The 117142-nt window shown below is 52.3% G+C and overlaps 2 protein-coding genes across 2 annotated transcripts; both read right to left on the bottom strand.

Moving 5' to 3' along the window:
- Window positions 1-7388: 7388 nt before the first annotated feature.
- Adgrb2 (adhesion G protein-coupled receptor B2) lies at window positions 7389-41891 on the bottom strand. The gene is given in 31 exon segments (XM_090335370.1): window positions 7389-7882; window positions 8284-8379; window positions 8692-8727; window positions 10741-11360; window positions 11924-11963; window positions 12268-12305; window positions 12308-12362; window positions 12635-12806; window positions 14939-15037; window positions 15349-15434; window positions 15569-15635; window positions 16032-16101; window positions 16288-16438; window positions 17100-17202; window positions 17297-17400; window positions 17755-17881; window positions 18312-18355; window positions 18551-18656; window positions 18904-19246; window positions 19550-19658; window positions 19739-19807; window positions 19894-20088; window positions 20939-21045; window positions 21167-21268; window positions 21340-21507; window positions 21601-21765; window positions 22393-22557; window positions 23776-23940; window positions 24237-24320; window positions 34876-35689; window positions 41816-41891. Coding segments are annotated over 30 exon segments (4671 nt in total). The 5' UTR covers window positions 35675-35689; window positions 41816-41891; the 3' UTR covers window positions 7389-7696.
- Window positions 41892-66394: 24503 nt separating this feature from the next.
- Window positions 66395-108269, bottom strand: Spocd1 (SPOC domain containing 1). Its single transcript, XM_090334004.1, has 15 exons — window positions 108176-108269; window positions 88183-89468; window positions 76837-77004; window positions 76518-76575; window positions 76190-76277; window positions 75544-75703; window positions 75355-75471; window positions 73855-74079; window positions 71264-71369; window positions 70955-71105; window positions 70617-70752; window positions 70141-70230; window positions 69749-69935; window positions 68051-68644; window positions 66395-66933 (listed from the first exon to the last, which is right to left on the bottom strand). Exons 1-15 carry the CDS (start codon window positions 108267-108269, stop codon window positions 66395-66397), a joined length of 3999 nt encoding a protein of 1332 aa, XP_090190130.1.
- Window positions 108270-117142: the final 8873 nt, after the last annotated feature.

The raw sequence follows: 117142 nt of genomic DNA, 5'->3' as shown, positions 1-117142 counted from the left end.
GGGCACCAGGGATTCATACCTATAATCCCAGCTACTTATGAGGCTGAGATCTGGGGATCTCAGTTCAAAGCCAGCTCAGTCAGACAAATCTGAGAAACTCTTATTTCCATGAAACCTGCCAAAACCAGAAGTGGAGGTATGGCTTAAGTGGGAGAGCTCCAGCTGTGAAGAAAAGAGCCAAGAGAGAGCAAGAAGCCCTGAGTTCAAGCCCAGCACTGGAAGAAAAAAATTCAGGGGCAAGAAGTAGCCAAGGCCTTTCAGGAGAACACTGGAGCAGAGTAGTAACCAAAAGAACAAGAGCTAGTAAAACAGGAAAAGGGGGAGACAGCAAAGAGCTAGGCAGGTCTTTTATATGGGAGATATAGCAAATGCAAAAGCCCTGCAGTAGGAGAAACATGACATGTTTGAGAAGCAGACAGGAAGCCATGAACTGGCAACTTTGTCCGTGAGAAGAATGGCAGGAGAATTAGAGTAGCGGCCAGCACCGACCCAAGGCCCCACCCAAATATTGACTGGCTGACCACATCCAGTTCTCCTGGATTGAGGCTCAAGACTCAGGAGTGGGGGAGCTCAGGATAGAGGTTGTCTCGGCAAGATGAAGACATTGCATGCCTTACCCATTGGGAAGAGGCAGGAGTTCCCACACTTAAATCATAACAGTATACTGTTTCATGCTGCACAGCGCTTACATGTAGGCTGAAATGAAAATGACCCCTTTTGGGGACTGTGTGTGTATCTGTGCATGGATATGTACATTCACACATTGATACTGAGGTCTGATCAGGCCCTGTCCATTAGATTTTATGCTCAAAGCTAGCTAGCCCTTTACAACTTGAGCCACAGCCCTATTTCTGGCTTATTTTCCCCCTCCCTGTTTAATTGGAGATGAGAATCTCATGGACTTTCCTGCCCCAGCTGGCTCCAAATCACCATCCTCAGATCTCTAGCCCTCTGAGTGGCTAGGATTACAGGTGAGAGCCACCAGATTTGGCCTTCTTTGGGATTTTTTAAATAGTCAAATTCTGGAGAAAATGATCAAAGCAGAATTTCCTCCTGTTTAGATGTGTGTGCAGTGTGTCACTGCTGCCTTGCTGGTGTTTCTAGCTGGTCTTGCACTTTCCATTTGGTTTCCCGGTGCTAGATATTGGGGCTCACCAAACTGACCCCTCAGTCATGATGCTGGTTCCCAGGGGCCCAGCCCTTCACTTGATCCCTAACAAACAAGAAAGGAGTAGAGCTGAACCCAGCCCAGCTTTGGGCTCTGTTCTGTCCCTAGTCTCCTTTTTGCTGCCCAAACTGGGCTGGAGGCCTCTGTGCTCAGGTTCCTCTCCAGGGCTTAGAGGTAGAGCCACATGTCAAATGGATACCACCACATCACTGCTGGCCGCTGACCTAAAAGACCTGGGAGCTTGAGCTTACCACGCCCACGGCACGCCCACGGCACTGAGCCTCGGGGCTGTCCTCACTTCTCTTGTAGTGGTGTATTTCACACATTCCATCTTTCCCTCACTTATCTAACTCGAAAGGACAACAATTCTGTGTGCAGACCTGAAGGAAATTAGACCCAGTCCCCCACAGGGAGAGGAGCTACTCTCTCCAGAAGCAGGATTTAGAAGACTCAGACAAAGCGGAGGAGTGATTCTTAAGGGCAATGGCATGCCTGATGGCTCAGGCAGCACCCCCACCTGCGGGCATCTCCCTAAGACAACTACAGGCTGAGCTCTGCCTCCTCTGGGCTCCAGCATCCCACCCCACTCCCAGTTCATGTCCTGAGTGGGAAATGACAAATGAGTCTGAAGAAGTGGGAGGAGGGGGCTGGCAATCGATGGCATTAACATGGTGCCCAAATTAAATATTGACTTTCTCAGTGGACTCTAGGGACACCTGGATTGATGGCTGGAGCTGTGCAGTGCCACCACAGGAGATGGGGACGTACCAGACGGGAGCAGGCCCTTTGGGAAGCTGAGAACCGGGGGAGGGGGACTCTCCCCACTGTTCTTGCTTGCTCAGGAGCAGGGGTGAGGCTGCAAGAGGCCTGGGATACTGTGTACCCGTATTGCCTGCCAGGAAGCCTCCTCATGGAGACAAGTTCCCTACCTGCAGAAGTTCCTGGCTTTGTGGAACACTCTCTCCCCACCCCCACCCCCGCCCTGCAACCCGCACGCCCCTCATTCCCCCTCCAGAAACAGCGGCTGGCCTGCAGCCCAGCAGATGAGCAAAATCAATGTCAGTGACGGCACGCGTTACTGGGACTCAGGACCCTGTCTCCCAGGGTGGTAGGGCTGGTTATTCTGGGTCCATCACTACGAGGGAGGTGGGAAGGGATAAGGACATCTCTGGTGAACTCACTTCACAGCCTGCCGGAGGTCCTGGGTTTTCTCACCCCTATTTCAGGCTCCACTTCTACAATATTCTACCTTCATTTCTTCACTTCCCACTCAGCCCAGTCCACTCCAGCTTCCTGTCACGTCAGCCATGTCCCTGGCTCCTCTTCTATGCCCAATCCACCTGAGTTGGCTGAGGATTCTACCCACTTCATGGACTCCCTCTCACCAAGGCAAGCCCTACCACTGTGTGGCTAACCGTGGCATCCCACTTGACTACCTCCCTTTGATTGTCTTTTTTGTGGGGAGGGTGGCAGGATTTAACTCAGGACTTCATATTTTGCCGCTTGAGCCACATCCCCAGCCTTTCTTTCAGGGTAGGGTCTTCTCCTACCTGTGTTTCCCCATGTTGCTAGGGATGAGAGATGTGCCCCATTCTGCCCAACCATTGTGCTCTCCCCTACAGCTGAGACAACAGATGCGTGCTGCTGTGCCCAGCCATGATTGAGATGCCATGGCTGGCCTTGACCTGTAATCCCCACCTCCTGTGACTGTCGTAAAGTTAGGGTGCCCAAGGTTAAATTCATGATTGTCTTCCCCAAAGCTTTTCCCTGTGCCCCTAAACCGAAAGCATGTTCTTCCATCCAGGTGGGTTAAGACAAAAGCTTGAGTCATCCCCGACTCCTCACCTATGCCCAATCCCCCTGAAGGCTCTACCCCCCTGTAGAGACCCCCCTTTCTTCCCCCACAGCTGGTCTCTTCCTACAGACAGCTGGTCTCTGCAGCCAGCCTCACTGGTCAGTCTCCTTCCAACCCAGTTCACCTCTGCCAAGAAGTCTTACTAAGAGATAAATCTCACCATTCTCAATGCCCTTTTTTGGCAACTCCCTGGTTTAAAAAGCCCAAACCATAAAGGGGTCTCCGGGATCTAAATACACAGCATGTGCCTTCGGGTGAGAGGGTATCCATCTTCCTGGAGTGAGAAGGAATATGCAGGGTACTGGACCTAGAAATCCCATGAAGCTGCCAGAGCGGGTATGAGGAAATTCAGAGGAAAGAGTCCAGGCAGGTCAAAGTCAGTGATAATCCACCCAGGCTTCCCTCAGGCCACCCAGGTCACCTAATTTCTTTTTAATTGGTAACTAATGAATGTAAATTAAACCCAATTGAGTTTTACTGTGTGTATTCAAATGTCAGCCCCAACCCCTTCCCCTCTATCAGGGAATGCAGGTAGGAGGAGAGAAGACAGGCTGGCAGGGGCGGGGGGAGGGGGAGAGGAGAATGGAAAGGCAGACACACCCTTCTCCTAGCCCTGGGGAGGCCAGTGCCAGCCCACAGGTGTTCTCTCAGCCTTCTTCTTCCCCACACTACCTCTGTGCCCAGCAGTATCTCTGGAACTTCCTTTGAGCTGGCACAGGAGGGTCCTCCCAGAATCCTAGGTCATGACAGAGTGTTCCCAGAGAACATTGAATGGTCTTGCCCCAGGGCACTGCCTGTGCTTTTTATATTTGTTATATGCTGTAATATTTGTAATATATTGAGCTAAATATATTACTAAAATTAATTTCAAACTTAAAAATGGCTACTAGAAAATTAGGTATGTCATTTGCATTGCACTTTTGTAGATACCCCCAGGATCTCTCCTGCCCATCCATCTGCAAGGCAAGATGAGGCTGCAGCTGAGCCTGGCTGGCCCTTAGTCTTGCTCCTTGTTTTCTCTCTTGGGGCAGGGGAACTAATCCTTTTCAGAACCCTAGACAGCAGCCAAGCTGGGGTATCCAGAGTTGTTGGGGCCCAGAGTTGGCACTGAGGTCCAAGGAGGATAGATCATCTCTACAAAATACTCCCCAAGTTTTGGAGATTGACTCTAAAGCCTCACACACACTAGATTAAACATTCCACCACTGAGCTTTGGCTGGTGAAGGGCTTGCCTAGAATGTACCACCTATCCAGACCCCCAGAAAAGCCTCCTTAAGAGCCATGCTCAGGATTGTCATCACGTCCATTTGCAGATGAGAGGACCAAGGACAAGCAAGCTCTGTGCATTCCATCCTCTCCTTCTGTAGAGGTCCCCACGGCCAGCTTGCCCAGGCTTAGCTGAGCGCACACACCCAATCCAAATGCCTACACACAGTAGTAGCCATTCTGTGGCCAGTGCTGTAGTGACAGTGTGCGCCCAGGCTGTAGGGGCCCCAGTGAGTAGCAGCTGTGGGGCTAGGGATTCAAGTACAGCATCATGAGTAGGGTTCTGGACTGAGTCTAAAAGGACGGAGGGCTTTGCCAATTCAGCAGAAACAGAGTTTGCTCAGGTTAGAAGGAAATATGCATGCATGGGTACAGAGGAAAGAGGAGTGGAAAGAAAAAGCAGGCAAGGGCTACCCTGGCAAGGACCGTGCCTTCTAGATTAATTCTAGGGCGTTGGGCATCCTGGCCCGGTGGCACCCCCACCAGACCTGGGTTTTTAGAAGCTCACATTTGGGCCATGACTGAGGCAAATAAAGGGACCAGTGAGGTGAGAGATTAGAGCCCAGAGGCTAAATAGCAGGTTGCTAGAAACCATCCCAAATGGGGGGGGCTAACAGGCCAAGGAACCCTGAAGGGACACACAGCAAGCCAGTGCCTAGGAGGAGAGCAGAGACTGGAGGGCAGGTCGGATCACAGCCCAGAAAAGTCCTGGAACACAGAAGTGACAGGTCTCAAAGCTGTCAGGAGCCTCTACTGGCACCCATGTCCACTTCGGGAGCAGAATCAACCAGGTAGACATAAAGCAAGAAGCCACAAGAGGGGAGAGAAATGCAAATCAACACTCTGCAACAGAGTCCTGGCCAGTAGAGACCAGAGCTGGGGAGAAACATACAGGAGCACAAGGAAAAGCATCAAATCTGTTAGGTGGTGGCAGGAGGTGACATTAGGAGTGATACAGGGGATGGCCTGGCCAGGATATGGAATGAGATCTGCTGGCACAAAACCAGGACTGGGCCATTGTTTGTGCAAATCTATCACAGCCTTTTAGGAACGAGCCCCCTGATTTGCAGACCTGTTCCCCCTCCTTTTCCCCCAGGCAGCTGAAAGAGCTGCCAATCACAGTACCGGGAACTAATCAGAGCCCTTCCTTTCATGGAGGTTTTCTGCTTGAAATTCAAGAGAGAAAAAAATTGTTCCTCTCTGGGGACAGAGTGATGGGAGCTGGGAGGGGAATGCCTGGTGAGCAGGGAGACAAAGATGCCTGCTTGAAAGAACAATGGTCCTCCCTCCCTCCTCACACAGCAAGCCAGGATGGGATAGAACCCTCTGACCTTGGATCCCAACACCCACCCATAATTGGTCCCACACATTCATGGCTGTCTTTGCCCTGCAAGTGCCTTTTATTTGAGGTTGGTCCTGGGGCTTGAGCTCCGTGTCTGGATGCCATCTCTGAATTTCTTTTGCCCAATGCTAGCCACTTCCGCCACAGAACCTCTGGCTTTGGGGAAGGGGAGTGGGGATAATTTATTGGAGATAAGAGTCTCATTGACTTTCCTGCCCCTAAGGCTTTGAACCATGGTTCTCATCTCTCAACCTCCTGAGTAGCTAGGATTATAGGTGTGAATCACCAGTGCCTGGCTCTGCATGTGCTCTTGAATGAGAAAAGCTCCCTGTGCCTAACTGCCTGGCATCAGATTCTACCCACTCTTGGCCACATCCCAATAGAGTTGTGCTAGTTGTGTTAGAAGTTGTGTCAGTATAGGCACATCATGTACTCTCTCTCTCTCTGTCTCATTTTCCTCATCTATAAAATGGGACAGTCACCACACCTGCCTGCAAGACCCAGCTATTGTCAAGTAAATGCTGAGAGAGGGAGGGAGAAGAGTTGCAGAACACAGAGAGCTCCGATCACAGGTCTTTAGACAACTGCCTGCAGGCTGTGATAGGGCACGAACAGGATTCAGAGGAAACCTGTACCATCCTCAAGGCCTACACAACAGCCCTCCTTCAGTCCTGCAAGGAGTCCATCACGAGGGGCTATTCCACCTGGCGGGCTAGCCTTTCTTCCATCAACCTCACCCAGGCTCCCGCAGTGCACAACTCATCTCTCCGCTTGGTCTGTTGTGGTTCCTAGGAGGGGCCCAGAGGTGGGCATGGTGCTAAATGACCACAGTACCTGTGGCCTCTGAAAACTGTGTTCTGGGCCGGGAGTTTGGCCTAGTGGTAGAGTGCCTGCCTGGAATGCACGAAGACCCAGGTTCAATTCCTCAGTACCACATACATAGAAAAAAAGAAAAAAGTGGTGCTGAGGCTCAAGTGGTAGAGCTCTAGCCTTGAGAAAGTCCAAGGACAGTGCTCAGGCCCTGAGCTCGAGTTCAGGACTGGCAAACAACAAAAACAAAACCCAAAACCAAAAACTGAAAAACGGTGTCCTTGCTCTAGGAAAAGTCACAGCACACAGTGCAAGCCTTTTCTACCTGCTGCTCTGTGCTCTCCCTCCCTGGAGTCCTGCATGTTCAAGTGAGGAACACCACCAGCAATGAGTGTGTATCACCTCTACCTCACTCTCCCCAACCCTGGTCTGCCTGATGCGCGTGGTTCTACCTCAGTTCCCCTCAGAGCATGAAGGTCAAGACACATGACCTCCGCCAAGCCTGCAGCACTACCTCTGAATTGAGGAAATCACTTCCCAGCGCAGGCCTCATTTCTCCATCCACAAAATGGACAACCTATCCCTGTGAGGGGCTAGGGACCATGCGTGTAAAGCTCTTAGCACCCACGTGGCCCCCACTTCTTACAACAATCCAGACAGGGGGCCTGCCCCCTGAGACCCAATGAAGTGTGGCCATGACTGAAAGCCACCAGAGGATGCCAGTCTCAAGGGCTAAACCACACTCTTCTTCCTTCACCAGGAAGGGATGCAGGCCAGGCCTGAGAGAAAGTCAGGGTCAGAGACAGGTGGCCCCTTCCAGCTTAGGCAGGCATGACCTCAATCACACAATCTGACAAGACCCATTAAGGAATAAAGTTGGGGTTCTATGGCTGGGCTTTTACCTGGGGGGAAACAAGGAGCTCAGCAGCCAAATCCACAGAGTGAAGTTTATTCCCAACAAAGTTCCCCTCCCCCCTCCCCAGCCCAGGACAGGGACAGACAGGCCGGGGCAAAGACAAGGCTCTGAAGCTCCGGTGGGTGACTGAGGGGCCTCTGAGAAACAAGGAGGGGCCCTGGCCCCCAGGCCACATGGTGTTTGGTGCCCCCTTGCCGGCCCCGCCCACCCGACTGAGTCCTTCATGCCTCCTGCCCCGCCTTGGGAGGGGGAGGGGCGCTGGCTCCTGGGTCGTTCCAAAGTGGAGTGTGAAAATAGAGAGATATATATTTCTGTGCAGTGGGCAGTCCGGCGTGGCACTCACACCTCTGTCTGGAAGTCACCTTCCGGTGCTTCTGTGGGTTCCCAGGCGGCTGTCCGGTGCAGGGCCAGCCGTTCTCGGGGCTTGGGGGGCAGCGAGCCCAGTGTCATAGATTTGAAGGTACTCCAGCTCTGATGCCGCCGATGCTGGGACAGGCCAGGACGGTCCCCGGGGCTGGGCTTCTCCTGTAGGGGGAGCAACAAGAGACCATGGAGAGAGACTCATACTACTGAACAAAGGAGGAGACCCCAAGACACTGCCAGCATTGTTCAACATTACAGGAATTGAAGCAGAGTTTAGATACCCAGAGTTCTGCCCACCATCCCCTTCCCCAGGGGCCCATCCCTGCTCACTATCTGTAACATCCCCCAGACCCCACCCAGGGCGGCCCCAAAACAGTTGATCCTGCAATGGAGAGGCCTCTGGTGAGGCTGTCCAGGCAGGGGAGGAGGGCAGGCAGGAGGGTACAAATTCCCTAGATCGCACGTCACCCCAGCCCTTACTCGGGACTTATTGGGCTGTCCTCCCCAAGGCCACATTCTCCTGTTGTGGGAGCCACAGGGCTGGGTCAACAGGGAAGTCTCACCTTGGCTGCAGACTGGCTGCGGTAGCGGTCGAAAGTGTGGAACTTCTGGTTGAGCTCGTGGTAGAGTTCCGAGTGCCGTTTCCGGGTGTGCATCACCTTCTAGGAGCCACTGGGCGTCAGAGGAGTGCTGCTCTGGACAGCACTGCAGACCCACTCGGCCCTGTCTTCCGAGGGCACTCAGCATCCTGGGCCCCACATCCCTGCCTCCTGCTGGCCCCTCTGGAACCAGGATGGCTCTCACTCCACCCTGCTGCCTCAGGGTTGTGCAGAAGGAAATAGTGGGGAAGACCCCACAGAAACCACAGACTTGGGAGCCTGGGTTGGGCTCTATGGTAGGGCTTGAGACACTTTTAGGAGTGGATCCTCCACGGATAGGTACCCACCCCCTAACATACCCAAACCACTTACCTCAAAGTCCAGGTCTGAATACCGAAGCTTCTTACGCTGGGAGGGAGCAGTAGGAGGCAAGGAAAAAGAAGACAGCCTTTCACCAGGGGCAGGACTTTAAACAGACCACAGGGCTGCCCAGGGCTCTGCCACATCTTCCCCAATCTAGGCCCTGGGGTGAAGACTCAGGGCAGCCCAGGATGTGTGCTAAGTGGACACACGTGCGAGCGCAAGCATGCAGGTGCCACTAGGAGTTCACACGCACCTGGGTCAAACAGCATATAGTGGATCCCCGACAGGGCAAGGACACCGACTGTCACACTGGGTCACACAGTGGCTCTGGGTTCTCTGTGCCTAGTTTCTACCCCTCTACCCTGCCCCTTATCTCTGCCAGTCCCAGGCTCCCTTCTCCCTGTCACCTCCCTATGACCTGTCTTGCCAACACAGAGACGTGGGCCTTTAGAAACCTTCCTTTGACCATGCTTTGCCTCTCTCCCTGCCAGTCCAGGCCCTGCCTCCCCGGCTTCCACATCTCCTCACCCAGTCCTGAACCATGGTCTGAATTCCCCAAATCCCAACCTGGTGGACAAATCACCACCAATGGCCGGTGACACTGCTCTCCTGTTTTATTTCATCTCCCCACCTGCTCTGCCTATCCCTAGGCTGTCATGCTCTGCCATGGCCCCTCCCTGCCCTTCTCCATACATGTATACCCTCCCACGCCCAGCCCCACGCACACTGCAAACACAGCATGTGCCCAGACCCAGGTCTGCATCTCCACCACCCACACATGCCTGACCCCTTCAAAATGCTGTTACCTCCCCCACAAAGCCCAACACGGTCTCCTCGTCAGTGGCCCAGCCACAGACAGGTGTCCACAGACCCAAACCTGCCACTTCACTGCTGCCCCTCTCCAACACGGGAGTTGTCTTTTCTGTCTTTGTTACACCTTCCTACTTATTGCCATCTGTGACAGGAGCAGGCACCAAATGTTCAAGAAACATTTTAGGAGAAAAACTTCAACTTGTGGCCCCTCTAGCTGCTAACTTAATCTTCTTTGTGTACAGGATGGGGAGCCAATTTCTATGGCCAAACACAAGCAGCCAATCATGTCTGAGTTAGGACTCTGGCCTCTTTCCTTATCCACACCCCCAATCCCTCCAATTAAAGAGCTCTAGAATGGGCTACGAATGTGGCCTAGTGGCAGAGTGCTTGCATGAAGTGCATGCAGAAACCCAGGGTGCGATTCCTCACTACCACATAAACAGAAAAGGCCACAAGTGGCCTTGTAGCTTCCGTGGTAAAGCCCTAAGACTGGCAAGAAAAAAAAAAAGTTCTAAAATGCTCTAGAGTTCTACAAGAGTCACTACCACCTGTCCTTGCAGGGGGCAGGCCAGAGGGAAGCCTACATGGACAGAAAACACACGGCCAGCAGGCCTACAGACAGAACAGCCTTACATTCTCTCAGGAAGACACCCTGGGCAGAGTCTGGGGCTGGGTGGCCCTCCAACAGCCTGGGGCTATTGACCCCCAATTTTCTAACACTTCACTTTCTATTTGTTCTACACAGAAATAAGCAGCTTACATCACTCACTCCTGCAGACAACCCTACAAAGAGACTGCTATGCTATCCTTACCTCACATTACAAGGGAGGTCCTGCCGCGTGCCCAGTGTCTAATGCCCATCCAAAAGACTGGAACTCAAGAGCCAAGTGCCCATGGCACTTGTGTGTGGCCCAGGTGCCCAGGCTCGGCCCCTGTTATGTGGCTTCCCTAGCAGTATAGTACCTTGCTACAATCTCCTTAGAGGGGACTTCATCCTAATCAGTCACCCTACAGCCAGTGCCAGAGGAGCTACTGCACCCTGAGTCGTGAAGTCCCAGCCCCTCTGAGGAATTCAGGCACACCAAGAGTTCGGCCGGAGCTGCAGTGGATCCAGTGACTGCCTGGGGAGGTGCTCTGGGGAGGTTGGCCGTGTCCCTTCCCGGCTCCCACTCATGACTCAGACATGGTTTCAGACACACCTGTGGGCAGAGCCCTGCCCCCTCCCCAAGCCCTGCAGACCCTCACCTCTAGGGAGCCCAGTTTCATGGTAGAGCCAGGCACTGTACGGGGCATGGTCCTGCTGCGCTCCCCTGGCTCGGGCACTTGGCGGGCGCTGGGTGTTGGTGGTGGCGGTTGGAAGGTCATTCCATAGGGATTCTGGAGAGACCCATAGGCAGGACCCAGCCCCATGCCAGAATGTTCCACAGACAGGAAGCTGGGGTAGCCTTCGGAGTGGGTGAGTGTCTTGGCAGCCCGCCGGGGGGTCCCTTCTGGTCGGGCCCTTGGGGCCTCTTCACCTCCTGCCCCTCCACTGCCAGGCTGCAGGCTCAAAGTCCGCCGGGGCAGTACCATGTAGTCCCCCTCAGAGCCTGGCTCTGTGGGCCGGAGCCATGTGAGGTCCAGCTGCTGCAGGCCGCCTTCCCCACACATGTACACAGGGTTGGTCTCCTGAGGGGGCGGTGGCTCCCCCAGGCCTGGGGAGGCTGCCATGGGCACAAGGATGTTCCCAGGCAGTGGCGTGAAGCTGAGGCCACCCTCGGGACCCATGAGGCAGGACTTGGGCTCTTCGTCCTCGTCCAGGGACAGGCGGGACAGTGTGCCTGTGATGGTGGAGGGGTTGCAAGTATTGACCTCCTTGAACAGAACTGGGGGCAGGAGGGAAAAAAGGATGAGTCTTGAGGATCCCCCAAAAGCCTTTGCCCAGGCTGGGCAGGAACCAAACCCCCGAGCCTTGCCAGGCAGAGAAACAGTATAGATGACTGTCACTCTTGCACACACCAAAGGGGACAGGAAGACAACTGGCTCAGAGCTCCACAGAGAAGCAGGACAGAAAGCAAAGCCAAGGCTCAGGTCTGACAATGCTCTAAGGTGGGTCCTGATCTCTACCCCACAGCCCCCAACAGCATCTCCCTAGGAGTTAGGACTGGAGAGAGGCTCTGGTTAGTCATGGAAATGACATATAAAGCAGGAGCCGAGCCCTAATAATTCATGTCCACCCTCTGACCCCCAATCTGCCCAGATACAGTGGCCTTCTCCCTTTTACAGGTGTGTCGGCCTGAGGCTCAGATAGAGAGGTTGTTTGTAAGCAGCTTTCAGCCTGAATCTCATTCAGGGCTGTGTGATGACCAGACTGGACCCCAGCAGCCAGGCCTCAAGGTCCCCACTGGCTCGTCCCTAGGACTACCCTCAGTCCTACCCCAGGACTCACCTGTCTGACAAGCCAGATCCACATCCTTTTCAAAGTCTGACTATAGGCGGAGAGGGAGAGAGCAGGTAGACAGAGGAGAGGTTAATGTATCAGAGTGGGAAGGGACCCAGGCCCTTTCCTACACACCTCTTCCCTGGCCCCCATGGGGGTGGGGCGCGCCACCCACAGCACACAGCCCAGGGGCTCCGGAGGCGGGAGTGGCACTGAATGAGGGAAAAGACTTGTCTGATTTCAGCCAGTCGTCAGTGGTCAACCCCAAATCAAACCCAGCATGTGTCCCATCCCTGAAGGTGAGCAGCCGAGGGCAGGAGGGAGGGGGGCCATGCTCAGGTCTCCTCACTCACCAGGATCTGCAGCTGCCCATTCTTACACGAGTCAGGGAGTCTTCACTCTCATCAGTCCGACACACACCCATCTGACACTTCACCACATCCTGCACCTGGGGACAGAGGGCAGGAGGAAGAAAGAATGAGTCCTAAGGAGTCCCCTACAGGACTCAAACACAGGTTAGAGAAAAAGATAGAAATCCAGCCTGAAGTCCTAACACCTGCACTGGGCCATCAGGGAGATGGAGCCCCAGGAAGCCAGGAGGCCAGGCTTCCCAGGCTACCAGCCTCTCCAAGGCCAGGGCCACTCCTGGTCCCCCAGCAGGGAGAAGCCAGAGCCCAACCCAATGTGGCAGGCTGGCAGGGTGGGAGAAATCCAGCCCACCTCTCGGCGCAGGAAGCAGTGTACGGCCGTGATGACAAAGCCCTGTGCAGAGTTGAAGACAGCAAAGAGGGCCTGGAAGAGGACGGAGCGGCGGTCTGTCATGGCCAGGACAGCAGACATCCAGGTTAGTGCCAGGAGGGGTAGCACCACACAGGAACTCCACAGTGAGGCCCTGGGGGGACGAGGGAATAGGGTTTGTCAGAGCAACACTCCATGGGACACAGTGGCAGGAGCCTAGGCCTCCACTCAGCTTGGGGACTGGCAGGGGCCCAAACTCCCAGACCTTGGGAGGATCCTCAAGCAAAAAGGGACTAAGGAGCTGCAGCCAGAGAAAAAGAGCACCAGGACAGACAGCAGAGAACCGCACGGCAGAGCAGGGACCAGGAGAGGTGGGCAGGATGGACACACAGACACAGAAGGACTGAGCCAAAGCAGAAGCAAGGTCAGGGGACAGAGATGGAGACGTCAGAAGTGGAGATGGAGAGTTGCAGGCCCCAACTTGGGGAACTTTGAACAATGCAAACACCTGGGTCATACACCAGGTAGGCTGCGGAGAGGAGGAGAGGACTAAAGACAGTCACTAGCCACGGGAGGGAGGGAGAGAGAGAGAGGGAGGGAGGGAGGGAGGGAGAGAGGGAGGGAGAGAGAGGGAGGGAGAGAGAGAGAGAGAGAGAGAGAGAGAGAGAGAGAGAGAGAGAGAGAGAGAGAGAGAGAGGAGAGGGAGAGAGAGAGAGAGAGAGAGAGAGAGAGAGAGAGAGAGAGAGAGAGAGAGAGAGAGAGAGAGGGAGAGAGGGAGAACATGAGACAACAGGCATCCAGAAGAAAGATTAAACAGGCAGAGCATGCAGAGAATGCCAGAACAAAAATCCTTAGAGCGCAGATGGGAGCCAGGACCAGTGAGGAGGAGGCCAGCCTCCCAGCCTCCCATGGAGGAACTCAAAGCCCTGGGCAGCAGGATCCTAGCTAGGGTGTGGCAAGCCTACATATCCCTGGCTTCCTTGCAAGGGAAAGGCAGAGAAAAAGGCAGATGAGCCCTGGCTTCCAAGCTGCTCCCCTCCCACACCCGCTGCAGCCCATAAGGGACAAAGGGGCCTGAAGCCACTCTGATCCCACTTTGCCCCATCGCTCTGCACTCCCAGCAGAGTCAGGCACAGCTGCAGACAAGGCCAAGTGAACCATTCTGCAGAAAAAACCGGAGATGCCAAGGCAGAGAGGTGGGCAGGGGGCCAAAATCTGTCCTAGGAAGAGTATTTCATCACTGTTCAGCCCAGCAGGGGGTGGACACAATGGTTTCTGAAGCTCTAGGGGCGGAGCCAACATCGAGAGTGGGTCTAATCACTGTAATAAGAGCTGTCATTGATTAACCACCAATTCTCTGCCAGGCCCTACACTGAACACTTTACATAGATTATTCCAAATTGTGATCAAAACAACTCCAATAAACAGGCCTGAGGACTACTATCCCAATTTATAGATGAGGAGACTGGAGTGTGCCCAGCTGGACAGAGGCGAGAATGGGTACACACACTCAGCTTGGTGACTGTGAAACCCAAGCTTTGAACTGATGGTTCAGCAAACTGGGCAGAGAGGCACATGGTAACCCAGGAAAGAGCGCTCTCGGCTCATTATTGCTTCCAAGTGGCAGTACCAGCCACCAGTACTCCTCCAGAGTCCCCGGGTCCTTACTGGTCAGGGAGGTGCAGGCAGACTTCCAGCTCTGGGTGGGAGGTTGGGCCTGAGGTCTTCATGCTCTGGCATAGCTGGGATTTTAAACTTCTCTGATGCTGGGGGGAGGGGGTCCTCCGAGTAATAAAACTGTCTACCTCCTTGAGTCTGTCTCCAATTGATTATGAGATTCAATATCTCTGAAATCCTAAGTCTGATTCTGTGACAGATGATAAAACTATGATTCACTCATTCTAATGTTCTCAGCTTCTGATTGTCTTATTCTAAGATTCTATCATTCTAATTCTAAGGTTCTATAGCTCACAAATTCTAAGGGCCTCAGAGTGGTATGAGGAGGAGTTGTCTGTAGCTGTGCCTGGGCAGAACATTGGCGAGGAGCAGGGGTGGGGTGGGAGAGAAGGGTGGGCAAAGGAACCCAGCACCTGGGAGGGAGGGCACAGCCACTCCCCATTGCCCACTGTTGCTTCATTCGCCAGCCCTGAAAAGTGCATAGCAATCAGAGGGCAGGTCAGACTCTCCCGGACACTGGACTGATATAGGTCCCTCCCCACCCCCACCACAAGCACTGTCCCTCCCTTCCTTTGCCCCCGCCCATCCCCACCACCCCCCAGGACTAACATGGCATTCCTGGCCGAGGCTGAGCTGAGCAGGGGGCTGGGGATGGCTCCACACGCCGAGCAGGGGAGGAGCAGACTGGCCCAGGGGCACCGCTCCGACCTCGGGGGGGGGGGGGAGGGGGGGCGGCACAGACATGGGAGAAGGGGGAAACACATGGGAAGCCGGGAGATAGGGGCAGAATGAGCCCCGAGAGGGGTGGGAGGGGAGGGCAGACGAGAGAGAGAGAGCCGGGTTAGGGTGGGCGAGGGGCTGCAGCTGAGCACTCCGGGCGCCCACCTTGCCTGCACCCTTGATGCCCCAAGGTCGGGGAGCCCAGATGGCATTGGCAAATCCTGAGTCTCCAAGAATGCCCTCAGCCCACCCTCCCTGATGTTTCCAGAAAGGCCAAGTCACAGAGACCCTCCCCTTACCCAGCCCTCTGCTTCTTGGACTTGTCTGAGATGCCATCACGTGCCATGAGTTTGTTGAAGACGATGATGCCAATGAGCATGTTCACCTAGGGGCCGGAAGGGGCAAAAGGAAAGACAGGATCACCAGGTGCCCTCTGCGATGGGCCCTGGAGGCCAGGAAGAAGCAGAAGGACAGGATGGCAGAAGGCCTACATCCCAGGATGCTGTAAAAGGAACATACCAGGACAATGACAGCTGCAGGGCCCACAAAGGCGTAGAGCAGACCGCCCTCCAGGGAAAGCCAGCAGCTGGAGTTGGGGGGGTGGGGGGGGAGAAGGGAGCATCAGGCACCCAGCAGGCTCCTACCCCACCCTCAAACACCACCCCTCAGGCTCTGCTACCTAGGGCATTTAACAGTTGACACTGGGCCTCAGTCTGGGTTGGCGTGAGCTCTTACTGAAACTTTTCCTCCCAACACACGTCAAGAACCCCTGGCCCAGCTTCTGGGCTACCATAGCAATGAAAGGAGGCTGACCTCTGAGCTCCAAAGTGAGGGGACATTACCTAGGAAACTGAGGCTCAGAGCTATGGAGGAATTGGCCCAAAGACCTAAAGGAAGTATGAGCCAGAATCATAGCCTAAGAAGGCACATGCCCAGCCCAGACCCACACAGCCCCCAGCCCCCGCACAGGAGGCCCACGTACTAGCTGGATGTACCATATCCTTTGGTGCGCGTAAAGCCCACAGACACGGCCACCACCAGGGCAGGTAGACCTAGGGGAGCACAGGAGCCACACTGAGAGGACTGTGGGTACTCAGGACCCCCTCATTTCCCCTGACTGCCCCCTGCCCAGATGACCTACTTGCCCAGAGAACCAGACCAAGGTTAGAGTGGTGTCTTCCCTGGTTGCCCCTGCAACCCAAGGCCCAGAAGCAGAGCCCAGCCCTGGCCTCGCTCACCCCAGCCCAGGCAGAGGAAGCGCTTGCGAACGAGGCGGGTGCGCATCCGCCCTATGACAGCCAGGTAGGACTGCCAGGCCTCGGTGAGCACCCAGCAAAAGGAGGACAGAAAGAAGAAATGCAGGAAGGCAGCCGTCATGGTGCATACGCCCTGCAGGGAGAGGGAATGGGAGGGAGTGGCCCTGAGCCGCTGCTGGGGGGAGGAGGCGCCAGCATCCCACACCTGCTGCTGGGCGCTGCTGTGGCCAGCCACCCACCAAGGCCCCACCCCTGAGAGAGCCCTGCCAGGCACCCCCCGCCCCAGCCTTTCTGCACCCACACACAGCACGACACGGGCCTGATGACACGCACACAACACTCGCATCCGGGGAGGCGGGCGGGCAGGCCACCCACACACCGACAGGGCTGGCAGAGAGGGGGACAGACAGGGGGCCGAAGAGGCCCCACACAAGGCACCCCCAGCACAGAGCACAGAGTACACAGTACAGAGAAGGCCAAAACATAGAGGTCGGTATGGGTCAGTCACAGGCAGGTGGCAGAGGAGGCCTCTCCAACGCCACCAGCCCAGCTCACGTGCACCCAGGCACTCAGCTCACGCGCACATTCACTGATGTCTACACAAACATTCATCCCTGAGTACACACACACCCCTTCAACGCCCTCACATAGGCTCACATGCCACTAACACACACACACATATACACCTTTCCCCCATATCCCTTAAAGACATCCACACAAACCGCGTGCTCCCCCCTCCCCCCCGCAGGCACTGCCCACCCTCGGCCTGTCCCACCCCTGGGGCCTGCACCTGCCTTGCTCAGCACCCGGGACTGGCCCACGAGGATCAGAATGTTGGAAGCCAGGATGGACAGGCAGAAGTTCAGCAAGATGATAGAGCGTTCGGATTTTATGAACCTGATAGAGCACAGCAGGCAGAGGCAGAGGCGCTGGCAGCCTGTCCGACCTGGGCCGGCTGGCCACCTCCCCCCACATCAGACACCCCACCTACCTCCAGAAGGCAGCATAGATGGCAAGCAGTGTGAGCAGGGCCATGCAGGACACCGCACAGCCTATCACCAGGGGGACCGAGGGAGCGCCCGCCAGCTCCAGGGTCTGTGGGAGATGGGTTGTTGGGAGAGGGCAGTTGCAGGGGCCCAGTCTAGTACAGGCGGGAACACCCACATGCAGAAGGACATTCACTGTTCACACAGCGCAGACCAAACCTGCTCACTCATGTGGTGCACACTTACATTCTTCCACATACAAGCAGATGCACACCCACCCACACCCCTGGACAGATGTCACGGCTATCTGCCTCATCCTAAGGGCCCAGCTCCCTGGGGAATCTCACAGCTGTACATGCACAGAGGCACGTCGAAGGTCACCCAGTACCTGCCAGCACCATCAGACAGCTCTGGCTGCCCAGGGGTCGCCCTCCTTGCCCAGTGTCATTTCTCTGTTACTCACCAAGTCTTTGGGAGGTTGGGCCAAGACAGCAAAGGTGGACAGGTGCTGACACTGACAGCGTGTGTGAGCCGCCTGTGTCTCCAACGTCTGGCAACTCTCAGTATCCCAGTCCCCTGAGCTGGCATCCCTTGGGTGGAAAGGAGGTAGCATGAACCTTGAGCCTAGCTCTACAGCCCTGCCTTTCTAGTGCTGCCCACTGGCAAGGAACAAATGAAATAAAGGACAAGACTATACTCATGTTTGACAACAGGGAGCCCCAGCGTATACTCTTCGAGGACTCAGGCCGAAGATGGCACCAAGATGCCATCAGGGGATTCCTCTTTCTCTCTTTTTAAAGTAGTTGTACCAAGGGGTTGCAATTCCATTAAGGCAGGTTGTAAGTCCAATGCTTCTTGGTTACCATCGCCCCTTCCCTCCTTATCCCCTACTCCTCCCCTCACATCCCTACCCTCAAGTTATGTAGTTCATTTTTTTTTAATTTAATGTTCATTGAATATAATGACTACATAAAAGATTCCTCTTTTCTGATGGGTGGTTCAAGAGCTTCCCCCACTCACGCTCTGGAGTAGTCCCAGCTGGCGCAGTGGGGATCCGTGGTACCCTGGAGAGCAGAAGACAAGCGTGCCGCTCAGGGTGGGGTGGTCACCATCCCTGGCCATGACGTCAGCCATCCTGGCAGCTCCCACACAGGGCTGAGGTCCAGCCCACCATGGAGAGAGACTACCTTCCCAGCAGACCGGTCTCTGGCTGCCCGTGTTGGCATATACTCAGGGTCCCCCGCTGGGCCCCCACTCACATTGATAATATAGGAGAGCTCCACCGTGATGAGGGGCTCTGCTGGAGGCTGGGTGGGAGGCCGCACGGTCACTGTCATCACCCGAGAAGTGACAGCTAGGGGAGGCCTGGGGAACAGATGCTGAGATTAGCTAATGGCACAGGTTCCCAGGAGGATCCTTGAAGCAGCGGTGAATGGGGTTGGGGGCAGCCAGGAGCCGGGACCCAGGGGAAAGCCTAGAGCTCAATAGCCAGCACTTTGGGTCCATTCACCAAGTCCTGGATGCTGGCCTTTGGGAAGCAGTAGTACCCAGAGCCAGGTGAGAGGTCCCTGAGGAGTCAGGGCTGCGGTGGGTCAGCTCAGGCTGGACTCACCTGGGGGGTGGCAGGATGAGGCCGATGGTGCGGTAGAGCACAGCACCAATCACAAAGTAGGAGGACTCATCAGGGTCTGCGGTGAGGAGACGCTGGTGGGAGTAGCCTGGCCCCGGGGGCACCGTTCCTGGGCCCTTTCCCCTGACAGGGCTGCCCACTGCTGCTGCTGCTGCTGTCCCAGGCGTAGCAGGCTTCCCCGGGGAGGAGAGGCTGAGCACCTCCTTGGGCAGGAAGAGACGGTCCTCTGAGTGCCGTACCCAGTCCTTCATGCCCCGGCGGCCCCGCATGGGAAAGGTGATGTCGCTGGACACAGCAGAGATGGGTTCCCGCTGAATGCTGATCACTGCAGTGGGAGGAGGCGGGCGGAACCCAACACCACACAAAGGGCCCAGACCCAGAGGAAGACACACACCACAGAAGGAAGGACCAAGATTGGTATGAACACAGAGAAGCGAGTGATGCAGAGGTGGAGGAGGGGGGAGGAAATGAGGAAAGAAAGATACAATTGCAGTATTAAACAGGGGAAAGATAGAACCCAGACATGAAAGGATAACAGGAAGAGCCCATCAGAAACCATCCCTCACCCACGGTGGTGGTTTGGGTTCGGTCACATCCAGCACCCCCTCCCCCGCCTGCCTCCTTGTACCCAGATTGTCCGTGACAATCAGAGAGCTCTGGAAGGCCTTGAGGGCATCGCCCACCAGGTGGATGAAGTCCTCCACGACACGGAGCAAATGCACAGAGCCAGGGGACACCTGGGGACAGAGAGGGTGTAAGGTGTAAGGGTTCAAGGCAGGGGTGGGTCATGAGAAGCCCAAGGAGTTGTCGCCCTTACCTGCTGAGCATCATCCCACTTATCCTTGTTCTCTGCATCCACCATGAAGCTCACCACCTGGAAGAAGCGCTAGGGAAAAGGCAAGGAGGGTCAGGGAGGCCTCAGCCTCCCTTTCAGGCTGGGGCTTCTCTTCCTGAGGGCAACACAGATGGTACCTGTACGTCATCTGCTGAGGGCACATAGGTAGCCCTCTTGAAGGTGTCGGTGACATTCCTCAGAATGTCCACGGAGAAGAGCAGGTCCCCGCTGTAGTAGGTGCGCCGGGCCAGCAGCTCCTGAAGGCTGCGCACCACCTGGGACATGCCCTCGCCCGCCAGCATGCGCTGCCCCTTGGCCAGGTGCTCCCGAAGCTGCAGGTGACATGGAGGCCCCGTCATCGGAGCATCAGGAACCAGGAGCAGAGCCTGGCCCATCCCACTCCCATCAACCCCTGCGTTCATACAAGGTCAGAGGGAACTGCTCAAAGGGCTCAGGGGAGGCAGAGGAGTGGAGGTGGGGAAAGGGAGCACCTCAAAAGGTACTTGAAAAGACTCGAGTGGAAGCATCTGTGCTCCTCATCTCAAAGGGTCCTGTGCATTCAGAAGTGCAGTACAGTGAGCACTGCTCCCTACCTAACAAGCCTGAAATGCAAACCAGGACCTAACAGTCAGAAACATATGCATGTGCCACCGACGCTGAAACTACACTGACCCTGTGACAGGCCCTCAGCTGGACACTGGGGACACAAAAACCTAGGAGCCCCAACTCTAGTGGGGTAGAGACACTTGGATATTTTTTTTTGCCAGCCCTGGGGCTTGAACTCAGGACCTGAGCACTGTCCTTGGGCTTTCTCAAGGCTAGAGCTCTACCACCTGAGCCTCAACACCACTTCTAACTTTTCCTATGTATATGGTACCAAGGAGCCAAACCTGGGTCTCTGTGCATGCTAAGCAAGCACTCTGCCACTAGACCAAACTCCCGGCCCTGGGTAAGTATTCTTAACATCTACTGACTGAAGCTTGGGGAGAGGCAGGAGCACAGGGGTGGGCAGCAAGACACAGAGAAAACACTCGGGAGATAGGTCCGAACAGATGAGAGCTTTTCAGACAAGAAAAAGGCACAGTCCAGCAGAAGTGAGCACAGCATAAGGCACATGTCCCTCCACTCCCTACCAGAGTCTGGGACAGATACCCAACATCCTAGCTGGCAGGGCACACTCACTGATAGATACAGGTAGCGATATTCATGGGAGATGCAGCGAGCAAAGCTGGGCAGTCCCCAGTACGCCACACCCTGGGCACTAAGGAGACAGCGGCGGCTAGCAGACCCTGCAAGAGGACAAGACGGAGGGCTGGGCAAGAGGGCCAAGCTCTCGCCCACTCCCTCAGGAGGAGACTCAGCAGCTGGGGGTCCAGACGTGGATTCAGTGAGAGTCTGTAACGACCTTACCCGAGGCATTGGGGGGACATTTATTATAGATGATTTCGCCAGCTGCTGCCTTCTTCCATGTCATCAGCATCACATACTCATCCCTGCACATTTCGTGGAAGGCTGTGGAGGCAGGGGCGGCTCAGTGGGGCTCACACAGGGCCTCCACCCCCTTAGGAGTTGTGTCAGCATACCTGGACACCTCTTCTCACTGCAGGGCTTCACCTCCTCTCCACTGCCTTCACAGGGGTAACCCTGCGTGCCTGTGGCCTGGCACATGCGGAAGCGCCGCTGCCAGCCTGTGTCACATGTCTTGGAGCACAGGCTCCATGCGTTCCACGGCCCCCACTTGCCGTCAGTGGCTGTGGGAGAGGGGGAGTGGAGAGACTGCCAGTGCCTGCCCCCAGGGCCAGGGCTTCCAATTGCCACCTGCTGCCCTCATGCTGAACACTCACCGGGGCACTCGAGGTTGCTGCAGTCACGGGTGTCGGTGAGAGCACCCGTGCACGTAGCCCAGGCTGGGCCTGCCACACTGCACTTCCGGCTGCGCTGTTGGGTCCCGTTGGCACAGGAGGATGAGCATGGGCCCCAGGGACCCCATTCTAGCCACTGGCCTTCCACTGCATGGGGAGACACAAGCAGGGGTGGCCGTTGAGCAGAATGTGGGGAGACTGCCAGGGGCAAAGTATTACGGGGAGATAACAGAACCTGGCTGGCACTCAGACCTGTGCCAGGCCAGACCCATTCAAGCAGGGTAGTTAAAGGGAGCTGGAGTGCTCAGGTGATGCTTGGGCTTCCTTCTGCCTGTCCCCTGCTCTAGGAACACAGGACACCTCTCCACTCAGTTCAGAGGGTGAGCTTTCCTCTTGCTGAGGACCAGGGCTGCTTCTGATCTTTGCCTGCACTTCAGCCCAATTTTGTGTCCAATCAGTCCAGAAGGCTAATGGCACCAAAGTGCTATTAATGGCAAAGGCGGACAAGGGTTTAGAGGTAGGGGCACTGGGTAAGCAGTACGATTTTGTCTGGGTCACAAGTTGCCAAGCCCAAGTCAGGGCTGGAGCTCACCTCCCACACTTGCAGGCAGTTTCCGGTCTCCCCATGCTTGGTCAAAGTTCACAGCCCCCCCAACCCCCAGGGACAGGGCACTGGACCTGACTATCTCCCTGTAGTCTCCCCCCACCACCCCACCCCACCCCACGCACACTGGCTGGGCAGCGCCTGCCTACCAGCCCCCTGGCGCTACTGACCCGGGCAGGCGGCCATACTGCAGAGCTTAGTCTGCAGCTCGGGACCCTCGCAGGCCTTGCCGCCGTGCTGGGGGGGCACGCAGGTCCGCATCCGGCTCCGGGACCCGCGCCCGCAGCTGCGGGAGCACAGGCTCCAGGACCCCCACTCCTCCCACACGCCGTGCACTGCAAGGAAGCACGTGGCTGGTGGCTGAGCAGCACCTCGGCCGCGCCCACTACCATCACCTGCCCCTCCACCCACCAATGAGGAGCTCCGCAGTTCTGCGACTGCTCCTTATTGGCCCTGCCAGGGGTCCCTTGCCTGGGAAATCCCTCAGGGTCCCAGAACTCCGCCCTTTGAGGGAATGTGGCAGGTCCCAACTGACACAGGGCAGACCCTGTGGACAGCCGGACAGTAGGATCAACCAAAGAGGGGAACCAGCAGTCCTCCTCTCCTGGAGGCACAAGACAACCCAAGTCCCACCCTCCCTCTCCCTTCCCACTCCCAGACCCAGAGCCTGACTCCACCATGGCAGTCTAGGGGCAACAGAAGTGCCCCTCCCAGCCCCAAGCGCATAGACACACAAATACACATGAACCGTACGTGGACACCAACACAACGTTCTCACACGCTGGAACACAACTTTGCAAGCTCCTGCCTCACCCCCAGTTACCAAGCTTGCCCTCTGCAAGCTCCTGTCTCACTCGACTCGCCGTTATCAAGGGCCCTCCCCAGAAAGGTCTTACTCTGAATTCACAGCCAGCACTTCACCCCCTGGAAGGGAGCAAGGAGCAGGTGGCCCGGCCCGGCCCTGCCCCTCGTGGTCACCACCTGTCCCAGGCAGGCACATGCATTTCCCTAACTATATGCTTAATTGAGAAAGGCCGAAAGGTCCAGGGAGGCACCCTGAGGAGTAGGATGGGGAGCCCAGAGCGGAGAGGAAGTGGTCCAGGAAGGCTTTATTTTAAAATGAAAAGTGGCATTCATCTTAGATTTTCAAGAAGGAGCTGAACTGCTTAGCCAAGGTGGGAGCAGGCCAAGAACGAGCAAATTCAGGGGGCTGGGACAGTGGTGGGGAGCTAGGGGAGCACAATGGGGAGACACTGAAGGTAAAACAGAGCCTTGACAACCAGGACATGGGTAGGCATCGGGAGAGGGAGGTGCCCAGAGTGGAGCAGAGTGGTGTGGCTGGGTTTATCTGTGTCCCCAGTGCTCCATGCCAGGTTGGCATCGTGCATGGAGCTAGGCATGGTGTGGGAGTCAGGCGGGTTTGCAGAGTGAAAAGAGGGGGCAGCTGAGTTGGGTTTGGGGGGTTGTCTTTTTTTAAAGAAGATTCATGTGCCCAAGTACCAGTTAAGACCTAACCCTGTTGGCAGACAGGGCAGGGAGGAGGTCGGGCCTACCTGGGCAAGTGGCTGAATTGTTGCAGGGCCGGGTCTCCCGCAGGGGCCCGCTGCACAGGGTCCCATAGGGGGAGGACACGCAGGAGCGGGTCCGCACCTGCAGACCCTGCCCACACGTCAGGGAACACACGCTCCACGGGGACCACTCCTCAGCCGCCGGGTCGCCTACAAGAGAGGGACAGCGTCGGCGGCAGGGGACACCTCCCAGACATTCCATCTCAGGGCTGTGAGAGCACCAACAAGGTAGGGACAGGTGAAGCATCAGGGGGACCCTCCTACCCTGACCCCCAAGTGGCAGGCTTTGGGGGAAGCAATCCAACCCTGCCCACAGGCCTCACATGGCAGAGACACAACTAAGCTCCAAGACAAAGACACAGACGGGCACACGCCAAGCACACATGCCACCAGACGCCACACAGTCGGGCCCCCGCCACAGAGGAAGGGAGGCGGGCCCGAGTTACCTGTCTGCGCCATGTATAGCCCAGGCTCATCTGCAGACCTTGGCCACTGGGTTTTCACCTTCGGTTCCTCTTCCGGCTCCTCACCTGGAACACGGAGGTGGCGGCAGGGGCTCAGCAAAAGCCAGCTCAGTCCTGCCACAGTGGCACAAAGACAGCAGCCTTGCTGGTCCTCAGCCTGAGGGCCTGGAAGCCACTGCAGGTGATGCGGAGAGAGCATTGCCCCCTACCTCCATTTCACAGATAAGGAAACTGAGGCTTTCCCATCTCTTGCCTCAGTTGGATAGGGGAGAGTTTGAGGGAAATGGCTACCCCTACTAATGAGCTTTAGGGAGGCATCTCTGCCACATCCTCGTAGGAAGAAAGCCAGCCATCTCTATTGAGAGATGGGGGAACTAAAGAGCACACAGTGACTTGTCCAGTGAGCTTGAAGCTCAGCTGGAATACAACTGCTGTGCCTAGGACTGGGTACGGGCAATTCTATCCCCCAAGTGGTATTGGATTGGGCTGTGGAGGCACAGATGGAAATATCACTCCTCGGAGACCTAAGAGGGATAGAGCAGGGACCTACAGCCCAGAGCCCTCTCTCCACTGCCCCTACAGACAGAAGATCTGTCTGGTCTAAGCCGAGGCAGCTCCACTGGCCCCAAGGCTCCATTCCCCTTAGCCTGCCCTGCTGCACAGGCAGGAGCTCTACCAGGCTTCTCTCTCTGCTGTAGTTTGGATCTGGAATGTTCTCAGGTCAGGGCTATTGGGGGGTACAGGGAAGTTCTTGGTGGGAGGTCCTCAGGCTACTATGGAGTATGCTTCTGAAGGGAGTTAGGGAACTGCTCCTCCCATCTTCCCTTCCTTGTAAATCCCAGCCTTGAGGTGAACAGGCTTGTCGCACCCTCCCTCCATGGTGTGCAGCCTCACTCCAGACCCCAAAGCACCAGGACCAACTAGCCATGGATTGAAGCTGCCAAAACTGTAAGATGAAAGAAACCTTCCCTCCTCATCAATGGACTTTTATTTCAGGTAGCCATTGGGCAGGTGGCAAGCACCTTCAGACTGGGCAGCAGGTAGTGGGGGGCAGGGACAGGAAAGCAGAGGGGAAAGGACTCACCCACGTAGGGGCCAGTGGGAAAGAGGAGACTGGAAGAGCATTCGGGAACAAAGCCGAGCCCAAGCTATCCCCAACTACAAGTGTGCAGCCCAATCTCTAATTTGTGAACGTTGGGCAGCACCAAATACCCTCAGAGGGCTGTGCTCTCTATGCCCCCTGCTGCCCAGTCCAGGCTTTGCACCTGAAAGCCCTTTCTGACTAGGCTGGCACACAGTAAGTTCCTTCCCTCTCCGACCCCGCCTTCCCATTCTGCAACCACTACTCATAACACCTGAGGAAGTCACGACACAGAGCCACTAGCTCTGCTTAGCCTGGGGTAAACGTCTGCATGATGTTACCATCTCTCGTCTCTTCTCATAACCTCACACTGACGGCTCCCTCCTCAGCCATCCCTCAGCCTTCTGCCTCCTCCAGGGGTCCTCCTGGCTTCATGTGAACCTCTGCCAGACCACAGAAGAGAACCAGGCTATGCGGGCAGCTCCTCCATCCCCTCACCCAGCCCCTCTGCCACACCCGCTCAGCCATCCCCAGCCTGAAGCCTTGTGACTAGCTGCCTTCTCCACACCCACTCCCAGGCTGCTGAGGAATCTGAGACCGGGCCAACTGGCACTGTGACAGGTCCAGGCCTCCACGTCCGCTAGGCACACAGGCCTTCTCTGCAGCCCTTCTGGACCGTTCACTCCTCATTCCTTCCACGTAGGACCCAACCCACCTCGCCGCTGTCTCAGCCATGGCCTTCTTCACAGAGTAGACAGAGCTAGGACCAAACAGCTTCCCATCATTCCCTTCCACCTCCCAGTTTTTCTTCTCCCTCCAGAAGTCACCCTAGCTCTGGCCCTGTACCCTCTTTTCTGCCTTCCCAGGAGGCCTGGTCATAGATCACGTCCTCTTCGTCCTCTGCTTGTGGCAGCCCATGACTGACCCTCCTGCATCCTCTTCCCTCCTCTGCCTGCCCTGGGCTTGCCTCCGACACCAAATGTTCCTCGGCTGCCACTCCACTTTCTCACCTGCCATCCACTTCCTGGCTCAAATGTCACCTCCCCTGTTGATCCTCTGCAGTTCGGCTGCTGCCCACATCCTTCTGCTGAAAATGTTTTCAGCACAGTCATCACCGTCCTCCGGGCTGTGAAATGCCGGGACACTTCACAGGCCTCGTCTCACTGGCCTCTGGGCCGCAGCTAGCCCCACTTATCCTTCCTGCCTTGAAACGTGCTCCCCCTTCTCACCTCTCCATGGGATCTCGTCCCCTTGACTGGTTAATTTTTCCTGCTGCCACATGGATGTGGCAGACATCCATGTTTTGCCTTGTTCTTATTGTACATGCCCCGTACTGTTTAAGGAACCTCCTCTGATCTAACACTCCCAGTCATTGCATCCGGGCCCTGCCTCTTCCATGTGCCATAGCAGTATGAACTCGTGAACAACTCTCCTAACTGTCAAATTCCTCATTTCCTTTCTATCTTCTGCCTGCTTGCTCCCCACCTTCCTTACTTAGCAAGTTCCTCCTCGACCTTCAGACCCCATCTCAAATAACCACTCACGGAGGAAGCCCTTCCTTATCCTCCACGCCCCAGCAGGGTGGTCTGGCCTCTTCTCCATCCCTTTCAGTACAGACGGCTTCGTCTTCCAGTCATCTGAAATGCCCTCTCCTGCAAGTCCTTGGAGGCCTGAAGGCTGTATATGAGTCATCTCTCTGGTCCCTGGGAACACCAGCACAGAGTCCAGACCAGAAAAGTATCAATAAATGAATGCCAATGAACACAGGCTGCTGGCTCCCCGTGGAGGGTAAGAGATACAGTCCACTACAAGATGTCAGCTCCACCTGGCAGTGCCAACCTTCATTGTAGGGATATCAAGACAGGCGCTGGGATGGGATTCTAGGCCTCTATCAAATCAACCTCCAGCCCAGCATCTGGTTATCAATAAATGCTCTGGAGACGCTGCACCACTTGTGCCAAGTGTGACCCAGTCTTCTTGTCTAGCCTGCTAGGGGCCAGGCCCATTACTGGATCTGGACAGTGCCACTCTTCCCACAGCCTGGCATGCAATAAGCCCCTCACATAAGACCATGTCAGAGACCACATGATCCCCTTGTGGTGTCACCTGTTCCCCTTTGAATCCTGTTCTCAAACTGCTCGCCAGTCACTTACTGGCCAGCCCCGTGATATCCCCAGAGGTCATACACTATATTGGAAGTCAGAACATGTCCCAATCCAGCTCTCTCCCAGTCTCCTGAGCTAGGAGGAGAGGAACAGGCTTGGGGCAGCACAGCCAGGGCTTCCATTGCTCTCCCCACTCAGGAGGATTTATCCCACCCCACCCCTGGCCAGTTCTCCCAGAAGGAGGAGGAGACAGAAACCAGGGGGTATTTGCTGGCAAGAACACTGATTCTGTCCCTATGCACCTCTGTGTCTAGAACAGGGCACACTCTTGGGGAAGCTAAGGCAGATCCAAGAGAACCCACAGGACCAAGGAACCATGTTAGTACACGAGGCTGGCTTGAGGGCAGGGCTCATGAGCTCTTTGCCACTTTGCAGGACTATAGATTCCTGCTATGCAGGTACCTCTACCTGTCCCTCAAAGGCCAACAGCCCATCAGCTTTCCCATCAGCCACCAGTGTCAGGCACAGATGGACCTGCTGCCTACAACATCCGTCCTCACTCAACCACCTGCTGACTGTTGTTCTGAATGAAGGTAACGTATCACACACCTCCAGGCACCAAGCACCAGTCACTGTGCACTCTGCTGTCAAGCCCTTTGCTCAGTCCTCACTAGGATCAGTCTGTCCACCTCACTAACAAAAAACTAGGCTGCAAAGGCACCTTCCCACTGCAGAGAGGATGAGATGGGAGGCGAACCCAGGCCTGCCTAATTCCAAGGGTCTGCTTTCTCCACTAAACTATGCTGGCTCTGATGGACAAAGTGCACCCCTCCTCCGACTCCCCTTCCCCAATCCCACGGGATCCAGGTGATTTCTCAAGCCCAGCAGAGCCCCGGGCCTCGCTGGTCCTCAGCACGTCTATTGTCCTTCCCCTGGTAGGAGCCTGGATCTCCCCTGTAGCCTCCAGTGGTTCCCGTATCACCTCCCAGGCCCTACTGACTTATCCAGTCTTGTTTACTTTTCCTGCTAGGCAGAAAGCACGCTGCAGGGCCATGTGGACCAGTGGGAGGGAGGACACTGATTCTGGAGCCAGACTGACACGAGTTTGATGCTCAGTTCCGCCACTATCCTGCTGCATGCCTTAGACAAGTCACGGCACCTCTCTGAGCTTCAGATTGCTCAACAGAAAGAAAAGGTAACACCTCCCCTCACATGGGGCCAGGGCATCTCCTCATGATCCCTAGAGTGGGGGAAAATGCTTTCCTCCATCCCTCCTCTCACAATATTCTTCCCTCCATCTGCAGCTGCCAAAATTTTCCACATGTCAAATGCTACCTCTTCCAAGAAGCCTTCCTAAGCTGGCCACATAAGGGGTCTGGGGATGCTAACCCCCTTTCTGTGGCCTCATCTTGTCCCCAGGTCACCTTCTGCTCTAGCTATCATTATCTTGGCTCATTCTTCAGTGGCCCCCAGGGAAGGCCTCAGTGTCTGGTATACTTCGGTGCAGAGGAAGACCTGGACTCTGGACAGCATGGTTCAAAACAGGCATTCCACAAACTTGGGTTGTTTTCCCACCTAACCAACAGGAGCCACCCTCAGTTCAGCCTGGCCTCAGCAGGCAGAGCTGTAGATACCTGCTAGGCCATGCTCTCCAAATGCCACACAACCTGGCCCCTCAGCTCCTGTGTCTGAATGTGAATGTGTTAAAAATAACCACGGTAATCACTACTTCGACAAGAAAGGAGTGCTCAGAGGTACAAAGCAGGCCTCCCTTCCCAGCGCTGTCTGCACCCTCTTGGGGTCCACCCCAGAGCCCCGAGTGGGTGCTAACTAGTCCCCTTGAAACACAGTTCTTTTCTCTCTCTCTGTGGCTCCCCAACCCCAGAAGGAGCTCTGGGCTCTACAGTGCATCAGAATCTACAGGGGCACAGAAGAAGGCAATGGCTTTTGAAAATTCTAGGCTCTATCCTGCAAGTCTAGTCAACAGGGTCTCCCTAGGAGACCAGGCGGCCAGCCAGCAGGCCAGACTGCCCTGCAAGGATTCTCCCTCCCCCAGCAGCTGACCTGCTCACCCAGCCTCCTACAGGAGCTGACTAGGCCACTGCACCGCCTCCTGTGGTCAGAAGCTCCTGGAGAGCAGGGACCACATCTAATCAACCTGTCTCCTCCACAACACCCCATTTCTTGCTGTCTCTAAGCTGCTAGCCAACAGGATGAGGACCTCGCTTGTCTCGGGATGGCAGACAGATCACTGGGCCCATCTTCCTCCTCCAGGGCCTCCAGCCATCAGCTCATCCTCTTACAGTGCTTTCTCTGGATGTTTCGCACCTCTCCGCCTTTGCACAGGCTGTTCCCTCTGCAGCCAAAGCTCTTCCTCGAGGCACAGGGCTGGGTGGCTTGGGAGATTCGTGAGCATGAACACATCATCCTGGACTGGGAAAACTGCCCCTTTCTGGGTCTCTATTTAGGTAATTCGCTGACTGGTTGAGATAGTTGAGTTGTTGTCCTACTAGAGTCTGTTGTCCTACCATGATTAATGGCGCCCATCTCCACCCCAGTCACCGCAAAGGCGTCCTTCCAACTGCATGAAGGGCAGTCTCGGTGCAACCCCAGACTCACAGACCCCCACCTGTGCTACTTTCTCTAACAAGTAGAGAGGCACGAAGAGCATGGAGCTAGACTTTAATAAGGTTGCTTTGTTTCCCTTGTGGTTGTTTCTTTGCTTATCTTCCATTTCAGTGATACTCTGCCCAGTTATGATTCAAAATCCCTTTAATATGTTAAATTTGAAAGGTAATTCAATTGAAAGAGAAACCTTCCTGGCTAATGAGAGTCCTATTCATCCCTCAAAACCCAACTCAGAATCACCTTTTCTACGTCCTTCCCACCCCTTTGCAGTTGGCTTGGTTCCCCTTCACATCCAGCTCACGCAGTCCTGTCTGGTATGCTGAACTCTATGACTATTTATTCGGGAGCTATGGCATGCCAGTGCTGCAGATTGGATGTAGCTTGAGCGTGTCCCAAGGGTTCACGTATTGAAACTGAGTCTCCATTTCAAGGTAATAAGAGGGTGGAGACTTAGTCTGAATATGGTGTTTGGGAGGTGGGGCTCCCAGGATGAACTCAGGTGGCTCTGTAAAAGGAAGAACCAATATATATAGATGCATTAACTCTCTTCTCTCACCGAGTGATGAGACTCGGCAGCGAAGAGGCCATCATCACTGGATACCGGGGCTCTTGACCTTGAAACAATGAGCCAAAATGAACCTCTTCGCTTTAAAACGTACCCAGCCTGTGGTAGTGTGTTGGTAGCAACAGGAATCAAGCCAATGCAGCCACGTGCTGCACTAGGCACTAACCACATTCCCACACATCCTCCCCTCTGCTCCGTGGAACAGCTCCGACTCTCCCCAGGTTACAGGTGGCAAAATGCTTGCGAAGCCACTTGTCCTGGTCATGAAGCTACAGTGTGCTAAGGGTCAGGGCTAGATGACTTCTGTCTGTGGTCTTGACCATACACTAATGGTCCCTCTGCTGGAGGGCAGTAAAGGTTTCTCACTCTCCTCCAATCTTATCCACCCAGAAGCAACCCAAGGCCTGACCTATATTTATAAGGGATTACTTGCTGAGAGGTGTGGGGAAGATGGGTCCCCTCCCCCACTCCCCATCCTGGAATGGAGCACATGGTCTCCAATAGTACAGAGCCTTCAGAAAAACCCACTGCCACCACGTGCTAGGTCCCACCTGTGCCCTAAGAGAAGGTCTGCCTCCCTACTCACGGAGTCCCAAGCGGGCAAGTGGGTCCGATTTCCTGATGCCAGGCTGGCCGTAAAAAGAACAAAGGGCCTGAACAAGAAGTAAGGCCACTCTCACAATGCAACTGGGCAGATCGGAGGTCCTTCCAAGCGAGGACAAAGATGGAATATATTACGTATGTGATGTAGACTAAGGGAGATCTCTGTGTAACTGAGGGCAAAGTGTTCCAGAGGAGGGGGCAGTCCAAGCACAGGCAGGGGAGCCGACAAGCACGGGGACCTGGAGATAGAGGAGCAGCAGTTGAAAGGGCAGGGGGAAGTGGAGGAGAGGCTCAAAAAGAGTGTGGCAGTGATCCCAGAATGGGGTTAGAATGCCAGGATGAGACGCTTTGGCAGAACTGGAGTCTCTGGCACCAGATCAGAGAAGTAACATAGAATTGGGGGCCAACTGAGGCATCAAGGTGGCACCACCCTGTCCAAGTCCCATGACAGCAGAACCAGAGTCAGATCTAAACCCACTTTTGCCTCCCAGGAGCCCCCAGATTCCCTTGATGACCACATCTCAAGAAGGTTGTGTCCGTCTGTGATCCCAGAACTCAGAGGACAGAGGCACAAGGATGGAGAGTCTGAAGTTAGCTGTGATACACAGAAAGACTATGTCTCTTCAAATAAAAACAAATAAGCCGGGCACTGGTAGCTCATGCGTGTAATCCTAGCTACTCAGGAAGCTGAGATCTGAGGATTAAAGTTCCTACAAGAATAGTCTATTAATTGGAGATTCATCTCCAGTTAATCACAGCCACTCTCATGAGCCTGTATCTGCTGGGGTCAGGAGGGTCAGTGGGCAGGGGCTGCAGGCCAGGACCAGCCTTCAGGAGCAGGGCTCTGCACCAGACACTACTGCCATCCACCTCCAAGTCTCAGCCTCAGCCGGCCTGTGCCAGCCCTCCATGAGCTTGCTCCTTCCTGCCTGCCTTCCTTTCTTCCTCTCCCCACACTTAACAGATTGCGGCAGCAAGATGGCACAAATTTATGGCTCAACTCACCAAAAATAACAAGAGATCTATCAAAGGCAGTTTGCGTGAAATTAACAGGCGCCTGTACCCTCTTGTCAAACGCACTCAGCTCTGAGGCAGGCCACAGAACCCTGCTGGGTCACTGCCCGGCTGCCCCCAGTCTCCTTGTTCTTCCCATACCAACCTAAGCCCATTCTGTTTGCTCTTCTTCTGACCTCACTCAAGGGCATCCAAGAGGAAGAGAAGCCAGCTTCTCTACCCCAGAACCCAGCAGAGGAGCTGGGATGAGGGTCTCCTCCTGTCACCATGCTCCCCACGAACTTCACTCTTTCTGGCAGATGTGAGTGCCAGCCCGTTCTCTTGGAGCCCAGGGTGAGGCATGGAGCAGGGCATGGAGAGGAACCAAGGACTTAGCAAAGGTGGTCCTCCCACCATGCACACAACACTCCAAAGCCCTGAAGATGCCTCCGACCCACAGACACGCCCCACCACATGGAACACACTGAGTCACGTGCTTGCTGTCTCTCGCATCAGAAAGGTTGAGCAGGAGGGAAGAGGTGGCAGAGCAACAGGAATCTCCTGCCTGCCAGGGGAGATGAAGGGGCTATGCCAACCAGCTCCAAGTACCAGCACAGTGCTCACTTAGGCTGGCTGAGGCCACCTTGCCCCTTATCTACTGTCCACAGGGGCCCTCACTTCAGAGCAACTGCATGGACAGATGCCAAGTAGGACAGAGGACAAGAGCAGAGGTCAGGCTTAGGAAAAGCTGGGAGTGCCAACCCAGGGCTCCATGCTCCCAAACAACCTTCTACCCAAGAACTATTAGCCATCCAATCTTCATTTGCCTATAGTTCCAGGGGGCTCTACAGAGGCTCTGGTGATAGTGCCATGCCTGTCCCTGGTCTTTCTGACCCCTGATGGCCTCGGGCTACCAATCAACTCCTGCTTCCGGCTTCTACCAAGCCCAGCTGGCTGCTCCTGGCTCTGTGTTCCACATGGCAGCCTGCCCAGCCGTGCCAGCCCATGAGGGCAAAGCCTTGCTCTGTCCACTGCAGACCACTAGGCCAATGGACCACAGGGAATGGCAGACAAAAGAACCTGCCCTCGGCTGAGTAGAATGGGAGAGGCCCCCCAGAATGACAGGCAGTGGCAGCCATGCAGGAAGAGCCATAAACCTCCTGATATATGCCTGGTGCTCTCGGCCGATGTTCGACAAAGAAGCAAAATTCAATTTCTTCCTGCAGGCACTAAATCCCAGGCCAGCCTCCAGGGCCTGTAACCTGCCCACGGGCTGGCTGTCACTGGACGGCTTCATTGACTGAGGTTAGAGTCCAAGCTGGCCTGGGACAGAGGCCATAGCAAGGCCACTCGACACTCACTGTGGATGGACAGGTGTCTCATGGCAGGTGTCTCATGGGGGCAGCCAAGAAGGGCCCCCTTCAAAGTACTAGAAGCGGCTCCAGTCATTGTTAAGTCCCCTCTCTAACTAATTCAAGGACACCTTCCCATTTTACAGACAAACCCATGCCCCGGTCATTCATTCAAGGTAACAGTCAAAGGCAATGTCCAGTTGCTCCTGAGCTAGGCTCCAAAACAGCGATGGGGAGAGGCTACAACCTCCAGATCTCCTGTAGCCTTCACACAAGCCCCTGCCTCCTGTGAAACCCCACTACCCCTAACTGCACCCACCATCCTTTTGAGGGAAGGCCAGTACTTGTTATCCAAATGGGAAAATGAGGTCGTACGGAGGGGTGGGGTCTCCCTGTACAGTAATCAGCTTCAGACTTGCTTTCCTCCCACTTCTGCCCCTGTCCTTGGCCCTGCCAGGTCTCCAGGCCAGTCCCTGGCTCAGCGCTGGCTACAGGCATGCAGAGTCCAGCTAGAGGGCTGGGACCTAGAAGCTGCAGGAAGCAGATCAGTGGAAGGTGGCCATGGCTGTGGAGCTGGGGTGGGTGTGGGAGCAGGCAGGCACAAGGGCTCGAAGAGTTTTTGTCCAGTCAGCAAGAAGCTTCAGCAGCTGTCGGCCTCAGTCCCAGAAGACATGGGCCCGGTGGGGGGCTGGGAGTGTGTGTGTTGGTGGGGGAGATGGGACACTGGGAGCTGGGCCAGCTGGGGCCTCTGAGGCAGGCTCAGAGCTCAGGCCTCTTCACACTCTTCCTAGCCTCCTGTGCCCTGACCGTGGGGCACTGCCAAAAACCATTGACCTATGTGGGCAGGGGCACAACTCTGCTTCCTGCCTGCTCCAGCCTCTGGGCAAACTTGTCAACTCACAGTGCCAGAGCCTGCCACAGCCACTCTGAGCTTTGGGTCTTTGCACACTGCTCCATGTGCCTGGAATGCCCTTCTGTGGCTCGTACCACTCACACTTGTCTTGCAGGTCTCTGTCCCTATGCCCTTCCCTTCAGGCGGCCTCCGCTGGCTGCCCACCTGGGAATCCCCTCCCATGTTTCCACCTGGCTCTATCCCCTTGCCTGGCCCCATTCATCCACCAGGCAGCACACTCACTCTTCCAGAGTAAGATGTAACCCTGTGCCACTCCAATGACTTCTGTTCAAGGCTGAGCACAGCAGTGACTCCATGACAAGCTGCCAGGATAGAGACCTGGAGACACCATCAGCCCCCTATACACCCGCCCCACCCCACCCGGGCCCTGCTCAGACTCACCATATCTCATCTCGGTGGTGAATAGGTCATTGCTGCTCCCCGAGTGCAAGTCGGCCTCGGCAGGTGGGGCTGGACCCCCAGGCACCAGGGCATTGGACAAGGTGTGGGCAGCAGGAGGACCTGGAGGTGTAGTGGTGGCAGGGCCGGCCCCTGCCTCCCCAGGGCAGCTGCAGCCTGGCTGAGCAAAGCCACAGGCCCTGCCTGCAGCCCGGCCACACTCCTCACTCCAGCGGCAGAGCACTCCGCAGGTGAACTGGCTGGAGTTGTTGTTGTTGATGAGCAAGACTTCCACAAAGCGGAAGGCTAGGGCAGCAGGCGCCAGCAGGCGTGGGGCCTCTGAGGGCTCGGCTGACAGACAGAGCTGCACAAAGTTCTTGTCGAAGTGCAGGAAGGTAAAGGGGCCTGAGCCGCCACAAAGCTCCAACCCCACTGCCGCCTCCTCCTCCTCCTCCGGCCTCCCCACCTCAGACTCTGCCTGGGCCACAGCCTCCTCGGGACTAGGCCGCAGGCAGGTAAAGTTGACCAGGTAATGGTCCAGGGGCAGCAGACGGGGGGCAAAGTGGGCGCACACCTGCTCCTGGCGGTTGAAGCGCAGGTAGAGGGAGTACTTGGTGGGGTCAGGGTTCTCCAGGGTCCAGGAGCAGCCCGAGGCGATGGTAGGAAAGAGGTCCTGCAGTGAGAAGGCCCCGTAGAGCACACCCGAGGCCAGGGCGGAGCAGGCACTGGGGGCAGGGTCGAAGGCGGCGGCCAGGCGCAGGGACAGAATCACAGACAGTAAGAGGGGACAGGCTGGGGTCATCCTATGTCCCTTGCCCTGTGGAGAAAGACAGAGGTCAGCAGGGCCCAGCACAGCTAGCACAGGTTTTGCACCTCCAGAGCCCAGACGTGGGTAGTGGGTGTAGAGTGCAGACCACGCCCTTTCAAGTCACTCACATCCACCTGTGCGATCTTGGACAGGCGCTTGACCTCTGTGAGCCTGTTTCCTTACCTGTAAAATGGAGTGCTGCCAGTACCTATCTCACAGGTCTCCTACAAGGGCGAAATGAGATAAGTGAGGGGAAGGGCTCAGGAATGTGCTTGGAATCTCATAAGCACTGACTTTCCACAGGCGTGAGTTTTTGTCACCATCGTTCTGATTCCTCCTATTCAGCCCATCAGCTACAGGCATCTGGGCCTGGTGCTCAGACACAAACCCAGCCCCACCACCCTGCTTTTATCCTCCAGAACTGTTGCTCTCAATCACACTGTGTCGTGATCACCTGTGAGAAGTGTCACGCCTAATCCAGCAGTGATTGTCAAAGTGGTGATGTTTGACAACGATTTGCTTTTCTATAAATCAGTGCAATTCAAGGTTATTCCTGCAACAGTGTCATTATGGCTCCCTCACTTCAATAAGGAAAAGGTAAAGGGGTGGAGTCACAGACTATGTGCCTGGGACTGTGCACCACCCAGCCATACCCACGGGAGGAAGGGTACTGCCAATACAAATGTCATATCACTGCCATGTATTTCCTGGAGAGGGACTGGGTAAGATGACATTGGTCTTTAGTGCCAACCTAGGCAGTCACTTCCTGGCTGTGCCTCATGAGCCTCAGTTTCCTTGTCTGCAGAATGGTACAGTAAATAGTTTCCCTGAGCATCTCTTCCCCACCTACGCCCCACAGGATTACCCTCTATCTCTTGTTCTTTTCCCAGGGTTTAGCTCCTAAGAGTGAAGACCAGGACTTGTTGGCTTCTGCCTGTCTCAGTTGTGCATCCAGCTGGGATCCCAGCAGATGCGAGTATACTCCAGGTGGGAGGACCTGGTGGACCCAAGCCCCATCCGGACACAGGAGTCAGGCCAGAGGACTACAGTCCCACTGCTAGCCATCAGACCAGGACGGAGACATTAACCAACAACATCCAGCTCCACCCCATTGCCTAGAGCTCAGCCTTCTAGTCTTAACCCCAAAAGTTATCCATTCAGCTCCCAGCCACAACACAGCTCACAGCTCTGGTTGGGGCCCTAGAGCCCAATGATTCCACATTAGAGGCAATAAGATGGGGCCTTGAGAAGGGAGGCCACCTGCTCAGGATCACATGAGAGTGGCCCGGGATGGGGCCTGAAATCCAGAACCTCATCCCAGCCCACAATTCTTCCCTCCAGGTAGGGCTTCTTGCTCCTCCCCTTTATTTAGCTGCTCAGGATTCAGGCCAAGTGGACCTGGGTACTGAATCACAAACACAGGATAGCTCATAGGTGTGGCTTTATTTTCCCCAAACATAGCTGCTCCCCAGGGACAGATTTCCTCTTAGCTCTGTTAATAGTAGGAGGGGCACAGGAATCAGAACCTCAGCACTCCAATCCCTGCTGCAGCATCCACAGTGCTCCAAATTCCCCATTCCCACATGCTGCCCCCAGTCCCACAGCCCAATCACAAAGCCACACACTAGGCAGGGCTGAGGACTCACCTGGGAGGCCTATTCAGCCTGGAAACTGCCCCTCCCCAGTACAAAAAAACAGAACAGGCTCCATCTTCCCTCCACTAGCATCCTGGTTTGAGTGGAAGAAGGAAGGACCTTCCCTACCTGACATGATACCTGTCCCAAACTGTTCAGCTAGCCCAGCCAACTGCAGCACCAGGAAGCTCCCAGCTGATGAGTGACATCCAAGCCCCCCCACCCCCAATTATATTTAAGCAGGCTGCAAAATTCAGGCCATGGCTATAGCTCAGTGCAGGAGAGGTGGGGGCTCATTAGAACTGGCCACCCCTCCCCCACTTAGAGCAAGGCAGGGAGCATCCTGACACATACCTCAAGAGGCTTGGGCTTGAACATCATTTTGCCCTGAAGATGCATACAGAAAATCATGCAAGCACAGCTGTGTGTTCAGACACAGAATTCACTGGTATTCTGCATATGAACAGACATGCATGCACACAGACATGCACACCAAACAAGAAAACCACAGCATTGTGTCTCACATGTGTGTGGGGGTACACACACACATAAAAAGATGCAAACGTAGACCCAGTGTGAATACTCATAGGTAGTGGGCCCTGAGGCTCAACCCAGGACGCTGGGCTCTTAGCTCTGTGGTGGTATCTGCCTCCATTCCCCCTTTTCTTGTGCTTCTGAAGGTAGGAGCACAGACCCTGGCTCCCTCTCCTGCATCCCTGCTATTCCCAAGCCTTTAGGAAGCACCAGAGGCTCACGTTTCACAGCCAAAGCCTGGTTTCTCCAGGTGTGAGCCACCTGTAAACACTGTCTAAGCCCCTCATCCGTGTAGTCTCCTCCAGGCACCTTCATACATCCATTTTGGAATTTCACCACGGCCACATAGGAGCATCATAGTTCCTGATACAGAATAAGACCTGTGGTGGGCCCTTTTGTATTCTCCCACTTCTCAAATCCAAGCAGGGTCACAGACAGCTGGAGTGTAGAGCCAAGGTCTGTCCTCCGGATAGCAACGCCCCCCAACGCTGCCCCCTGAGCCACCTTCTGGAAGGGGACTTAGAAGGATCAAGTGCATATTGGTGACAAGTAACTGAACCAAAACCTGTTTCCCTCACTGTCCACCTTCTCACTTGACCTACCAGACTGCCAGCATAGCGTCCAGGCCCACCAAAACATCTCTGACGGGTTCCCTTCCTGGCCTCTGCAATAGCTCCCCCTTTTAACTGCTGAGACACGGGTCATGGCCTCTGAAAAGCTCTTTGGAATTCTAAGAGTGGCTCTGCCACCTCCAAGCCCAGGAAGGCCACAAACTAGTCCAGTGCAGAAGAGCCAGAAAGAAGAGGGGCTGAGTTCAGCTGTGAGGGAGAACTTCCTGCATCAAATAAGAATCAGAAGGCCTCTTCCCTCAAGGACCTCTTAGGGCTGGAGTCATGTCAGTCTTGGAGACCTGTGCCCAGCACACCCAGGAACCCCACACTGACCAGGTATATTCAGGTCTCCTTCCTCACAGACCCCACAAGTCTGCCCAAAAAAGAACCCAATGCTTTCGGCCAGCTGCTGGAAAGTGGGGGGGGGGTAAGAGGGACAGGGAGGGGCGCCCCCGGGCGGGGCCGGCCTTGGGGTGGGGGGCTGGACAGCAGGGTCCCTGGGGGGAGGGGCGAGGCCGCCGCACTTCCTCCGTGTATCCACCTGGCAGCTCCAACCCGCCTGCCCGTCACTCATCTCCACCTCCCCGGCGGCTCGGGTTCCAGGGTTCCACGCAGGCCGCCAGCTTCCTGGCCCAGGCACCGACCCGGGGTGGGGGCCAGCGAGCTCTGAGCCCGCCGCTGGCACCGCGGAGGCGCGCGCCCTCCACCCCGCCTCCCGCGCCGTGGACCCCCGCGAGGCCTCCCCTCCGCCCCGGGGTCGGGGGACGAGGAAGGGGGGCGTTCTCTGTCTCAAGAGGGGCTCAGCATGCCCCGAGGGCCGGGGGGGGGGGCGGAGGGAAGGGGGCGGTGACTCAGCCGCCCTCTGCCCGCCACCTCCCCGGAACTTTGCAGCAGCTGGAGCCGCGGTTGCCACAGGAACCGCAAGCTTTTGTTCCCCAATGTCAGGGTCGCCCCTGCGGGCGGGGGTGGGGTTGGGGGGCTGTCATTGGGTTGGGGGGCAGGTCCCGTCACACTGCCCAGAGGACTTCCCTCTCCGAGCCACTCTCACCAAAATCCACAGTTCTCGGAACTCCTTCCTTGGGCTCTCTGAGCAGGTCTCCCCCTAACTCGGCCCTGCAGCGCCATCCTGAAAAGTTCCTGATCTAAAAGTGTCCGAGCTCCTGGGGGGTGGGGGGGACACGAGGTGGAGGGGAGTTCGAGGCTCCTCTGTACCTCAGTAGCTGACTTTCCACAGGACCACACCAAGGGCCAGGTGCTTTTGGAGACCCTGACTAGGGCTTGTTCCTGGTACTGAGCTCCTAGCACTAGCCTTCACATTCCCACACAGGCCCCAGCGCCAGGGAGTTCACAGCTGCCCCTGTGGCCTGAGCTGATCCCTGCTCTGATGTGATGGATGGTGGTGGTGATGGTGGTGTAAGTCGATGATACTTCCTGGTTTTTATTTTCCTTGAAGGTTGGAGTGAAGGCTTCGGATTCTGTTCTATGTGTATCTCCTCCAGGATTAGCAGTGTAGTGGAAAAGGGACCTGACCTTGGTTCTAAAGAGAAACAGCCCAACACACCCATCATTGCTGGGTATTGATAGGTGCCAAACACGCGATAAGAGCAATCTAATTTCATTCTCCTAAGACCTATATGAGGCAGCAGTCACTGACCCATTTTATAGAGGGTCAACCGAGGCTCATGTTGGTTAAGTAGTTTGCCCAGGTCATACCGCTTTGGAGCTCAGGTCATCTGATCTAAAACGGAGTTCTGTTATACTTAGCCTCACTACTTGGGGATTGGGAGGGAGGGAGAGAACACAGACAGCTGGGATGCCCTTTTGTCACCCAGACATACATCCTAGATTAGACCTGGCCCTTCCTGAGGAGTGAGGGAGGGAAGAGGGCAGAAGTGAGGAGGAGGGTGAGGAAGGAGGAAGAGAAGAGGGGAAGACAGACTTTTCCATCTGGGTCCCGCCTCTCCCACCACCCTTACCAGAGCATATCTGCCCAGCGTCCACATCGACCCGTCCCCCATGCATGGCAATGGGGGGGGGCACTCCTCACTCCTTGGGTTCCTGCTAGGTTTCCCGGTGGGGTTCGATGTATTCCTCCACAGCTTACTCCATGCCCAAGTGCACCTCTGCCTCCACCCCCTAGGAAGTGTCAAGGGGTAGACAGACAGACGGCTCCCTAGGGACATCTACCTAAGCCCAAACAAGACCAGTCCAGAAGCCAGCGCCAGCCCAGCGGTCTGCGCCTGATGCTCAGAGGATTCCAGACTTGCTGCGGGGATGCGCCGTCCATCCCACCCCAATCCATCCGTCCCCAAAGCATGTGGCCCGACCCCCGGGAGTGTTTGGTCACCGATGGCACGAGGGGGGCACCCGGCTTCGCTCACCAGCCTCACCTCCCTAAGGGACTCCCCAGCACCAGTCCCGCAGCCACGGCTACAATGCTCGTGCTGCGGAAACCCGGGATTGCCCGCGAGACAAGGGGCGGTGGGTCCCGGGCCGCGGGCAGGGGGCGCCAGAGGACGCCCGGGGCCCGGCAGGCAGCTGGCGAGGCCGGCGGGCGGCATCTCTTGGCCCAGGCGCCCCTCCCCCCGCGGGCAGCAGACCCGTCGCCCGCTCCGCATCGGCCGTGGCGCGGAGGACTTCCCGCGGCGGCGCCCTCGGACCGAGCCGACTGCGGGATTGGCGGCCAACTTCACAGCCTACAACCCACCCCCTCCGTCCTACGGGCCCCGGGGGTTGCAGAAGGGCGCGTCTGGTGCCCGGCGCTGTGCCCAGTGGCGGGAGGAGAAGGGTGGGGGAGGGTCCGGCCAGCGATGGGCCGGGGAGTCAGGGGTGCGGGTCCGATGGCCACCCCCGGCGGAGGGAGGGGGCACCGGGAAGACGCGGGGGGGGGACGCGGCCCCAATTCTGGACTGGGGGAGGGGAGGGCACTTGCAGCACTGACTGGCGAGGGGAGGCGGGACTCTGGGCCGTTATGGGGGCGGGGGCACCTAGGGCAGAAATAGAGGGGAAGCATGGCCGGGGCGAGGGCGCGAGCGCGGGGGAAGGCAGCACCGACGCGGCCGGGCCGGGAGCCGCTCCGGGCGGGCAGGAGGTGGGAGGAGAAGATCAGGATCTCACACACCCAGGCCAGGGGCGGTGGAGGGGAGGGGGGCAGTCGAGCTGCAGGTTGGAGAGGGGGGGCTCTAAATCCAGGCCGAGGGGGGGGCGCACTGCTGGGATCCGGGCCGAGACCCGCACAGACTCGGTAGGGCGAGGAGACGGTGTGGGTCAGGAGTGTAGTGGTGGGGGGACTTTAGGTGGGACCGACGGCGCGGGGGTCGGCCCGGGCTGGGGGCGGGGACCGGGAAGGGACTCACCAGAGACGAGGGGGGCCTCGGCCCCAGGCTTGGGAGTTCCCAAAAGGACGGGGGAGGGCGAGCGCGGAGCGGACTCAGCTCGGGCTGGGGGAGAATTCAGCAGAGACGGGCTGGGAGAGCGCCCCAAGTGCGGGCTGGTGCGGAAACTCGGGGCCGCCCCGGGAGGGGTCGGCGCGGTCCGGGTCGAGGTCTGGGGCCGAGCACTCACCTGGGCGCCGTCAGCAGCAGGAGCGGGGGCCGGCGCTGGCGGGGGCGGCCATGGGGCTCAAGTTTGCCATCCCTAAGGCGGGGGCCGGGCCGGGCGCGGGGCAGCTCGCAGCAGCCGGGCCGAGGGCCGAGGCTCCCGCTCCGCCGAGCGGCGGGTGCAGAAAACGCGCGGCGGAGCTGCGCGGGGCGGGCGGGCGCCGGGCCGGGCGCGGGCTCCTGCCGCCGCCGCCGCCGCCGCCGCCGCCGCCTCCTCGCCGCGCCGCCCCCCGCGCTCCCGCCCTGAGCACCGCCCGCGCCGCGCGCCCCGCGCCGCGCGCCGCCTCTTATTCGCAGGCGGCGACCGCAGCCCCAGGCTCGCAACGCCGGTGCTGCATCTTCCTCGGTCTCGGAGCGCCGCCGCCGAGCCGGAATCCGCGGGCTGCTCCGGCCGCTGCCCGCAGCGCGCGCCGGGCCGAGTGACGGCCGAGGCGGGACGCGGCGCCTGCGCGGGCCGGGCCCGGGAGGGGGCGCGCGCCGGGCCGGGCGCGAGGAGCCGCGGGAGAAGGGGCGGGGGGGGGCGGGGGCGACGCGCGCCGCCTCCTGTTAAAGGGGGAGCAGCGCCAGCCGAGCCAAGCGCGCCCTCCCCCTCCCCGCCCTGGGCCCCTGGCGCCGGCGCGGGAGAAGCCCCGGGTAAGCCCCCGCCCCGCCCGTGGCCTCCTGGACCGCAGAATGAAGCGATCCACGACGCCCCTCCAGCGATACCCCCCAGGCCAGAGTCTTCTCGCGCCGCCTGGGTCTCCTGGGCTGTGGAGGCTGAACCGTTTGCTTCTCAAACCTCCTCCCCGGTATGCATTGCATATTGCATGTCCCCGTGCATGCAGGTGCCACTCCTGTGCTCTGAACTTTGCATAAGCATACAGGTGCCCTACGTGTGCACTGCAATGTTGCCTGGCTTGTGCATGCAAGTGGTACACGTATGCACAGTTCATTGACGTGTGCTCAAGTCTGGAATGCGGATTGCTTATTCTGGGACCATAGAAAGGCGGATAGCTACCACACAGGCTCACAGGTGCCACATGTACACTGCAGTGTGGCATGTTAAATGAATGCCCTGGTGTAAATGCTGTAATGTTGCATGTCCTCAGGCACGGGCATGCTGCACGTGTGCAGTGTTCCATGTTTTTCTGAGTATCTATTCTCACAAGTGCCTTTCCTGGTGCCAGGGGCGCCCCCATGTTGCATCTGTTTGTGTAGAAGCCAAGGAAATGCACAGACCCACCCCTTCCCCATGCTGGCACTGTGCCCAGGACCAGTTGGGTGGGGCCTGAGCCCACAAGGCTGAAGCAGTACCGGGGGAGATGCCCATGGCTCAAGGCCCCGGTCAGGTGGTTTGTGGCCTGGGCATGTTGCCACCAGGAAGGTGGGCAGACTGGGGACACACCACTGCAGCCAGAACAAGTAGGTTAATTTGATGGCTTTGGTGAGAGAGGCCAGCAGGGGGCAGTTTTGCAATGAGGGTGGGATGGCTTCAGGACAGACTTTTGATGGCTCTCTAGCCAGGAGGTGGCCAATCTGGACTGGGCGAGGAAGTCTTCAATCCACCCAACCCTAACTCCACCTTTCCACAGACATCTCTTGAGTTTTGTCCCCTTAGAGAATGAAACTAGATGAAAAAAGCCCACCATTCCCCGGGGCCAGAAGACAGGCAGAGAACCACTCTGTTCCCTATTGCCCCTCCCCCTCTAGCAGTGGCAGTGACATTTGTTGTGAGTGATTGTGAGAGATTATCGACTTTAATGGAAAGAGGTAATAAGGGGCGATGAAGGAATCTCACCTGTCACCTTAAGGGAATTTATAAGACTATATGAAGCAGGGAGGAAGGCTGGGCTGACACCTTCCCTTTCCCTATGGGAACCCAAGGAAGCTGGTGCCTTGGGCCTAGCACTGGCTGGCAGAGCTCCTGGATTCTTGCTGGGCACCCTGGCATCCTTGAGTATGAAGGCTCAGCTGCTACTGTGAAAGCTGAGCCAGGCGGGCCTTGTCATCTGCAGTGTTGAGTGCCCTCCTGGCACAGTGGGAAATCCTGGGCCCCTTCTTCCTTTGGTACTATGAGGGGGAAAAGGATTGCTAAACAAAATTGGGAAATGTGTGCCAGGATATAGACTGTCATCAGGACACAGGACAGATCTTTGGAAGTCTCCAGGACACTGTCCTTCAGTGCTCTAGCCCCTTTCTCTCTTACAAGTAACCTGCCTCTCTTCTTTGAATATTCATGATCATTTGCATACTAGAGACCCAGCACTCAAAGAAACAGGCAGGTCTCTTGCAGCTGTGATGCAGCTGGATTCTGGAGGCCTCCCTTCTTCCACCCCACCGCCCCTCATACCATCTCCTGATCTAGCTTGGGGTTAGAGGCTGTGATGGGAGGGGCTGCATTCAGCAGTCAGTTTTTTTGTCTGTTTCTGGGTTCCTTGCTAGACCTCTGACTTTTTGACCCCATTCATTCAGCTGCAACAATGTACTCCCTAGGGAAGACAGGTAGTACAACAAAGTGAGGGACTGGCAGATATGCACCCCAGTCCCTGAGGTCTTGCAGAGACTAGATAGGTCAGCCAGGCTTGTGGGAGTCTGATGGGGTTAGCCAGCCCAGAGTGTGCCCGGCTGCAGAGACCAACCAGGCAGCAGGTGCTCGCTAGCAGTTCTCCCCCAGTGGTGACTCCCCATAGGAGGGCTTCCCTAGGAGCCCCTGCCCTTCCACACGCGCTCTGGTGATAATGCCACCCTGCCTGGCAGGACTTGGAGTAATTACAAATTGTTTCCATATTCAAATCCAGCTGGTTGAAGAGAAATTACTTCCCTGAGCTGCCCAGGCGGGAGGCTGGAGGGGGGTGGAAAGCAAATCTTAGCCCCAGGAGGGGCCTCCAGGGAATCTGGAGCAGAGAAAGGGCACCATCCACAACTGGAACATAGAGGGGTTGGGCAAAGTGATAGGATGTTTCCCCCTACATCTCCCTCACTCCACCACATACCTGGACAGTGACCCTTGTCATCTGGCCCCATTAGGGCCACTAATGAAATGAAGGGGACCAATCCTGAAAAAAACTAGAGACCAAGGCCTCCTTCCTGCCCTCATACTGCCATGCTAAGGTGACCTTGAGCTTTCTGGGTTTCAGTTTCCTCATCCATAAAATGGTATAAAGCATCTGAGCCTGGATTTCAGAGGTCAAAGTATAGATTGACAAGGGCTAGGCCCTGAAAGGGGGGCCTTTTCTAATAATGTTCTTATCACTAATGAAGCAATATATTTGTTGTTGTTGCTGTTAGCAATAACAACTCCCCCCCCCCACCCCGCCATGGCTCAGCTAGGAGAACACACAGCCATCAAAGCCCCAGCCAGTGGGGCAGCTCATGAGAGGATGGTGGGTCGAGCCATAGAGCTCCCCTGGTTTCACCCGCCTAGCCTCAGCCTCGCCTCCCACTGGGCCAGCACCGATATGCTTCATTGCCCTTTAAACAGATGAGAAAATGTTCTTCTTCCTTTCCCAATGATTTATTTGGCCCAGCGCCTAGGCAGGTTTCCTCCCAGCTGGTGGGACCTAGAGCACCCCCCCACTCAACCCCTGCTTGCCAAGGCCACTCAGCCTGGCACTCCAGGGCCACCCAAAGCTCTGGGTATCAGGTTGTCTACCAGCCCCATCCACAGCCTGTCTATTGATTTACCAGGAACTGAGCCTATGTCCCCAGAGACACTCACCACCATGTGATAATCTTCTCCCCATGGTCTACCTCAGGGCTCATATAACCAATGCCTCACTACTCTAGGTGTCATGGATCCTGAAGGGCTATCGTAGAAAAAGTAGAATGCCCTCTACACCTGCAAGAAATCCTGCTGAGCTAGCTTCCCTCCTTTCTGCTGCAGATGTCAAATGGGCCAGGCCCAATCTTGGTAGAGTATTAGTCTTTCCTTTGTTTGCTTTGAAGGGATGTGTGGGTGCTCGCATGTGTACACACACATGCTTTAGATTGGGAAGGGAGAAGGGGTTCATTTCTCCCTAGCCAAATCTCTCCAAAGGACCAATGTCTGGTTTGTGTGTAGCCTTGTATACTCTGGTCTCTCGAACTCCTTGGGCAGAGGATGGTGAAGCCTTTCAGGGTCTTGGGTAATTTTCATACACATATCACACTGGAGGTTATGCAGAAGTGTTTACAGAGTCTGACACTGAGAAGGTTCCTTATTTCAATTCATTCAACAAGTATTTCCTGAGGATTTGCTATGTTCTAGGCACTGGGATGCAGTCCATCGGCAAGTTCAGCAGTTGCTTCTACCTCCAAAAATATCTCCAGTCTGCTCTATTCACATCTTCACTGCCAAGACTGTCTTCTGGCCACCATCAGCCAGGGCTGGGACTTTATCTCCAGGCTCCTACTCCTAGCTTCCCTACCAAGTCCACTTTCCTGGACCTACTCAACCATCTCTCCCATCTGTAACTTAATGGCCCTTCTCAGGCCCCAGGGGCTTCCCACTGCCCTCTACCAAGAGGTGTCCCAGGCCCTGGATGCCTTGGCCACTACTAGCCTCTCCAGACCTATCTCTGCTCCTCCCACATTATGTCCCAGCCAATCACACAGTCTCCTTTCTGTTCTTGGCAAACTCTGTCAGGAAAGGCTCAGCTCCAATATCACCTCCTCCAGGAGTCCTCTAAAACAGCACCCCCCGCCCCAGATGTGCCATCCCCTACCCTCACTATGTTTCCTTGGTTGCACTCATGACTCCAAAGACATGTCCTTTGCTTATACATTCCCCACCACACACACACACACACACACACACACACACACACACACACACACACACACTCACACACTGTGAGCTCTGACTTCTGTGAAGGCTGGGACCTTATCCTTCCATGCACAGCTGGCACCTAGCACTCTGTCAGCACAAGTTAAGTGCCTGTTGAGTGAGTGAATAATTGGAAGGGGGAGGTAGGGGAAGGGGCCTGTCCTCTCAGTTTCCTGTCTGTGACCCTTGATATATGCTTGCCAGTGGAGGAGCATTTTTGTTTCGCAGGGTGAACCAAAAAGCATTCAGGCTCTGGGGTGATTTGGATCCCTAACATTGTCCCCCCCCCCCAAGCCAGTCATGTGACCTTAAACAAGTCACTTAAGCTCTCCATGCCTCAGGGTTGGGTTCCCTTCTGAAGAATGTAAGGACTTCAACTTAGCAAAGACACAGAGATGACAATGGCAGGGAACTTCCCACAGAGCTGTGCGCAGGGAGCTGTCATCTGCATGAATGCAGGTTCCTTTCAGACTGGAGATATGGAGATGACTCAGAATTGGGGTCCTGACCTTGATCCCTTTCCAGCAACACACACACACACACACACACACACACACACACACACACACACACACACAGCCAACGCCTACAAGGAGAGCTGTATCTGCTGAGACCACTCAGAGAAGAACCCAGAGGGCTTCAAGTATGGGGTGCTGCCATAGGAATCCCATTCTCTGCTCCTGCCCATGTAACCAGGACAGTGTGCATGTTGGATCCCTGAAGAGAAACTGAGTCCAGATCTACTTTTTTTTTTTTTTGGATCAGTCATGAGGCGCCTGGGCACTTCTCTGAGCAATTTTGCTCAAGGCTAGCACTCTACCACTCTGAACCACAGCTCCACTTCTAATTTTCCAGTAGTTAATTAGAGCTAAGAATCTTACAGACTTTCTTGCCTGGGCTGGATTAGAATAGTGCTCCTCAGCTCTCAGCCTCCTGAGTAGTGAGGAATATAGGCGTGAACCTCTAGCACCCAGCTCTACATCTTCTTTCCAGGGTTCCTCTCCCTTTTTAGAAGATCTTCTGCTCTCCAGAGTTGTATAAACACACACAGGTACATGGTCCAGCATGTCAAATAACCCCTGGTCACATACTGACAGTCCCTATTCCACAGGCTCTTCTGGGACTTGCAAATAGATAGATAGATAGATAGATAGATAGATAGATAGATAGATAGATAGATATAGAGATAAGTACACACACACACACAGCATCAGGGCACAACTTTCTCCCCATCCCCGCCATTTCTGTCATCACTTCCAGCTCTGGGCAAGGGTCAGAAACATCCTGAAGTCCCCTGCTGCAAGCCTGAAGGACAGGCCTTGGCAGGCACTCCACGTGACCAGCAGCAGCAGTACCACATGGGAGGCCTGTGGACATGCCAACAACTGTGCCCAGCTTCCTGCCCAGGGCTGGCACAGGAGAAGCACTTGGGGAGGGGCCAGGACTCTCCACAAACATGGCACACTGGCTGTGGAGGACCAGTTGTGCCCCTGTCTGGGATGCCCCAGGTCCTCTGCCTGGGCTGTGCCCGGCCTGGGACCTGCTGAACTGGCCCTGGATCAAGTAGGACACAATGGACAGAGCAGACAGGGTGGGATGACCTAGACATTGGGGGAGCTGGCTCCTGCTGCCAAGCTGCTCTGTACTGAGGCTCTGCCTGCTGCTTTTCACTTCTGGTTCAGAAGGCTCAAATTGGTATGGTTGCCCCATTGCACAGACTGGGAAACTGGCTTAGCGAGAGACCAGCAGGATGAGTCTCTGCCTCGCTCAGTGTGTGTGCAATGCCCAACTTCAACCCATCTTTAGTCCTGGCCCAGTCTCATCCTCCCTGCCAACCCTCAGAGGACAAACCCAGCACCAGCTGTGGAAAACAATTTATTTCAGGATTAGAGTTGATCTTCTAGAGAAGATCAGCTCCCTCAGGGTGAGAGACTGGGAGTCAGGGGGACTGACTCCCAGTGCTCAGCCCAGATTCAGGGGCAGGTGGCTGAGGTCAAAGCCCAGGACCACTGACCCCAGTCCAGCAACACTCTCCAGCAGGACGTGCAGGCAGGGCAGTACACTAGCAGTGCCTGCTGCTGCTGCTACAGTCGTTCAGTGCTGGGTGGACGTGGGCCTTCCAGCTCTCCACCAGCCCTGGTACAATGCTGACCTAGAGTAGGGGGGGTCAGGCCAGGGGAAGGCCTGAGATTGGGGTAGGAAAGGAAGGGCTCCTAAGTGTTGTGATTGGAAGGGAGGGGCCCAGAGTGCCTGGCTGAGCAAGTGTTCTGTGTCAGAGTGGGAGTGAGTGGGGCTGAGCTCGGGTACACGAGTGGGTGGTTGTGTGCGTCAATGTGTAGGGGGAAGAGTCTGTGTGTGTATATGGTGTGCCTCGGTAGCTTTGCCTAGGCCTTGTACGTCAAGAGGCTGGTCTTGGCTCTGGGATCTGCTCTGTGTGTGTGTGTGTATGTGTGTGTGCACGCGCGCGTGTGCATTACTTTTTCTGTGTATGTGCATGTATGATCCTCACATCTACTCAGCTTCAGGGAAAATGGGGGTTGACAGACCTGGATTTTTGTGTCCTTGGAGTTTGTGTGCTGTCAAAGTATGATACTTCCTTGTGCTGTGTGTGTGTGTGTGTGTGTGTGTGTGTGTGTGTGTGTGTACACATGTGTGTGCACAGAGGGAAGATATAGGCATTTTTGTGTTGGTTTTGTAGGCTAGGATATGGTGTGGTGTGGTGTTTGTGTGTGCGTGTGTGTGTGTGTGTGTGTGTGTGTTGGTGTTTGGTGTGTGTCTCTGCCTGCCTTTGCTATAGGAGCTCTAGGATACCAGCAGGTTCTGGGCCTCTACTGGGGTCTGCAATTGATATCACTGGCAGTGTCTATGGTGGTTGTGGCCTAGGTGAGCCCATGGTGTGGACTGCAAGCGAGGACCTGTGCTGTGTAGCCTTCTGGGCAGCCTTGTCATTGGTAGGCTGAAAACTTGACCATGGCCCACTTTGCCAGTTGGCATAGCCAGCTCTGTGCCTGCCTTCCCTGCATTCAGTCCTCTTCTGTGGGATCCCCAAGACTTCTGGCACAGGATCAGGCCAAGGTCACATGGTGGAGAGGACACCCAGATGCATTCCTGGCCTAGGGCTCCACATGGCTCCCACTCACAAAGGGCCCCTACTGGCCAGGACGGCCCTCTGTGCTCCGCGCCTGGCCATGTCTCCCCTGGAATGAATTCCAATTTCCGCTTGCTAGGGGAGTACAGGGGCACAAGGAGCTCAGAGCCAGCGGATGCCCAGGCTGCAGGGCCACCGAGTGGAGGAAGGGAGCTCAGATTTGAATTTCAAAGGCAGCTGAGGCCCCAAGTGCAACCGCATTGTGCTGTTGTGTGTGCGTTGCTGGTGTGTCTGCACATCACGCCTGGGAGTGTGACGTGTGTTCTGTGCTGGCCTCTGTGAGGCCCTGTGGGAGCCTTTGCACAGCCCCTCCATGGTTTTATTTAGGAATGAGCCTACAGACGAGATGGGCAAGTCGTGTCTTCATGTATTTGTGTTCCAGCCGCTGTGTGTGTCTGCAAGCATATCAGTGCGCTGTATACTTGGCTGTCATTATGAATCTTTGCAAGTGCATCTCTGTGTGTGTGGTCGTGAGTGTGCAATCACAGTGCAGGTGAGCAACTGTGTGCCCTCTGGGCACGGGGAGGGCTCTGCATGCCCCTCTCCTCACAGAGGAGGCGCCATCCCCCTGGGCATGCACACCCCTCCCTGCAGCAGTCAGAGCACCCACCCGTGGGTGCTTGATGGCTCTGGGGAGGCAATGGCCGGAGAGGATGGGCCGTGACCAGGGAGGGCAAGTAGCATTGGTTGACTGTTTGCTGTGCTGGGAGCTTAGGGCAACTCATCTGTCTTGGGCAATGGGCCTTCCCACTGTGAGATAGATCCTCACAGTCTGTAGCTGTGGTGGAGACTCCAGTGAGAGTGCAGGCAGGATGGCCAGCTGTGGAGCCAGCACAGGCACGCTTACGTGTTGAAGTCCTAAGTCCATCAGAAAGCATTCCCAAAGACCCCTGAGACCCAACACATTCTGGCAAGTCCTGTGTCTACCTCATGGTCGTTTGAGCACCACTTGTTCTCAGATCTAGATCCTCGGAATGAAGAGGGCCAAGACTCAGAAGCTCCAGAGCAGCCGTGAGTCACCTGATGAGCCCTCGGCCTGGTCATGCCCTGGGAACCCAGAGGGGGCTCACTCCACTTCCCACCATCCGAGTGTTGGAACAAAGATTGAGGGACGGGGTAGACCCAAAGCCATTCTTTTCTACCAGGGGCCATCCCACGGCAAGGACCCGGGGCTGCCTCTTCACGGGGTCCCTGGAGTCCTGTCTGGGGACAGGCAGGGAGGTGATGTCAGGATTCCGGGATCAGTAAGGAGGACCTAGTTATGGAATGACTGTTTCAGGGCCTCCTGTTCTGCCAGACACACAGTGTTCTGAGACGGGAGAGGGTCAACTTCTCCCAGGACCTTTCCACACAAGAGCCTGGCACACAGCACCTGTGCCAATGATGCTGACTGACTGAACAGAGGAACCGCTGAGAAGTGAGAGTCCAGACAAACAGCCACAGACTCATGTGTGTGCATGTGTACACATATGTGCATGCATGTGGCAGGGTAGTGTGTGTGGGGGAAGCTGCATGAAGTGGGAGGTTAGACTGGAAACACATTACTGAGGGCTTCGTAAACAAAACTGGAGGAAGGATCTTTCCTGAAAGAAAAGACGATCTCTGCATGGTTTTGGATAGCAAAGAATCAGAGTCATGTTTGTTTAAGAAATAACTGGAGTCAGGGATGGAGTGGCTCACACCTGTAATTCTAGCTTCTCAGGAGGCTGAGATCTAAGGGTCACAGTTCAAAGCCAGCCCAGGCAGAAAAGTCCATGAGATTTGTATATCCAACTAACCATCCAAAAGCTAGAAATAGAGTTGTGGCTCAAGTGGTCAAGTGCCAACCTTTAGTGACAAAGCTGTAGTGCTGATGATGAAAGAGGAGAGAGACAGAGGCAAAGACAGGAAGCAGAAGCAGAAGAAGGAAGAGGAGGAGGAAGGAGGAGAAGAAAGGATGGAAGAGGAAGGAAGAACCTAGGCAGATGGGAAGTGAATTTGAGAAGGGCACTGGCTACAGGTAGACGCATTCATTTAACAATCACGGAGACAGGAAGTGTCCAGCACTGGTGAGTCAAACAGATTCAGTCCTAACCCCAAGAAATGACTAGATCCCCGAGACTGCTGTGCTGAAAAGATGGGAAGTTTCTGTCTCTGTTAATAATGATAGTGATGGAAGTCCATATTGAGTAAGGGGCCAGGAGAGAAGGAAGGGGGAGGAAGAGGTGGGGGAGGAGGAGGGTGGGAGCAGTTTTAGAGAAGGTAGTCAAGGAAGATGTCTCTGAGGTGACATCTGAGCAGACACCTGAGGGAGATGATGGGTGTTTAGAGGAAGAGCTATCCAAACGGGGAATTGCAAGTGCAAAGGCCCTGTGGGGGAGCGTGCCATTTACTCAGATGGGGAAAGACGTGTGGGAAGTCGATCATTTCTATTTTGGACTTGCTGCATTGAGGTGCCTTCAGGACATCCAAAGACAGTGACCAGGACACAGGAATGTTTTGGGTAAAGATAGGGATTAAAGCCTCAGCACTGATGCAGAAGAAAATTGCAGTCCTAAGAGTTGATGGTGGAGAGATTGGCAGCTACGGATGGGGTTAAAAGGTGGGGATCATAAGATGAAAATGACAGCTCCAGAACTGTCCTTTGCACCAGCCGCCCATCCTACCTGGCTACCTGAGAAAGAGGCAGAAAAACAGGCTAGGTTATTGGCAGGAGCTCCTTCCTAGGTGACCCTCTGTGGTCTCCTGGGCTCCCACTGCCCCCCCATCCTGTCAATGAAAGCAGTTCCTCCTTCCTCAAGCTTGAAGCTGAATCCTCACTTCACCCCACAGCCTCCATGACAGATGCTATGGAAGCTGAGGACCAAGAGGAGCCTGATCTGAGCATCAGAAGGCCTGGGCCACAGACTTCCCAAGGGGCCTCCAGGCTGGCTTCCCTTGGGGCTTCGAAGGGACATTGAAGCATGACCTTCCAGCTCTGGCATAACCGGAACCTCTGGGGAGACACTATCACAGTCAGATGGCTGGGTCAATAATGACACCAGCACCTGGGTAGCTAACTGGCCCAGGGCTGGAGAAGTATAGCCTTGGCCTGTACCATCTGCCAATTCTCATGGTGTAAATCCTCCCAGGATGACCAGCTGGCTGGCACAACTCCTAAAACTTTAACAAGCAGCTCTCCCAAGCTGGGAGGAGTCAGTTCTAGAACCTTCTCCAGGTCCTTTCTAGAGTGATAAGAAGCAGCAGGAAGTCTGGGGGCTGGGGAGGGTGTTCCACCTGTTGGTGGAAGAAGAAAAGCTTGGCTTTCTCTGAGCCTCTTATTTGTCTCCACTGCTCCTGTGACACCTAGGCCAGGCCTCTGCCTCGTGCTGAGAAGGTGGGTGGCCCACCACGCCCATTCCCCCTACCTCCTTTCTTAAGACACATACCACAAGGCCACGGGCTATGCCAACTCCATCCAGAGCTATAGTCACAGGAGACTGGTGACCGGGAATGTCCACCCCAATTCTTCATCTTCTCCTGGAAAGGTCCTGTGTCCTCAGTTTCTCCACCTGTGAGATGGGTGAGAAGCATTGGTCTTTCCAGTGGCCCCCTTACCTGTGAGATCCTGCCATTTCTGTTACTCTCTGACCCTTTCCTGATGAAGAATGCCTCTCCCAAACCCTTGTCCCCAGCCCTCTTAGACCCTCCCTGCTCCAAAGGGTTCCCCACTGCCTCTGGCTCCCCAGGCTCCCAGATAAGGGGCCCAACTAATTACACTAGGATTTCATACCAATTAGCAAACAATTACATGGGCAAATTGGTGCCTAATTTGGAGCAATAAGGACCGCTCTGTTGGAGGAAAGATCGTTGTGATAAGACTGCTCACCCAGGCCCGGTCCCGCCAGGGCCCCTGGAGGATGCTTTCTGGCCTGGCCTGGGCCACAGCCTGCAATGCTTCTTTGAGGATCTTTAGGCAACTGTTGATGCTTATTTTGTCTGCCCAGTCCTATTCTGAGTGAGGAGAAGGAAAGGGAGGGAAGGTGAAGTGGGGGAGGGGGGAGGAAGCTGAGCATCCAAGGCTGGCTTCATGGAGGAGGAGGGGAGGGGGAAAGCCCATGGGATCCTAGGTGATGTCACAGAACCCTGAATCCTAGAATGAGCTCAAGGGTAAGGGAGAAACCATGTTAACCTAGAGCGCAGGATGGAAAGGGAATTAAGTCTGTACTGGAGCTGTCATCAGGAAAGGCAAACAAACTGTCCCCTAGAGGCTTGGAAGCCATGGAGGGTTCAGAGGGAGACAAGAGATGGTTGAGTCTCATGTTCAACTCCAGATCTTGGATCTCCAGCAACCACCCAACTCACCTTCACCCTGCCTGTGGGGTATCCTCTGGTTTCCTCTTTTAACATCTCAGGAACCCCAGAGACCCTAGCAGGGGCTGCTAATCTTGCCACCCATCATATCTGCACAATGGTTTCCCCCAGGCAGTGACCCTAAGGACAGATCCAACCACACATCTCCTTTGCCTGGATTTCAATGACCCCCTGGTGCTGTCAGGATGAAGTTCAAGTTGCTTCCTCTGGCATCACCAGCCTCCACTGTGAGGCTCCTGTGGACCCTCGCCCTCCCTCCTCTCACCTCCTCTGTAGATGCTAGAACCAGGCACCATTTTCTTTTTCTTTTATTCTTTTTCTTTTTTCACCAGTCCTGGGGCTTGAACTCAGGGCCTGAGCACTGTCCTTGGGCTTTCCTCAAGGTTAGCGCTCTACCACTTGAGCCACAGCACCACTTCCAGCTTTTCTAAGCATGTGGTACCAAGGAATTGAACCCAGGTCTCTGTGCATACTAGGCAAGCACTGGCCAAATTCTCAGCCCCTTACAGAGAAGAAAAGAGGCCATTTTTTAAATCTGTAAATCCCTACACCCAGCTTGCTCTTCCAGCACCCTTTGCTGGCCACCAAATGCATTCTCTGGCCCCACATTGTCTCTTCCTGCCCTGAAGAGCTGTCTGTAAATCTTCAGGGGTCGGGGAGGGGGGCTGGGATCTCTGGAGCTGTATGTGGCCTAGGAGCTGCTATGCGGGGAGGGGGAGAGGGGGTGGTGGACTGACTTACTCCCATCTCCACCCAAGAAGATAACGGGATGGACTAAATACACTTTATTGGTGACAGAGGGGATACTGAGGCACAGCAGTATTCTTGAATGCTTCTTTTAGAAAGGAAAGCCAGATAGGCTTTCATCAGAACCAAACCTGCCCACAGACAGTCCATGATTTTTACTGAGCCCTCACCAAGCTGGAAATAGCCACCTCCACCAGTGCCACCCCATTCAGATGTGTTCACGCATGTGGCCTTCAATAAATGCCATAAAGAAAACATTCTCATTAGCTAAGGATGCCCTAAAAGTAATGGCAGCTCTCTTGAGACTTAGTGGCCAGGCAGGCTGACCTGCAGCATGAAGGGTGGTGGGAAGGCTCAGAAAGGAATTTCCTGACCATGGGTGCTTAGTGATCTCCTGAGATTTTATGAAAAGGAAGGGCAGGGGGCCTACCCCATCCAAGGAGGAGACCTCAACTTCCCAGAGGCAGGGGACAGCCAAGCTCACTCTCCTGAGGGCTGCCTCTCACTTGGGATGGGAGGGGGTGCTTGCTTTTCTATCTCCAGGCCCATCACTCACATTAATTACTGAGAAAAAGCCAATCCCTCCTCATTCCCTGACTCCACACGACAGTATCATTAGGCTGGTAATGTAGGGAGAAATTGTGCATGTCTGGGTTGGAACATGTCCTGAGACAAAATGGGTGAGGCACCCCTGGGAGAGGTTTGTCTCCAAGACACTCCCTGCGGTGATGGGCCAGCTCTGGAAGAGGTGTTGTGCCACCCAAGCAGAGCCACTCTCCCTTTCTGTTCCATGGGCATCAATCCTGGTGAACAAGCCATGCTAGCCAAAGGCATGGTAAGCAGCCCGCAGCACACAAAGCTCACAGATGGTGACAGAACTGCTCTTGGACTCACATGAAGACACAGCTCCTGTCGTCGCTAGACCTCAACGCATGCCAGTTGGGTGCCATGACCCTTTCCATTCTTTTTTTTTTTTAATTATTTTGAGGGTTTTTTTTTTCTAGTCCTGGGGCTTAAACTCAGGGCCTGAGCACTGTCCCTGGGATTTTCTCAAGGCAAGAGCTCTACCACTTGAGCCACAGCACAGCTTCTAGCTTTTTCTATGCATGTGGTACCGAGGAATTGAACCCAGGTCTTCATACATGCTAGGCAAGCACTCTACCACTAGGCCAAACTCCCGGCCCCGACCCTTCCCATTCTTGTCTACAAGCCTTCCATGTTCCCACCCATGTCTGCTCCAAAGGCTTGTGAGCACCATCCTGCCCCTGGGCGGGCTGAACTGGCCATGCCCATACTTTCCTTCTCCCCCAGGCAAGGCCAAGACTCTGGGCATAATTAGAAATCAGCATCCCAGCCTCCACCAATCACCATCCCTCTTGGCCCTTAACCCACCTCTTCCACACCCTTCCTTGGCCCAGGCCTCATCAAAACCCTCTTAACCTAGAAGGAAACCAAGGCCAAAAGGTTAGGTGGTTCAAGTCTCAAAGCTAAGCTAACTCAGGTGTGTGTGTGTGTGTGTGTGTGTGTGTGCGCGCGCGTGCGCACGCACGTGCGCATGCTGGTCCCAGGACTTGAACTAAGAGCTTGGGAGCTGGCCCTAAGCTTCTTTTGCTCAAGGCTAGTGCTCTGCCACTTTGATCCACAGCACCACTTCTGGTTTTTTGTGGAGTAGTTAATGGATAAAAGAGTCTCAGGAATGTTGGCACCCATGGCTCACACCTGTAATCCTAATTACTCTGGAGACTGAGATCTGAGGATCTCAGTTCAAAGCCAACCCAGGCAGAAAAAGTCCTTGAGACTCTTATCTCCAATTAATCACAGGAAAAGCCAGAAGTGATGCTGTGGTAGAGCACTAACCTGGAGCAGAAAGGAGCTCAGGGATGACACCCAACCTAGAGTTCAAACCCCAAGATTGGCAAAGAACAAGAAGAAAAAGAAGAAGAAGAAGGAGGAGTAGGAGGAGGAGGAGGAGGAGGAGGAGGAGGAGGAGGAGAAGAAGAAGAAGAAGAAGAAGAAGAAGAAGAAGAAGAAGAAGAAGAAGAAGAAGAAGGACTTTGCTACTGTATCTGGCTTCTAGATACAATCCTCAGATTGATGGTGTGAGCCACCAGTGCCAGCTTAACTCAGGTCCTAGCCACATCAAAGCTCAGCTTGAAGTTAGTCTCCATCTCAACCCACCCAGTGCTTTAGCAGTTGTTTGTTCTCTTCCAACTCCTGCCCTCAAGAGCTGAGGTGGGTGAAGCAGGGGCAGGCAGCATGCACAAATATAATTATACATGGGTACGATCCATGCCTGATATAAAAACAGGAGCACAAAAGGTTTATCCTCACCAGTCGTCAAAGAAATGCAAATTAAAACAAGACAATACCGGATTTCAGCTATTGAAATTAATATAGATTTTTGTTTTGCCTCATCTTTTTGTTTGTTTTTTTGTTTTTTAAGACAGCACCAGTGTTCCTGAGGACTGAAATCTGGGCCACTCTCAGACTCTGCTGATGGAAGGGTAAATTAGAAGGACTTTTCTAGAAGGTCATTGGGGTGCCAGTGTTAACAGTTTTTCAAACAGTCTCTGGTTCCATGAATCTACTTTTAGGAAGTCAATCTAAGAAATAACTAAAGATGTTTAAAAAAAAAAACATGCACGAAGACACTTATTGCTGTTATTTGTAACTGTGAAAAAAAATCACAATCAACATGAATGTTTAGCATCAGAGGGTCGGTTAAATAAATTATAATACATCCAAATATAAGAATATTATGCAAACATTAAAAGTCATGTTCTTGAAGAATTTTTAATAACCTGGGGAAATGCTCATGATATAAAAACTGAAACAAGGCAGGGAACAAAACCATACATGGATGATCTCAATTTTATAAAAATATCACATCAATTCATGTAAAGATAGTCTGGAAGGAAATAAACTGAGTTAATCCGAGAGGATTATGAGTGTTTTTTTTTAATTTATACTTTTCTGTCTCTTCCAAATGTACAAAATTTCAAGAAAAAAAACATTGGAAATACATGAAATGTGTATGTGGTCAGGAGAGGGCAGCTAAGTTATCAGAAGAACACAAAAGTTCCTAACCCAGTTTATGCATACAGCAGTCCTGGAAGGCTTCCTATCAGAGGTGAGGCCTGAGGCCTCTCTGATGGCTCATGTCTATAATTAATTCCAGCTACCCCAGAGGCTGAGACCCAAAGACCAGGTTGGAAACCAGCTCAGGCAGCAAAGTCCAAGACACTCTTCTTTCCAACTAACCACCAAAAAGCCAAAAGTAGTGGAAGCATAGCTTAAGGGATAGACTGCCAGCCTTGAGTAAAATAGCCAAATGAGAGTGAGGGGCCCTGAGTTCAAGTCTCAGTACTGGGACTTGAACAAACAATAACTAAAACAAAAGCCATGTAAGTCATGTGCAAAGGCACAGAAACAAGAGAGATCCTAACTAGTTCTGTAGTACCACATGGGTGGGCAGAGAGAGAGAGAGAGAGAGAGAGAGAGAGAGAGAGAGAGAGAGGCAGAGACAGACAGAGACAGAGAGACAGAGGGAGGGAGAGGGAGGAGAGGGTGGGAGAGGGAGGGAGAGAGAAGGATGAGAAGACCAGGAAAGGGTCTATGAGCACCAGCTAAGGAGCTTTGCTTTACCCCAGGATAAACATCAAATATTGATGGGTTGGGGGGGGGGCGGGGGAAGAGGGTGGGAAGACAGGATCCAAGATGGGATTTAACAAGATCTTTAGGGTTACAGAACTAGAGGTGTGGGAGACAGGGTGAGGCAAGTTTGGGACCCAGACACCATCAGGGAGCCATGAAAGAGGCTGGCCTGTGGCTTGGCCTGGGCGAGAGGGGTTGACTTGGTCTTGGCCGAGGTGGCAGGAAGGAAGAGAGGCGGGGCAGGCTGGAGCAGCGATTATGAGCAGATTTGACAGGACTTGGTGATTAATTGGAGAGGGGAGGTGGGTGGGGGAGGGGAGCCTCTGCACTGACGTGACTGTAGCTCCCGCAGATGTGTGTGCACACTCCAGTTTAGACTGCATGGTTTCAGGAGAGCCCCCTCCTCCGCCCCTCCCCTCATGGGCAGATGGGGTTTGCTGGGTATTTGGCAGCAGGACCTGTTGACCCCATCACTACACTCTGCCTTCTGGCTCAGCCCCAGTCCCTCCCCCCACCTCTGCACATCTTTCCCCCTCTGTACTGCAGTCCTGAAAAGGGGGACCTGGGTGGGGTTAAGGCAAAGGGAGGTGAAGGGTGTACCCAGAAAGGCCATGGCTAGTAAGACCCACACAGTCACACCCAGACACAGATGCATAGATGGAGCGAAGCGCAGTCACTCACGGGAACTCAGAGAGACAAGACCCGGGCATTGATAGGCCCCGGGGACACAGCCCGGCAGAGGCCATCCCACACAGTCACACACCGCACAGCCCCGCAGCCTCCAGCACGCAGGCTCTGACACACAGGCCACTGTGCTCTGCCTGGACCCCCAGGTCTTCCCACTTGCGCTGCCCCCTGCCCCATGCCAGCTCCTCCCTCCCCCGAGGAAAACAGGACAGAGGGCTGGCTGGCAGAGGCCAGCACAGGGCACTGGCACAGGGACCTGCAGCCAAATGGGGCAGCCCAGCCAGGAGGGAGGCCTCTGAGAAGGGGTTGCCACGGCAACAGGCTCCCGCACAACCAACCGGAGGCTTTGATTTTCGGCTCTTATTTTTAGAAGTTGGGCCTGGACTGGTTGGGCCAGGCTCCCACAGGCATGCCCAAGAGTGCACACCCCAGCCAGACCCCCCAGGGGCTCTGGTGGACAGTGCACACATGCTGAGCCTCTGCTCCACCATCAGACCAAGGGGAGGATCGTAGGCTCCCTTTGATGTCCTTCACACAGACCAGGGCCTTTGGGTGGGGACAGGGCTGCGACCCACAGTACTGCAGCCTGTTGATGTCTATGGTTTCCGTTTATGTGTTGGGAGGGGAGGGGTCCCGATTCATAGGATGGTGTGTGTGAGACTGTGTGATTGTGTCTGATGGTTGTATTTAGTGTGGACATCCTTGGAGCTGCTCTCCACCTCCGTGTGCATGTATGTGTGCATGCACATGTGTGTGTACAGGCACACACACACACACATGCACACAGAATCCCCTCTTGCACAAGGGAAAAACAGAAAGAAAGCACCACCTCTAACCTCCACCGCAGCCTTAGTCTCCTAAAAGTGGGGAGAGGGGTGTGATCTTAGGTTGGAAGGCCAGTGGTCTATCCAGACCCTCTTTATGGCCCAGTAGCTTCTGAAGGAGTGGAAAGATAGGTGGCCCGGCCAAGCCCAGGTGGACAGTGCCTGAGAGAGGGGGACCCGGGAACCTGGAGCAGGCTGACTTTATGGTGACTCCTCCAGCTGCTGGGGATTTCTCTGTTAATCTGGGACTGTTCTGTTTGCATCTCATTTGCCTACATTTGCATAACAAGGGCCTGGCTGGCACAAGAGATCGAAATTCCTGGCCTGGGTAATTGTGTGAAAAAGCCTCTGGGGACTGGAGGGGAATCCTGGGGTCCCAGAAGCAGAGGCAGGGAGCTGGGTACTATTGGTACAGAGGGTCGCCCCAGAAAGGCCCAATTCCCCCCTAACTCCTAGGGCAGAAGGAGTGGGGATGGCTATGAGAGTGGAGTCGAGGGAGGCAAGGGTAAAAATCAAGTCATCCTTGAGAACCCCTGCACCCAGAGTATTCCCATGGGCGAGAAGGGTGTAGCTTGGCACAGAACTCTGCCTCCTCTGCTCTCTCGCTCCAGTATGAGTTCTCTGGTCAATGACGGGGCCTGACACTAATGACCAGACTATGTACAACTCCTTGCTTGAAGTCCCCACTAATTTAGAGGACCCCAATTTGGCCTCTGTCTGCAAAAGATGATGAATTTGAAGGTGTGCAGGCCTACAGCCCCATTCTAGACCAATAACCCAGGACCATGAGCAGTCCTAGGCCAGAGCCTTTCCCACCTCAAAGGGCAGCCCTCTGCAGGGCTGTGGACAAGCAGGGCCTGGGGTGTTGGGGTTCCCACAGGCATGTACACAAGGCCCCTGAGGCTGGGGTAGAGAGAGAAGGAGGATAAGCAGGGGAGAGAAAGGGGTTAGGAGGCTTCTTTGGTATTCTTGGCCTAGACTCTTAAAACATTGGGTGGCAAGCTGTGTGACCTTGGGCCAATCAGTTAAGCTCCCTGTGTTCTGAGTGAGGTTTATGTGGCACAGTTATGAGCCCGCAGGAAGCACTAATAACAGGCCAGGGAACAATGGAGTTTGCTATGATTATCTATCATGTGGACCTGTCCTTTCTTCTATGACCAGCTTCAGGAGAAGCACTTTCTCTTTTATTTTGAGAAACTGAGGAAGAAGTAGGATCTGGGAACATCCCCAACTCTCTCTCCGAGACCAGAGCCAAGACACAGGAAGACAGCCAGGTCACTGACTCAATGCAACAGTATGTTCAATGGCTTTAATGGTGAATGAATGAATGCCTGAACAAATGAATGGAAAACAAGATTAAATAAATAAAAAGGAGAAATGAGTAGGATCATCCGACAGCAGATGTTTTGACTGGGATCCTCAGCTCTGCTTCCCTTGACCATCTCTGTTTTCTATTTTCTTCCTTCCTTCCTTCCTTCCTTCCTTCCTTCCTTCCTTCTTTCCTTTCTCTCTCTCTCTTTCTTTCTTTCTTTCTTTCTTTCTTTCTTTCTTTCTTTCTTTCTTTTTCTTTTCTTGCCAGTCCTGGGTCTTGAACTGGGCCTGGGCGCTGTCCCTGGGCTCCTTTTACTCAAGGCTGGTACTCCACCACTCAAGTCACAGCGCCACTTCCAGCTTTCTCTGTGATTAATTGGACATAAGGGTCTCATGGCCTTTCCTACCTAGGCTGCCTCTGAACCACAATCCTCAGATCTCAGATTCTCGAGTAACTAGAATTACAGGCGTGAACCATAAATGCGTACCCGGCTTTCGGGGTCCTTCTGTACCTGGATTGCATCTCCATGTGTCCCCTGAGCAGAATCTCCTTGTTGTCCAGCAGTGCAGGGCCCTGGGACACACCCCACCATGGTCTGGGGCAGGGCAGCAGGAGAGTTGGTGAATCTCGTTAACTCTTTATTTATACCTCATTCCCTGCAGCAGAGCCAGGTCTCATTCCAATGCCTGTCAGCCAGCAGGTCAGCTGTGATAGAGAGCTCTCTTGGGCTGCCAGCCTCTGCCATCTGGCCAGGCTGGTATTGGGGGGAAGTGGAGAGCACCTGTTGAAGGATAGCCTTCTGGGTCTTCGGCCTGCCGCTTCCTTATCTCAGGGTGAGGGCAGGTGGGGGTGGATGCGCCTGGCTGGACTGTGTGTGGCTCTTTCCTGGTGTGGCCATGCTTGTGTATATGACCTTCTATGTCCATGAATTGACAAGCCTGTATCCATGTGGTCTGAGGTCTTGATATGGCAGTAACATGACCCAAACTGAGGGCTTGTATGTTGGGAGGAGGGTCATTTCTTTCTTTTTGAGAGTCTCAGTCAGGAGCCTAGGCTGGTCTCCGTTTCACCATCCTCTGCCTCCATCTCTGGGTCTGGAGTTTTCCAGGGGAGTCCGGGGTTGCGCTCTGAGCAGCTGGCTCTGCTGTCAGTCAGGAGAATCAAGATTCAAGTCCACTTGGTAAGAGAGGCTGGAAGTTGTCAGAGAGCAGCATGTCAGCTGAGGAGCCCCAGTACCTCCCTGCCTCTGGCCCTGCCACTGCCCCCTTTCCTGGAGATGACTCTGGTTTCAGATTCTCCAAGGAAATGTCCCCACATTACCTCAGTTCAGAGACAGGACACAGGGAACGCCACAATGACGAATAACTTCACAATGACCCACACTTGGGCACTGTACAGCCACACGTGAGCCCAACACATGCATGTGTAGTCACAGATCCACCAGACACAAGCACCTGTACACATATACTCATATGACTCATATGTGCACAGCACATGGCTCTTTCTACCCTGGAACACACCCCCAAACTGCTATCATAAATTCTTGCAAGGATACACACGCTTAAGAGTCACATGCAAGGACTAAGAGTTTGGCCTAGTGGTAGAGTGCTTGCCTAGCATACATGAAGCCCTGGGTTTGATTCCTCCGCGCCAGAAGTGGTGCTATGGCTCAAGTGGTAGAGCTCTAGCCTTGAGAATGCTCAAGGACCGTGCCTGAGTTCAAGCCCCAAGACTGGCAATGTGGGGGGAGGAGAGAGAGAGAGATGCATGCATGCAGATATGCATGTACACGTGTTCCCGTGCATTCTGTGTCTCTTTCCATCCACACTCCAGTTGTCTGTCCAGTGGCCCACCCCCACTAAGGAAGCCCCTTTTACCTCATGAGCATCAGAGGACAAATATCCTATGTGTAGGTGGCCCCGGAGCAGATTCTGAAGCTATATTTACATGTCTGCATCACTGTGCGTCTAGCTCTAGTTCAGTGTAAGAGATAGGGTCTCTTTCCCATGGTGATTCTGTGGGTATTTTCCTGTGTGTGTCTGGATGAACTTCTAGGAAGGTCTGTGTGTGCCCAGCTGTGTGAATGTGACAGACACAGTGATGGATTTGTATCTACGTAACTGCGTCGTATGCAAACATGGGTGGACCTGGGTGGACATTCATGTATCTGTGCATGCCCCGTGCACACATGGCTCTGTGGGCCAAGCTCCATGATCTGGCTCCCCTGATTCCACTGCCAGCAGAGACTGTGCCCTGGGGTGGGGCCAGGTGAAACTGGACTGAATCCCCCAGCGCTTGATAGTCGTATTTACAGAGCTCCGAGTAGGACATAATTGCTTCTATTAATCTTTCTCCGGTTGTTAATTGCTCACTTATCGGGTTGTGTATTATGCCGACTGTTGCTCTTAATTCGCCTCCATAGCTGCAGGTGTTTGCTGCCTTATTAGCTGTTAATCGGCGCGGCTAGGGATAGAGACTTAATTGGCCCCCAGAGTGGGACACAGGCGGGCCAGCCGGGCACTGTCAGGCTCTTAGCCTGTCCCTAGAACCCTCACCTGTGGCGCACAGGTGGCTACAGGGAAGGGGCTGGCCTACTGCCAACAGACACCAGTCTTACATACACTAGTCAGAATGCCACCTGCAAGGTATGGCCCTTATGCAGCCCTGCCTCCTCCCAGACGCCAAAGGACCAATCAGAATCCAGATCCTACATCCATCTCTATCACTAACAACCTCTGCCCAGGACAGGAACCAATTCCACTTAATTATCTGAGCTAACACCAACACAGAGACCTCTTCTGCTTTTCCTGTGAGCCTAGCCCTCGTGGCTGTTAAAGGTAGCATGGGCACCAGAAGAAAGGAGGAAAGAAAGAGCTTTTACTAGAACTGGAAGACTTCTTGAGTGTTTGAGGAAGCTCTCTGTAGAAGCTGGAGTCTAAAGAAGAATAAAAATTTCCAAAAGGATCTAGAAACCATTGGCTCATGCCTGTACTCCTAGCTGCTCAGGAGGATGGGCTCTGAGGATCAAGGTTCAAAGCCAGTCCAGGCAGGAAAGTCTGTGAGCCTCTTCAGTTAACCATAAAAAGGCCAGCAGTAGATCTGTGGCTCAAGTGGAAGAGTACTAACTAGTCTTGAGCAAAAATGTCTAAGGAACAGCACCCAGTTCCCAGACAGAGGGGGGGGCACAGAATTTTGAGGAAGTTCTGCTGCTTCATCCCATCCATACTTATTGTATAGCCCTGAGAACAGAGAGCTCACGGCCTCCATCAAGAGGGAGCTTTGCACCCTCCACTCAGAAACAACAAAACTATATTGTAGCAGAAGACTTGCAATTATCCACAAATGGAGAAATTGAGACCCAGAAAGGGCAAAGAGGTAGCTGGGGGGTTCCCCGGTTCTCTCTGGTAAAGGCTGCAACATGCAACTCTCCAGACGAAATCTCTGTTCTCTGCCTTTACCATGGCCCTGATCAAACCCAGACACGCAGTCCTATAGGGCACCTTCTCAGCCATCACCTCCTCAGCTCTATCTTCAAGCTGCAGCTGCCCCGGGCTGTAGCCACCTCAGGCTCCAACACCCTTTGGAATAGGAATGCAAAGGTTCTGGAAACTGGATTCTATGAGAAAGACAAGGGAAGGGGGATGGTCAGGGTCCATGCTGCACCAACCTGGCCTCCAGCCTCCAAACACAAAAAAGCAAGCTAATAGTCCTCTTCTTGTGCCTGGATAGTTCTTCCTGGTGTCTAGCTGCCATGTCTTGAGCTGCAAAGGAAGTGGATTAGCCTTATATTATAGCTACGTTCTGAGAGGAGCTGACTCTAAAGGAGGCAGAGTGGGAATCACCTTTGCGTGCTAGATCAGCAGTACGTGTGTAAAAGGGGCATCCCACATGTAACCCAGTGAGTTAGGCACTCATATATCTATTTACAAGAAAGGAAACAGCCACAGAAAGGAGAAATAAGATCTCACAGCCAGGGAAGAGCAGAGTGGAGTTCCCACAAGACTGGGGGTTGTTTAGAGCGTCCTTGGCAGGCACACCTGGATGGACTCAAGTTACTGGTTCAGTCAGGGCACAGGGGACCAGGAGCTGGCAGTCCCCGCCGGGGGCGTCTACCCACCCCACATCGAGGCACACTGATGCGCTACACACTCACCCCGGCACAACCCAGGTGCAAAGGGCAAGCAGCCCAACACGTCCAGGCCCCGCCCCTGTGCTCATGACACGCAGATGCATGCAAATGCTGCATGCACGGCTTACACCATTGGGAGCCACGAGGTGACACAGAAGCAGTTGCTAAGGAAATCCAAAAACGACACCCCTCAGCCCCCGCACCAGCAGGCGCGCAGACACGTGCGCGAAGACCCGGGGTTTCTCGCTCCCTGTCGCCGGGATTGGCAGGGGATGTGAACCGGAAGGACCCCCCAAGACTGCGTCCAGCAACGGGCGGGGAGGGGGGGCTGGGGGGAGAGAGACAGAGACAGAGACAGAGAGACAGACAGACACACAGAGCGAGATCCCGCAGGCCCGGGCGCCCCCCACGAAAGCCCTTTGGGTAGCCGGAGACTCTAACTCCGGCCTAGCAACGTGAGCCTCGCCCAGCGTTGCTTAGCAACGCTCCTCGAGCCTAGCAACCGCCGGTCACGCCCCCTAGCAACGTCATGCCTAAGCGCGTTCCTGGGCCCCAGCCGTGAGCAGACACCGGTCAGGGGCTGGGAACTGAGGCCAAAAGGTGTCCTGGGGGTGGGGGGGAGGTCGGGCGGCGCAGTCCCCGCCTCGCAGCTAGCTGCGGGGTCTTGGGGGTCGGACGTCAAGGCCTGTCCTCGCGAACGAGGGGTTAGAGCACCCCAGCTCATGGAGGGCCACACTGAAGCTCGGAAAGGAAGGCCGCACGGAGGCAGCGGCGCACGGGAGGCCGGCGCGGCGCGGCGCTGCGGCGGCCCGGGCGGAAGCCGCCTCCCCCGCCCGGCCGCGTGCGGAAACCACCCAAGTTGCGGGCTGGGGCGAGCTGCAGGTTTGCATAGCAATTTGCGTCATTTGCATAGAGCGCCGAGGCCGCGGCGTCTTCGCGCCGAGCCCGGCCGGCTCCTTCCCCGGTCTGCCGTCGGGGCCGCTCCGAGCACCCCCGAGCACCCCGCTGTCGCCGCCCCCCGCCCGCCCGCCCTGCTTCCGAGCCCTCGGACGGAAGTTCTCTCACCCCGCCCCCCAGCCAGCCTCGGCCCCGCCGGCCCCGGCCTCCATCCCAAGGCCGAGGGCCCCCTCTGCTGTCGACCGCGGGTAGGGCAGCCACGGAGCTTGTGGGGCAGGGAAGAGGGGCTCCCCCTAACCAACGCCCCTCGGTGCCCTGTGCAGTAGGGTAGACTTGGAGAAAGTAGGCAGGGGGTGCAGGCCCTGGGGAGGAAAGCTGGGGTCCTGCGGAGATTCTGCTCCCCCTAGCCAGGGTTCCTCAGTCAGGGTTCAGCAAATAGTTCCCTGGATGGGGGTTGTTCACCACATTGAAATGCATTACTATTATGGCTGCGGTGAGCAGCTCTTTCCAGGCTCAACGCAAGGTAGCAGTGTCTTACCCTAGGTCTAGCGTCAACCACCCGAGATGCCTCAACCCGGTCCTAGAACCTTCGTTTTCCCATGGAGCAGGAGAGATGCAGCAGGGAGTCCGCCTTAGCAGAGATCTGCACCACGGACTTGCAGTTACACACACACACACACACACACGTGTGACACAGATGCAGTGAATGTGCTGACATCCATCAAAAGGGAAAGAAATCATGGTCACAGAGACATTTCCAAAGCACTGTAATTTACTCCCCTAGGGCTCTCTATGCCTATGTCCTCCAAAAGACTCTGTCCATTTCTCTCTCCTCCTAATCCAGTCCTGCCTTCCTACCCACCACCGCTTCTTCTTCCTCTCACTCCAGAATCCTGGTCAGCTGCTTCCAGAAGCCACCATGAGGAACAGCTGTAGCCTAAGAAATGGTGATGGTTCAGGACCCCAGACCAACTGACAAGGTCTCATATCTGTACACAAAAATCCAAACATCCTGCTGGGCTCTGGCAGTTCATGCCTGTAACCCTAGGTACTCAGGATACTGACATCTGAGGATCATAGTTCAAAGCCAGCCAGGGAAGGAAAGTCCTTATATCCAAATAACCAGCCAAAAGGCAAAAGCAGAGCTGTGGTACAAGTGTTAAGCACCACCTTTGTGTAAAAAGCTGAAGGACAGTACTCAGGCCCTGAGATCAGGGCACCTTAAATCACACCTGGCTGGGATGAGGCTAGCTAGCAAATGCAATCCTAACTTTGCCAAATTCTTTATTAAACCAGAAACCAACAGCAAACATAATACAAAATAGAAAACAAACAGCAGGTGGGGAGCGATAACTCCTGTGTCCCCCCCACCCAGTTCCTTCTGGGGTTCAGCACAGGTCAAACCCCTGTTCTGGTAGATAAGGAAGGTCAGGCTCCTCTAGGGAAGGGAGCTAGCATCTGTAGGGCCCAAAGAGGGGCCATGGTCTAGGCCTGGAGGCTGGTGGAGGTAGCCAGGAGCCCCGGGGGCTGCAGGAGGCTGGACAGATGCTGTAGAGGGTGTGGGATGGGCTGGAGGGTCTGGGGGCCACAGGGAGGCTTGGAGCTGGTGACTCATCATCACCAAGGCTTCAAGGTGCTGGAGCACATCTTGGTGGAGACAGGAGGTGCTGTGCATCTGCCCATCATGACCAAAGCCATGGACAACTGGGGCTGCAGAATAGAGATGCTGAGGCGGGCAAGAGCCCCATTCTGGAGGCTGGTGCCCTTGCCTAGGACCCTGCTGGGTTTGAGGATCTGCCCACAGCCTCCCCCTGCCTCTGGGGAGCCTCTGCCAAGTGGAAGCCCAGCTTTCTGGGGCCTGGCTCTGCTTTGGGGTATCCTCCGGGGGAGAGGCGCCTTTTAGTGTGCTCCATCTCTTGTCTGCTGGCTGGTAGCATCTTGTCTCCACTTTGCTGTTGAAAGAGACCTTCTTGCGAACTTTGCCGGGCACTAGGCTGGACTTGGCTGACTCTGGAAGCCCTTCCTTGGGGAGCAGCACGGCGAGCAGCAAGCTTGAGTGAGTAGCTTCCAGACCTGGGAAAAGGGGGAGGGAGAGACCCAAGCCTGGAGGAAGGCAAGGTGGCACCTCCTCACTTCCTCCTCCCAGCCCCAAAGCTGCACTCTGGGGGTTAGATTCTGAGAAAAGGGAGCGGGAAGGTGAACCCATCTGGGAAAATGGGGCTTGGGTGAGCATCTGGCTGGAGGTGGGGGAATGGAGGGTCTGAGCTCGAGGCTCTATATGTTTATTCTCTACCTCATTGTCCCAAGATATGCAGCCCAGAAAGGCCAAAGGCTTTGCATTCCCCAGTCCTCTCTAGGAGCCTGCCTGGAGCGCCTCCTGGAGAAATCTGACACTGCAGCTGAAGGCCACACTGATCTGACCAACACAGCTCCAGAAGCACCCCACACTCTGCACCCCACGCTCTGCCCTGACATTTCCTGCTGAGCCCAGGTCAAAGGTGGTAGGCACCAAAGCTCTGACTCAGGGAAGTGGAACTAGAAAGACAGTGAGGCTAGTGAAGGGTTTTAAAACCAGGGTATGAGCCTGGCTTTTCTACTATATTACTGAGCAAACCTCTTACCTCCTAGCCTCAGTCTCCTCATCTGTAAAATGGGGTTATCTAATGGGACCATTCAGAGAAGACTATTTAGACTCTAAGAGTTGACGTAGGGGAAGGCCTGGAAGTATAACTCAGTGGTAGAGCATGTGCTTAGCATGGGTGAGGCCCTGGGTTCAATCCCTACAACCTTAAAGAAAAACAAAGCAAAACACAACTTCATTGGGCCCTGTAACCTTAGTTACTCAGGAGGCTGAGATGTGAGGACCGTGGTTTGAAGCCAGCCCAGGCAAGAAAGGCTGTGAGACTCTTGATCTCCAGTGAGCCACCAAAAAGGTAAAAAGTGAAGCAGAACCCAGGCTGGGAAGCCCCAGTAGCTCAGCATGGGAAGCAACAGTATCAGTTTGTTGTCTTTGCTCCTTTCTTTAGTGCAGGGGGCAGAGCTGGGGGTGGCATGGAGTGGGCACTTTGTTCACTGATGTACCCCCAACAGAACTGGTCAGGGGCTCCTTTCTGAGATGCCACACCTAGGCTGATCCCTGGTGGGGGAAGCGGGGGTGGGGTGGCCATGGGAGCTCACCTGGGCCCCCCAGAGGCCGCAGTCTTGGGGGCAGGGGCTGGAAGGCAGGCAGGGGAAGCAGGACCACCCCCATGTGCTCCACAGCTGCCAGGACGTGGCGCTGCTTGTTGTTGAGGTAAGAGTAGAGCAAGCGGCAGTTCTCCACGTCCCGAGTCCCGCGGGGGCACAGTCTGAGCACACAGATGTTCTGCAGTCACGGAGAGACAGAGTCCACTTCTGAGAGCGGGAAGCAAAGGGCCTGGTCTAGGGTCATAGGTGAGTCTGCAGTCACATTGGAAATGAGACACGGATTTCCCAAGCCAGGTGACTGCAGCAGGGGTGGCAAGGGAGGGTGCTTGGGGTGGGGTGGGGTGAGGCCTGAGGAGAGACGGGGAAGGAGAGTGGACAGCTACCTTGGCCCCAGCGGGGCAGATGTTAGCCAGAAGATCCCAGACAACATTGGGTTGGAGGCAGCCTGCTGAGTGGATCACCTCTGGCAGAGCCTGGGGGCAGGAAGGAAGGGACCATGACCAGTGGCTGCCCTGGTGACTGATTACCCCAGCGGCCTGCAGTTGGTCCTGGCCAGTCTACAGCATCTCAGAAACCTCACTACCTTTCCATCCTTATCCACCATGTCAGCTGACCCTTCAGTCACTCCATTATCATCCTTAAAACCTTTCTCTGGGCCCCAGAGGAGCTCAACACTTCTCCTTCATTAGTGCTAGAGGTATAAGGAATGTGAGTCCTCTGCAGGCCTGGGCTGGCTGCCTCGCTCAGGCCAGACACACAGAGGGTACCAATGACCTGTTTTAGTATGAGGAACGGAATGACGGTGGGAATGAGTGACCGTGCAGCGTGTCAGGGTCTCCAGGGGGCAGGGCAGGTGCACCTGGACAAGCTGACAGCTGTGTCCTGAGACCAGCTGGGCCTTGACCCGGAACCGCTTGATAGAGTACATGTCAAGTGCACCCTCCCAAGGGGATGGGCTGTGTGGGGCCTTTGGGGGTCCATCAGGTGTCTGGAGCCTAGAAAGATAGAATCAAGGTCAGGCTGTGCATGAAGGAAGCAGGGGCCTGGAATGACTGGTTCCAAGGCACAGATGGGAACACAGGGGTTCACCATGGCAGGAAGATTCAACCAAGGCCTTTCGGGAAGCGAAGATGTCCTGCCCCAGCGCTGCTGCCTCCCCCCCCCCCCCACACCACATCCCAGTGCCAAGCAGCCCACCTGTTTTGGGGCTCCGTGGGAAGTATCTCCCTGGCTTTGGGAACTTCTGGAGAGCACGCAGGACTTGAGCTTGGGGATCTGGGTGAGAGAGTGTCCTCCCTGCTCTTAGGGGTGCTGAGGCAGGCTGGCTGCTCTGTCGAGGACTCCCGGTCTGCAAGGAGCAGGGACACACACAGAACGAGCAGACAAGGCTGGCAGCTGCCCAGAGCCTACCAGCCAAGCGTGGCCACCCCACCCTGCCACCCACCTCTGTGGAGCCTCAGTCACACACCCACCACCCTGTGTCCCTGCTGCACCCCGTCCACTCACCTGGGCATGTGTGGCAGCTGGGGTCCCTGGAGGGCTGCCTGGAGGTGTCATCCTCTAACAGGGTGGGCAGTGTCTGCAGACCACCAGCTCCCAACACCGGGGCTTCCTGGAAGGCAGAGGAGCAGAGAGGGAGAGATGGGAGGGTGGCTGGGAAGTCAGGGGCCTCCATGGGTAGGGGTGTGGTTTATTTTCTTTTTCTAAATAATATTCTTTCAATATGCAGTGTGAACTTGTATAGAAAATCTGCATACAAAATTGAGGAATGAGGTTTTTGTTTCTTTTGTTTTGGTCAGTCATGGGGCTTGAACTCAGGATAGTGCTCTACCACCTAGAGCCACAGCTCGCTCCACTTTCAGTTTTCTGCTGGTTAACTGAAAATGAGAGGCTCACAGACTTTTCTACCCCAGCTGGCTTTGAACCACAATCCTCAGATCTCAGCCTCTTGAGTAGCTAGGATTACAGGCATAAGCCACCAGCTTATTTTATTATTATTTTTTTTAAGAAACAAAACCCTTATCCCACCATAGCCAACCATGGATTTGGGGGGATCCTCCTTCATCTCAATGTAACAGCTGGGATCAGATAGTCTGCTTTGTGTCCTCATTTCATCCAGAGTTTAGGAGTTTGCCCCATCATCTGCTGCCTGAGAGCACTGCAGTGAGGGGACAGGCAGCCATGCACGCGTCACCTCTGTGGTTAGATGTCTGTGTCATTTTTAGGTTTTCACTGTTAGGCCCAGCGCCCAGGACATTCTTGTCTTAGGTCCAGGTCTTAGAAGCCAAAGACAGATGCAGGGACAATAGACATTTTAAGATTCCAGATGTTCACTGATACTCAGTTTCCAGAGTCACAGTAAGAATTTGTTGTAGGAGGTGTTGACGGTGTCATTAAGTAATTAATGTACAAGTACATTAGTAATTAAGTACAAAGGAGCTATAATTCCGTAAGTCAGGTTATTGAGTACCAATGTTTCCTGGTCAGTGTTACCTCTTCTCTTCTCCATTTTCCATTCTCTCCCTCCCATTCCCTACCTTTAGTTCATTTTTCATAGGATGTATATTAAATATAATGACAATGGCTTACCCAGGAAGAACTCTCTGTGTGTGTGTGTGTGTGTGTGTGTGTGTGTGTGTGTACTGAGGCTTGAACACAAGGCCTTGCACTCTTGCTCTCTTTTGTGCAAGGCTGGCACTTTACCACTTTAGCCACACCTCTACTTCCAGCTTTTTACTGGTTAATTGGAATGAAGAGTCTCAGGAACTTTTCTACTGGGTTAGCCTCAAATCTGAGCTGCCTGAGTAGCTACGATTTCAGCTGTGACCCAGAAAAATCTGTAGTCATGTTTCTCTTTTTTTTCTTTATATATTTTTATTGTAATTAATAGAGGAGTTACATTATATTCACCAGATAGAAGGTGCATTACTTCACACACGTTGATACCCTTTCTCATGTTTTTGTCTCCATTTCCCTCCCCCCACCCTCTTTCTTTTTTGACAGTAGCCGGGTTTGAACTCAGGATGTGGTGGTTTCTAGACAGGCACTCTACCACTGAGCCACACCTCCAACCCTATAAGAAGAGCTTTAAGCACACACACAAATGCGTGCTGCTGAAGGAAATACTAATAACCCAGTGGCAGGGCCAGCGAGCTAGCCTGGGCTCAACCCTCAGCTCCAGCAACACACTGAGCCCTTGTGCTGACAGCTTCAAGTTCACCTACCCTGTCTGTCAGCACCAGGTTTCAATGAGGCACTGTTTGTCAAAGGGACACACAGAGCCAAGATTATCACACGCTTCCCCTGCCTACCACCTCCCCTCATCTCCCCTGACCTGTCCCTGCTCATCCCCACATGGCTTGGTTTGGGGAGCAGTAGGGGTAGGCGGCATGGAGAGCCGAGTTTTGCTTCCAAGCTCACTGCATTGCCCTGTGCTTGGCCCCTGTAGGTGCTCAATAAATCTTCACTGCATGCATGAATGTGGGCCAGGGGACCTGCCCTGCACCCTATGTCTTGAACACACAGCAAACCAGAACAGCCCCTGAGCATGACCCAGGTGAACCATGGGAAAGTCCCAGTTGGTGCTGGGAGGCCAAGAAGCCTGGTCTGTTCAGATGCCAGGTGGTGCTGAGCCACCACCTGAGGCAGGCTCTCTGCAAGGGGTGGGGGGGACACAGGATGCACCTGAGGACACAACCCATCCCAGGGACAAGAGAAGGCCCAGAACCTGGACCTCCTCCAGAGCAGGGCAAGTTCCAGAATAGCCTCTAGCCTCAATGGGTCTCTACACAAACTCACTGATGACAGCCACAGGCCTGGTCCCAGTGGCTGGGATCACCGTGACAGGCCTCAGTGCCACCTGTGTGGGTGTCTTGGAGTTAAGCCAGAGCGTGGGGGTGCAAGACTAGCACCAAGATGGCATGGACAGACGCGGGTAGCTCCACATCACCCCTGCCCACCTGGATCCTGTGTGGTAAGGCTCACAGTCTCTTTTCTATCAAGAACAAGAGGAAATGGCGCTGCTGGGTGACTCTTCTATGTATGCAGTATCGAGGAACTGAACCCCGGTCTTCATGCATGCTAGGCAAGCACACCACCACTAGGCCAAACTCCTGGCTGCTGGGTGACTCTTCTAAGGAGCCCGAGGACCCCTGGGCACAGGATTGGCCCAGTGCCAGCTCAGGTCCCCCACTCACCACCAGATCCTCCAGGGTCATAATCTGGTCCTGGTCCCTGGAGATCTCCACTTCCCCCTTGTGAGTCAGTTTGGAGGCCGGAAGTCTATATGGCTCCTTCTGTTGCTGCTCAATGATCTCCAGGCCCTGAAAAGTTAGAGCTCAGCCAGGTTAGGGACTGCCTTCAAATTCCTTCTGCTTCTACCTCCTGAGTAGCTTGGATTAGAGACGTGTGACACTGTACCTGACCCATCTTTCCTTTTCTAACAATCCTAAAGCACAGGATTCTGTCTTCCATGGTAGGTTAGCTTCTTACCAGGAAACCTGCACACTTAGGAGGGCCCACACATGGCTAACTCTCTACTGTTAAAACTGCATTGAAGTTATTTTTTTTCTGTTCCTAGGACTTGAGCTCTGGGCCTGGGCAGGCACTGCTTCTAGTGCTCTACCACTTGAGCCACAGTGCCACTTTCTGGCTTTTTCTGTGATTAATTGGAGATAAGAATCTCACAGACTTTCCTGACTGGGCTATGCAGGTAGGATTATAGGCATAAGCTTCAAGTGTCACGCCTATTATTATTATTTATTTTTTGCATCGTATCGCAGGGGTCTCCGCCCCTGGATTAGCTAGTGTCTTCCTCTCACTGGGCCACCAGCCAGGGCTGAGCAAGCTTTCCCCTGACCACGCCTTCCCCGGCCACGCCTTCCCCTCGGCCACGCCTTCCCCGGCCACGCCTTCCCCGGCCACGCCTTCCCCCCCAGCCACGCCTTCCCCGCTCCTGGATTCCCGCCAAGGGGCAGCCTGTGGATTTTGGTACCCAGAGCCCACACCAAGCTTTCCTAAGTTTCTGGGGCTGGGGTGGGAACAGGGGTGCTGGGGAGGGGGCTTCCCTACACGGGGAGAAGAAGTGGAGGGGAGGCCGGGAGTTTGGCCTAGTGGTTAAAGTGCTTGCCTAGCATGCATGAAGACCCGGGTTCGATTCCTTGGTACCACATACATAGAAAAAAGCCAGAAGTGGTGCTGAGGCTCAAGTGGTAGAGCTCTAGCCTTGAGAAAGTCCAAGGACAGTGCTCAGGTCCTGAGCCGAAGCCCAGGACTGGCAAAAAAAAAAAAAAAAAAAAAGTGGAGGGGAGCGCCTGGGCTTCTCCCATCCCCTTACCCAGCCCAGCTCCCCAGTAACTCAGCATCACTCTAAACAGCACCCCTGTCCCCAGAGCCTTTCACTTCTGCTTTTTCCCTTTTTTCCTGGGAGCCTGATTCTTTCCCTATTTGCTTTCTTGTTCCTGTGTTTTTCAGCCAGTGTGCCCCCACTAATCTTCCTAACACCCCAACCTCACCATCTCCCTCTTCCATCCTCAGGCTGCCCTCCCTCCTCCCCCATATCTGCCACCTCCCCTGAAGTAGCTCCCGCTGTGGCTCACCCTTTTCTCCTCCTGGTCCCGCCAGCGGGACAGCTCGTGAGGTGCCAACTGGATGGAGTTCATCTGTACCAAGGCCTGGGGGGTGATGTCACCTCGAGCCACTTTGAGAAACAGCTCCTGCAGGGGGTGAGGAGTGGGTTAGCCTCCACCCCAACACCCCAGAGGGAAAAGCCAACGCCCCCCACTCACGGGGTTCCTGGGGTCGCGCAGATTGAAGAGCAGACTGCGGTACTTGTTCTTGTAGCTGCAGCTGGTGTCTTGCGTCAGGTGGAAGAGGGCGGCCTCGATGCCAGCGGCAATGCCCTCCACCCCCTCTTCCCCCAGCAGCAGGCTGGGGTGTTCCTGAAGGCTGGGGACAAACACAGCACTGGGGGCCCTGAATCCGGGATGCCCTGGGGAGGTGTGTGTGGCTGGCAGTGGGCTTGGGACCAGCTCCTTCTCCTTCCCAACATTTATTCCTCCACCCAGCTCAGTGAAGGGGTGAGGGGACCACATGGGCCCCAGGCCATGGAATCAGTGACAAAGCAAGATTCAAATCCAGATCCCTCAGCCCAGACTCTGTCCCTGAGCTGTGGAGCTGGGGTCTGTGAGGGGAACAAGCCTGGATGGGGCGGTCCAGAGTGACCTGGAGGCCGTGGCTCCCTGACTTCCTGTGGGACCTTGCAAAGTCCTGCTGGCCCTGGTTTTGGTCAGCTCTGGGCACAGCTCTCTGAGCTCCCAGCACGGACTCTCACTAAGGCTAAAAGCAGTTGTGTGGTGAAATCCACACGGCCTGGGCAGACGCTGAGAGCCTGGGGTGCGACCTTGAAGTGGATTGTGGTGGGCTGGCGCTTACCGACTCCACAGCACCTCCTGCATGGCCTGGAACACAGTGTCCCTCACCCTGTCTTCCAGGGGTGCCATCTCCCTGGGCTGAAGCCGCACTGTGGAGAGAGAGGCATGGGCTCCAGGAGGTGCCAGGGTCATGAGCAGATAGAGGGAGTGCCAGCTCAAGGGCTTAGGCCCCTCCATGAGCAGATAGAGGGAGCGCCAGCTCAAGGACTTAGGCCTCTCCATCTGCTTGGGAACTGGGCCCAGGCAGCCCCCAGCCCTAAACTTTAGGGCTGAGGAAAAGCTGTCAATAGGGGCTGGGTTGAGAAGCCTCGCCAGGCCCAGAGCGTCACCTGAGTTCTCTGCCCTGTCTTGAAGAGACTGCTTGCCTGAAGCCTCCATCTGGCCGTGCTGGAGAGAGAACGAGCATTGTAGGGAGAGTCTTCTCCATACCGCCCCCCTTGCCCTCCTTCCCCTCAACCCCCTCCCCCTCCCCCTTCAACTGCAAGGTCTTCTCCAAGGCGTTAGCTCTCAGAGCCTAGACCAGGTGGGGGTGCGAATCCTACCACTGATCCTCGCAAGTCACCCCATCTCTGATCCCTCTAAGTCAGGCCGGAAGAGGCTCTGCCAACTGGGTGAAGTGATATCGTATGTGATGAAGTCTCTCTATACCTCGCTCATGACAAGGCTCTGAGCCTTCTTCCTCATCTTGGGCCTCTGGGTGGGCAAGGCCAAGCTGACCTCCATGAAGTTCTCCAGAGCCTCCAGCCTCAGCAGCTGCCCCTCTGCCTGCACGTGACTGACAGCTCCCAGGAGCTGAATGGTATCCCCATAGCTGAGCTGCGGAGAGGCCAACACTTGAGGACGAGCCATGGACTGCTTCCCTGGCCCCAGAGAGCCCAGCGCAACCGCAGTTGCCTGCTGGCCTGTGAGCTCCAGGGCAAAGGAGAATGTGCTTGTCGGGGCCCCCACTGTACCCCAGGGTCTGCCAAAGACCTGGCTCATAAGTAGGGTTTAGTGAGCATCTGGTAGGGAGCTGTTGTAACAGGATTTTTCCTCCCCCTCGCTCCTCCCATGGTTTCCTTAGGCTGTATGTCACCTGAAATGTGTTGTGATTCTTTTCATTTATTGCAAACCATGGGAATTGAATGTTAAATGTGTCTAAAAACAAATCCTTCCATGAACAGTCATATTGCAAGGTGCGGGGAAACCAGGAGTCTCTGCTGCAGCATTCTAGGGCTGGTGAGTGCCAGGCTGCCCCAGGAGACAGCAGGCCAGGGGACCCGGACGACCTCTGCCATGGGGACCCACCCGCCCACACCAGGGGAGCCAGTCACAGAACACCTACATAACACACGTGCTTCACCCCGGGAGGCCGGTCCACTTCGTCCTTGAAGAGAGAAGGGACAGGGCTTAGCAGGAAAGATATCCTGCAGCCTCCCTGCCATGGAGGCCACAGAAGACCCTCTTCTCGTAAGGGCACGGCACAGCCCCGAGCTGGCATTTCTAACAAAATTGGGCACAACCCAATGTCTATTAAAGGGGGATGGCTATTCAGAGGAGATATGTCACACCATAAATTCTGTGTGGCCAGTCAAAGGGGTAAAGGAGCTGGGCGACTGTGGCTCACATCTATAATCCAAGCCTCTCAGGAGGCTGAGATCTGAGGATTGCAGTTCAAAGCCAGCCTGGTTAGAAATTTCTGAGACTCTTATCTCCAATTAACCATCAAAAGGCCAGAAGTGGAGCTGTGGCTCAGGTGGTAGAACACTAGCCCTGAGTGAAAAAGCTAAGGGAACTGGGCATAGTAGCTCTAGCCTGTAATCCTAGCTACTCAGGAGGCTGAGATCTGAGGATCGAGGTTCAAAGCCAGCCTGGGCACTAAAGAACATGACTTGTATCTCCAATTAATCACTAGAAAATGGGAAGTGGGGCTGTGGCTCAATGGGTAGGGCAGTAGCCTTGAGCTAAAGAGCTCAGGGACAGCGCCCAGGCCCAGAGTTCAAGCCCTATGAAGAAAAAAAAAAAAAAAAACGAAAGAAAGAAAAAGAAAAAGCTAAGGGACAGTACCCATGCTCTTATTTCAGGCTCCAGTAACAGCACACAAAAGAGAGACAGACAGACAGACAAAGAAAGAACAGAGAAAGCTAAGCAAGAGCTCGTCCTGAGCTCAAGCTCAAGTACTGTTATACACATACATACAAAGGATGAGGGAATCAAAATTGCAGATAACCTCAGCCAGGTGCTAGTGGCTCACACTTGTAATCCCAGCTTCTCAGGAGACAGAGATATGAGAACTGAAATCCAAAGCCAGTGCAGGCAGACAAATTAAACTCTATCACCAAATAATCAGCAAAAAGCAGGGAATGGAGGCATGGCTCAAATGATAGAGTACCAAGTGAAGGGAGCGAGTGAGGCCCCTAGTTAAAGCCAAATTACTTCACACACACACACACACACACACACACACACACACACACACACGAGTAAAGGAGTCAAAATTAAAATGACTGGGGGTGTCTAAAGTAGCTGGAGGAAGTAGCATTACAGGAGGTGATGAAAGTCTCAGGACGTGCTTACCATCCTCCCATTTTATAGACAAGCAAACTGAGGCCCTGCAAAGCTTTCAGGAGAGAAGCTAGCTCTGTCTGAACCCATGCTCTGCCATTTAGTTAGAAGGCTGTGAGGAAAGTGGGAAGACCCATGGAAAGATGTCCTAGTGCATTATTAGGAGAAAAACAGAGGGGAAAATAGGTTACAGAACAATGCTTGTTGCATAAGACCATTTATGCAAACATATATTTATAGATGTAAAATTGATGTTATCTCTGGGGAATGAAATTCCAGGGAGACATTCACTTTTGACGCGTATATACACTTGGGAATTTCAAGTGATTCAAAATGAGCATGTATTTCTTTTATAATCAGAAACATATTTTTTATTAAAAACCAAGTGCAGAACAATATATGTAGCATGCTACTGTGTATGTTACAGAAGAATGCATTTTTAAATTTGTGTTTGCTTGAATACACGTGAAATATCTCCAGGAGCATCTATGGAATCAAATAAATAAGAGTGTCACAGGCAGGGACTGGGTGCCAGAGAGACATTTTCCACTTCTGTTTTATGTTTTAAGATGTGGGATGAATCTGCCTTTAGGAACAGTAATTAGAAAAAGAGAAAGTAGACAATAGGGGACTTCTGGGGAGGGGGCAGGAAAGAGATGAAGCCTGGGTCTTCAGTGTGGAAGGGTTTTGGATGGTCTCAGGGGTCCTCACCCCAGCTCCCTGGGATCCAAAATAACAGGCAAGGGGTTCAGAGAAGCCAGGCCCCTGTGGCAGTCCTAAGTATTCAAACTGAGATTTGAGGATCAAGGTCTGAAGCCAGCCCCGGCAGGAAAGTCCCGAGACTATCTCCAATGATTTCACCAAAAAGCTAGAGGTGGAGCTGTGGTTCAAGTGGTAGACCACTAGCTTTGAGTACAAAAGATCAGGGACGGCACCCAGACCCTAAATTCAAGCCCCAGGACTGGCGTACACACACACACACACACACACACACACACACACACACACACACACACACACACACTTCACAGGAAGCTGAGTGATGGTGGCTCACACCTGTAATCCTAGCTACTCAGGAGGCTGAGATCTGAGGACCGCAATTCAAAGCCAGCCCGGGCTTTAGGAAAATCCTTGAGACTCTCATCTGCAAAAACTGCAAGTGGCACTGTGGCCCAAAGTAGTAAAGCACCAGCCTTCAGCAAAAGAGCTCAGGGACAGAGCCTGGGTCCTGATTTCAAGCCCAGAGACTGACCAAAAAATAAAAAGGGATTCAGAGAAGCAAAGATTTAGATACTGGATGTTTCAGACCAGAATAAAAAATATGTATGCATAATATGTTTAAAGAAATAAAAGAGGAGTTGAGCATATGGTTATAGACTGCTAAAGGTTATAGAATAAACACAGACTGGGTATGGAAGCAAATGCAATGTCTAGATTTTTTTTAATCTAGCAGCAGAAATAAAATTAAAAACTCAATGTAAAGTCTTAGCAGCCTATTAGACACAGCTGAAAGCAATTAGTGAACGAGCTTAAAGAAGTTATCCAGAATGTTCTTTGCAAAGAGACTGACACATAGTCAACACAAATGATGGAGTGAAAAGGACTAATTAATCTAATGAACATTTGAGGCAAGTGGGGGGGGACGAGTGAGAGAGGGGCAGAGGCAAACTTGAAAGTACAGAGCAATAATTTTCCAGAATAGATAAAAGATCACAATTCACAGATTCCAAAAGCCTGATGAATTTCAAACGGGATAAAAATAACAGGACATCCACACCTTGACTGTTGATACTTCAACACCATTTGATAACAAGATTAGAAAAGCATCAGGATTAAAATAATAATAATAGCCTGCAAGAGCATCTAAAATATACTTCCTATGAGCTTAGCCCCCCTCGCCCCCCACCCCGCTCCGCCATAAGTCTAAAAGGCAGGTACAATTACTGTCTTCATTTGATAGAAGAGAAAATCAAAGTACAGAGAGGCTCACTAACTGGCTCAAGATCACACAGCTAGCAATAGAGCTGGGATTTCACTCCAGCAGCTACCTTCTCTGCTGTAACAATGACAAGCAAAACACAGGGGCATGTTATGTTTCAATGTGCATAAAGAAAATGACTGTCACTTGCAGACCCAGACAAAATATTTTTCAACAGTAAGAAGGGAAAAGATAGGGTATGGAAAACAAAGAGAGTTGTTTCTCTTGGTAATTCTATTTTCTTCAATAAGTGAAATGCTAAAGGATGAACTCGAGGCAGAAAGAAAGAGAAATGGAGCCACTTAGAAGAGCTGAGATGCAAAATGAGAAATTCTCAGCACAGAAGAGGACAAACATGTTGTTAAATCTAAGCAAACACTGTATGAAATGACAATACCAGTGTGTAATTTGTGAGATTAAAAAATAAAATAGGACCAATTTAGAGAATAACAATAGCACACAAATTGGGAAGGTGCCTGCCTAGAATGAAAGCACTCCAAGGTCTTCCCAGCATTTCAGAGAAAGATGGATTCAAACTACTTTCATGCTTTAATAATTCAGGTACCCATGATACATTTACTTCCTTTCTTTCCGTTTTTTTGGTCGGTTGTGTGGCTTGAACTCAGGACCTGGGCAATGTCCCTGAGCCTCTCTATGATCTAGGCTAGAGTTCTACCACTTGAGCTACAGCACTACTTCCAGTTTCTGAGTGGTTAACTGGAGATAAGAGTCTCACAAACTTTACTATCTGGGCTGGCTTTGAACCACGATCCTCAGGTCTCAGCTTCTTGAGTAGCTAGAATTAGAGACGTGAGCCACCAGCACCTGGTTGCATGATACATTTTTCTAAGATAACTACCAAAAGAACACAAGAAACTTCCAAACATTTCAGAGAATGAGGAAATAATCTAAAAAGGATAAGGAAAATTATCTAAGAGGAGGACATAAAGGAGAGAAGATAGAAATATAGCAATTGCAGACATATGCCAACCATAAACTAAAATGAGTAGCTACAAGAACGTGAAATGAGCCAGGTGCTAGAGAATAACTAGAAAGGCAGGAAGCGAAGACAACTCTCTTATCCTGGTAAACAGCATCATCAGGAAAACATAGCACAGACTTTGCTCAAGGTAAAATGACACCGAGTTTTCCTTTAAAACCTAGAACTGGTGGTCCTGTCTGGGCCTCTCCATGCGATGTTATTCTCCTGGTCTGAGCGAGGAAGGAAGCAGGAAGGGGTGGGGGAAAGCTGAGGTAAAGAACTGGAGAGGAAATAACACTGTCATTTGTCCATACGTAATTGTCCATTGAGAAAACAGAGGACATCTTAATAGATAAATTACATGTTTTTCTTTTTTATAAAAGAGTTCAGCAAGATTTCTAGATATAAAATCAATGGATAAAAATCAATGGTATTTTTTACATGACAGCAATGGTGAGAATCTGCAATTTTCTTTAAGTTTTCATTTTACAAAAGCATCAAACATATATATAAAGCACTATAATCAGACACTCTGGGCCTTCTGATGATAAGAAGAAATCACCAGCTATAAGCTAATTTTAATCAAAGCTCCAGATCGGTTTAGGCCTGCCTGCCAGTGACAGTCTCCACCTGACCAAACTCAACCCAGGCTCCTCTCGTCCTTCTTTCAACTGTGTCTCAACTCTGTCTATAAAGACTTGAACCAACACCTATCTACCTATCTAGTTTCTAACAGTTCAGGGGCACACACCTAAGATGCCCCTAAACTCTTAAAGTAGACAAAAGATCAAACTGACCTCCATATCTACGAGTGTGTGTGTGTGTGTGTGTGTGTGTGTGTGTGTGTGTGTGTGTGTTCCTTCTGGGGCTTAAACTCAGGGCCTGGGCACTGTCCCTGAGCTTTTCAGCTCAAGGGTAGCACTCTACCACTTGAGCCACAGCTCCACTCTCAGTGGTTAGCTGGAAGTAAGCGTCTCATGGACTTTCTGCCCAAGCTGGCTTCGAACCACTGATTCTCAGATCTCAGCCTCCTGAGTAGTTAGGATTATGCATGTGAGTCACAAGCTCCAGGCTCAAGTCTACTTCTTGTTCTCACCAGCCCCTGAGGACAGAGCCCAGCCTCTATCTCTACGGAATACTGTTGCCAATCGGTAGACCAAAGTGGCCTGATCACATTTACACTGACTAACATTTTGGAATTTTTCACTTTCCTCTGCATTTCCCTGGCACTACTTTCCTGCCTGGACTGGCTTTGAACCTCGATCCTCAGATCTGAGCCTTCTAAATAGGTAGGATTACAGGTGTGAGCAACCAGTGCCAGGTTTCCACAATATTCTAAACCAGTTAACCAGATAACCAGCAAAAATGCTAGAGCTGGAAGTATGGCTCAATTGGTAAGAGTGCCAGCTTGAATGAAAAAGCCAAGTGAGAACATGAGGCCCTGAGCTCAGGTTTCAGTGCTGATATGTACACACACACACACACACACACACACACACACACACGCACACACACACAGATCTCCCTGAATATAACAAAGTTGAGAGAATTGTCGGATTTTTCTTTCAATCTGTTAATATGCAACTTTAATTAAGATGCTTTGTATTGGCGAATGGATTGACAGTTTGAATGAGATGAATATAGGGAGACCAGAAATCCAATTCCACATATACAGAAACTTGATTTACGACACAACTGGCATTCCCATAGATGTGGAGAACGATAGAATTTTCAGTAAATGGTGTTGGAGCAATTGCAAACCCATATAAAAATTTAACTGGAACCCCACTTCAGTCACTCGCAAAATCAATTCCAAGTAGATGACAGGATCACCAAGTGAAATACAATTATACAAAAAAAACCCTTCATTATGTTGAGATAGGAAAGAAATGCCTTTAAAAGATTAAATAATGCAAATCAAAAACAAAATGAGTGATAAGTCTGGATACTGAAGACAGTCTTCCGGTCATTTCACCTCTGAGAATTATGTACAAAGGGAAAACTGAAGGCAGAAAGTCGGACAGCATTCCTAATGTTATGGCATCAGCCACAACAACCTAAAGGCATGAACAATCAAAATGTCCACTGAAAGCAGAATGGATAAAGAGAATGCGGCACCTACACAAAACAAAATTTACTTCTTTGTTGGTGGTGGTAGTGATGGTGATGGGGCTTAAACCCAGGCACTATCCCTAAGGTCTTTGTGCTCAAGGCTAGTTAGTGCTCTACCACTTTGAATCACAGCTCCACTTCTGGACATGAGCTCTGGCTCACGCCTGTAATCCTAGCTACTCGGGAGGCTGAGATCTGAAGACCGCCATTCAAATCCAGTCCAGCCACTGAAAATCCGTGAGACTCTTATCTCCATTAACCACCAGAAAACCGGAAGTGGCATTGTGCATCAAGGGATAGGGCGATAGCAGACCAGACTTTGCTGAATAGTAGGATGACAGATGTTAAGCCACCAGTAACTGGCAATAGAACAAAATTCTGATGTATTGCACAAAGTGCCATAAACTAGTCATTGAAGAACAATTACTATATGGTTCTGCTTATCAGAAATAATCAGAATAGTCAAGCTCATGGAGACAGAAAGTAAAATAAGGGTCTCAGAGGCAAGGGGCAAACCTCAGGGCCTTTACATTTGCACTGTCTTCTTTCTGGTATGTCCTTTTCTACTTTATCCGCCTGCTGAACATGTCCCTATCCTCAGACAGAGACTTACTTCTCAGCCTTACTCCTTCCCACTGGCATCCATGGTCTTTGCGACTACAGCCTGTATTTGCACAGACTCTGAAAGTCAGACAGACCTGAATTCAGTCCTGGCTCCACCCTTTAACTGGCCGTAAGACCCTCGAATGAGTCATTAACCTCAGTATGCCAGGAGTTCGTGTTTTGGTTTTTGTGTGCTGATTACTGGGGCTTGTGAACTCAGGGTCTTGAGCATTTTCCTTGATTTATTCTGTTCAAGGCTGGCACCCTGCCATTCCTTCACATCTCTTTGTTTCTTTCTTTCTTTCTTTTTTTCCTTTCCGGTTAATTGGAAATAAGAATCTGACAGATTTTTCTGCCTGGGCTCAGCAATCCTCAGACCTCGGCTTCCAACGTAGCTGGGATTACAGGCGAGAGACACCAGTGCGTAGCCTATGAATAGCAGTTTTCTTAATTAGTGAAATGAGGGCTTAGCCCTGATCTTTCAAGTTCAGGGGAGGACTAAAGGGCATATAGTAAGCAAACAACAAGCCCATAAATAAAAAAGAGCTGCTTTTGCTTCTTGTTTTTGCTTGCTGACAGTACCAGGAATAAAACCCAGGGCCTTGTGCATGCTAGGCAAATGCTGTGGCCAGAGCCACATCTCAGGTCACCCTCCAGCTTCAAAAGCTCCCTCCTCCCACACACAGAGTACCTCGTGCCTGGGGGTGTGGTTGGGCCAGAGAAGGTGTGACAGGCAGACAGAGCAGGGCAGACTCCCCTAGCAGAGCTTTTCTCCTCATGAGCCCTCCTATCCTGCCCTCAGGCAGCTCCCAACCTCCCTGCTCACTGTGGGGGCTCATGATCTCGAGGAGAAGGGCATCCTGACACCCTCAGTAGTCCCCATCTCCGCCTTCCTCTCCCACCAGGCCCAGCACCTGCTTCCATTTCACAGAGGGGGTAACCAGGATTCAGAAAGACGGCTCCACCTCAAGCTGCCCTGAACTAGCAAGGCACAGGCCGACCTTGAACCCATCTGTGTGCCCTTGCTTCCATCCAGGCTGCCCCAGGGGAAGGTACTGGCACTCTGGACCACTGGGCTCAGTGCCCACGCCTGCCCACACCTCTCTCAGCCTTGTTTTCAACCATCCGCCTCTCTGTCCCTGTCGCATCCCAGCCTCAATTCTTCTCCCTGCAGCTGGCGCCAGTTGTCATGGCAACGGGTGGTTTGGGAAGCTGTGAGAAGATGGGCTGTGCAGCAGAGTCAAGGATGGGGCCTGGAGGACACAACAGCCAGGGTGGGGTGGGGAGGTACTTCCAGTCAAGCCAGGTGGGAGCCCAGCTCCACCGCCATGCTCTCCACATGTCTTACTTCCCACCCCTCAAAGGCTGCAGACCTACAAACCACATCTGGTCTAAATAAATGATTTGAACTAGGGAAACAGCCTTAGGTAGAGCAGGACGTGGCAATGTGGTAAAACACTGCTAGATAGCAAGCGTGTGTCAGACCGCTGGTCTGCAGGTGAGCATTGTAACACATGAGCCAGACGACAGAACTGTGACCAGAAGGGTGGAGAGCTCTTGCCTAGGTCACGAGGCAAAACCAGGACTCTGAATGCCAGCCTGGGAGCCCCCGGGGCCCTGATCTAAACTCTGGTCCAGTCACAAGAGGAAAGCAAGCCCCAGTCCACAGCACATGGCTGTCATGTGTCAACTACGTACGTCACAGACAGCAAGGACACAAGGACACAGGAAAAGCGAAGATGCAGCAGGACAATGTGTTCCAACCGAGAAAGAACTCTAAGTACTAGCAAGCTCAGAAACCAAACGACTTGTCCCAGAACATGGCTGTGTAACAGCATCTGTTCCTGCAGGAAAAGGGGAGCCGGAAGATGCTGCAGGAGGAGACCAGCCTCCAACAGTCACCAAGTCCAGACAAGGCCATTAAAGATTAGGCACTAAGATGGGTTGCCCTGCAGACTTTTAGCTCACACCTGTAACCCTAGCTACTCCACAGGCTGAGAGCTGAGGATTGAAGTTGGAAGATAGCCCAAACAAAAAAACCCATGGGACTCTTATCCCCCATGAGCCAGCAAAAAGTCAGGCTACAGGTGTGGTTCAGGGGGGTAGAGCCATCAGCCCTGAATGAAAAAGCCAAGCAAGAGCATGAGGTCCTAAGTTCAAGCCTAGTACACACATATGCACAAAAAAAGTGTGGGGGGGGAGGGGCGAACGATGTTTACAATGTACCAGCTTTGCAATGTAATGGTGTGCAGGAGGTTAGCTCTGTAGTTCTGCTAGTAGGCTGCTTGGCCTTGACCAGCCATTTCACCGCCACAGTCCCCGTGTGGCTATCAGTGAAATGGGCTTAATCTATAGCATCTGCCTTGTAGGGTTGCTACAGAGGTTGAACACAAAGGCTTTAGCATGTCCTCAACACACGTGAAGTGAGCTGCATGCTGATAACATGGATGGGCGCTCAGGCAGACTGCACAGCAGGCTCTCGGGACATTCTGGGTCTGTGCCCTGGCTGCCATTTTCCAGCTGTGTGACCTTAGATCTGTTACCCTACCTCTCTGAGTTCCAGGTGGAGGTGATATAAAAAAAATACTTAATACATAATGCACATTCCTACATATGAAAGCTTCAACTATGAAATTATCCAACAAAAATAAGAAGGGCCATCTCATCAATGAACAGAACCAACGTGACTGTCCCTGACTCTGTTCTTTTTTTTTTTAAGCCTCAGTTTCCCCCATCTGGTAACTTGGGGCTAATGCTGATACTGTAAGGCTACAGTCAGCACCACTAAAAGGAAAACAAATGTAACATGAATTAAGCAATTTACCTTTAATGTGCCTTAGGCCAGGCACATTATTTTACACCATCATCTCACTTAATCCTTAATGTACCACCATTAACATGGAATTAGCATTTCCTTTATAAAGATGAGGAGGTTACGAAAAATGTCAATACCTAGGCTGGGTGTGGTGGTTCACACTTGTAATCTCAGCTCTTTGGGTGGCAGAGGTAGGAAGATTATGGACTTGAGCTGGCCTAGACTAACAAGTGAGACCCTATTTCAAAACTAAACAAAAGAAGAGGTTCTGGCTAATAATAAACTAAAGAAAAACAGTAGAGCAAAAGTCTAGAAAGTACAAGACCTTAAGTTCAAACCCTAGTCCCACTAACACAAACAAACAAAAACACACAGTGAAATTGCTTAGTAAGGAAACAGGCAGAGGCAAAATTTTAACCCAAGACTGCTGACATCAAAAGACAAAGGCCCATGTGGCTGGGAGTTTGGCCTAGTGGTAGAGAGCTTGCTTAACATGCACGAAGACCTAGGTTCAATTCCTCAGTACCACATACATAGGAAAAAGCTGGAAATGGTGCTGTGGCTGAAGTGATAGAGCTCTAGCCTTAAGGAAGCCCAAGGACTAGCAAAAAAAAAAAAGAAAAGAAAAGAAAAGAAAAAAGAAAGAAAGAAAGAAAAAAACAACACCAAGGGCCGTTTGTGGGGATTTAGCAGACTTTCTCTTCCCTGGGTTAGGGGCTTCCGTTTATAGAACATAAATGTCACATACAGTGGTGCCTATCATCCCAGCACTGAAGAGGCTAAGGCAGGCGGATCTTGAGTTCTAGGCATGTCTGAACCACAGTGAAATCCTGTCCCCAAAAAGAAACGTGTGAGAAATACAATGTTCATCACTATCCAAATTAGATCTATGAAATACCAAACACAGCTTTGAGGTGGTCGCTTGGCCCTCCCTACCCCAAACATTCAGACTCAACTTACCCATATGAGACAGCCTCCCAGGCTAGCTTCCTCTGGGCCACTCTGGCGGGCGAGACGGGTGACTTGATCTTGGGTGCAGGACTTGGTATTCATTCTTAGCTTCTTGGTGTACTTAGATCTTCTCTGCCTGATGACTAGGCCTGCACAGGCCTGGCTGGTGGCAGCCTCTAGGGAGGAGCTGAGGCCACCCAAGGGCTCCGAGGAGCTGGCAGCAGTAGCAGCCAATCTTTGTCCTGGCCTCTTCCTGGACACTGGCCTGGCCTGGACCTCTGACCCCTCCTGATCTTCCTTGCCCACCATGGGCTGGACTTCCGGCTGCTCTGTAGAAGCGGGTCCTGGCCCTGCCAGGCCCAGTGCTGGACTCTGAGGAGAGCCCTGTGTGGTCAGACTGCACAGCTGTCCTCCACAAGGGCTGGAGGACCCCCCAGAGCCACCGGTGCTCCCTGGAGGGGCCTGGTCCCCTGCATCTGGCAAGTACTCACACTCTGCTGGATCTCCAATGCCATGGCTAGAGAAAGGACTGTGGGAGTCCCCTGAGGACTCCAGGGAAGCAGTTTGTGGGGGCCCTCCTACAGACTGACTGTCCCCACCAGGGCTCCTGTCAAGCCACAAGAAGTCGAGGGCCTCCTCCTCACCCTGGGAAAAGGCCTCATCCTTCCGGCTTCTCTTTCTTGCCCTCTCAGGAGCCAGGCCTGGTGAGAAAAGCCGGCTCTTCTCAGGAGGTGCCTCTTGGTTGTGTGTGGAATTTCCTCCTCTGACCCCCAGAAAGTCCATACCTTCATCTTGGGCCTCTCCAGGCTCACAGCTGAGCCCTTCCGTCCCTGCCAGCTTCTCCATTCTTACTAACACTGTCTTTTGTTGGAGACCTGGTGCCATGCTATAAAGGTTCCCGGGGGATCTGGTCTTTAAGAAGTCACACAGAGAGACCCTGAACCTCCTGGAGGCTGAAGGACTTCCATGATCAGGCAGGGTGGGCAGCTTGAGGCCAGGTCTGGAATCCTGGCCCCCCCTCACAGCCAGCTCCAAGGGCCTCTGCCTGGTCCTAGCAGCTCCGGGAGCCTGGGACCCCCCACCTCCACCAGCCTCCTCCCTGAGGACAAGCTTCGGACTTGGGACTCCAACCTGGACTTCTGGTTTCAGGCCTGGCATGGCGCTGGCTCCTGCCATCTCTTCATGAGAAAGATGGCATTTGTGTGGGGGTTGGAGGCTGGGGTTCTCTGTACTGGAGCCCTCTGTAACCCCCTTCTGGGCTGGGTCTGTGTTCCTGTCTGGGCCCAAGGTAGCACCTGTGTGGAGATGGGGAGGAGAGGTGCTCGCCCAGCCACCCCAGCACTGCCCCCCTTTCAGGTAGCCCTACGCCCCCGCTCAGGCGGGGAGGTGGGAAAGATTTCGGGGGGACCCGGGGTCCCCGCCCCCACACCGGGCCGAACTCCTTCCCCATCTCTAATCACGCTGGCTTTCATGGAATGGACCCACGCACCCCAACCACACACAGGTGGGAGAGCTGGGATTCTGCCACCGACAGAAAGCCCCGCTCCAGACTCTCCCTGCGGGGAGATCGGCCGCGGGTTCACGCCCCGCTCCTCGCATCCGCCCCCTCCCGCCCCCCATCCACTCCCAGCCAAGTTCCCAGGCCCGGCCTGAAATGGGCCGCCAGACAGGCTCCCTGGCCCGCCTCTCACCTAGGGTGCCGGGGCGCCCTCTCCGCCCTCTCCGCCCTCTCCTTCCCATCCCAGCTTCCACCCCAAACTAAGGGGAGGCTGGGACCCCAGGATGCGGGGGAGGAGGGGCGGGTCTGACGGATGATGGACGGGGCAGCTGGCCCTGGGGCTGGGTTTCGTCCGGCAGGGGGCGCGCTCTCCCCGCCGAGGGCTTTCCGGAGGCGGGGCCGGAGCCAGGGCCCGGGCCCGGGCCCGGGGGGGGGGGGGGGGGGGGGGGTGAGGCCCAGGGCCCGGGCCTTGGGGGAACATCCGAGTCCGATCCAGGGGTTTTGTTCTCTTCAATATAATTCCTATGGATGGAAGTGCATGCTACTTGGAGAAAAACTTGGCTTCTTCCTCTCTCTCTACTTTTTGTTGTCAAGTTAGTTTAGCTGATCACCTGTGCGTGATAAATACTCAATACCTCTCTGTTTTTTAGCAATGTCTCTCGAATCGTTGTGAAAGTTGTGTTTGTGTGTGTATCAGTCCTGCTGCTTGAACTCAGGGCCTTGCATCTCTCTGCTTTTGCTGCTCCAGGCTGACACGCTACCACTTGAAGGACAGCTCCGCTCCCAGCTTTGGGTCTGAGTCCCAGGGAGCTTTTCCAGCCAGGTTAGCTTTGAAGCCAGCTCTTCCCATCTAGGCATCCTGAGTAGCAAGGATTACAGGCATGGACCACCAGTGTCCAGCTCTAGAGAGATTTTCTTATTAACAGTTCTTTCCTCTCTTTCTCCTCCCAGTAGCTCTTTTTTTTTTTCTTTTTTTCTTTTTTGCCAGTTCTGGGCTTGAGCTCAGGGCCTGAGCACTGTCCTTGAACTTTCTCAAGTAGTAGAGCTAGAGCTCTACCACTTGAGCCTCAGCACCACTTCCATTTTTTTTCTATGTATGTAATACCAAGGATTCGAACCAGGAACTTCGTACATGACAGGCAAGCACTCTATCACTAGGCCAAACTCCCGGCCCCCGGTAGCTCTTTTTTAACATCTATATTTTTCATTTTTCTGTTGGTACAATTCACTTTGAATAATCTTAAGTGTCCATTTCTTCTTTCGCTTGTGTCTTTTTGTGTTTTGTGCTGGTACTGGGTTTTGAACTCAGGTCTTGGCACTGTCCCTCAGCTTTTTCACTTAAGGCTAACATTCTACAACTTGATCCATATCTCCATTTTCTAGCTTGTATCTTTTGACTCTCTTCCTGGTGAGATCATTTGTCTGGCATCTCCTATCCACTTCTAGCTTCTTCCAGAAACCCAGCTTTTACTTTCTCATGGTTGATACAACATTTACTGTCTGTCCTGTGATGTCTGCCTGTAAATTGGCTTTCCTGAAGTGCTCACCCCTGAGCCTTGCATTTGCCAGGCAGGGACCCCACCACTGAGTTATCTTCCCAGTCTGGTGGGAAACACAGAAAATCAAATGGTGGTCATAACATTAGGAATCCATTAAGGTTAGGTAAATACCTTCTTTTCAGGACCAGGGATTTGACAAGCCTAAGTTCAAGCCCCATGACCAACAACAACACACACACACACACACACACACACACACACACACACACACAAAGATTGGATGTTACTGTTAACTACAATCATTGCTCCAGGGAACATTTTTTTCTTTGGTTGGTATCAGGGTTTGAACTCAGGGTTTTGGACTTGCCCGTGTTTGCCTCCCATTCATGTTTCCTGCCATACTGCATTTGACAGGCACACACTCCCACTCTCTAGGTTATTCTGTTGAGATGAGGGTCTCATGAACTTTTGCCCAGGCTGGCCTTGAATGGCAATCCTCCCTGTTTTAGCCTTCTAAGTAGCCTGGGTGATATGTGTGAGCCATTGTAGCTGGCTCTATTTTTCTTTCTTAACTAACTTGATATTTTTCTAAAACAGTCTTTGTAGCCCACGCTGACCTTGAACTCAAGATCTCCTGCCTCAACCCCCGAAGGACTGCAACTAGAGACACCTTTTCAAGCTTTTTGTTTGTAATTGTAACTAACTAGAATAGTTTCTATGCCTTCTAGAATGTTCTTGCTGAAGGGCAGGCTTCACAAGAACAATCAGTCGCAAGAACTAGAGGCCCAGAAGCAGACCTTGAAGCCCAAAGCCAGAGGTTGTGGCCTTCAGGACACAGAGCTGTGTTCTGAGGGAGACAGACACAGCAGTCTCCGGGCCTCCTGAGGCTGCCAGATGCCACTGCCCCACCGATCCCTGGGGACGCCTCTAGCCAGTACTCTTTCTTTGTGCTCAAGGTCACACCTGCTGCCACCAGACACCGCCAACCCAGTCCCTATAGATAGATCACTGTCACATCTGCTGAACACTCTGTTTCTGGCAGGATCCTCCGCCCTGGGCCAAGTGAAGGGATCAGACTCCCTGTGCTTTTGGGTTCCTACCAGTATCTCTAGGGCTTCCTCGGGAACAGGGACACACAAACTGGCCCAGTTCCAAAGCTCCCAGGCAGAACTGGTTTGCTGCCCAACACTGCCAATGGCACACACAGTATCCACGTAATGCCACCTTCACACCAGATCACCTGGCTCAGGTAGTGTGGGCTGGCTTTCTCCACGGAAAATGTGGCTCTTCTTCTCCCATCCCCCCTTGGGAGCTGTCAGGGAGAGAGTTGTGCAGTGCCCAGCTCTGCTCTAGCAGTGGTGTAGAGGGGCAAGGGACGGAGGAGAGGGAGGCGTCACTTCCTGTAGAGAACAAGGTGTATGAATTATTTGGATTTTTGCAGAGGAGAGAGAGCTGTCTCTACTCAATCATTTATTTATAGCATTTATTCAGTCACTTATAACAGCATGGATTCATGCATATTTATTTCATACATTGGATTGCAATCCAATGCTACTTTATTATTTGCTGATGTTATTGTTGAGGAAACATTCCAGTTTAGGCCATTGGGAACGTTTTTAGTTGGCTCTTGTGTCTCTTGGACACTTGGACATGCTACCATATATGTGTAGTATATGTGCTGATGCATGTGTATATGTGTGCACATGTGTTGGTTCATGCACACATATGTGTGTTATACTATTTTTTTTTACTTTGGAGACTTTTGACCACAGCCCGTGTTAAACAGACTTGAGACAGAGAGGGACCTCTTCACGCCCCAGTTCCACTTGCTATTGGGGCTCTGAGCTTGGGCCCTGGCTGTACTTCTGATCACAGGGACCCCAGAGCTCTGAACTTTGGACCCCGGCCTTTCCCACTTCCCACACTCTCTGCCCTGCAAGAACAATACATTTCCCTGAGCTGAATCTATCTGTCTTCCAATTCACACCAGAAAATCCTTGTGACCAGGAATTCGTGGCTGGCACTTGCAGAATGTGTAAATGAACAAACTTAGTTAGAGGGCAAAACCAAACCAGATGGGGCTTTCTGTTCCCTATGAAGCCTCCTCTATCTTCCCTGTTCCTGGACTGCAAATAAATGCTGTGTGCCTGGGCTCTTCCCTAGATGGGCCTGACATATCCAGTCTCCTTGCCTTTCTGGAATGGTGGCCACCTGCCGTGTCCCTCCACATCGCCTCCCTCTGGGGACACTGAGGATGCAGCCACACTGCTCTCCCTCTAGTGCAGTAACTTCCTGTCTGCCCTGCCCCGTCCCCTCCCTGACCCAGTGACTCAATGATCAGGGACCCATTTTATCTATTGGATGATATAGAAGACAGGACTTCATTTTGGATTTGAATTTGTATTCCCACAGACCTGGCATGCTCTGTATTTGGACGCATTTGGCTTGAGGCCTTGCAGGTTATCTGCTGTGTGGCCAGTCTCTTGCCAGCTCCCTGACCTCTCTGAGCTTTATCTACCAAATGACATCAAGAGATGATTACCATCATGAGTTAGATCCAGGTTATGACAAATGAAGCAGATAATCCATGCAAAGCACTTCCCATAAGCCTCCCTGCCTCCCCCACACTCAGAAAGTACTTAATAAATGGTCCCTTTCTCTCTTAATATCAGGCTGCCAGGAGTTGCCTGATCTGCCAGGCTCCACTTATTGATGGATTCAAGGCTAAAAATAGAGCCACCGCCTTGGGGAGTAGGTCCTTCCTCTCAGAGCCAGGAATTGATGGCCTTGGCGCTGGAATGGAGAAGGCTCCTGCTTCTCCCTCCAGGGACTTCTCGGAGAAACCCGGACTTTGGTGCCGTGTGCAGAGGCCAGATGGTCCAGGCACAGGAGTCCTCAGGTCAAGGGCATGGTGACCTGCACGACTGCTTCTGCCCTGGCTCTACTGCACATTGCTGTGTGACCTTGGGGTAACTTTCCTTTCTCATCCTGGGTCAGGCACCATGCTAATGCCCCAATAGACATCGACATTCAGAGGCTTGAGGCCAATAATGGACTTGGTGAAAGCATTTCCTCTCTGAGCCTCAGTTTCTGGATCTCTGCAACGGGAACCATAGCTGCAATGTGTTAAACTGTTAGAAGATCAGGAAGACTGTGGACAGCCATTGCTGACAGCAGCCCTGGGAGCTCCATCTAGGAAGCCAATCAGCACCCCATCTGAGGACCCAGGGAGCCGAGAGAGAGATTTATTTTAGCAATTTGTAGCTATTGACCCAAGATCTTTGGAAAATGCAGATAAATGCATCCCTACAGGAAGGTAGCTTGCATCTCAGGCTGTTTGCAGGCTGCTGGGTCAGTGGGTAAACCTGGGTGTGACTGACTGCGACATCACACCAGGCCCCTGCTCCAGGGAGTTGCTCTGTCTCCCAGGACAAGACACTGATTTAATTAAAACAGATCGTGCCTTGTGGGCAGGGATGTTGCTTTGCTTTCTGCAGCTGGCCTTAGCACTGTGCAGTCATGTCTAAAGCACAAATCTGGCTCTCACGACACAGTGGGACTAAATGGCCTGAACTACGGACCCTCAGCCCTGGCTGGGCTCTGCCTTTGCCATCCTCCTGGGGTAGGTCCATCAGACCCCAGTTTCTAGTTTATTGCTGACCCCAAGATGGCTATTGAATTGTAGGACAATAACATTTCTGCATACACACAGTCTTTTACACTTTGGTCTCAAGGGAGTACAGGTATGGCAGGTCCTGCAAGAGGCCACACGACTTGGACATGGGATCCATGTGCAAAGACCATAACTGGTCACCTGCAGTCTGTTTACCTGAAGAGAATGCCTCCCGGGATGAGGAGCTGCCGATAGATGGTTCCTCTGGAGGGAATGTGGATCCTGTAGCACCCAGGGCAGAAGGAAGGGCCCTGAATTCTTAATGTCCTGGGCTTGGATCCAGCCGTACCACTGCGTGCTATGGACCCAGCTCTTCACCTCCCACCTGCTCCGTTCCTCACAGGACATATTTCTTTGCTGTGTACTTAGTATTCTTGCCTGCCAACTGCAGAGTCTATCTGGTTTCCATAGAAAGGAGATGGTAGAAAGGGGATTCACTGGGAATGTTAGAGAAATGGGCTCTGGAGTCAGACTCAAGAGGGAGCTACTGCTGCCCTCTTTGATTGCATGACTGACGGTATTGCTTGGCCTCCATCTGGGACAGCAAAAAGAGACCCTCCAGGGAGTGAACACACACAGCTCCCACAGCTCACTCACTCCCAGCAGATGTGCCTGGTGTGTGTGCGCGGGGGGGGGGGGGGGGGGTGATCAGAGAAATGGCAGACTCACCCCTACCGGCCAGCTGCCAGAAAGGCTTGTTTGGACTTTGGAAAGGAGAAGAGTAATTCAAAAAATGTGGAGTGAAAACCAGGCGCCAGTGGCTCAGGCCTGTAATCCTAGCTACTCGGAAGGAAGGCTGAGCTCTGAGCCCGCTCTTCTTCCTCCTTGTCTGTTTCCCCAATTAGGCTGCAAACGCCAAGCAGGCAGGGGTGTGAATGCGCTGTTCACGCCTGGATCCTAACACAGGGCCTGTGGTGAATTAGCCTGGAACGGAGAGAGGGGCAACAAGGGTCATCCATGGGCTGAGACTCCGAGGGACCCGGCTATGTCTCTGACTGCAGGAAGCCCCTCCTTCACTGTGGAATGCCCGTTCAGCCACAGCTCCTTCAGTTCCAGCTTTGGCTCACCTCCTCCTCCGGGAAGCCTTCCTTGGTGCACACTCCTCTCCCCTCCCTCCTCACCTTCATCACCCGATCCTTGCACCAGACCACCTGGGTGTGGTGGTTAAGCAGGAAAGCTCTGCAGCCCAGCTGCCTGATTTCACAAGTGACTGGCCTGCACCATACCAGCCGTGAGAGCTTAGCTAAGCTCAGAATCATCTTGAGGGTGTGTGTGTGTGCACACGCATGCACACACACGCGTGCTGGTACTGATCTTGAATGCAGCGTTGCACACTCTGCTTTTTTGCTCAGCCATGCCTCTACTATTTATTGTTATTATTATTGTTATTATTATTATTATTATTTATTTTGCTGGTAATTGAAGAGTCTCAAGCTTGTCTGCCTGGGCTGTCTTTGAACTGAGTTCCCTAGATCTCAGTTTCTAGGATTATAGGAGTGAGCCCATCTTGATTTGTATTATTGGAGATACTGCAGTTTCACCTTAGGTCCCTGCACTTGCCCTCTATTCTTGAGCTACCCCCACCTCTCCTGTTGCTTTAGTCTTTTGTTGTTACTTGTTTGTTTTTCAGATCGGGTCTCTGTTTTGTTAAGAGCTGGTGTTGGGCCATGCTTTCCCCACTTTAGCTACAGTTATGGATACATATTGCTGTGCCCACCTTATTTGTGGTGACGGGGGGACGGGGGTCTCACATTTTTGCTTAGGCAATGGACTCCAGAGTAGCTGGGATTACAAGCCTGAGCTGCTGCACCTGGCCGTAAACCAGGTAACCATTCTGAGGCACATTCCTTTTAATTAATTAATTGATTTTTTTTTGTTGGTCATGAAGCTTGAACTCAGTGCCATCCTTGAGATCTTTCACTCAAGGTTAGTGTTCTTCCACTTGACCTACAGCTCCACTTCTGGTTTTCTGATGGTTAATTGGAGATTAGACTTTCTGGGCCGCTTTGAACCATGACCCTCAAATCTCAGCCTCCTTAGTAGCTAGGGTTACAAGATGTGAGCCACTGGGTGCCTGACTGAGGCTCATTCTTCTTGACAAACCAGGGATGCACTGGATGTAGTTCCAGTGTGTGGGTGGCTGGCACAGGAGCATAGTGAGTTCTAGACGAGCCTTTACCACACTGCAAGACCCTGTCTCAAAAACAACATAAAATAAGACAAACTTTGTCATTTGAGTGGCTCAAGTGATAAAGCACTCACCTAGCAAGCAGAAGGCCCTGAGCTCAAATCCCAGTACTACAGAACAAGAGAAAGAACAACCCCCAACAGAGAGTACTGTGTGCCAAAACTAACCAAAGCTGAGAAGTTCTGGAGAAAGCCAGTAGCCTCTGTGGTTACTGACTTTGCCTTCCAGGCACTTCTGACAAACACCAGCTCTTATTTTTTTGGCTAAAGCCTATTATTTAAGTAGTAGAGACAGAAAATGACTACTTCCACTGACTCAAAACCTGTATTTTAGTAGTCCATATTCATTATTTTTTTTTTAATAAACAGGAGGACCCTCTATACAATTTCCTTAATTGGATGTCTCCTGACTTCGAATCAACCTGTATTCTGCTTTATCATGGTCTTTCTACCTTTGGACTTAAATCATGGGTTCTTTTGACTTTTCTACTTCAGCTACTACAGTTCACCTCTTTTTATGGCCAGGAAACCTGCAAAGCTAATTGCCTCAAGACTCATACACAGGAGAGGAATTATAACCGCTCTTTAAAAGCTGCCTTTGCTATAAAGCACTGACTTACTCTTCCTACACAATAGCTTGGCTTCCCTGCCTCCATTTTATTTTTTCTTTGTTGCAAGCATGGGACCTGAACTCAAGACCTTACACTCTCACTTGTCCTTTTCACTGGTGCTTTACCACTTGAGCCACAACCAGTTCCTTCCTGACCAGTAACAGCTACGGCAAGAGTTGGCATTTCCCCACAGTTTCTCCCTAGGCCCTGCCTGACCAATCCTGAGATGGTGGTCAACCAGAACACCTCTCTCACCGCTGCTGACCACTCCTGCAACCAGGACTGTTTAAAAGTTCAACATACTAGCCAGGTGCAGTGGCTCATGCCTGCCACTCCAGCTATTCAGGAAACTGAGATCAGGAGAATCAAAGATCAAAGCCAGCTGGGGGGACAATTTTTAACAAGGCTCCGCTTTTTTTTGGTCAATCGTGGGGCTCGAACTAAGGGCATAGGTGCTAACTCTGAACTCTTTTTGTTCAAGGCTAGTGGTGTACCACTTTGAGCCACAGCTCCATTGCTGTTTTTCTAGTGGTTAGTTGGAGATGTGAGTTTCATGGACTTTCCTGCCCAGTCTGGCTTTGAATCATGGTTCTTAGATCTCAGCCTCCTGACAGGAGCATCCAGCTACAACTGTTGTTCTTGCTGTGATACTGTTTATCAGAGCCACACTGCATCCCCAGCTCCCTGGAAACCAAAAACTGAGCTGTCCTTCCTTCCCCACCCCAGTCCTTCCTCATCCACCTGCCTCATACACCAGATGTGTACACAAAGTGTGTGGATAAATGGGATGAAAGAAACTTCAAATAAAACGATGAAAGGGCAAAAACATTGCAAGTTTGCATATTAGGAAAAAACAATTAAAAATCCACATGGGAATGGAGGAGAGTGGTGAATGGCTGGCGTCTACATTGTGTGAAGATTCTGTACACAACAATAAAGAAGCACTGGAATTGCTAAGAGGCACCTGTGCTGAGGTCAGGAGGAAGCAACTCTGGAGAGGAGATGGAGGAAGTAAACACGGGAAAGCCACCTCACTTCACATGACATTCAAACGAAAGCAGCTGCAACACTGACAACACACGCAATACAGAATTGCCTCGGTTAAAAAAGAGAGAGAGAGTCAAGAGGGCTGGGAATGTGGCTTAATGGTATAGTACTTGCCAAGCATACATGAAGCCCTGGGTTCGATTCCTCAGTACCACATACACAGAAAAAGCTGGAAGTAGAGTTGTAGCTCCAATGGTAGAGTGCTAGCCTTGAGCAAGGGAAACTCAGAGACAGTGCCCAGGCCCTAAGCTCAAGACCCAGAACACACACACACACACACACACACACACACACACACACACACAGTCCAAGACCAGAAGCCTGGTGCTAGTGTTTCACCCCTATAATCCTATCTACTTTGAAAACTGAGACCAGGAAGCTTTCAGGTGGAAGTCGACCTGAGCAGCAAAATCCACAAAAACCCGTCTACAATTTACTGGCTAAAAAGCTGGACTGAAGGCACGGCTCAGAAGAACAGGGCTCCAGCCATGATCGAGAAAACTGAGCCCAAGATGGCAAGGCCTGGAGCTCCAGCTCCTGAACCTGCACAAATGCTCAAAAAGAGTCTGAGAGCAGAAGAACCATGAAACAAATAATGGTGTTGTAGCTCAATAGCCTGGTACTCTGCTGTTAAATAAACATGAAGGCCGGGAGCTTGGCCTGGTGGTGGAGTGCTTGCCTCCATGAAGACCAGGGTTCCATTCCTCGGTACCACATACACAAAAAAGGCTGGAAATAGTACTGTGGCTCAAGCAGTAGAGCACTAGCCTTGAGAAAGTCCAAGGACAGTGCCCAGGCCCCAGGAGTGGAAAAAAAGAAAGAAAATGGTTAAGCAAGTGCCTTAGTATAGTTAGTTAATAAGCACACTGGCAAAGTTAGGTTTAAAGCTGGATTGCCACATGCAAAATGCTCATCTGAAAGGATGAGAGCTTGGCAGAAATAGGAAAAAGAATTAACATCATTCCTCCCCACCATTGCCTTGATATTTAAAAAAGGAAGGAAGGATAGAAGGAAGGAAGGATGGGAGGGAGGAAGGAAGGATACTTAACTGATGGCGACCAGACACCAGGTGCCATGCCAGGGCTCTCATGCATGAGACCACATAGTCCCGCAGTGAGGTCAGACTCATTCCCCTCACTGGCAAGACAACAAACCCAGAGGGAGGCAATGAAACCTGATGACATGGCAGGGGTGCCATCCCAGGCAAATGGTGGCCTCCAAGGTCAATGGTCTGTCCCAAACATCAAATGTGGAAGATAGATTGGGTCCAGGGGCTTTTCCTCTTGTTAAAATACAATTCAAGGGCTGGGAGTTTGGCCTAGTGGTAGAGTGCTTGCCTAGAATGCATGAAGACCTGGGCTTGATTCTTCGATACTACATACATAGAAAAAGCCACAAGTGGTGCTGTGGCTCAAGTGGTAGAGCTCCAGCCTTGAGAAAGCCCAAGGACAGTGTTCAGGCCCTGAGTTCAAGCCCAGGACTGGCAAAAAAAATGCAATTCAGTTATAATACAATTCAAAGAAAAATGAAGTCAGTCCAGTTGGTTCACGAGGTAATCCCAGCTACTTAGAAGGCTGGGGCAGGAGGATCAGAGGTTCAAGGCCAGCCTAGTCAACTTGGGGAGATCCTGCTGAGCAATAAAAAAGCTGAGTGCTGGTGACTGGCTTGTGATCCTTGCTCCACTGGAGGCTGAGGTCAGGAGGACCAGCGTTCCAGGAGCCTGGAGACCGAAAAGGCTGAGTCTCCATCTCCATGGAAGAAGTTGAGCGTCGTGATGAACACCTGCCATCCCAGCTATGATGGAAAGGCCTTAGACAGGCAGCTTGGGGTTCAGGTGCATGTCCAAGCAGACGTGCAAGAGCCTGCGTGACGATAACCAAGCAGGGGAGGAGAAACGGGAGGCATCGTTCAGCAGTGGAATGTCTACACCAGATGTACGAGGCCAGGAGTTCCATCCCCACTACCCCCAAAAATGAGAAGACAAGAAGGAGGAGGAGGAGGAGGAGTGGGGGAGGAGGAGAAGGAGGAAGAGGGAGAAGAGGAAAAAGAAGAAAAGGGAAGAGGAGGAAGAAGGGAGAGAAGGAAGAAAAGAAAGAAGGAAAGAATGAAGGAATGGTCACCAGAATAAAACCAAACAAAGCAAAATTTTAAAATATGGAGGACATGCTTGGAATTTAAAAGCAAAAGAAATTGCCTGCTGGGGGTGGATACTGCTGCGTGTGTCCCCAAGGCTTTTCATGCTGGAGAGTTGGTCCCTGGTGTGGCTCTGCCGTCGTGGTAGAGCCCATGAAAGGTCATCAGGTCTGGAAGGAATTCATGTAGATCGCACGGGGTAGGATTCTTTCATCTCCTCTTTGCACACCACTTCCCACTGTCACTCAAGAGTTCAGCTTTCATCAGCCACAAGACCTTCACCAGAGCCTAGCAGATGCCAGCACCACATTCTTGAATCTCCAGAGCTAAATAAACCTCCCTACTTTTGAAACTATCCATCCCCTAGTATTTTGTTATAGCAACCCAAAACTGACAAAGATAATGGCAAAGAAAGCCCATGCTATGGTTTGTCCCCAGATACTCACAAAGGCGCGGAATCCCATACTGTCTGTGAGTGACATTAGGAAGGAAGAAACTTAATTGGACTATGGAGAGGAGCACACATAACTGAGTCCTGGTAGAGTCATAAAGAGAGGGAGGACACAGGCTCCTGTCATGATGCGGCCCCCAGGGACCTTCTCCAGAGCCAACACCATGGGGCCTGTACCCTGGATCTCCAGAAATATGAGCTATATAAACCTTTTTCCTCCATGGAGTACCCTGCTCTGAGCATTTTGTGATAGTAGCGTCAAACTGACTAACACAAGCTTCATGCATAGAAGGAGTCTCCGAAAGAGTGAATGGAAATAATATCCCATATTCTAAGACATCATTCAAGAAAATAGTTTAGGCTGGGAGTTTGGCCTAGTGGTGGAGTGCTTGCCTAGTATGCACAAAGACCCAGGTTCGACTACTCGGTATCACATACATAGAAAAAGCCGGAAGTGATACTGTGGCTCAAGCGGTAGAGCACTAACCTTGAGAAGTCCCGAGAACGATGCTCAGGCCCTGAGTTCAAGCCCAGGACTGGCAAAATAAATAAGTAAAAACAACTGAAAAAAAAAGAAAGAAAAGACTGGAAAGTGGATTAGACCCAGGACAAAAAGGATGGGGCACTAGAAGAATCTAATAATAAAATGGGATTTGAGCCAGGCACTGGTGGATCATACCTGTAAACCTAGTTATGCAGGAAGCTGAGATCGAAGGATTGAAGTTCAAAGCCAACCTGGGCAGAAAAAGCCATGAGACTCTATTTCTTTTTTTTTTTTTTTTTGGGGGGGGGGTCAGTTGTGGCGCTTGAACTCAGGGCACTGTCCCTGAGCCCTTTTGCACAAAGCGAGTGCCCCAGCGCTTTGCGCCCCAGAGCTACTTTCGATCTTTTTAAAAATTTAACTTCATTTGATTGCAAGGATGTTGTACCGAGGGACTACAATTATGCAAGTAAGTAAAGCAATGAGTACATTTCTGGTCGAACATTATTACCCCTCCCTCATTTTCCTCCCACGTTCCCTCCCCCACTCCCTCCCCACTTCCAATTTTTGAGAGATTAATTAGAGATAAGAGTCTCACAGGGACTTTTCTGCCGGGGTTAACTTTGAATCACAATCCTCAGATCTCAGCTTTCTGAGTAGCTAGGATTACAGGTGTGAGCCACTAGCACCCAGCTGTCCTTGAGATAAACTACTCAGAAAAAGCCAGAGGTGGCACTGTGGCGCAAGTGGTAGAGTGCTAGCCTTGAGCACAAGAAGTACAGGAACAGGGCCGGGAGTTTGACCTAGTGGTTAAAGTGCTTGCCTAGCATGCATGAAGACCCAGGTTCGATTCCTCGGTACCACATACATAGAAAAAAGCCGGAAGTGGTGCTGAGGCTCAAGTGGTAGAGCTCTAGCCTTGAGAAAGTCCAAGGACACAAGGACAGTGCTCAGGCCCTGAGCTCAAGCCCAGGACTGGCAAAAAAAAAAAAAAAAAAGAAGTACAGGAACAGCACCCAGGCCCTGAGTCCAAGCAAAAAGAAAAAAGTGATTTGGTTTTAAAGTGGAGAAAGAATCCTTTGGGTGGGCGCCACAAAGAAAGAAGTCACAAACAAGGACCAAATAGCAAGCTGGCCTCTGACTTTCCAGCAGCACTGGGTGTCAGAATACAATAGAACAGCACCTACAGTGTCATCAAGGACAGACGGTGTGATTCAAGGACTTTATTTTCAGCCTGTTATTTAAATATAAAAGCAGAAGACAACATTTCTGAGAGCACGTGGGACGTTTGGAGGCAGAGGTGTGGCGCCATCTGTGCTCTCCTGACAGCCACCTGGAGTTTTAGTCCGAGGTTCACTGATGGATTTATACAACAGATGCTCAAAGACCTGGGGAGGGGTCAGCCCTGTGTCCAGGGCTTCCATGACTTTTGTGCCAGCTCTGGAGAAGCCAGAGTATGGCTGGCTTGAGCCTGAGGTGAGGTGACCTGGCCTGAGCCAAGGCCAGTAGAAGACAGGAAGCTCATCCTTACCCAAACAACAGCACTGGAATAGACAGTGGAACCCAGAAGGCAGGGTATCAGCCAGGGAATGATCTGGAATGGGGAGGTGTTAGAAGATGGGATGTGAGTACACCTAGAAGACTGAGAGTTGGGGAAGAGCCAGAGGCCTTGGATACTGGGCTTCCAGGCTCAGTAACTGCCTGCCCCCTGGAAAATTGGCTGTGGAGTGAGGGAGGCTGGGAAAGGAAGGTCTGACTGCAAGAAGGGTCAGAGGTTCCCTAAAGACTCAAATTCCCATACTGCTTGAGTTCAACACTGTTTTGTGGCTTTGTTTACATCTTGAGAATGAGGCAAGCGCTCTACCACCAAGCAAAGTTCATATTTATTTATCTATTTATTTATTTCTGTTCCTAGGGCTTGAACTCAGGGCCTGGGTGCTGTCCCTGAGCTCAAGACCAGTGTTCTACCACTTGAGCCACAACTCCGCTTCTGGCTTCTTTTGTGCTTATTTGATGAAAGTCCCACAGACTTTCTTCCTGAGTTGCTAGGATTGCAGGTGTAAACCACCCGCACCCAGCTTACCTTTCATACTGAGAGGAGAGTCTTCTAATGACTCAAGGTTGCTCTTCTTTTGCTTGTTTGTTTTGTTTTGTTTTGCTTTGCTTTGCTTTGGTTTCTTGAGGTTAAGTCCCACTATGTAGCCCAGGATAGCCTTGAATTGTGTGTGTGTGTGTGTGTGTGTGTGTGTGCGCGCGTGCGTGCGTGCGTGCGTGCGTGCGCACGCGCGCGCCTGTATTTGGCACTGTCCTTGGCACTGTTCCCTTTATCATTCAAGGTTGGAACTCTAGAACTTGAGCCATACTTCACTTCCAACTTTTTGGTGGTTAAGTAGAGATTAAGTTTCAGAGTTTCCTGCAAAGGCTGGCTTCATATCACAACCTTAAGATCTGAGCCTCTTGAGTAAACAGGATTACAGGCATGAGCCACCTGGCTTTGGCTTTGAACTCTTAATCCTCCTGTCTCAGCCTCCAGAGTACTGGGATTACAGGCATGCACTACTGTGCCCTGCTAAACTCCCAGTTGCTATTTCTGTTTTACCAAAGGGGAATTAGACTGAGAGGGTAGGCAGGTCCACAGACAGCACACCCAGTAGAGCTGAGATTCCCGCCTGTCTCAAGGGATGACTCTCCCTTCCACCTCCACATGTCAGAGGCAGAAGAACAGAAAAGCCGCAGACATGCCTCAGGTGTTTGAGCTTCAAGCTCACAGAGGACAGTTTGCAAAAAATTCCGAAGGACATCGAAATGGCAGTTCTCTAAAGAAGCCACTCCAAAGACACCAGCCGACTCCAGCCAGCGTCAGGGGTTTGCATGTTCATCCCTTGGCCCTCTTCTGCTCTTCACAAGGCGGCTTTCCGCTTCATCCTTGGGTCTCCTCTTCAGACAGCCTCTCTCGTGCCTTTCACCGCCACTTCCCTGGGCCCTCACCAGCCAGGTCTGTCTTGTGTTCAGAGAGATGCTCCACCACGGTTCTGTCGACTGTGGACTTGAACTGGGGGTCTAGTCATTGTCCCTGAGCTTTTTTTCCCAAGGCTAGCACTCTATCACTTTGAGCCACAGCACCTCTTTGGTGGTTATTTGAAGATAAGTATCTCTTATACTTTCTTGCCAGGGCTGGCTTTGCACCACAGTCCTCAGATCTCAGCCTCCTGAGTAGCTAGGATTACAGGCGTGAGCCACTGGGATCCAGCTGCAGTTATCTTAAAACAGGTGAAAGCTGAGCCCTGGTGGCTTAAGCCTAGAATCCTAGCTATTCAGGATCTGAGGATTGTAGTTCAAAGCCAAACCAGGCAGGTAAGTCCGTGAGACTCTTATTTCCAAATGACTACCAAAAAAGCCAGAAGTGGAGCTCTTGCTCAAGTGGTAGAGCATCAACCTTGAGTGCAAAAGCTCAGGGACAGCACCTAGGCCTTGAGTTCAAGCCCCAGGACCAGCACCAGAAGAAAGAAAGGGGTGGGGGAGGAGGGGGAAAAAGAAAGGAAGGAAGGAAGAGCAAAAGAAAGAAAGAGAGAAGAGAGACAGAGACAGAGAGAGAGACAGAGAGGAAGGGGCCAAGAGCATGAAGCCCTGGGTTCGATTCCTTGGTACCACATACACAGAAAAAGCCAGAAGTGGTGCTGTGGCTCAAGTGGTAGAGCTCTAGCCTTGAGAAAGCCCAAGGACAGTGCTCAGGCCCTGAGTTCATGGCCCAGGACTGGCAAAAAAAAAAAAAGAATAGCTCAGCCGGGGGCGCGGTGGCTCACGCCTGTCATTCTAGCTTCTCAGGAGGCTGAGATCTGAGGATCAAGGTTCAAAGCCAGCTCAGGCACAAAAGGACCTGAGACTCTTATCACCAATTAACCTCTAGAAAACCAGGAAGTGGGGCTTGGCTCAAAGGTAGGGTGGTAGCCTTGAGCTGAAGAGCTCAGGGACAGGGCCCAGGCCCAGGAGTAGGGCAATAGCTCAGGGACAGTGCTCAGGCCAAATTCAAGCCCTATGACCCACAAAAAAAAAAAAAAAGTGAAGCTCTCGCATTCCCTCCGGCCCACCACTAAGCATCTGATTGGACCATACGTCTCTTGGGCACTGCCCCTGTGCCAGCTTGCTCAGCACATGGAGATAGACCTGCTGTGTGGGCTGCTGGCTGAACATGGGAACCTGTCCAGGGGCAGGTGGGGATGGAGACCCAAACCCAGACTAGTTTACTAGATTTGGATGGGAGACATATCTGCTCTCAAAGAGCGCCTTTCTCAAATTCCTCCCTGAACCCTAGGGGCTTCCCTGGCACTGAAGGCAAATGAATCAACCCACACGGTCCCTGGGTCCCTTCCCTGCCTCTAAGTTTTAGCCAGGCAAGAGAAAGACAAATAGATGATTAAATGCACCATTAGAATTCATCCTTTTTGCTAGTGGCTCACACCTGTAATCCAAGCTACTTAGGTGGCTGAGATCTGAGCACCATGGTTCAAAGCCAGTCCAGGCAGGAAAGTTTGTGAGACTTTTATCTCCAGAACATTAGCCACAAGCCACAAGTGGAGCTGTAGATCAAATGTGAGAGCACCAGCCTTAAGGAAAAACAAGAACAAACAATGAAAAAAGAAAAGCTAAGAGCACAAAGCCCTGAGTTCAAGCCCCAGGACACGCACACAAAGTAAATCCACAGCTTTACCAAAGGTCATGGAAGGAGACGTGGGGAAGGAAAAGACTCTGTGTTCCTGGATGGGAGGACTCTGCACTGTAAAAATGTTCATTCTTGCCAAAGTAAATCTATACACTTGATGTCATCCCAACGAAAATATCAAAGGCATTTTTAATGGAATCTGACAACTGGATTCCCAAGTTAATCTGGAAAGAGAAAATACACAAGAACAGGATATCCAAGACAAAGATCTTGTATATTTGGTTGTAAAATGTACACAGTACAATATTCATTCTTTAAAGCATTTTTCAGTATACAGTTCAGTATTTAAGCACCTTTTGCAGTATTGGATAACCATTACTACCTTTCCTTCCCAGAAATTTCTCAGCTTCTTGAACTAAAACTTTTTGTTTCTTTCTTTTTGTGCTGGCGCTGGGACTTGAACTCAGACTTTTGCTCTCACTTGACTTTTTCCCCTGGCTCAAGGCTAGTGTTCTACCATTTGAGCCACAGCTCCACATCTGGCTTTTTGGTCCTTAAATGGAAATAAGAGTCTCACAGACTCTTCTACCGGGGTTGGTTTTGAACCATGATCCTCAGATCTCAGCCTTCTAAGTAACTAGGATTACAGTTGTGAGCCACCAATTCTCTGCTTCAAACTAAAACTCTGTATATACTAAGTTCTTCCTTTTACTATTTCCTATATGAGAAAAAAATCTAAATGCATAAAAATGAAAAACTGTTAAGCCAAAAAGAAAAATGCCTTCGCAAACAACCATTCTGTCTGTCTGTCTATCTATCTATCCCATGAGAAATCGAACAGCTAACTAATAAATGGTGTTAAAATAAGTGGCTAGTGCTCTATCATTTGAGCCACAGCTTGAAAACTCCACTTTGAAAAATACAAAATTTAAATTAGTCCTCACACTAGACAGCCATACCAAAGTTCCTTTGATTAAAGATCTAAGTGTGGGGAAAAGGAAAAACAAACCCCACAAAAACATGAGAAGAACAACAGGAAAGCTAGCCAGATTCAATTACACACAAAGAGGTAATTTCTGAATAAGAGAGAAGTATGAACACAGTGAAAAGACAAAATCACACCCTGGGAAAATAAAGCTGCCCTGCACATACAGGTGTCAAGAAGAACACATCTTGAAATACTAGTGATTTTGCTATCCTTTGCCTCCTTTCCTCACGTCTATCAGAGCTCACACACCACTCCACGGGAGCAGTCAGAGGGAGGAGATTAAGAGAGAGGAGCAGTGAATGTTCGAAGTCATTGTTTTTGTAACTTCCCAGGTAATCTACTTGAAGCCCACATCAGACACTGTGGTGTTTGAAAGCAAAGCCTTTGATTGGAAGAGACTGCTTTTACTGTGAGGAAAAAAACCAAAAAAACTGCTCTTGACAATCAAAAGGAAAGGTTCTGAAGGAGGCTGGGAGACAATTTGTGCCTAAATTCCAGATTGAAAAGGACTTGTAAGACCTAGGCTGTGTGCCCTCGAAGGAAGGAAATGGGGTAGCTGCGGTGGGGGAGGAAGGGAGGGAGGGGGGAGAGAAAGATAGATAGAGAAGAGAGAGAGAGAGAGAGCGCACCAGTGGTGAAGGGATCTGGGAGGAGGGAACCCCAACTTCAGGGCTGCGGGAGGAGATAACTTAGCTCTTTGGGGCAGTGAGGAGAGCCTCCTCTAGCTTCCTGGGGTGTGGGCCATCCCCTGCAGACCCTCTGTGGGCCACTCACAGGCCACCTTGGCTGCAGGCCGAGGCCAGCCATCCTGCCGTTCACTGTCTGATGAGGGTCTCTGCTGATAGCTGCCGTGTGATGTCCTCCCCATGCTGCAATTTTCAGAGGAGTGCTATAACTCTCATCCCTACGGATGTGTGCGCCCTTTTCATGTGGCTCAAGACGCTCAGAGAGATCCTTCACACGTGCTGAGTAGGCCATGGGAACTGAAGACCCCCTGCATCCTGTACACGGATAGGACTCAACTGTGACAAAATCTACACTGCGAATGCAAGCTCTACAATATGTAAAGAGTGTTGGTGCTTCAACAAAAGGACCTACAATATATAAAGATCAACACAGAGATAAACAAGATGAGAAAGGAAATTCATACAAAAAACCCACAAAACACCAACAGTTCACATGCATAAGAAGACAAAACAAAGTGCAGTGTTAGCTCTAATGGGGAAAAAATCCAAGTTTGAACAAGATACACTTTGCTTAGCAAATTTAGAAAGCAGAAAAGAAGGAAGGGAAGCATTCTCAATGCCTCTGCTAGACTTCACGAGTACAGGGAGTCCATCCTAAGATAAGCAGTATGGCGGCACCTAGAAATTAATCCTCAGCAGTCCACATCAACCAAGTGTGGGTGGCTGGGCAGGTCTCAATGGGGAACCCTGCAGTGTGCACTTGTGGAGCTGTTTTACAACACTGTTATTAGGAAACATTGGATCACAGCTGGGCACAATATCGCATACCTGTCATCCCAGCACTTGAGGGGCGGAAGCAGGAAGATAACAATGTCAGGCCCTAGACTACCAAGCAAACCACAGCTCAGCAGTACAGCACTTGCCTAGCATGTTCCAGACCCTCATGTCCAGCCTCAGTAGCACTGGATTTAAGAAAGGATAGAAAAGAAGAAAGAGCTGAGGTCATAGACTTTGGATTCAGAGAAGAGAAGAGAGCAACTGATTAGAGATGGCAGCGGGAGGCCCAGGCCAGGGCAGAAGTGGGCTTAGGGTAAACACCCAGATAACAAGAGTCAGAGGGGGTGGGTGTGGGAGGAGACTGAGGCAGGCAGATAGATGGTAAAACGGGAGAATGAGAGAGGAGGAATGGGGAGGAGCTAAAACAAAGAAGAGGCAGAGGTGTGGTAGAGGTCAGGGAAAAACATGGAACTGGCTTCAGCCTGATTGCACACCCCCCCACCCCCACCTCCTGGAGTTTCCCATCAGCCCCAGGGCAGGGGAGCGCAGGCGCCTTGCAGGCCCCCCATCCCAGCCTCGGGTGAGGAAGCTCAGGAGCCAAGGCTTTCCTACTGGCTCTGGTGTTCCACACCCTTCCCTGTGCTGAGGCCCTGGGCCAAGCCCAGGAAAGATACTTAGCCCTCCCGGACTGTGATTCTCCTACTCGTGCTTCTCCAGGTATCTGCAGTCAGCTATTGTGCTTTTCCTACAGCTGGGCTAACAGGCATGCACCAAGCCTAATCATGGCTTGAGATGAAGTCCTAGGAACTTTTCTTAATACCCCATTTGGGTTTCTTTCATGGGTTCCTTCTTATACCCTCACACCTATTTTTTTTTTCTCTTTTTAATTGTTGGGTGTATTTGTTTAGTTTTTTTTTTTTTCTTTCTTGAGATTGAATCTCACTCTGTAGTCCAAACTGGTCTTGAACTCTTAATCCTCTTTCCTCCCACCTCCCAAGAGCTGGGATTACAGGCAAGGGTGTACCACCACACCCAATGCAAAGCCATCCTGCTGAACAGGAAAAAACTGGAGGATTGTGAGTTTCTGCTTCTCTTTGCAACTCCTATATAACATTCTCAGGGTTCTTAGGCAATGTCTTTGATCCTGTCCTAGCTCCTTCCTCAAACGTGAAAGATCTTAGATTCTAGCATTAACATAATTAGTTATTTGCATTATCGTGTGATTTCTAAAAAACAGTTTCAAAAGTAATGGCAGTAGTTTTTTTTGACTCGTAATAAGACTTTCAAATGAAGCTCTGAGATGCCTTTGAAGCTCTTCTCTTAAAAAAAAAAAGTAAAAATAAAAATAAACCTTTAAGGCTGAACAGTCAATACGCCATAAGAGAAAGGCACCGAAAACAATGATTTTCACCAAGTGGTTGTATCACCAACTTGATATACATTTAAAGTCTTTCATTTCAGATTGCTTTCAAACTTCAGGGACTGCATTTTTTTTCCTCCTTTGCTTTTGATTTAATGTTATTTTGGAAGGCATTAAATATTTATATGATTCCAAAGTCAAAACCACATAAAAGGAAGTATCTAGACAAGTTCATCCCATCATTATACCTCTACCCTGCTCCTTCCCCTGTAAGTAATCATTTTTATTGTTCTTTGCTTGTTTGTTTATCCTTCCACTGTCTCTGTTTTGCAAACATAAACTTGTACACATATTTATACCCCTTTGTCAAGTATTTCCCAAAAGCTCATGCATAAAGGGCTTGAGTCCCCCCACCCCCGGGGGTACTGTTAGATGCTGTGCTGGAAAGAGGAGCTGGTGGGAGGAAGTTAGGTCACTGGAGGAGGTGTCCTTGAAAAGGATATTGGGAGTCTAGTGCCTTTCTCTTTCTCTCTCTTTTTCTTTTTCTCTCTCTCTCCCCTGCTTCCTCTCTCTCTTTTTCTCTCTCTTCTCCCAGGCCACCAAGAGAAGAGTAGCTTCTTTCTACCCTGTGTTTCCCATCATGATTCTCTGCCTCACCAGGCCCACAACAATGGAGTCTAGCAACTGTGGGTTGAAACCATGAATCCCACTTTCTTTTCTTTTTCTTTTGTCAGTCATGGGGCTTGAACTCCGGGCCTAGGTACTGTCCCTGAGCTCTTCAGCTCAAGGCTATCGCTCTACCGCTTGAGCCACAATGCCACTTCTTTCTTTTTAAGTTGTGTATCCCAGGCATTTTGTCACAGTGATGAAAAACTGACTAACACATTCCCTTCCTGTCATTGTTATACAAGCCATACGGGCTCTTGGTTCAGTCCTCTACATCTTTGTTTTTCATTTAACAACCTGTCCTGGAAGCCGGACTAGCAGTGTATCTTCTATGTTCCTTTTCACAACTGAGAGACCTAAGGAGGAACATTCAGATCATTTCTAATGTGTTGATACGTCAAGTCAGGCTGCAGAGAGTGATCCTGTGCCAAAGTCATTTTAGTGATCTTCTCATCAGTTTAATTTACAACCCTACAAGTAGAACTAGAGCCAAAGAATAATCTTGCATCTTTTTAAAAAAGAAATTTCTAAATTTCCTTCCAAAAGAGTTCTGCTATTTTACACTAAATAACTAGTTTTCAGTATTCGTTCAGTGAATACATATTGTATACCTACTTTGCACCAAGGCACTGGATGATTTACTGAGGGCTTATCAGTGAGAAAGACATAGTCTATTCACTTAAGAACTAACAGCCAGGGCTGGGAGTCTGGTCTAGCAGTAGAGTGCTTGGCTAGCATACACAAAGACCCGGGTTCAATGCCTTGGTACCACATACATTGAAAAAGCTGGAAGTCAGGCTGGAGTTTGGCCTAGTGGTAGAGTGCTTGCCTGGAATGCACAAAGACCTGGGTTCGATTCCTCGGTACCACATACATAGAAAAAAGCCGGAAATGGTGCCAATGCTCAAGTGGTAGAGCTCTAGCTTTGAGAAAGTCCAAGGACAGTACTCAGGCCCTAAGCTCAAGCCCAGGACCGGCAAAAAAAAAAAAAAAAAAAAAAGCTGGAAGTGGTGCTGTGGCTCAAGTGGTAGAGTTCTAGCCTTGAGAAAACCCAAGAACAATACTCAGGCCTGGAGTTCAAGCCCCAGGACTAGCAAAAAAGAAAAGAAAAGATAAAAGACTAGAACTAACAGCCAGGCTGGGAATGTGGCTTACTGGTAGAGTGCTTGCCTAAGACACATGAAACCCTGGGTTCCATTCCTTAGTACCACATAAACAGAAAAAGCAGGAACTGGTACCATGGCTCAAGTGGTAGAGTGCTAGCCTTGAGCAAAAGAAGCTCAGGGAGCCAGGAGCGGTGGTTCACGCCTGTAATCCTAACTACTCAGGAGGCTGAGATCTGAAGATCAAGGTTCAAAGCCAGCCTGGGCACAAAAGCATTTGGGATTCTTTTTTTTTTTTTTTTTTTGGCCCCTTTCTCCTTCTGGCCCCGCTCGCTCCGGCCCGGCCCTGGTCCTGGCCCCGCTTGCTCCGGCCCCGCTCGCTCCGGCCACCACTCGGTTGGGCTCTGTTCACTTCAGCTCAGCTCGCTTCTTTCGCTCTCTGTCGCCGTCGCAGTCTTGTCTCTGCCACTTTTCCGGTTTGGTTGTGTCTCGTCTCTGCCATTTCCGGCTTGGTTGTGCATGTGGGATACCGAGGAATTGAACCCGGGTCTTTGTGCATGCTAGTCAAGCACTTTAACCGCTAGGCCAAACTCCCGGGCCCGCATTTGGGATTCTTATCTCCAGTTAACCTCTAGAAAATGGGAAGTGGGGCTTGGCTCAAGGGTAGGGTGGTAGCCTTGAGCTGAAGAGCTCAGGGACAGCACTCAGGCCAGAGTTCAAGACTCATGGGTCACAAAGGAAAAAAAAAAAAGAATAAACAGCCTACTGAGGACGTGTGAGTGAACCCAATAATATAAAATGATAATTGGTATGTACTAACAATTACCAGTTCCGTACGAGTTTGTAGTAAGGGACTGAACATTGATGCCACAGTCTGTAATCCCAGCTTCAAGGGAGGCAGAGGTCGGAAGAATCAAAGCTCAAGTCTAATTCTGGGCAGAGGGGATGAGTAAGACCCGGATTGGTGGTATACACATGTCATACTAGCTATGAGGAAGACATAGATATAAGAATGTCGGTTCAGGGGGCTAGGAGTTGGGCCTAGTGATAGCGTGCTTACCTAGCATGCACAAAGACCTGGGTTCAATTCCTCAGTACCACATACATAGAAAAAAGCCAGAAGTGGTGCTGAAGTCCAAGGACAGGGCTCAGGCCCTGAGCTCAAACCCAGGACTGGCAAAAAAAAAATGTCGGTTCAGGCCAGCCAGGCAGAAGCACAGGATCTTATCTTAAGATAACTAAAGCGGGTAGAGGAGGAAAATGGGGACAACAACGTAAGAATGTGTGAGAAGTAATGTACCTACTATCTAGCAAATGTAACTGTAACCCCTCTATACATTACCTCAATAAGAAGAAATGGACACATTGGGTGTGGGCTGCCGCCTGCCTCACTGATATGAAGCTCACACAGTAGTATGGAAAAGAAGTTGTTCATGGTATGAACAGAAAGCCAGTGGTGAGGCCCTGCCCATTTGGGGCAAAAATCCTTATAAGGACTGTCTTAAGAAATCTGCCTTAGCTGGGCCTGGTGGCTCATGCCTGTAATCCTAGTTACTCAGTGATCTGAGGATTATTGTTCAAAGCCAGCCAAGGCAGGAAAGAAAACCAGAAGTGGCAGTGTGGCTAAAATGATAGAGAGCCTTGAGTGGAAAAAGTTCAGGAACAGCATTCAGGCCCTGAGTTCAAGCTCTTTAACTGACAAAAGAATGTGTCTTGTGTGGGAAATGTGTCTATTAGAAGAATGTGTAGCTTTTGTCTCAGCTGATTTCTCCATTTACTGGGTTCATTTATGGAAGGCATATGACAGGTTTTTGTGACAAGAAACAGGAAGAAATAACAAAAGCAATTAAAAGAGCTCACATCATGACATTTATGCCAGTTATATATGAGGATTCTGCTCACCTCAAAACCCTCAAAGTTTGTAACATCATATATTAGGAATTAATTATATGAAGTTATTGCCAAGAAATTACTTGTATAATAAGCAAAAAATAAAATAAGCAGCCAAGTGCCAGTAGCTCACACCTGTAATCTTAATTACTCAGGAGGCTAAGATCACAATTAGAAGTCACTGAGAAGAAAAGTCTCAGACCTTTTTTGTTTTATTTGCTGGTCATTGGACTTGAACTCAGGGCCTAGGTGCTGTCCCTGAGCTATTTCACTCAAAGATAGTGCTCTATCACATAGAACTACAGCACCACTTCCATTTTCTAGCAGTTAATTGGAGACAAGAGTCTCATAGACTTTCTTGCTGGGCTGGTTTTTACCCACAATCCTCAGATCTCAGCCTCCTAAGCAGCTAGGATTATGGGTGTAAGTCGTCAGTGCCCAGCTGTCTCTGAGACTCTTAGCTCCAAAGAACCATCAAAAAGCTGAAAATAGAGCTGTGGCTCACATGAGAGTGCTAGCCTTAAGTAAAGAAGATAAAGAACAGTGCACAATCCCTGAGTTCAAACCCCTAGTCCCATCACACACACACTACATACATACCTACACACATACATATATACATACATACATTCATACACACACGCTTAAGCCAGAATCTGGCAATAGAAAATGCTTTGTAAGTATTAGCTATCATTATCTAAAGGTTATAACAGAAGGGTTTAAGACCATCCAAAACATATATGAGTAATGAAGAAATCTACTCCTGAATGTATGTATTTAGAATGACTGAACATATTGATTATGATAGTCTTGCTAGCCCAGGTCAAACGTGGAATGGAGTCACTGATGAAGACTTAACATTTCCCATTGAAATCTCACCAAAGCAATGCTTGCTATTGAATCTAAGGGAATGTAGGCCCATTATATTTATTAGTTTAATTTACTAGACTTATAAGAACTATTTTGTACTTAGGAAGGTTTAGTTTGTTAGATTAGCACATTTAAATCGTTTTTTTTTAAAAGAAAGCAAATATTTTAAAATTTAGCCTTGCTGTTTTACCAGGGTGAAGGTGTTTAATGCACTGAGTTAGTAAGTGGGACCAAGTACTATTCAAAGCCTCCTTAAACATGATTGTTACCATTTATGAGTCTTATAAATAGCATTAATAAGATTTGTAAGCTAAACATAAAAGCCTAAGAATGAACCAAGGTTTTTGAATTTGTAATCCTAATAAACGGACTCCATTTGTAAAACCCCAAATAAACCTTCTTAATAGTCTTCTCAGCAGACAAAAACCACCCTGAAGGGCACCCAAGAGCATCATGAACAATCCCACGAGTGGCTGGCTTGGAGAAGGGGGCCAGAGCTTTTGGGGAGGCTCATTAGGAGAGGGGTTCCATGAGTGGCCACCATGGGGAGAGGAAAGGAAGACAATGGGTGTAGGTTGGAAGACAGAGAATACATGCAATGGGAGTAGAGTGGAAAGGACTGAGTCTTCAAAGAAGCCAGGAGGTGTGGTGGGGACCACTGGAAAGGAAAAAGAAGCCTCATCTCATATGGGCATTTTGCACTGATAAGTCAGAGTTCTCTGCAGACAGAGAACTAGAAGGAGATGGAGATAGATAGATGATAGATAGATAGACAGACAGACAGACAGATAGGATGGACAGACAGACAGGTCTGTCTATATATAGAGAGAAAAAGAGATATATGGATGGATAGTCTATATAGATAGAGATATCTGTATATATACAGAGATAGTGAATGGATGAATAGATAAATAGATAGAGGATAATTGCATACACACATGCATACATAGATGATAGATACATATATATATATATCAATAAATACTTAGGTATACACACCTACATGTAGATCCATAGATATATGATGGATACATAGATGATAGATATTTATATTAAAGGAATTGGTTCACATTGTTTTAGAAGTTTCAAAATCCTATAACAGGCCATCTACAAGCTAGACAACTAGAGAAAGCAGCAGGATACCTCAGTTCAAGTTTAAAGGCCAGAGAATCTTGTGAGCTGATAGGCATTCTCATTCTGGCTCTGTGAACCTTAGTCTGTGAGCTCTTGAGTTTGAAGGTCACAGAACCTGGAATTTCTGATGTCCAAGGGCAGAGAGGAAGGTGTCCTAGTACCCAGAGAGTGAATTTGCCTTTCCTCTGTGCTTCTGTTGCTCTTCTGCTTGACCCTCAACAAACTGAATGAGGCTCATCCACCATGGAGAGGCATACTTTCCATTCTTAGTTGATTTCTCCCAGAAGTATTCTGGCAGACATACCAGCTACCTGGGTGGCTCTTAACCCAATCAAGTTGACACAGGAAATGAAACATCATTACATTATTTAGGACATGCATGAATATAAAAATATTCATTGCTTTGGCTTTGACCAATGAAGAGTCTTTATTTTTTCATTGTCAGGATAATGTACAAGGGGGTTACAGTTACATTTGTTGATGAAGAGTCTTAATATAACCCTAGGCCAGGATAGACTGCATAGGGCCCTGATTTAAGAAAATCAGAGGTTTCCAGGAGTTTGGCCTAGTGGTAGAGTGCTTGCCTGGCATGCACGAAGACCCGGGTTCGAGTCCTTGGTACCAAATATATAGAAAAATGCCAGAAGTGGTGCTGTGGCTCAAGTGTTAGAGTGCCAGCCTTGAGAAAGCTCAAGGCCCATGACTGGCAAAAAAAAAAAGGAAAAGGAAATCAGAGGTTCCCAAGGATAAAGTTGGTTGTTGAGGTGGTTTCTGCATCACTGGCCTGGAAAGAGATACTGAATGTAGAAGGGACATGGTTAGTGGGTCCTAAAGAGAGAGTTCTTCTGTAAGCAGAGATTTTGGAGGCTTTCCTCAGTTAGAAGGGGCCACCTCACGCCTGCCTTTCTGCCCTGGCTTGAGTCCTGGCTCACAAAACTGCCTTCTGGTTTTGGCATTGCTCAACCCTGTCTTTCAAATCTTGTCTATTTGGTGTTTAGTATATGTTGGAATTTGCTCTGACTTTGCACACAACCATCTCATTAAAGGCTCCTGAGAAGGCTCCCCATATGCTTCACAGCTGCTAAGGTGTGGAACATGTGTGTGCCTCTCTAAAACTTGTATGTGGGAACTCACATTTGAAGATGGTGATGTCAAAAGGCAGCCCCACTCTCAGTGAACGAGAGTCATGTGTTTAAAACAATGGCTTCACCTGATGCCGGCAGCTCATCCTGTAACCCCAATGACTCAGGAAGCT

This window comes from Megascapheus bottae, chromosome 6 (assembly GCF_031878675.1).
Source record: "Megascapheus bottae isolate mThoBot1 chromosome 6, mThoBot2.hap1, whole genome shotgun sequence".
In the NCBI taxonomy this organism is placed as follows: Eukaryota; Metazoa; Chordata; class Mammalia; order Rodentia; family Geomyidae; genus Megascapheus; species Megascapheus bottae.
This window is presented reverse-complemented; position numbering and strand designations above follow the sequence as displayed.

What these genes read in the sequence shown, in the direction of transcription:
- Spocd1 (XM_090334004.1), bottom strand. Translation starts at nt 108,269, where the DNA reads ATGGGGAGGACATCACACGGCAGCTATCAGCAGAGACCCTCATCAGAC. An exon ending in GGGACCAGGAGGAGAAAAGG is followed by an intron (nt 74,080 to 75,354) that starts GTGAGCCACAGC and finishes CTAACTTTTCAG; the next exon opens with GGCCTGGAGATCATTGAGCA. An exon ending in ACAGCTGTCAGCTTGTCCAG is followed by an intron (nt 70,231 to 70,616) that starts GTGCACCTGCCC and finishes TCCTGCCCCCAG; the next exon opens with GCTCTGCCAGAGGTGATCCA.